The 144179-nt window shown below is 43.7% G+C and overlaps 4 protein-coding genes, 1 long non-coding RNA gene, 1 other non-coding gene and 1 pseudogene across 11 annotated transcripts in view; 3 read left to right on the top strand and 4 right to left on the bottom strand.

Moving 5' to 3' along the window:
• Window positions 1-19588, bottom strand: part of LRRIQ4 (leucine rich repeats and IQ motif containing 4) — a 19917-nt gene extending 329 nt beyond the window's left edge. Inside the window, exons 1-4 of the mRNA XM_075548901.1 lie at window positions 18569-19588; window positions 10965-11138; window positions 9807-9945; window positions 7532-7728 (exon numbers count right to left, since the gene is read on the bottom strand). Coding sequence (XP_075405016.1) covers window positions 7532-7728; window positions 9807-9945; window positions 10965-11138; window positions 18569-19588 — 1530 coding nt within the window. The remainder of the gene's footprint in view (window positions 1-7531; window positions 7729-9806; window positions 9946-10964; window positions 11139-18568) is intronic.
• A 4292-nt stretch (window positions 19589-23880) lies between these two features.
• LRRC34 (leucine rich repeat containing 34) lies at window positions 23881-46887 on the top strand. Its single transcript, XM_075547878.1, has 12 exons — window positions 23881-24092; window positions 26743-26768; window positions 27231-27351; window positions 28968-29089; window positions 29189-29253; window positions 31109-31192; window positions 35073-35201; window positions 39657-39752; window positions 44091-44245; window positions 44647-44802; window positions 45260-45386; window positions 46684-46887. The coding sequence occupies exons 1-12, from the start codon at window positions 23881-23883 to the stop codon at window positions 46885-46887; spliced, it is 1497 nt and encodes a 498-aa protein (XP_075403993.1).
• Window positions 46888-48894: 2007 nt separating this feature from the next.
• On the bottom strand, window positions 48895-70473 carry MYNN (myoneurin). Of its 3 annotated transcripts, XM_075547006.1 has the most exons (8): window positions 70288-70473; window positions 69215-69511; window positions 62954-63747; window positions 62010-62169; window positions 56608-56786; window positions 55683-55766; window positions 54573-54659; window positions 48896-51645 (listed from the first exon to the last, which is right to left on the bottom strand). In XM_075547006.1, exons 2-8 carry the CDS (start codon window positions 69478-69480, stop codon window positions 51383-51385), a joined length of 1833 nt encoding a protein of 610 aa, XP_075403121.1. In that variant the 5' UTR covers window positions 69481-69511; window positions 70288-70473; the 3' UTR covers window positions 48896-51382. The 3 variants fall into 3 exon arrangements, with proteins under 3 accessions (XP_075403122.1, XP_075403121.1, XP_075403120.1); XM_075547007.1 differs by lacking the exon at window positions 70288-70473 and having other exon boundaries at window positions 48895-51645; window positions 69345-69476; XM_075547005.1 differs by lacking the exon at window positions 55683-55766 and having other exon boundaries at window positions 70288-70405.
• Window positions 70474-72202: 1729 nt separating this feature from the next.
• Window positions 72203-72275, bottom strand: TRNAV-AAC (transfer RNA valine (anticodon AAC)). The gene has a single exon. It is a non-coding gene; the product is annotated as a tRNA-Val (tRNA).
• Window positions 72276-73537: 1262 nt separating this feature from the next.
• On the top strand, window positions 73538-79955 carry ACTRT3 (actin related protein T3). Its single transcript, XM_075548900.1, has 2 exons — window positions 73538-73737; window positions 79019-79955. Exons 1-2 carry the CDS (start codon window positions 73538-73540, stop codon window positions 79935-79937), a joined length of 1119 nt encoding a protein of 372 aa, XP_075405015.1. The 3' UTR covers window positions 79938-79955.
• Window positions 79956-84178: 4223 nt separating this feature from the next.
• Window positions 84179-130489, top strand: LOC142445307 (uncharacterized). Of its 4 annotated transcripts, none has more exons than XR_012784007.1 (7): window positions 84179-84267; window positions 85374-85440; window positions 90278-90386; window positions 94393-94581; window positions 114652-114930; window positions 117280-117401; window positions 129126-130489. It is a non-coding gene; the product is annotated as an uncharacterized LOC142445307 (long non-coding RNA). The 4 variants fall into 4 exon arrangements; XR_012784009.1 differs by having other exon boundaries at window positions 84192-84263; XR_012784006.1 differs by having other exon boundaries at window positions 84192-85440.
• On the bottom strand, window positions 118845-119474 carry LOC142447210 (D-aminoacyl-tRNA deacylase 1 pseudogene; annotated as a pseudogene).
• Window positions 130490-144179: the final 13690 nt, after the last annotated feature.

The raw sequence follows: 144179 nt of genomic DNA, 5'->3' as shown, positions 1-144179 counted from the left end.
AAGCATCTGCATGCTTACGGGGCAGGTACGTACCTCTGTAGACCTTTGGGAAATGGCAGTAAAAAAACTAATTTGCTGCCTTTTTATGGAGCTTGCATTTCAGTGGGGGATGAGAGAGTAAGTAATAAACACATGAATATAGAACCTGTCTGATGTGAGAAATGCTATGGGGAATGAGAATGGAGTAAGATTGAGTGTCTATACATCGCCTGCCCGCTTGGGACAGGCCTGTGCTCCTCTCGGCTCTCACTCACTCTGTAACATGACTCCCACAATATCTTCCACCCGCTGCCATCATCCCCCACAGCCCCCTCTGCTGGCTCACTCTCAATTCATAGAAACATGCCATTATTTCCCCAGTCTTAGACACACACACACACACACACACACACACACACACACACACACACACACAGTCCCTGACCTATTTTTCCCTTAAAGCAAAGTCTCTCAAGGCATTTTCCACACTTGCAGTCTCCAGTTCTCCCCTAATTGTCTCTTGAAGTCATTGAGTATTACAAACTGTGAGTTGTTTGATTGCTAACTAAAAGAGATGCCTCAGATGAAACACCCGGCAATCCATTTCCATAAAGGTTGCCTACTGTCATCAAGTTAATGTTGACTCAGAGTGACCCTAAGGGGTTTCCTGGACTGTAGATCATTACAGAAGTAGGCAGCCTCGTTTTCTCCTAAGGAGGAGCTAGTTGGTTTGAACGGCTGACCTCAGAATTAGCAGCTCAATGCTTACTTCACAGCACCACCAGGGAAAAAACTCCATGGAACAGTTCTACTTTGAATGAGTTGGAATCCATTCAGTAGTGCTGGTACGGCTTTAAGAGTTGTCCATTAATTGTGATAAGAGTTGTATGAGTCCCTAATAAAATGTTGTTTTTGTTAAAAAGTTGTGCATTAAATCCTGCACTACTCTAACAAAAACTTTTCATCCAAAGTCCCTAATGTCTCCATGTTGCTAAGATCCACTGGCCAGTTCCTCAGGCCTCACAAAATCCACTTGTTTCAAACAGTTGCCCATTCTCTCCTCCTCGAAGCTATTTTCTTGTCTTCCAGGACACCCCAATCTCTTGATATTTCCTCACTTCAATGGCAAGTCTTTCTCAGTGCCCTTTGCTAGTCTCCACGTTTCAATGTTGCCATGCACGGGTACTCTCCTGGCCCCCGGCCCCCACTCTGTATTTACTCCCTTGGTGTTCTTAGTCTTGTGGCTGTGTATCTGTATAGAGAAGACTTGGGTCTCCATTCTTGCTCTCTCTCGCTCCTGACTCTTATCCAGCAACAGGTGAACATGTCCACTTGCGAGATCTAATGCGTAGCTCCAACTTAAGACATTCCTTCTGGTCTCGCCTCCCACTCCCCAATTTCTCCATCTCGGTTTCGGGCAACTGCATTCTTCCAGTTGTTCAGGTAAAATTCCTTGGAGTCAACCTTGATTGCTTGCTTTTGCTAACATCCCCCATCCTATCCTTCAGAAGATGCATCGGCTTTACTTAAAAGATATACCCAGAATTAGATCACCCCCACCCAATGTAATTATTTTTTTATTGTGGCAAAAATATACACAAGAAAACATTCTCCAATTCAACAACTTCTACATGTATAATTCAATGCTACTGATTATCCACTTAATATTGTGCAAGCATTATTGATATCCTTTTCCAAATTATTCCACCACCATTAACATAAACTCAATCTCCCCTAAGCAAAATTTTGTTCTCTCTCAACCCATGGTAAACACTGGTGAAGTTTGATCTTTTTAAAATATTAGTTAAGTAGTTTTCTTGATTTAATATTCACATATCATATACTTAGATAGTTAAATCATTTTTAAAAGAGTTGCATATGTCATCACAATCAATTCTAATGCTCTTTCCCCCCTCCTGCTTTTTCCCCAAATCTCCCCCCATCCCTGAAAAATCCTGGAATCAGTTATTATTTCTATGCATCAACTCCTCCTGTGCTTCACAACATGGAAAACCCCACAGAAACAATAAAGATCAAAAACAAAATGAAAAAGAAGAAAATCACCATCATCGTATAAAGATAAAAATAAAAATAAGAGAAAAAAGACACCAGCAACATTTTAAAAGCCAGAGAAGAAATTTCTGTCATGGAACAAACGAGAAAAAATATTTGAACCTATAGCAAGTCCAGTTTGGGTCAAGAGGGAGAGAGGTCAACTGACCAAGTATCATATTCTACCACAGTTTGATCCACTGTCTGATAGGAAAGCTTTGCCTGTGGTTCACGGGAACCTGCCAGAGGCTTCATCTGACCTCCAGATGGGTTTGGGGCTCCCACTGTCTTCCAGCGCCTTCTACAAATTGTATTTTCACAATTTAAGCTCTGAAACTTTTCCCTTCATCGTATTTGGAATTTGTTATTGTCAACTTTGAATCACATAGGTTATTATGCCTCTTCGATGTTGACACCTCACTTAGATGGTTGCTTGTTTGAGCACAAGCCCTTAAGACCCAGACACTATTCCAGTTGCTAGCCGGGCACCATCTGCTTTCTTCACCCATTGCTGTAGCACCCTTATGTTCAGTGATCTTTCATGAAACCGAGTGTCGAGCAGGGCCATGTTATAAGAACTAATTGGGGCTAGCATTACGTGGGAGCCCAGATTCCATCTGTCAATAAGATCACTTCTTAAAACTGTCCCTGCTAGAAGTATTCCAAACATCATCTTTGTCTTCTCTTATAATTGCTTTACTTGTTTGCCACACTGCACGATCGCCTGAATAACCTTTTAGAAACCTATAGCACAGGCCGGAAGAACCAGATGGTGCTTTGCTCTCACTACTAACTACTGGGAAGAAAATCACATTGAAAGATCCTACAGAGTGGAAAAAGTGTGTAACAAAACTCAGAAGCCTTGGACAAGACCAGGCCTACTGGTCAGATAGAGACAGATCGGACCCTCAAGGTTACAACCCGTAGTCACTCCTCAGGTCTGGAACGGAACTCACCCCAGATCAGAATAAGCAGCCATTCAAGATCAATAGGATGACATTGACCCAAGGGCAGAGTGTTAAGAGAGGAGGAGGGATGGAAACAGAAAATACAGGGAGAAAGCAGGATAATTGAGAGTACAATGAGGGGATTTAAATGAATCCAGTTGAAATATAATATGGATAAATTGTTGAATGTAAAATGGGTGATCTGCTCAGTCACTTTCGCCTAAATCACAATAAAGTTATTTAAAATATAAATACATGAAAATACATACTAGTGTTTTTCTTATAATGGTTCCCCAATTCTTTCAGAATAAAAGCAAAAATCCTTATAATGACTTACAGAGCCACCCCCCCACCCCCCACCTCTGCTCCATTTCCTAAGGGCTCTCAGGCTCTCACCACATACCAGCCATAATCCCAGCTCAGGAGCCTCCTTCTCTCAAGATCTGCATGACCCATTTCCTGCCTCCCTCGCTGGGTTGGTTTTCCTCAGTATTCATCTGCTCAGCAGAGGTCAAGCTGAGCATCTATTGAAAGTGAAAATCCCCACCACTGCTTCTGGAAAGCTCAGCTCCTCTTGGTTTGAGGTTTACCCGTGACACTTAATCACTTTCTAATCCGTCATACATTCCTGCGTTCCATAGTTCACAATGTTTATCCACCTTCCGCTAGGATCTTAGGCAATGTGAGGGCAGAAAGGTGTCTGCTTTGATCCTGGATCCACCTCCAGTACCTAGCACAGTGCCTGGTGCATAGAAGCAGCTCAACAAATATTTGTTGAATAACTGACTGAGTGAAGTGGGATGGGTCAATGAAGGAATCGCTGGTGAGAAGACAGATCAAAGACGACAAAAATATTTACATAAGTTAAATCTTAAAATAAAAAAATACAACATTAAGATAAACTCAGGATAAATATATAAGTAGAATGTAAGTACGTAAGCGGTATGTAAATATATATTCAAGAAGAAAAGGATTGGGATAAAATTTCAGCCTGTATAGAACTTATTTTAAAGATTAATCTGAACTCATGTATATCAAATCGTAATGTATTTAGATTCTCTGGGATACATTCAAAACATTCACCTATCAGGTCTATTTAAAATTTTCAGTCTTTAAAACCCACTGGGATTTATATATCCTTCCTTCACAGTGAGTCACACTCATCAAATCAAAAAACCAAGCCGACTGCCTTTAAGGGGACTCAGGTGATTTCGATTCACAGTGAACCGAAAGTGTTTCTGAGACTGGAGCTCAGTGGGGCAGATTGCCTCATTTTGATCTCATGGAACGGCCTAAATGAAATACCCACTTAACAACGTGCAAGGAAGAACATAATACTTTTAGGAAGAACATAATTAAAAGTGTAGTTTTCACTTTTCCAGATTATTCTTGACTACATGAGGTGGTACACTATCCCCCCGCCCCCCCAACAAAAAAATCAGGAATTTTTTCAGAGCTGTGTATTTAAATTTTTGTTCAAAACAACCTTATCACCTTCAAAGTACTCTCCATTACACTTAATACATTTGTCAAATCTGCGATTCCATTCTTGGAAACATTTTTCAAACTCATCTGTTTGGATGGCTGACAGCACCTCCCTCATTTTTTTCTTCACTTATACATTGTCAAATCGCTGTCCTTTCATGTCCCTCTTCATTCACAGAAACAAAAAGAAGTCACGAGGAGAGAGGTCAGGTGAGTCAGGTGCATGGAGCAAGAGAGGCATCCTGGGTTCTGGCCAGAACTGTTGCACTGAGATGGCTGCGTGAGCAGGTGCATTGTGTGTGGCGAAACCAGTCCCCTGTCTGCCACAGATCAGACCTTTTTCGGTCACACACTGTTATGAAATCTGTTCAGAACTTTTAAATAGAAAGCTCAATTAACAGTCTGACCTGGCAGAACGAACTCCAAATGCACCCTCCCCCTCACATTAATATATATATATCATCATCATCTTGTTCTTTGATTTCACTTGACAAGCTTTGGGGGGAGCGAGGTGACAATGACATCTTCCACTGACTTGATTGATGTCTGCTTGCAGGGTCATAAGATTAGCACCATGTCTCGTCATCAGTAATGACCTTGGGAAAAAGTCTGTGTCGCTTCACAGAGTTCTTCTTTCAAAACACACCATGTTCCCACTCAAAGCTCTTTTTCCTGCTCAGTCAGAACCCGAGGCACACATTTGCAGCGACCCTTCTCATTCCAAAATCTTCATTTAATTCACTGAACTGAGCTCCAAGATAGTCCAGATAACTTCCCCAGCTCTTCAATGGTCCATCATCAGTCTTCGAGCACAAGTACACAAATTTGGTGGACATTTCCATCCTTTGGGGAAGTTGACGGATGTCCAGAACAAGATTTGTTGTCAATCAATATTTCACCTTTTTAGAAATGAGAAAACCACTCATACACTTGAGTTTCTCCCACCGTGCTGTGTATGATGTGTCTAACATCACAATAGTTTCTGTGGCATTTTTCCAGAGCAGGAAACAAAATTTCATAGCCACAAGCTGTTCCCTTAAATCAGCCATCACAAAAAATGAGTTTGGAGTGGAACTTCTTTTACAAAAAATTTCACTGTGACCAGAGACCCCCTTCCTAGGCGACACTACTGGGTGCACTAACTCATACCGAGTTGCTAGATACTCACCTAGCGGGAAAAATGTGTACTATGAAAGCTCCAATTTGGGGGAGAGGTACTTCCTTATATACATAGTTAAGTGAATATTATAACATTAATTACTCTCTTTTATTCCTTATGTAAGTTGCGTTGTTTTGATTTCTCCAAAGTATGTGCTGTGGTCAGTTACGAATAAGTGGGTTTCATTTCAGAGAGTGAGGAAGTGTAAAATACTATTTTAAAGGGATAGCAGGAAAGCCCATTGGTCGGGCCTTATATAGAACAAACTTTGTCTTTTGTTCCAGGGGAAAGGATGAATGTTAGATTTCAGCAGAAGAGTGGCAGGATCAGACTTATGTTTCCAGAGCCTCAGCCTGAGTGCAGACTGGAAGGTAGATTGTGGGGGAACATGGTGGAAGTGGGGGAGTGATTTAGGAGACCAATGTCATTATCTGAATGAGAGGTGATAGGACCTGTCCCAGTTGAAGAATAAAGAAGATTGACTAAGTCGGGTCGATGACTGACCTGTCTGGGCTAGCCTTTTGTCTCCCTGGACATTGCCAATGAGGCAAGGGGAGTCCATCCTCTATCATCAAGGAAACCTTGCCACAAGGCTCTGAACCCTTGGATCCTCGACTCTGGTCCCTAGATCTTATCCCAGTAGGCGAGTGAGACTTGACTTGATGTCAGCGGTCAATGAGTTTCTCTTATTGTGAATGTGTATCTTTTTCATTCCAATAAATAGTCCAAGAATTTCAGATTGTTTTGGGATTTGAGTTATGCTTTCTCTTGCCTGTTTTGTTGGCTTCTGACCTAACAAAGAGGTAAGGGACATACAAGAGAAAAACAGGGGGGCTAATGCGTGCACGACTCACATGTAACCCTAGGAATATAAAGGTAAATAAGAGTCTTTGCTCTCAAGAGGAGTACCTGGCAGGTGTAAACAGTTACTACCATCTACTGCTAACTGAAAGATTGGAAATTCGCGTCCATCCTGAGGCGCCTTGAGGGAAAGGTCTGGCAGCACACGTCTACAAAGATCAGCCATGGAAAACCGCATGGGGCAAAGGTTTACTCTGACACACCTGGGCTTGTCATGAGGCAGGATCAACTCCATGGCAACTAGTTTGACTTTTCAGTCTCTTCTTATCTCTATGTGGTTTGTTCTTTATTTCTTTTATTATTATTATTGGGAGATGCTACATATATCATATCATACCACAGTTCAATCACATCAAACAGTATTGTGCCAATGCGACCACAGTCAGTTTCCAAACATCCTTTTCCTTCCTGGACTCCTTGACATTGGCTCCCTTTTATACCACTACACACACACCAGAAACCCTTATTCTTCTTGCTGTCCCTATAGGTTCATCAATCGTGGATTTCATATACCAAAAGTCAGAAAGACATATAATACCAATTCAAGAGTGTGACCCCCACCCAATGACAGAACACATCTAAGATACACCCCAATATGAACAAACAAACAAAAACAACAGAACGTCTTGAAAACCACATCAGCTCCAACATTCATCAGAGGGGGAACCCGCTGACAAGGTTGTAACCACTCAAGTCAGGTTTATCCCTTTGATCTACTATAGGCATCTTTCCAGTGCACGCTGATTTAGTCCTATAATGCCTGAATTTTTTATTTCAGGGAAAAATTTTTGTTGTTTTTATTCTTTACTTTCATAGTTATCTATATATATTAATATATACATATATCATCTATATATTAATATATACATAAATTATCTGTATATATTAATATATTTAATGAAATGCTATGAAAACCTTGTGCTTGGTGTTATAGGGTTACAAAGGGCACTAGATGTGTAAAGGGAAGCTTCACTGGATAAGCCACGATTTGAAAACTAATCCCCTTCCAAACCAAGTGCGAATGTGTTCAGATTTCTGCTGATTTTACCTTTGTCGCCATTAATTTCCTATTTCGGTTTTCCTTAAGGTATTTCCATATGGCCTCAATGCCTTCAGAGCACACATCTATGGGCGGCTCTTCCATAGGGTTTTCCATCAGAGTCAGCACCTTGACGTTCACCAGATTATCCAAATTCTCCGGAAGATGGGTGAGCAAGTTGTCCTTCAGTAGCAATTCTGTCAAAGCTGAAAAGAAAAAATATATTTTTCAAATGGTGCATTTACCTTAAGGATGGTATGTCAGTCTGGGTACTTTAGAGAAACAAATCCACAGAAACTCATGTATAAGAGAGAGTTTTATATAAAGGGTAAGTGCACATCAAGAAAACATCCCAACCCAGTGCTGCCCAAGCCCACAAGTCCAACATTAACCCATATGTCCGACACCAATCCACAAAGTCCTCCTCCATCTCACAAAACACACACTATGACACTGACTGCAGGAGGAAAGCCTAGTCAGTGAATGTGTAAGCATGTCAGCACTGGCAGGGGTGCCCACATGGCTGCTCCAGCACCAAAGGCTGCATCAGGATTGGTCCATGTGGCTTCTCCTCAGGGATGTCTTGCATAAAGTGAGCCTAGCAGCCAGCTGAAGCAGGGAACTGGTTAAGGCAGCTGCACCCTGGTCCGACCATCAGAAAGCAAGAGAGTCATTTATCCCTCCACTCTTCAATTAACCCCACATGTGTTTATTGGCCAGGTTGGCACAATAAACTAATTCAGAGGGGGAAATAAATAGATAGATAGATACATAAATAGATAAATAAATAGGCATTCTTTAGTCCAGTCCTTTTGGAATGTGTGTTTGCTGCTGTGCCATGGAACGGGCTATACATAAGATTCAATTATCAGATCAGGTATCATCTTTACAACCTAGATGAGTTAAACTCATTCCTGAAGCCAATGTCAGTAAAGATTAGAGAGAGAGAAATAGTGAACACTGAAACCTTTCGAAGGAATTCAGTTCATCCAGGGACAAAGGTCGGGAAAGCAATGTGCGGTCAGGAGCATCACCCCTGAGCCATGGTTTTGAATATCTGTGGTTAGGCAGCAGCCTCTATCTTCTTTATTAAATCTTCTCATTGGAGGTTCATACAGCTCTTATCACCATCCATCCATCCATCCATCCATTCATCCATTGCGTCAAGCACATTTGTATACAGGTTGCCATCATCATTCTCAAAGCATTTGCTTTCTACTTGAGCCCTTGATATCAGCTCCTCATTTTTTCACTCCCTCCTTCACCCTCCCTCATGAACCCTTAATAAATTATAAATTATTATTTTCATATCTTACATCTTCCGCTGTCTCCCTTCACCCACTTTTCAGGTGTATTCCCTCATCCTTCTGGCCATAGTGTAAGAACTTACCTACCAACAGTGGGGCTTTAGAGCATGATGGCAAAACCAGCATACTCCCCATGCCCCATCCCCAGCAGGTGTTCAGCAAAAGCTTGCTAAGTGGATGGAAGGCTTGATGGATGGAGAAAGGAACAATGGTTTAGCCTAGTGGAAAATACTTGGGTTTTTAAGTGTAAATCCTATGATCTCACAGATCCATCCTGTAGTTCCCAAATTCCTCCTTGCTGGTTTTCACCACGGAGGGTGAAAACCAGCATTTTTATTCAGATGCCCTAAGGGGTCAAGAGGGAGAACGATGAGGCTTTCTACTCTCGTGAAGAATTAAGTACAAATCCCTGAAACCCACACGGGTAGTTCTACCCTGTCCTAGAGGGTCACCATGAGTCAGAGCCAATACAATGGTGCGCAAGTGATCAACATGCCAATTTACTGCAGACTCCAATTTCAAACGCGACACAGTAGATGCTCCATAAACGACAGTTGTTGCTGCAATGAATGAGGCGATAGAGGTTCCTTTTCTTAGCCGTAGCCACCTGTTGTTTTAAATTCCCTGTACAATCTGGGGGCCTCTGTGAGGCCCTTCGCTGTACTAACCATGTGGCTGGTGAGCAACTGCCGGGAAGTAATGAGTGAGGGGTTCAGTCCTCCATACAGAGAAAGATCTTCAACGAAGCAAGGAAGCAATTAACCACCGGAAGCACTGGTGGCTCACTGGCTAAGCATTCAGCTGCTAACCCATCCATCCAGTGGCTCTGCGGAAGAAAGACCTGGGGTATCTGCTGCACTAGATTTACGGGCAGTTCAACTCTGTCACACGGGATCACTGCGGGTTGGAAATGACGGATGGCACCCAACAAAAACATTACATTCTTAATAGGCCGTGGCTCTATGAACATTCCTTACCTTGTAATTGGCAAATGGCATCTGGAAGTCGCCGAAGCAAATTATGGCGGCAATCAAGAATTTGCAGGTTAGACAGTGACCCCAAAGATTCGGGCAGGTGCTGCAGGTGATTGTGTTCTATGTGCAGTTCTTTAAGATGCTGGAGTAACAGAGAGCAGAGTATGACTTGCTAAGACAATTTTATTAACTTGCAAAGAGGATCGTATGAACCAGTGTTCCCGTGTCCCGTAAGTGGGGCAGGGGGAGATTAATACAATGATATGAAGGAAAACACATATTTAAAGGGCCATCTTTAAGAAATAAAATTAATTTTCAGAAGCGCCGTTGGGCGTATTTTCCATTTAAGCAGGGAAATGAGATCTGGAGAGCCAGTGCTTGCTTCACTATGACTCAGGGATCATTTACATCTATCATTTTCTCCCTTTCAAAGGGTAATGTTTGCAGTAGTTGCTATATAACTGCCTCAAATGTCACAATTGCTGCTTCCACTTGGATGGGTTCCGATATATTGAGTTATACTACCGGGAATCCACTAGGCAAATATTTAGGGTTTGTGTTTTGCCTTGAATTCTGGAGAGTGTGGTATAGCATGTACAGGGAGCAGGAGATGACAAAAGGTGTTCTATGAACACACGGAAAAGAGATGGAGAACCAGGAACGGGAGCCCTTTGCTAGGAGCCTCTCGTGCACTGAAGCCAGTACAGCTCAGAGACTGTGCAGGGACCCACGCCGAACGCATTATCACTGGGAGTGCAGTAACAGGACCATGGAAAAATAAGCGTTCTTTTAGGATGTATGCATAAAGAAACGCTGGGATGACGACTGGGAATGAAGTATCTCTTTGCTAGAATTTGGCACAGTTTTGGGGATTTCACTTTTCCCATGGCTCCATTTCTGTAAATGATGGGCAGGGTGGCACGGCATACCCAATGGCCTCACAAGAAAATGTTCTTTGGCTATTCATCCGTGGACTGTTCAACTAGACCGTGGACTGTCCACGTGTGGGAAGTCTGCTCATCTGGAGTCTGCTAAGAACTGGAGCATCCATGAGTCCACGCCCAGCCCTAAGGAACACCTGTGCCCAGCTCCTCTCCAGCCGGTCCACTTTCAAGAGTCAGTGGGTTCTGCTTCTCTGCCTGCTTGTGTGGGGAGGCTTACCTGCAGATTGCTAATGCCTTCTGGCAAATTGGTAAACTTGACTCCCTGGTCTTGCCCCAAGTACAGTTTTTCCAATGTCGTCAGTGTAAAGACCTCTTCAGGAAAGGCCAAGAACTGGTTTCCTGTTAGTCCAAGAATCTTCAGTTTGGAAAGTGAGACAATATCTGGAGGTAGCTAGAAATATTCCAAAGAGATAAGTTTCAGGTCAAGAGTGTTTTCAGCAGTCAGCAGATAGGTGGGCTTTGGGGTTGAGGCAGACAGGGAACTCACGAGGAGAGCCGCTGGGCATGCCGTCCTGGTGAACCCTTTGCCCGTGGGGTTGCCTACAGAGGGTTCATGTGTGTGGATCTGAAACCCAGAGTTTCACTTCTTCTCTGAGGCTACCTGCGTTTCATTTTTATGCACTGTCTTAACTGGAGAAATCCCCGCCCAAGCAACTTTATTATTTTTTTAAAATAGAAAGCATTTTACTGGAGGCTCTTACAACTCTTATAACAATCCATATATCAATTGCATCAAGCAAATTTGTACATAGATTGCTATCATCATTTTCAATACATTTTCTACTTGAGGCCTTGGTACCAGCTCCTCTTTTTTGCCTCCCACCCTTGTGACCCCTTGATAAACTATAAATTATTATTATTTTCATATTTTACACTGTCTTCTGTCTCCCTTCACCCACATTTCTGTTGTTTGTCCCCCTGGGGTTGGGAGTAATACATCAATCATTGCCGTTGGTTCCCCTTTTGTCCCCCTTCTTTCCCCTTACCCTAATGTTAACACTGTTCCTATTATTGTTCCTGAGGGATTTATCTGTCATGGATTCTGTGTGTCAGGAGCTCTTATCTGTACCAGTGTACGTGCTCTGGTCTAGCCGGGTTTGTAAGGTAGAACTGGGGTCATGATAGTTGGGGAGTGGGGGACATTAAAGAACTAAAACATTGATTCTTAACCTTCCTAATGCCTCGACACTTTAATACAGTTCCTCTTGTTGTAGTGACCCCCAACCATAATATTTTTGTTGCTACTTCATAACTGTAATTTTGCTACTGTTATGAATTATAATGTAAATATATGATATGCAGGATGTATTTTCATTGTTAAAAATTGATCATAATTAAAGTATAGTGATGAATCACAAAAACAACATGCAATTATATATTGTGAAACATTTATTTCTAATTACAAATAAATGAAATTTTGTCTTGAAGCATGGTATAACATGGGTAACAGTCTACACATGTGGGCAGGCCCACCTGGAGATGGATAAAGCAGTGGTGTCTCAGTTCCTAAAACCATTAAAAATATGTTGTCCCCCTGTGAAAGAGTCACTTGGCCCCCCCAAAGGGGTCGCGGCCCACAGGTTGAGAACCCCTGAAATAGAGGAACGTTGTGTGTTTCATCGCTGCTATGGTCCACCCTGGCTGGCTCTTCCCTTCCTTACCTTTTTGTGAGGGGATGTTCAATTGTCTACAAATGTGCTTTGGGTCTCTACCCTAACCCCCCTCATTCCAAACTGGAGCAACTTTTAACCTATGTATCTGCACATATATGAACAGCAAGGTGGCAACTCTTGACACCACTGTAAAAGGAATTACTGGGGTGGGGGGGAGTGCGGAGCGGAGACCCAAAGCCCATTTGTCAGCCACTGGACATCCCCTTACAGAAGGGTCTTGGGGAGGAGATGAGCCAGTCAGGGGCAATGTAGCAATGATGAAACACAACTTTTCCTCTAGTTCCTAAATGCTTCCTCCCCTTCCACTATCATGATCCCAATTCTACCTTACAAATCTGGCTAGACCAGAAGCTATACACTGGTACAGATAGAAACTGGAAACACAGGGAATCCAGGGCCAATGATCCCTTCAGGATCAGTGCTGTGAGTGGTGATCTTGGGAGGGTGGGGTGGAAAGGGGGAACCGATTACAAGGATCTACGTATAACCTCTCCCTGGGGGACGGACAACAGAAAAGTGGGTGAAGGGAGACGTCGGACAGGGCAAGATATGACAAAATAATAATTTGTAAATTATCAAGGGTACATGGGGAAAGGGGGAGCGAGGAGGGAGGGAAAAATGAGGAGCTGATGCCAGGGGCTTGGGTGGAGAGCGGATGTTTTGAGAATGATAAGGGCAATGAATGTACAAATGTGATTTACACAATTGATGTATGCATGGATTGTGATAAGAGTTGTATGGTCCCCTAATAAAATGATTTAAAAAATTATAGCCAAAAAAAAACCAAAAAAGAAAGAAAAAGGAAGTACTTGGGTGATTTAATATGATAACCACCACACTCACCATACATCTCATTCGTCTAAGTTGGTGCATTTAGTGACATGGGCATTCATGCTAAATGGCTGTGTAGTGCAGCAATTTGGAAATGTAAATCTCATTGGGAAGTAATCATATGTTCATACTATTTCTAATCAGTGTTTCCTTTATAGTGTGATTACAGCTTGTCACAGTCTGCCTTCTGGTGGACGCTTCGTGCAGGTAATGGATAGACATTTTATGGACTCCCAGACTTTGAGGGTTAAACAGTGCCTATTCCAGCCCTCTAAAGGGTGATTCCATAGTTAATCATCAAACTCTTTTTATTTTCTTAAGCCAAAATCTTTGGGACAGTCACATCCACCAATTTTTCTGACCTTCTGGACAAATCAGATTCCTCCTTTCATATGTGGTGACACAGAGATGCACCATTTTCTTGCAGACAGAAAAGGCCCAACTATGTGTCTCAGTGGCTTCTTGATTCACATTGAGCTACACGAACTTTATCTGACTTCATTCATACCTAGAAGTACCCTTCAAAGCTCACTGGTTAGCCTGTGGGCTTTCTTCCCACCCACTCTCTACCTTACCATCCTGCTTTCCTAGAAAGGAGAGAGCCCAGCATCCCCACATCCAACCCCAAACCCACTGCTTCTGAGTTGATAGGGCTCAGGGAGACCCTCCAGGAGAGAGTAGAACTCCCATAGGGTTTCCATGGCTGGAATCTTCTTTCTCCCACCGAGCAGCTGGTGGTTCCAAACTGCTTTCAGTTAGTAACAGAGAGTACACTTGCGGCACCACCAGAGCTCCGAAACCTCTCCAGGAAGGGTAGGACAGACAGACCATGGGTGAACAGCCCCTCACAGCTGAACACCTCCATTCTTCTCTTGATCGTGTAGGATGAGGACTCAGGTTCCCAGAAATACGAGGTTTCTGATTAAGTCTGATGCTTAAACTTTGCCCATCAACTTTTTAAAATTCCATATCAGGCACTTGGATCTCTTTAATGCAAGTGTCTACACTCCGTACCATCTAAAACAATGGGAAAGTAACCACCATAACCTAGTGACTTCTGTCTTACTGTTGCCTACTTAGTTCATCAGTTTAACTTTGATTTTTCTTTTATTTAAACAAAATTTTTTATCTTATTTTTCAAAGTGCGTTACATGTTTCCCCCACCCCCTGCCCTCACACCCCAGATATTCTAGCACCAAGAGTCCCACTATAGTCATATTAAAGCATCATGGAAATCATTCTGGATGCACAGAAGAAAAATATTTCAGAGCTTCAAATGTGGGTGAGTATCAATGACACTGTAATTGAACTACAGCCATCTTAAAGTTGGATATTTTGTCAGGATTTTCTAAAATAAAAGAAATATAACCACGTAGTTGCCATTACGAAGTCACAGCAGCCCCATGCGTGTCAGAATGGACCTGTGCTCCATAGAGTTTACAGGAGCTGATTGTTCCGAGGTAGACAGCCAGGTTCTTTGGCGGTACAGCTAAGTGTCCTTAAGCCTCCAACCCTTTAGTTGACAGCTATGAGGCTTTACCACCCAGGGACACTGAAGGAGATGCTCCTGGCGATAAAATCCTCTAGGCACACACGGAAAAACCAGCTTTTGTTTTATTTTTTAACATTCACAAGGCAAGGAAAAGCTACAGAAATGCTATTTAAAAGTCTATAACAGGTGAAACTAGCCAGGTGTCAAGAACCAGAAAACCATCACTTTAATTTGGGGAGAGAGGCAAATAGGCACTTGGTTTAAAGGTCATGGGTCATTGGGGCAGGGTGTGGTGGTGCACTGGGAATTGGGAATGGAAGACCAAAAAATATGGTCAGAATGCTATAAAATAAAAGGGAACAATACATGAAATCTTCTATGTTCAATATAAACCAACCAAGCTCACTGCCCTCAAATTGATTCTGACACATAGTGACCCTACAGCACAGGGAGTAACTGCCCCTGTGGATTTCCAAGACCTTACATCTTTTTTTGGGGGGGGGGTTAGAACTGCTCTTTCTCCTGAAGGGCAGTTGGTGGCTTCGAATTGCTGGCCTTGAGGTGCCGCCTGACGCATAACCCACTATGCCAGCAGGGCGGCGATGTTCAAGAGAGTAATGTTAAAACCTCCCCATTTCAGCACAATGACTGGCAAGACTTGGTATTGGATGAGGACTCTCTTTGTGAACACACAACCTGTGAGCACCATTCAAGAATAATTGATGTGCTGTCATTCCAAAGAACATGTTCTAAAGCCCCCAACTGGGGAGTGTCAAATGCCGTCTGCTTTGAAAAAATAAAACCCAAATGGGTACATCAGTGGTAGAATACTGGGGGGATGGCCTTTCCTGGAAACGCCACAACCCTACAAGGTAGGTTGCTCCCTAAATAGAGCTTAAAGCCCCAGATTGTCTTCCTAACTATTAAAGTTCACATCAAAACATTTACTGTCTGAGAGGCTCTTTAAAGACGCTGTAGGGACCAGAATAAGTAAAAGCAAACCAAATATACACACAAACTTCTAGAACTTGAAAATTCAGTAAGATGCCTTTAAGGCCCAGGATTTTTACACTATAGAGCGAGTAACTGAGAGAGGTATCCAGTTAGGAAAAGCAGGTCTAGTCTTGGTTTGCAGTGGTTGATTTCTAAGTTTGCTTTGCTCCCTCCACAGCTGAGTTTGATCTTGACAACAACTCTACACTTTTTCATTTTCAAGTAACAAAAGGAACCACACATGCACGCACATCACCCATGTCTATTCCTAAATGAGGTGAAATATTAGCATTCAAGTTCAGGTCCTTGAGTAGCGATACCAGAAAGGTAAGGGGAAGGTGGGAGGGGGGTGGAGAAAGGGGAAACTGATCACAAGGATCTACATATAATCCCCTCCCTGGGGGATGGACAACAAAAAAGTGAGTGGAGGGAGATATTGGTCAGTGTAAGACATGAAAAAATAATAATTTCTGAATTATCAAGTGTTCATAAGGAAGGGAGGGAGGGTGGGGGAGGGAGGAAGGGGAAAATATGAGGAGCTGATACCAGGGGCTCAAGTAGAAAATATGTTTTGAAAATGATGATGGTTGGGGGAAGGGAGACTCCGGATAGGGCAAGATATGACAAAATAACGATGTATAAATTACCAAGGGCACATGAGGGAGGGGGGAAAGGGGAGGGAGGGAAAAAAAAAAGAGGACCTGATGCAAGGCGCTTAAGTGGAGAGCAAATGCCTTGAGAATGATTGGGGCAGGGAATGTATGGATGTGCTTTATACAATTGATGTATGTATATGTATGGATGGTGATAAGAGTTGTATGAGTCCCTAATAAAATGTAAAAAAAGAAAAGAGGAGAAAAAATGATTAGGGCAAAGACTGTACAGATGTGCTTTATACAATTGATGTATGTATTTGTATGAACTGTGATAAGAATTGTATGAGCCCCAATAAATTGTTAAAAAAAGAAAATGATGATGGCAACCTATGTACAAATGTGCTGACACAATGGATGGATGGATGGATGGATTGTGAGAAGAGCTGAACAAGCCCCCAATAACATGATTTAAAAATAAAAGTGTTCAGGTCCTTCTGATAGCTTTTCATTTTCTAGACTTCCTCCTTCCCTGTTCACAGAGCCCGCCACCACCAGGAATTGAGTGAGTTTCTTTCCACTTCGTAATTGTACACTTTTATTAGATACATAAAAATATTTATAAAATGTGTATTGCGTGTATGTCATTGTGTGTGGTTTAAACATTCATAAGTGATATCAGAATGTTCAATGATTTGGTGTTACTAAATAAGAACTTGGTATTTTTGAGATGTACTCATATTGATGATGTTTATAGACAAAATATATGCATAAATATGTCGTTGAACTTATCATGAGGTACTCTGTTTTATTAAGATGCTGCCACTTGCTACTGACTGACATGTAGTTTATCCCCGTGTCTCATTACTGGAAGCCACACTATAGTGGACATTTTTTAACATGCCCTCTGTATACATGTAGGAGACTTGCTCTGGGACAAATCTGTTTGCAGCTTCCCATGAGTGTGACTCTAAGGTAGCATGTATCAGAAAAGCCTGAGCTTTCAAGACCAGTGGTGTGAGGGGCGATACTGGGAGGGTGGAGGGAGGGTGGGCTAGAAAGGGGGAACCGATTACAAGGATCTACATGTGACCTCCTCCCTGGGGGACGGACAAAAGAAAAGTGGGTGAAGGGAGACGTCGGACAGGGAAAGATATGACAAAATAATAATTTATAAATTATCAAGGGTTCATGAGGGAGGGGGGAGCGGGAAGGGGATAATTGAGGATCTGATGCCAAGGGATTAGGTGGAGGACAAATGTTTCGAGAATGATGAGGGCAATGAATGTACAAATGTGCTTTACACAATTGATGTATGTATGGATTGTGATAAGAGTTGTATGAGCCCCCAGTAAAAAGATTTTTAAAAAGAAAGAAAGAAAAGAAAAGCCTGAGGTTTAAGGAGACCCCAAAAAGGGGACCTTTGTTAAAAAAAATACAGGCTCTAGAGCCCAGTAACCCTGGGTGGAGTCCTGGCGCTATTGCTTGCAGATTGTGTGGCCTTGCACAAGGGAGCCAAGCGCCCTTTGTCTCATTTTCCTCACGTGCCATTAAGGATAACAATACTATCAACGTCAAATGTGAGAGTTGCCCATATACCCGAGTACAAGCTGAGCTTTTTCAGCACATTTTTTATGTTGAAAAAGCTGCCCAGTTTTTTTGTAGTAAAATTTGGTGCCTTGGCTTATACTCGAGTATGTAAGTAGGTGAGATAATCCATGTAAAAGCACTTAGCCCAGTGAATGTCACATGTGAGTATATTCTAAACATATATTAACAGTCATTTTCACTGTTTTATTTTAATATAGATCTTGTTCAAAATTATATTCTGTATATATACATTCTATACAGTGATGTGTAGGATAGCTAAATCCTCTCTGTAGGACTCATCCTACATGTACAGAATATAGATCCTACATATAGGATATATAGATAGAATATATATCACTTGTTATTCTTTAGGATATGTATATATATGACATTTAGGGTGTATACGACATTTCAGGTGTATATACAGGACATATGTGATTATATGTATGTGTGTAAGTAGACTCGTCTATATTGCCTCAGGTACAGCAGTACATAACAGAGACATGTGGCTACCTTGCTGGGTACATGTTGTAACCCTAGGTGGCCCACCCAAGGTGGTGACGGCGCTGTTGTTCAGACACAGCGTCAGGCCGCCCTGGGGTGGAACAAGAAGGGGTCCCATAGGAGCATGGATACAGACTAGCAGTACCTGCTGAATTTTGTTGTCGTCCAGCGCCAGGATTTCCAAGTCCTTCAGCGCGCAAAGCTGCAAGGGAAACCGTTCCAGCTGGTTCTGGCTGAGATCCAGGTAGCACAAGGTGACCAGGCGCCGGAAGGAGCCCCGCAGACTCCGCAGTCCTGTGTTGCTCAGGTAGAGCAGGTGCAGCGACGGCCATCTACAGAGGAGGCGGGGCACCTTCCCCAGGTTGTTCCCACTCAGCCCGATTTCCGTGATCTCTGTGAGTTCAGAGAAGGATTGCGGGAGGGTCTGGATGGAGTTGTGGGAAAAATCCAGGACCGTTAACTTGCTGCAGTGGCTCAGTGACTCCGGAATGACGGACACGTGGTTACGAGCCACGTAGAACTTCAGCAGCATGGACAGATCCCCAATCTCTTGTGGGATGGACGATACCTTGTTCCCATCCAGGTCAATGATCTCCAGCCTGGAGAGCGCGCACAGCTCCGGGGGGAAAGTTTCAAACCTGTTTTGGTTCAGGTAGATCTCCCTCAGTTTGGTCTGGTTCACCATTTCTTTGGGCAAAGATTTCAAGAGGTTTCCGGACAATCCGAGCAGCTCGAGGTGGTGAAGGGACTTACAGACGGCGATGGGGAACTCCTTCAGGGCCACCCTGTAGAGGCGGAGCTCACGCAGGGCGTGCAGGTGGCTGATGATGGGGATGGAGGGGAAGTCCACCGGGTTGTCGCTCAGGTCCAGGCCCTCCAGGCTGCTCAGCTTCCCCAGCTCCGGGCACAGCTTCTTCAGTTTGTTCTTGTTCAAGTAGAGGATCCTGACATTGCTTAAATGCTGAATACCCTGCGGAATCGCTTCAATTCTGTTATTTTCTAAATGGAGTTCTTCCAAATCTTTCAATCTTAAAATCTCCACGGGGATGGTCGTCAGTCTCTGGTTAGAAGCATCCATGAAAAAGGTTCTATCGGTTATCTGTTGTGGATTATCTTGCCGGACCGCAGAGGCATGTTCTCCTAGTTTTACAATGTGTGTTGACATTTTGGAGGACGTTCAAACATTCAAAGCCTGAAATACTGTGAAAAGAGGCAGGAGAGGGGAGAGAGAGAGAGAGAGAGAGAGAGAGAGAGAGAGAGAGAGAGAGAGAGAGAGAGAGAAGATGCAGAGTTTATGTGTCAGGAAACTTAGTATCCTTAAAAAGATAAAATTTAAACTTCATTCAATTTAGTACTTAAGTTTTTAATGGAATTAAAAATTTAGGTAATTTAGATTTTTGTGTTTCTTGTTGGGAAAATAATTGAAGTAGTCGCTCCTTTCTCTTCTATCAAGTTTACACATGCATTTAAAAATAAAAAGGCCCAATTTCAGTCTACCTTGATTCCATTTTTATTCATTTATTTTGTATTCTGTTTTTGAACAAGGATGAAATGTTTGGGAAAGATCATTCCTCCTACATAACAATGAGAAAACACAGAAGGAAAAAAATCAGAAATATTGAAAAAAAAACAACCAGTACAAGAGTCAAGTAAACACTAAATTCATTAAAAGACAATTGAAAAATACTTGTCCTTGACCCAACTCTTCCCTGGCTCAGTGATAATTCAAAAGACAATAGCTTACATCTCTAGAGTAAACCTAGGTTTTAAACAACTGTGTTTGTTTTGATTTGGCTGGAAGCTACCCAAAGGACACCTTGATTTTTGTTTTGCCTAAATAAGACTTCATCAAGTTGGAAACATGACAGTAATTACTTAAAATCATTGAAAGGTGATTTTTAAAAAGCCCATAGACGCCTGTAGCAGGAGATTATGGTGAAGATGTTCAATAGACTAAAGTTAGAGAGGAAACTGCAAGCAGGGAAAGTAGAGGATTCCAAAGTGCTCATATCTACTGCAACATTTATAAACACACTTGAATCCCCAGGATGGGATGTTTGCTCAGAACATAAAATAACAAAGCATACAAAACATGATGGCCCATACAAAGGTACAGAAACTATTGAGTTTGCTAGGCAGACTTTAAGTGAACTGTACTAAATATGCTCAAAGAGCTCAAGAAAACCATAGACAGAAGTAAAGGCAATTGGGGAAATGATGTATGAACAATAAAAAGAAACCAATTATAAATAGAAATTATAGTGGTAAAATTATCACGGTAAGATAAAAAAAATACTAGAAGTGTTCAATAACAATTTGAGCATCCAGAAGAGAGACTTACAAAACCTGATGCTCAGAACATTGAAATTATCCTATCTGAAGAACAAATAGAAAAACAAAGAATAAAGAAAAATGAACAGAGCCTGCATACCATCAAGTAGACCAAAATATGCATTGTGGGACTCTCAAAGGTGCAGAGAGAGAAAGAAAGAGGCTGCGAAAATATTTCAAAGAATATTTGCCCAAAACTACTTAAATGTAGTGGGAATCACAGGAGAACCTAAAAACCATGAATCTCAAGCATGATAATAAATTCAAAGGGTGTGAACACCACAGCCAAATTGGTGAAAAACTCAAGGAAGAGGTCGACTTTTGGAAGTATCAAAAACTCCAAGCTAAGCTCACTGCCAGAGTCAATGCCAACGGACAGCAACCTTATAGGACGGGGTAGACCTGCCCTTGTCAGTTTCTGAGTCTGTCACTCTTTACAAGAGTAGAAAGCCCATCATTCTCCCGAACAGAAGCCGGTGGTTTCGAACTACTTACCTTGCAGTTTGCAGCCCGACAAATAACCATTACATCACCAGCGCTCCATTGACAGTATCAAAGAGAGGTTCAAAAGAGCCTCAGAATGAACAGCTGGAGTTTTATCAGAAACGACTGGGACCAAAGGTAGCCACTCACTGTCACTTAGTTGATTCCAACTCATAGTGACCCTTTAGGACAGGGTAGAACTGCCTCTTGGAGTTTCCGAGACTATTTATGAAAAGTAGAAAGCCTCATCTGTTTCCCACAGTGCGGCTGGTGTTTTCAAACTGCTGACCTGGGGTCAGCAACCCCAGGCTACAAGGGTTCTACTTACCCTTATGCAATCTCTTCTGCTTTGACTCTAGAAAACTCATTAAAATGGAACCCCACTTTGAGTTCTTGGCATAAAAGCACTCAGTGAACCCACTCTAGTTCCTTGAGCTGACTGAGCCATACATCTGCCCCATCAGTGAGACTTAACTGTATCCTTCCGTCACTTAGAAATCAGAGTAACGAGATAGCACGTAAGTATTGGTAATGTGTGGTTCGCGTGATCAGAGTTTTTATTACTATCTCAGTTTGTGCTGATATTGTAGGGCATGGAGAACAGTGTTATTGGGTGCTGGCTGTCTGGTGAAAGCAGCTTTTTTTCTGTTGATGTTGTTCTTACCTTGGTTATTAGTCACTCTCTAAAACAAAAATTCTGTTTCTGCACTTACCATACTGTTTCCTTGAAAGAATATTCCCCTCTTCTTTGGGGCAGCAACTTGTTAATCTTAATAACTGACCCACATAATCAGAAGCCTTGGGACCTTGATAACAGAAGCTAAGACCTGAGTCTCTCTCCTAGTTTCTTCTTTTTCCTATCAGGGAGGCTCCGTCCCGGTTGTAGGCTAAATGAGAACTGCTTAAGCTTCCATGTTATTCAGCACTTGGACAAGGTCATTCACTCATATATGCTTGGGGGACAGCAACCCAAGAAGTGTGTACACAGACCACCAATCCCTGAGTTCACTGTGGGGAATAACCCACTGGCCAATCGTGGACTTCTCTCTTCTCAACTCAGTGAAGTGTTGTTCTATCCCATACCTGCCTGTGGTTTGTGATTTTGCTGATGACCCTGAATCCTGACCTGACACTCAACTTCTCTTTCCTTTCCCTCTATCTTCTTAATTAAAAATATTTTAAGGGACAGGGGAAAGGCGGGTGCTGAATTCACACTGTAACACTCCAGGGAGCAGACAGATGAGTGAATGAATATATACATTATGTTTTCTGTCATTATCATGTGTAACCTTAGGAAGTGACATTTCAAGTGATACTTAAAGTCTATAGCTACACACAAGTGTCCAGGGTCCCTGGTCTTGCCCAGCAGACATTTCCATAGCAGTGGAGCACTCGCTTGGAATGGTCTAGTGAGATAAGAAAGACTGGGATGCGCTGTTTTTCGCCTCTTAACTGTGTTCACGAGCAGCCTGGTTTAGCCTGGATGCACTTGGGGGTCTTCCTCTGCCTTCACCAAGACTACTTCCTGGCAGGCTCCGGAGCGGATGCAGCCTCAACCACCCCCAGGAGCCCTGGTAGTGTGGCGTGGTGGGTTATGCCTTTGGTCAGCGTTTCGAAAGCCCCTGTCTCGACAAGACGAGGCTTTCTACTCTGATTCTGTAGAGTTACCCTCTCGGAAACTCACAGGAGCAGTTCTACTCTGCTCTAGAGGGTCACTATAAGTCAAAATCGATCGGATGACACCGAGTTGGGTTTTTTATACAATCCCCAGACAGAAGATGTATTGTTCTCTCCTTCTCCCTCCCCATCCAAATACCAAATCCTGGCTTAGCTACTAGGTACAGTACTCCCTCTATCATCTCCTCCTTGCTCCTTCCCCCGCCCCCTCCATTTCTCTAACCCTGTCTTAGCTGAAGACACCATGTAATGGTTCCGTGTTAGGCTGGGATCAGCATGGCCAGCGGTTCGAAAGCTTGGGTTCTCTACTCCCATCACGAGTTGCAAGCTTCGTAACCCTCAAGGGTCCGGTCAGCACTAACTGATAGCACTGGTTTGGTTGGTTGGGCTCCCTGCCAGATCTGGCACCTTCCACCCTCCATCCGGCCCTCTAGATCTGAGGCTCTCAGCGGCCTGCCCAAAAGCAGCCTTGATCCAAAAAGGATGCATCCAGACATGCAGCCTCCCTGCTTTCTGCACTGCCCTGCGCACCGAGTACCTGCAGGTCTCCAGCACGCGCCTCCGGGCAGGCTCACTCAGACCAGCCTGGGGGTCATCCTCTCCGGGAGGCACTCCCGGGGGTCCTGCCCCTCCCCCACCAGACTGGTCTACGCCTCCCATTATGCCCCGACAGGTTCACGTTCTCCACACCTGGTGGCGCGACGATCCCTGCGCGTGGGACTCGCAGGCCCGTGCGCCCTTGAGAGGGGGCCCTGTGTCACAGTCGGCGTTGCAGCCCCGCCCCTTAGCGCACACAGCGTCCCAAACCTCAGGGAGACCTCCCTTTGAAACGAGCGCCCGGGACGCGGGCGGAGGGACCCGGCCCCGCGGGCTCGCGCGCCGCAGGTGCGCAGAGCTCAGTGCGCGGCGCTCGGGGCTCGCGGTCGCCATGACGACGGCAACGCTGCCGCCGCCCGGTGGAGCGCCATGAGGAGCAGCAGCGGAGCCGGGCGGGGAAAGACCCGCGACTCGGCGGCCGGCCGCTTCTCCGGCGGGACCTCGGGCCGCAAGGGTAGGGAGCGGGAGCCGGGGGCGCCGGGATCGCGCGGAGGGTTGGCGCCGGCGGCTGGGCGGGCCGGGGACCCGGCCGTGCGCCCCCGAGCTTCGGCTACCCCAGGGGTGATCCCGGGGCGCCCCAGGTGACGAGACTTTTGGGAAAGTCCGACCTGCGCTCGCGTCCGTTTTCCCGGAGTCTCTGAGCGCTTGGGTGCGAATTACACCGGGAGCCTCTAGCCATCCCTGCGCTCCTGCCATGGCCTTGTTTTACTTACGCCCCTTTTAGTAAGCCCCCAGAATAGAAGGAACTTGCTCAAAGTCCGAGAGCAAATGTTAATTAAACACCCAAATCTGACTCCTCTTGACCTTTGAATCGCCAAGTACCTGCTGCACCTCCCCTGGCAGTCCCTTTGTTTTTAACGCGACGAAGGCGGTGGGCAGCAGAAGTAAAGAAGCTTGTTATTGTTCGATGCCATCAGCTCGGTTCTGACTCATATCGACAACAGAAGGGAACACTGCCCAGGCCTCAGCATTGTTCCCATGCTTGTGCCAATCCATCTCCCTGAGGGCCTTCCACTTTTATGCGGCCACCCCTACTTTGCCAACCGTGATGGCCTCTCCAGGAACTAGTCTCTCCTGGTAAGAAGTTCCAAGTATGTCAGGCAAGTCTTGCCATCCTTGCCCTTAGGAAGCACTCTGGCTGACGAGTTGATCCTCTCAGCATTCCGTGCTACTTTCAGTCCTCTTGCCCAGCACCACAATTCACATGCATCCATTCTTCGGGCTTCCTTGGCCCATGTTCAACTTTCACATGCATATGAAGCAACTGAAAATATCATGGCTTGGGTCTGGCACACCTTAGTCCTCAAAGTAACATCCTTGCTCTTTAATAATCGAAAGGGGTCTTGTGCAAAAGATTTACCTAATACAACTTGGCTTTTGATCTCTTGACTACTGCTTCCATGAGCATTATGGATCCAAGTAGGAAAAAAAACCTTGACAACCTCAGTCTTTCTCCATTTATCATGTTACCTATTGGTCCAGTTGTGAGGATTTTGGTCTTCTTTACATTGAGTTGTAATCCATAATGAAGGCTGCAATCCTGTATCTTCCTCAGCAAATGCTTCAATTCCTCCTCACTTGCAGCAAGTAAGTTTGTGCCATCTGCATTTCTTTGCTTAATTTCTTTCCTCTAATCATCTTGCCACATTCTTCTTCATAGAAGCCAGCTTCTCTGTTGATTTTCTCAGCATACAGATTGAATAAGTATTAGAAAATACAGCTGTGGTGCACATCTTTCCTGATTTTAAGCCATGCAGTAATTCCTTGTTCTATTTGCCTCACTGCCTCCTGATCCATGTACAAGTCCCACATGAGCATAATCAAGCGTTTGGAATTCCCGTTCTTCTCAAAGTTATCCACAGTTTTCTGTGGTCCACACAGTCGAATGCCTTGGCATAGTCAATAAAACTCAAGCAAACATCTTTGTGTTACTCTCTGTTTTCAGCCAAGATCCATCTGACATCAGCAATGATATCCCTTGTCTGTATCCCCTTCTGAATCTGGTCTGAACCTCGGGCAGCTCTCTATCAGTGTACGACTGCAATCATTTTTGGATGACCTATAATTTGAGCATTCTATTGGGTCACAGTTCTTTGGAATGGGTCCAAATATGATGTCTTCCAGTCAGTTGGTCAGATTTCCTGGCATAGAGCAGGGAGTGCTCCCAGTGCGTCATCCACTTGTTCAAACATTTCCATGGGTATCCCATCAATTCCTGGAGCCTTGTTTTTGCTTAATGCTTTCAAATCAGTTCTTGAGAGATTTCTGAAATTCAGATGGGATGGACTCAAGGTTGTATGTTGGCTCTTGTAGACGAGTTTCAATTGTCTTCAACCTGAACTAACTTATGAGCAATTGATGGTCTGTTCTACAGTTGGCCCCTGGCCTGGATTTAGCTGCTGACACTGAGCTTCTCCAGTGTCTCTTCCCACAGATGTAGGCAATTTGATTTTTCTGTCTTTCATCTGGAGAAGTCCTCATGTATAGCCTCTTGTGTTGTGTTGAACAAAGGTATTTTCAATGAAATCGTTGGCGCTATGCCATCTCCAGCTTGGTCTATCACCCACACCATATTTTCCTTCCTCTGTTTCCATTGTTTGCATTCCAATCTCCAACAATTATCAATGCATCTTGACTGAATGTTTGATAAATTTCAGTCTGAAAACGTCGATAGTATTCTTCAACTTCTGCATCACTAGCTCTGGTGTTGGTGCTTAATTTTGAATCATAGTTGTATTAATTTGATCTCCATGTGGACAGATCGCTATTATCCTATCACAGACAGTGTCGGACTTCAAGGTCGCTCTTGAAATGTCCTTTTCGAGGCTGACTACGTCATTCCTCTTGGACTGTCATTCCCAGCACAGTAAACCAGACGGCTTTCTGACTCCAAATGGCTGACACTAGTCCATTTCAGCTCACTACTGCCAAGAATACCGATCTCTGTGTTCCATTTCATTTTTGACAACTTCCAATTTTCCTAGATTCATACTTCGTACATTCCAACTTCTGATTATGAAGTGATGTTTCCAGTTCTCGTGTTGTCTCTTGAGCCATGCCTCAACAGCAAATGAAAATCATCAGGCTTTACTCCTACCCCGTCCTCATGGCGGCCTCTGCTTTGAGGCGGCCGCTCTTCCTTGGCCATAGTTTGAGTGCCTTCTGGCTTCAGGGGTTCATCGTCTGGCCCGATTTCTGACAGTATTCTGTTTGTTTTCATGAACTTTTCAGGATCCGACAGCATTTTGATGCTACCTGTAAGGTTTTCAATGGCCAATTGCTCAGAGTGAACAGTCTGGTCCTTCTCTGTAGTCTGTTCTTAGTCTGGAAGCTCTGCCCAAACCTGTCCACTTTGGGTGACTCTGCTGGCATTTGAAATACCGGTGACAGAGCTTCCAGCCACACAGCAACATATAAGCTGCCACAGAATGACAACCCGACAGACAAGCGGTGGGTCATAAAGATTTATTACTCTCTTGGAAACCCACAGGGGCAGTTCTACCCTGCTCTGTAGGATCGCTATGGGTCAGAATCAACTTGATGGCAGTGAGTTTGTTTTGTGTTTGTTTATCCTGATGACCTCTCCTAACTCCACCTGCGCTCTAGATAGCTACCCACAGGCTTCCATATTTGACTGAAAGACTATGACCATGGGGGGAATCAAACTTGTAGAATGACGACTTTGTAATAAAGAGTGTTGTCTTTCTCTTTTTTCAAAGCTTCAACATCTGCTCTCAGCCTCCGGAAACAGTACTATAATCTGTGTAAGGAAAAGACTCAGAAAATTAACCCCTTTGTGTTGCATATACTGAGGGAAGTGGATGGACAAATTAAGAAGGGGTAAGGAAGGCAAACGCTCCATGATGCGGGCAGCTTGGCCTGCACGGGTGTTCTGAAGCCAGAGGGATGACAGAAGCTTTCAAAAATGCTTGGCAAAATGGGCAGATTCTGTGATTCAGAAGAATCTTCTAGCTGCCCCAGACTCTCTTGGGTCTCAGTGGCAGTATACAACAGGGAAGAATTTGACATCAGTAGTCCGTAGGCCTGGACTCCAGATTTGTCTTTCTGCCCCCTCAATGGAGGCAAATAAATCATTGAAGACTTCAGTACATATCTCGAAATCAGGGTAACTTAGTATTTTCTTTGAGAAGAATTCAATGACATAGTATATAATAAAGTACAAAGTCTATAGATTTCTCAGTAATGTTTTAAGTCATCCAATGTAAGTCTACAATGTTGTGATGCATAAAAATTGAGCCCAGTAAATCTGTCCTATACTCAGGCAAATAGCCAAATGTGTTGTCACCATAGGTCCAGGACATACATGCACAGGCTGGTTCCAAACATGTTGAAACATGTCTCTGTGATCAGAAGATGCCCATTTGTCCAGTTCTCTCAGTAATATACTTGTCTTAGTCTGGTGCTTTGAGGGGATCTGCTGGGCCAGTTCAAGGCAGAGAGGTCAGTTGAGAAAATTATGGCGACTGTTTTTTGGAATCCCAAAGAGGTAATCGTGATAGACTGTCTAGAGCAGTGATTGTCAACCTTCCTAATGCCACGACCCTTTCATACAGTTCCCCATGTTGTGGTGACCCCCCAATCATAAAATCATTTTCATTGCTACTTCATAACTGTAATTTTGAATCGGGTGACCCCTGTGAAAGGGTCGTTTGACCCCCAAAAGGGTCACAACCCACAGGTTGAGATCCACTGGTCTAGAAGGGGACAGGACAATCACAAGGGCTTATTCGAAAGAAGTTCAAAGACCTCTGCTACCTGCACAGAGGAGAAAATGTCCAGGAGAGATGTGCCAAAGAAGTTTTTGTTTTGCGCTTCCCCTCTACCCACCCATTACAAAAAAGCACCCACTTATTCTTCGAAGAATTCTGTACAAAAATTTCATAGGGAAACCTTATCCTAGCTTATCCTCGTCTTGCCCCAACAGACTTCTTTTTTGTTCCCCAAATGCAAAGAACATTAAAAGAAACAGGATTTGTGTCCCTTGAGGATGTGGTGTAAGTGGGAGAGAAACAAATGAAATCCCTGGGTCCAGGTGAGAGGGAAATGCCACCTAGAGACGTATTCGGGGGAGGTTGGGGGAAATGGGGAGAAGGAAGAACATGTTTCTAAAATGGACAGTGATGACTGAATAATGCTTCCTCATATGGTTGCACTACTGAATTGTATGATTTATGAATTACATTTGTGAAAAGATGCCAATAAAACTTTTTTTTAAGATTTACTCTCAGAAACCTAAAAAAAAGAAAAGTAGTATATAGATAGGGAGGCTATGTTGAAAAAATAATAGCATCACATTTTGATATATTTACTTAATAAAACCGTCTCTATGATTTTTATAATGAAACTTTTCATCTACCCTAGTATACACATAAAGAGGGAAAAAATTCCTTCCCCTTACTGGGTTCTTTGCACTTCAAAATCTTTTTATTTAACAGGTTGGAAAATGGAATCACATTAAACATTGCTGGTAACAACCGCTTAGTACCTGTAGAAAAAGTAACAGGGGAAGATTTTTGGATACTTTACAGAATTTTAAAGAAGAATTCATATTTTATTGGTCTGTCTCTTGAAGAATCAATACCTCCTGCTTTTCACTGACCTGGTTTGTAAGAGTTCATGGTAAGGTAGACCTGCCTCTCTTCACTTGTGTCTCCAGGTTTGGATCTCAGATACAACACCTTAAAAGATGTTGGTGCATACTACGCTGCAAAGCTGCTTCAGGTACTGTTTTTCTATAAGATGCATAGAGGGAGGCTACTTAGACTAATGTCACACCCATGAAGCACTAATTATGCGAAAGATCAAGGGTCTTGCCTATGTTGTAACACTTGAAATGCCCTGCACATGCACCTGTACTAATTATGTAGAGCCGACTGTCCCCAGAGCTCCTGGGTTATCCTGTGACGCCTGCTGTAGACCAGAAGCATGCAGATTCATGATCATCTCCATGCTTTGAATCATCAGACACATATACCATCTGATCTTTTGTTTCATATAGAATGCGATTATATGGATGTTTAAATGAGAATGGTGAGTCCCCTCACCGCCACCAATGACAATTGCTTATTCAGAAAGTCTTCACTGGCTAATGTTTTTAGAAATTAGAAGTCAATTTCTAGGTCCGTCTTCCTAGTCTGTCGCAGTCTAAATGCTCTCTGAAACCTGCGACTGTGAAATATGAGTGGCGTAGTTTCACACAACTCAGCAGCACGCAAGCCACCAGTCAGATCCACTAACAGATGGAGACAGTGGGTGGTTTAAAATCCGCAATGGTGTGTGTCAGGTGGTCTCCTTTCGCCAGGCTCATTCAGCCTGTACACCCAGCAAATACTCTGAGGTGCTGGACTACATGGAGAGAAACCCAGCAACGGGCTTGAGAAAGGCTTACTAATAACTTCACTATGCAGACGACACAACCCTGCGTGCTGAAAGCCAAGAGAACTCGAAGCACTTGCTGATCGCACCACGAGATGAAGCAAAGGAAGATCCTCCCAGGCGGACCGAGAAGCAATGAGATAGATGCTCAACCCCATTGCCATCGAGTGGGTTCTGACGGTGAGCAGCCGCCTGGACAGACAGAGAACTCCACCACAGGGTTTCACAGCTGCGTCTTTCTGGAACGAGACTGCCACCTTGTGCTTCCATGGTGTGGTTGTGGGTTCAAACTGCCCACCTTTCGGGTAACAGTCAATTGCTTAACCAGGACTCTGTGAGGGATCGTGAGCATGCTGTTGACTGGAGAAAGTACTGAAGTTGTCGAGAATTTTATTTCACTTAGACCCACTGGGAGAAGCAGTGAAGACATCGGAGAACATAGTGCATTGGGCAACATGTCGCAAGAGACCTCTTGAACACTTAAACAAGCAGGGATTACAACCAGTCATATGAAACAAAAGCTGTATGAATAGCTGATGGGAAAACGGATATGCTCTGTAAACCCTCACTCAATTCACAATAGTTAAAAAAAAACCCTTAAAAAGCAAAGATAGTACTTTAATGACTCAAGTACACGCGACCCAAGCCAAGGTATGTATGTTCATTCACTTTATATGCACGTGAAAGCTGGGTATTTCATAGGCCGGGAAAGCTGAAGACGAACTGCTGTGCTAATGAAGAATATTGAGCGTGTCATAGGCTGCCGGGCGATGAACAGATCTCATCTGTTTTAGAAGACACACAGCCAAGAATGATCCCTGGAAACAAGGAGGGCAGCACTTTGTCTCCTGTACTTTGGAAATGCGAGAAGGAGATCCTGGAGCAGGGCATCCGCTTGGTAGAGGATCGGCTGAACACAGGGAAGACGCTCAAGGAAGTGGGTCAACACGGCGACTGCAATAACGATGGGCCCAGATCTAGGGAAGACTGTGAGGACGGCACCCGGCTGCTCGGTGCTTTGTCCTGGTGAGCTTCAGGTCGGAACCCGTTCAATGGCACCCAACAACAATCGTAGTTTTTGTTACACTTTTACGGGTTTTCTGTGTTTTTTGGAAATTTTTCTTCATGTAAAACTTTTACTTAAAGTACTCTGAAATACATATTTTTGATCACTTTCCAATAACTTCTCTTTTTATTCTAGAAACAAGTTAATATCACTTACTTAAACCTCATGTTTAATGATATTGGGCCTGATGGTGGAGAATTGATTGCTAAATCACTACATGTAAGCATTTTAGATACCTCAAACTAATATTTTATTTGGGTATTTTAACTTCTGATAGTGTGGATTCAAAAGAATCAAATGTTAATGTGAACTTCAGTTCACATGATGAACTTATGTTTTAATATTGTGAGGATGTATTATTTTTAAATTGTAGTACCAACAAAATTTTGCCTATTTCAAAACATTTCTGTATACAATTCAGTGACATTAATTGCATTCAGCATGTGATTCCAACCATCAGCACGCTTCATTTAAAATGTTTTCTATCACCTTTGAACAAAAGCTCAGTGCGCTTTTCCCCTCCTCTTGCTCCTGAAACAAAACAAACTCAACTGTCACTGAGTTGATTCCACCTCATGGCGACCCGGTAGGACAGGGTAGAATTGCCCCTCTGGGTTTCCAAGACTGTAACTCCTAACGGAGTAGAAAACCCCATCACCTTTCTCCCTTGGAAAGGAGAGTAGCTGATGGTTTTGAACTGGTGACCTGGTGATTATCAGCCCAATGCATAACTACTACCCCACCAGGGTTCCTCCTCTTGCCCCTGGTAACCATGAGTGTGCACTTTGGTCTCTCTGCATTTGAGTATTCTAGACATTTCATATAAGTGGTATATTACATTGTTTGTCCTTTGCAATGGACTTATTTTATTCAGCATCATGTTTTCAAGACTTATGTTATAGCATAGATCAGAACTTGGCTTCTTTTCATGAGCGACAGTTCATTGTGTGTATGTGGCACACTTTGTTTATCCATTCATCTCTTGATGGACATTTGTGATGTTTCTGCTGTCTGATGATTAGGGGTAGTGCTGGGGGAATGTTGGAACATGATTACCCTATTTGTTTGAGCTCCGTTCAGTTCTTTAGAATATACACTGAGGACTGGCATAGCAGGGTCAAATGCTTATACTGTGTTTATTAGTTCTGATAGTTGTGTTTTGTTTTTATGGCATACTTGGCCTTTCTACATTCAAGATCATATCATATGCAAATAATTGTCTGCTTTTTTGTATGGCCCTAAATTGTCCTTTTCTTGGCTAATTTCTTTTATTAGCACCTGTAGTGCAATGTTGACTAGAAGTGTTGAGTGCAGACTGCTCATCTTGTTCAATTCAAATTAATTTTAAATATATGTACTCCTATATGTTCTAACACTTATCCACCAACGCTATGAACCATATGTATTTTTATGAGCAAGATTCATCCAGAGAATAGAATAAAAGATGAAATTACAGGAACCCAAGTGGAAGGCAAATTTTGAGAATGACGAGGGCAATGAGTGTATAGGGGTGTTTTGCTCAATTGATGTGTGTATGGATTGTGATGAGTTGTATGAGCCCCAATAAAAAGATTTATTAAATTAAAAAAAGATGAAATTAAAATTTGCAAGTGTCTGAGGAAATACACCAGTTTAGAAATGATACACGAAATTAGTCTGCAGAAATCATAGTCTATCAGTGTTTCCCAAACTGGGGGGGGCTTGAATGATTGGGGTGGGTGTGGGGGGGCTAAAAAAGCAGATATCTATACTTTATCCTTTATAAGCTAGTACAGGTTTTCATTGCCAGGGAATTGCTGAGTTGTTGTTTTTTGAAAAAGCGGCGGTAGGCCAAATTTTGAGAACCTATGGTCTACATGCACCCTGCCTCATCTACCTCTCACCACCTGAGACCAGATGGTACCCAGCCATCACTAAAGACAGCAGGTGAATCTCAACAGAAAGGGATAACCTGGAACAGACCTCAAATTTAAGAAAAGGTCAGACAAATTGGACCGGCAGGAACTAAAGGACTCCCCATGACTATCCTCCTGATGTAGTCTGTAAGCTTTGAACTGAAGGTACCCAAGGGTACTTTTAAACCAAAAAACAGATTGGCTCATACAATAAAGCATAGTATCAGTGCGTACTGTGCATCTAGAAGCTCTGGTGTAGGGGGGTTTTCATTGGTCTGTATGATAGGTAGGTTTATTGTGTCAACCTGGCCAATAGGAACATGTGGGGTTAATCAGGTCGCAGTTTGATTGGAGGGCAAAGAGATAAATGAGTCATCAAGACCCGCCCCTCCCTCTTTCATGATCGGACCAGCGTGTGGCTGCTTTAGCTAGTTTGCTGCCTCAACTTGTGAGCTACACTACCTGTGGGACACCCAACTCGTGGAACTAGAGCTTGAGGTTCCTTTGAGACCTGATTCACCATGCTGCTGGTGTGTATATTGCTTGAGCTTGAGGCTAGTGGATCCTGTCACCTTGCATTGCTTGAGTTCAATATACCATCTGGACCTGCTTTGCTAAGCTCCTGAGCTGCTGACTGTTGGTGACCCTCCCTGTTGTCTGCTGCCTGTGAGTGGACTCTGCCTGCATTGCCCAAGGGAAGACTCAGTTATCTGTTTCCTTGACCTGGGACCCAGCAGCCCTCATGATTTGAAGGACTTCCAGTATATTAACTGTTCCATGGAAGTACTGCTGTGTGGACTAATTAGTTGTTATAGTCCTCTTGATATATATATATACACACTCTAGAGAACCCTGCCTAACACAAGCTGCTAACCAAAAGGCTAACAGTTCAAAACCCCCACTCACTCCTCAAGAGAAAAATGAGGCTTTCTACTAAGATTTAGTCTTAGAAACCTACAAGGAGAGTTGTACTCTGCCCTATGGGATTGCTACGAGAATCGACTTGGCGGCAGTGAGAATGCAAACTCTAGTCACAGGCCAAGTTTGTGACTGTTTCACACTGTGTATCTTTTTAAAAAAATCCTCTGTATGAAACCAAGTGGCCAACAATTCCTCCAAAGGAAAGAGAAGAGGGTATGGAGGGGGCAGGGAAATCAGACTACTGGAAACTAAACATCCAGAGGGATGTAACAAGAATACCAGCATGTGAAAAATGTAGCCAATGTCTCTGAACGATTGTGCACCGGTTGTTAAATGTAACCTAATTTGTGGTGTAAACTTGCACCCAAAACACAGTAAAGTATGATTTAAAAGAAAAAAAATGACACCAGACTAGAGAGAGACTGCTGAATGGATACAAGATTTCCTGTGGGGGTGATGACAGTGTTTGGGAACGGACAGAGGTGATGGGCACAATACTGGGACGGTATTAAATGATACTGCCGTGCACACAACAACATGGGTCATTCATGTTATGCCAATATTACTACCATAAGAGAGTTTCTGAAATCCATGTCTTATACTTAGTTTGAGTTTTGAGATTGGCCCTGCTAAATTGTTTAACAACTCAATCTTGCAGTTTAAAGAAATCGAAGACACTCATTTTGAATACATAATAGAAAGATCTACCCCGATGACCTAATCTTAGGTTTCCTTCATAATTTACTTTGGAATTGAACTCATTATCCTAAAAGTATTCTTGGGGGACCTTTTTACCTTTATTTGGGGGAGGCTCAGAGGTCACTGAGAGTCTCTAAAGGACAGTTTCTTGATGAAGAACTCCAGTAGGGCCAAAATCTAGGAGCTGTCGGGAAGAAAGCAAAGGGCTTTTTTTTTTTTTTTTTACCACATTTTCTTTTGGGTTACTTCAAAAACTTTAAAAATATTGTATTTTTCCTGTAGTGTCTTGGTAGAAAGGAAATATCAAAAAATGAAACAAGCATTATTTTTTAAGTTATCATTTTCTTAAAAGATAAATGTTCCCCCCCCCCAGGGGAAAGTTTATTCAAAGTTGTTTTATTTACTGGTCATGGTTTGAATATCAGTTTTCTGAATATTCTTGCTATTAAATGAGATTTTTATCTATTAGGAGAAACTGACCATTACTTTAAAGGAACATAGTAAAACAGTCTAACTCAGATGAATGAAAGAGGATCTTGTGGATTCAAAGCTTCAATATCTGTCTTCATACTTTTCCTTTGCAGAAGAACACAACTCTGAAATACCTAAGGATGACTGGAAACAAGATTGAAAATAAAGGTGGAATGTTTTTTGCTTCAATGCTGCAAATTAATTCAACTTTAGAGAAATTAGACCTGGGAGACTGTGATCTGGTGAGTAAATCAGTTATGAGTAAATCACCCCGATGTGGAAGGCCGTTGTCCCAGTAAACCAGCCATAGAGCAGGATTGTTTAAGAGACCCTCAGCCCACTGAGAGATTTTGTCTTGCCCCTGTCTAACATCAGACATGTATCTTCCTCGACATAACTGTTCATCATCAGATTGTAGTAAATAACATCCTAGGAAAATACCCAGTATAACAAAAAAGATTCCTCACTTTCCATCCAGTCCAACGTAACCCGTATTATAAGAAACCAATCTTGTTCATTTGAACCACACAAGCAAGTTTGCTGTGTAAACTTGCACCTGAAATACAAGTACGATTTTTTAATTGACACCAGATGAGAGAGTCATTAGTTTATATTTTCCACCTTTGAAGAAATGTGTAGGGAGTAGCTATTATGCTGTCCTGAAACGGTGTAGTTTTCAGGAAACGGCTGTGAGCCTTCGCGTGGCCCGATGCTGAGAAATGTGTGCTCCCTGCGCGTCTTCGGACTGCAGGCTTTGCTCTTTCCACACGCTTCCAGACCTTGCACCCATTCGACAGACGGAGGCTCAGTGCAGCCACTGGGCACACAGCACGGCGAGATGGGCCAGGGGGCTATTTGGAGGGACAGGTTCTGGAAGACTACCTTTAAGAAGAGGTAGGGACAGAACGAGTATGGGACAGCACTGGGTCTTCAGCCTTTAAGATCTGCACATGCCAGGCACTGTGCTAGTGACAACAGGACCCAATGGGGTCTCTACCCTGAAGAAGCAAACCAAACTCACTGCTGAGTCTGTTTAGACTCAGAGCGACCCTACAGGATGGGGCCGAGTTTCTGAGACTAACGCTGTGGGAGTGGAAGGCCTCATCCTGCCCCCGAGGAGCAGCTGGTGGCTTCAGTAGCAGCCCGACCCTTAACCCACTCTTGCCACCAGGGCTCCCCTTCTGCCGTCATGGAGCTTACTATTTTAGTTGGGAGAATAGCAGTAAACAAACAGAGGAACGTGCTATGGAGAGAACAAACAGGCTGCTTCGATAACAGAGTGCTCCCAAGATAGGATGGTGGAATACCTCTCTCCAAACCAACCGGACCCGCTGCCTCCATGTCACGACAGAGGGCAAGTGCTCATAAGCTCACGTCCGTCATGGCAGTCCTGACTCCAAGCGACCCTAGAGGACAGAGAACTCCCGTGTGGATTTCTGAGACTAAACTCTTTACAGGAGCAGAAAGCCGACTCTTTCTCCTCAGGAGCAGCTCACGATTTCAAACTGCTGACCTTGTGGTTAGCGGCCCAACTGGTAAAGCCCCTCCTGTACCACCAAGGCTCCTTGGCACTATAATCCCCCCAATGTATTTTTTGCCTAATCAGTTTTTGGGAGCCCTTAAAGCTATTAGAACAGCCCTTAGATCAAGCCTAATTGTAGGCTTGCACATCTTTCTCCCTCAAAGCAGCTGGTGGGTTTGAACCATCAAACGTTAGGTTAGCAGCTGAATGCCTTAGCCACTGTGCAACCGGAGCTCAATGAAGAGTTCTGTAAGAGATTCATAGTTAGGAGCCATGATGAAAAGAAACTGCTGTGGCAAATGGTCCATGGCAACGCTCCAGGCAAGGAGTGTAGCAACCCTCAGCTAGTGCTTCTAAGTACGTTAGGAGACGTCTTCTTGGTCGAGAGGGAGGTAATTTTAATACTGGGATTTTTATAAGTGAACTGATTTGGATGGTTTCTAGTTTTCCATTTATAGTAATGATGTAAGCTTTTATTTTCCAATAAATAATAGTAATACTGTGAGCTGATGTAACATAAAGGTGTTCATAGTGGAAGGGATATTCTGATGTGACAGAAACCACGAAGGAGTACATGAGTAATGAAGCTGTTTCGAAGCCAGGCAGAGCCCGGGGGCTGGCGAGAAGGCACTGAAGGGCCCGTGGCTGGGCATCAGGGAGTAAGAGCGCTAGAAGAACCCAGAGTAGCAAAGTCAGGTGGGTTGGAGGATAGGACAGAGGACTGTGTTGTAAACAGGATTTTGAGTCTGTTTGAACCAGTTTGGTGATGCCCAATGAAGCGGTTATCAGAAGATAATCTAATTTCTAAAATTTGGGTGAGGCCCCACATGGAGGAAGCACGCCAGCTGTGTGATCACGAAGTGTCAAAGGGATCAGTATCAGGCATCATCAAAACAAAAAGTCTTACCATAGTGAATGAGGGGGGCATTGTGGAGTGGAGACCCAGAGCCCATTTGTAGGCCACTGGAGATCCCCTTGCAGAGAGGTCTCTGGAAGGAGACGAGCCAGTCAGGGTGCAACATAGCAACGATAAAAATACAACTTTCCTCTAGTTCCTAAATGCTTCCTCCCCCCCCCCCACCCACCCTACCCCCCACTGTCATGATCCCAATTCAACCTTGCAAGTCTGGCTAGACCAGAGGATGTACACTGGTACAGATAGGAACTGGAAACACAGGGAGTCCAGGGCAGATGATCCCTTCAGGACCAGTGGTGCGAGTGGTGATACTGGAAATGTAGAGGGAGGGTGGGTTGGAAAGGGGGAACCAATTACAAGGATCTGCATGGGACCTCCTCCCTGGGGGACGGACAACAGAAAAGTGGGTGAAGGGAGACGTCAGACAGGGAAAAATATGACAAAATAATAATTTATAAATTATCAAGGGCTCATGGGGGGGGGAAAGGAGCGGGGAGGGAGGAGGAAAAATGAGGACCTGGTGCCAGGGGCTTAAGTGGAGAGCAAATGCTTTGAAAATGATGAGGCCAATGAATGTCCAGATGTGCTTTACACAATTGATGTATGTATGGATTGTGATAAGAGTTGTATGAGCCCCTAATTACATGGTTAATAAATATATTAGATAGATAGATAGATAGATAGATAGATAGATAGATAGATAGATAGATAGAGCCTCTAGATGCACTGAGGGGGCAAAAAAATTGGGGTGAGGCAGGCAGAAACTGGAGTAGGGAAAATCCTGGGTCAAAGCCCTGGAATGAGAGACCTGAACAGGTATAGTGAACTCTTTCAGGAACATGGTGTCGGACAGCGCTTCTCAACCTGTGGGTCACGACCCCTTTGGAGGTCGCCCGATTCATCACCGTAGCAAAATTACAGTGATGAAGTATCAACGAAAATAATGTTACGATTGGGGTCACGCCATGAGGAACTGCATGAAAGGGCCGTGGAAGGTGGCGCACCGCTGGGGTCGGAGCTAGGATTATTGCCGTGACCGTGGCGAATGATACACATTTAAAACAATGCGGTTGGCGACCATCTTGGAGCAGGAGGCCCTTGTTCCCTGCTCTGCTGATGAAGCGATTGGGTTGCTAGGCAATGCAATGGCACCCTGATTTTCTAAGAGAGCGATGAAGTTTCTAGCAGGGCATCAACCTGTAATTTTCTCCGTTCCAGTTATTGGAACTGGTTCACCCACATTTCACATATTTGAGTCCATTTCAGGTTCACTCCCTCGGCCATGACTCAAGCCTGAACAAGGAAGAATGTGTTCCAAGTTCTGGTTGTAAATACCATGGGAAACCTTGGGAGAAAGGCTTTATTTAATTAGCTGGGGGTATGATCCGATGATCTGATTGATGTTTTCAAAAGATCACTCTGATTTTTCAAAGAGGAAGTAGGTGAGGACGTGGAGCACTTAGGGAGTTACGACCGCATTCTAGGTGAGAGGGGATGAGGACTGGGGTTCAGGTCTTGGCCAGAGAAAGGAGACGAGGTGACTAATTTGAGACATCTTTTGGAGGTGGTGTCAAGAGGTGCTGAGGTCACAGTTGACGCATTAGGCACTCGATAGAGCAGTCTTTACTTCCATGAAACAGAAGCAGAGCAAGTTCCGTTTCAATAGTAGGCACCAATCTCCCATGGCCAAAGATGGTTATGCATGCAACTTTTCTGGCTTAGCGGTAGGGGTGTATGGTGGTGTTCACCACAGAGATAAGGGGGATTGGGGCTTTCCAGTAAGGGGGAGGGGGGAGACTGGTAGGGCTTGTGAAATATGACCAGTAACTCTTCCCCCCTCACCACCACGTACACACTTGAGTGCCACTCTGACATAATCCTTGTACAAAGGGATGTGATATACAAGCCATTTTAACCCATGCTGAGATCCACGTGTACATCTGCTTATCTGAGGTTTGCAAATCCCACGTAGAACTTTGGGGATTTGGGAGCAAACCCAGAAGTAAACACCCTAGGAATAAGGAGTATTGAAGCTTTAAGAGCACCCCCCTCCGCCCCACACTCCTCGACGTCAGGGCAGGGAGAAAAGAACATGGTGATGACTCCTTTCTGAATCTGATCACCCTTCAATTCAAAAAATGTAACAAACTGTCATTTTTATTTATCAAAGGTGACAAACAAAAATGTTTGGTTAGGGAAATTAATGTGTGTGCTCTGTTGGGCTTTGTACAGCTCCTTAACGAATCTGTCTGTTTTTAGGGCATGCAATGTGTGATAGCATTTGCGACAGTGTTAACTGAAAACCAAGCAATTAAGGGAATTAACTTAAACCGCCCCATCCTCTATGGCGAACAGGTATGCTTTCAAAGTGGTTACAACAACATATGAGTGAATACCTTAAAGGTACTGCTGGTTCAAGGTTCGAGAATGTACTTGGTTTTTGTAACTGTACTTCATTGTATCTTATGAATGACAATATTTACTAAGAAAGTTTTATTTATAGGAAATGATTGCATTATATCTTAATAATACTCATAACTATAACGTTAGGTATTGCTCATTTACTTAGCAACCATTCCACCTCTTTTCTTGTGAACAAGTACTGTGAGTAAACTTGTGAGGGCCAAGTCTATGGCTAAGGTTACAATGGCTAGGCTCTAAGAGCCCAGTGTGAGCTGTTTTGTTACATTAACTGTTGTGACTGAACTACTACGTCTTTGAATTGTCTTTGAAATGTGCATGAATAGCAGGTTGGCAAGTCTGGACTTGATCCTATGGTCACTGTTTCCCAAAGTGGACAATAATGCCCGCAGGGGGTGCTGGACTGATCCCAGAGGAGCTGGAAAAGCAGACACCTACACTTTATCCTGGATCGTGGGCTATAGTACAAAACTTTCCCATTGCCCAGTTAGTTGTGGGGAGAACGGTGTGTGCTGTATATATGTATGTATGTATACATATATATATATACACATATATATACATATTTCCCCCTGAAAAGGGGACGGTGGACCAAGTACGCTTGGGAACCGATGCTGTAGGATAAGCTACATGATGCAGATGAAGAAACAGACAGTTTAGACTGAAGGCTTCTTCCTGACAACTTGACATTCCTCTTGGGTGTATTTCTTTTCCCATTAGTTATAGAAAGTCCTGGGCTAAGAATTCACTTTCTGACAAAAGCATAGCACCGCATCTATGTCATTGTTGACTGTAAGTATAATTCAGAATGAACCGTATTTTTAAAGTGATTATTTTTACTTTTCAAAAGTGTTTTTCTTTTCTCCACTTCTTCCTTTGATTTTTCCCTGCACTTTTCTGGATCAAAATGTTTGTATTCTTATGCTAATTACATCAAGACTCTAATCTGTTAAAAAGCACACCCAAAATCCCCAAATACAAGAACCCAAAACATGGAAGCCCTGATGGCACAATGGTTAAGCACTCAGCTCCTCATAGTCAGGGGTTCAAAGCCACCAGCTAGCTGCTCCTCAAGACAAAGATGTGGTCATCTGATCCAGGTTCACCTAGACTCAACAGCACACCAAAGTACTCACGGGATCAGCAAAATGCCTGGCTTACAGTAGCTTGCCAGGGTATTGTCTTGTCATGACTCATTTACTCAGTATTTGAGTGTAACTACACACCAGTGTTCGGGGCTGTAAAGTCAAATGAAGCACAGGGCCCTGGTCCTCATGGACTCCCCAGTGTACATGGAGAGGTGCCAATGTGTGAATTAAGTCTTAAGAGTGATCAGCTTCCAGTGCCATGGGACCATGCAGGGCATCAGATGGAAGCAGCAGGAAGTGGGTGGTGGGGAAATTTGTCAGCTTGAGGACATGACTGAAGATTTGAAGGTCAAAGTACACCCACCCAAGTCTTTATCAATGTATCCTTGGTGCTGGTCACCAGGTAGAGCAATATTGGGACCTCCAAAATGATCCGTTTTGTGTGTGTGTGTGTGTGTGTGTGTGTGTGTGTGTGTGCAAACGCAGGCTAAACAACATCCCTGGGGATGTATCTTTCCAATATCAAAGCAATAATTTCAACAAATCAGATGCACAAGTATAGAATACTGAACAGTAATGAAATTCTTTGCATTTTCTTAAAAGAACAGACTTACTTTGCCCCAAACCCACTGCCACTGAGTCGATCCCCATTTATGGGGACTCTCTACGGGGTTTTGGGACTGTACATCGTTACGGGAACTGCCAGCCTCCTTGCTCTCTAGCTTCTGGCTTTTCATTTCCGACCTTGCAGTCAGCAGCCCGACACTCAACCCACAAGGCCAGCAGCATTTTTTGTTTAATTCTCTGAGGGAAGTATAATTTCACTTGTGTTACAGAACAGGAAAAGGAGAAGGCTTGATTACATAATTGCCATAACTTACCCTAAATTACAAAGCTAGTAAAAGGTCGTGCTGGCGTCTGGATCCTTCCTGTTAGAGCCCCCCTGGTTTCACACGGCCATCTGCTCTTTAAACGTATTTGCACATCAGGCAGGCTGTGACTTTGCCATACACTGAAATCCTTGGTATCCAAATCCTCGCGAAGGTCTGTCGTTGTTGCCTAGTATTGCTGTACTAGGAATGCCACCGTGTGGGTCTTTAAAGATGAGAAAATGATGCTCTCAGTTCTAAAGGCTAAAAGCTTACGTCAGGCACTCGACTGGACTCCCTCAGTGGTTCGCTCTCCTACTTTGGAACTGCCATTAATATATCCATGGCATTCCTCACTTTTTCATAACTCCAAAGGGAGCTAGGTACCATCTCACTGTGGTGTACCTCATTAATGTAGCCGAAGAAAACCTCTGCAGGCTTCTCAACCATTTTATAGAGTTCCTCATGTGGTGACCACCCTACTATAAAATTATTTTTGTTGCTACTTCATAATTGTAATTTTGCTACTGTTATGAATCGGGCGACCCCTGTGAAAGGGTCCTTTGACCACCCCCAAAGGGGGTCGCGACTCACAGGTTGAGAATCATAGGGTCACGTTTACAGGTAGCAACCCCAAACGAGCAGACTTCAGTCCTGGAAATCCTATGGGGGGCTACTCTGCCCTATCAGGTTGCTCAGAGTCAGATGCTAATCATATGTCAGGTCCTTTTTTGAACCCCCTGAAATGAGTGCTGTTTTAAATCAAATAATCTATTTTATATTAATCATTGTCTATTGTTCCCATTCATTGCCTTAAGCATGCCCTTAAGGCACCTTAAGTCTTAAGCCGTCCTCACAATTGTTACATTAGAGCGCATCGTGGCAGCCACTGTGTCCATCCGTTCAGTCATTGTATTGAGAGGCTTCCAAAGGGTCTGGGAAAATTTTGTTACCTTTAATTCCATTTTTCCACAAACTTTTTGAAATCCCCTTATTTTTATAAGTGCCTGCTGCATACAAGTGTGTAAAAGCTATCATTTGCAACAGATTTAAAAAACAAAACACCAGGCTAGACAAATGTAAATTATAATCAAATTGTTGCTGTCTTTGTCCGCTCCCCAGGAAAATAAATCTATGTGCCATAGAACAGAACACTGCCCAGGCCCGTGCCTCCCACACACCCATATTTGATCCCCTTGTTCCAGCTACTCTATCAGCCCATCTCATTGATTCTCTTCCTCTTTTCAATGACCTTCCCACTTCACCAACCATGAGGGACCGGGCTCTCCTGATAACATGGACCAAGCACAGGAGATGAGGTCTTACCATCCTTGCTTCCAAAGACCATTCTGGCTGAACTTCCTCCAACACCGATGAGCTCATGTTTTGACTGTCGATGGCACATTTCAATATCCTTTGCCTACCCATAATTCAAAGATATTAATTTCTTATTTTGAATATTCAATGAATAGCCTTCATGTAAGGCAATTAGAAATCCCATGGCTTGGGCCAAGCACACCTTCATCTTTAGTTCACTTCAGCCTACTGAAAACGACAGCATTCAGAAAATGCTATCATTTCTCAACATCATAGATAGGTCTTGAGCAGATTTGCCCCATGCGACAAGACCATTTGAGTTTTTCATCTGATTTCTTGACTGCTGCTTCTATAGCATTGTGCTTCCAACTCCTGCCTTTCTTCACTTCTCATCTGTCAGTATCTTGTACTGCTGTGACTGGTGCGTTGCTGGCCGTGGTTGTGTTGGACTGCGTCGCACAGGTCGGCAGCAGCCCTGAACCCACCAGCTCCTTGGGAGAAAGGCAGAACTTTCTATTACCGCCAAGAGTGAAGTTTCGGAAACAAACACAGTTTGATCTTGTCCTGTGGGATCACTATGAGCCGGCATAGACTCAATGGCAGTGACTTTGGTGGGTTTTGGTTTTGGTGATGCTGTAAGTTAAGCCAGCAGAAGTCATCCATGGCCAACAGGTTTGAACAGCTTCCTGACTAAGCACAGACTCCGCAAGAAGAAGTGCTGTCCATTTCCGATGGACATTCATTTTCGTGTCTACCACCCTGTGGCTGACTGGCTTATTGCAAGGATGTTTGTGTCTTTTACGGTGAGTCTGAGCCATTTGAAGACAAGGAGTCTTTGAATCCACCAGGAAAACATTTTAACTAGTCTTTTAACATTTGTACTAGTCTTAACCATTAAAACATTTTGTTTTACGCTTTTAGGTAAGGATATTCTATTTGGAATAAATATGTACTGCTTGAACATTATACATTAGAAACAAGATTTTATTGAATTTTAGGAAGAGTCCACAGTCCATATGGGCCACACATTGAAAGAAAATCACTGCCTTCTTGAACTACACATGTGTAAGCATGATATGACGAACAGCGGCTTTAAACAATTGTGCGATGCGTTGTATCTGAACAGTACCCTGCGCTACCTTGATGTCAGCTGGTAAGCGCTAGTTTTCATATTAAGTAATGTGAAAATTAAGTTATACAGTCTTTGTAAATGTTCATATTGAAGGATAGCTTGTAATTCCAATGATCAGGAAATCAGGACATTGTGGTGAACCTTTTTTGGTGGTCAACCTTTTATCTTAATCCTTTTTACTTATTTCATCTATACTGCTATAGCTTCAATGATTTAATAGTTTAAATGAGTAATTTACTTACGTAAACCAGCAGTATTTTATGTTAAAATTTCATTAACTTGTCCTGCCAACTGGGTGATATCTTTACTAAAATAGAGGACTTTCTATTATTACCTAACGGCCTTAAAACATTTTTCATCCCTATGGGTAAAATCCATGCTTCATGTCCACATACATAAATGAAATATTTTTCTTTTCCCAGCAATAGAATAACTCGAGATGGAATGGAGTTTTTGGCCAATGTACTGAAAAGCAACACTACCCTGGAAGTCATAGATCTTTCTTTTAATAGAATAGAAAACCAAGGAGCGGACTACCTCAGTGAAACTCTCGCCTCACACAACAGGACTCTCAGAGCGTGAGTATGGGCCTTATCTTTAAGGCAAATTACAGAAGAGTTTAAGTGTTTAAACACTCAAATGAGAACTCAGTTTCTAAACTGATATATTATTAAGTTATGGTAACAGTCTAGCTTGGTTTTGTTTCTCTCCAAAAACGATCTTTAAAAAACTCATTCAATTCTGTGGCTTTCTAAAAAGTAGTAAGCTTCTCAATGTTTACATCATTTACCCTGGGTTTCAGCAGAAACACTGTAAGTGTTCTTAAATGGTCAAGACTTAGAACTAAGACGAAAAAAAAAATCCTACTTGGAAGACTTTATCCTGAGAGGTATCTGTAATCCACGCACGCATTTACTACATAATGAAACCAGACCACTAGACTATGCCGACCACTCCTAAACAATGTGTGCACCGCGTGTGGCTGCCAGCTCCTTGGTGGCCTGCTGCTGCAATGTGACTGCGCTGTTTCCGCAGGTTGTCAGTAGTCAGCAACAACATAGAGGGAGAAGGACTTGTGGCACTTTCACAGGCAATGAGAACAAATACCTCTCTCGAGAATATCTACATCTGGGGAAACAAATTTGATAAGGCTACGTGTGTGGTAAGTGTGTGTGCGTGCGCGTGTGCTGTTTTTCTGGGATCCCCCGTGTGGCATCAGCTATTATTCCCAGCTCAGAAAGGTGTCTGCCCGCAGTTACAAAGCCAAGAATGAGACACTGTAGTTTTGATTATTTTTAACGCTAAGGCCTAAAAATTAGCTAATGGGAAGTTTTGAATGAAATAGCAAAGCATATCAAGTACCAGATAGAAGGGTAAAGATCATTTAGTCAGTTTTATTTCTTCTGAAGTCAGAAAGGGTAATTGAAATTATTTATTTATTCTAAATTTGATGTGGCAGGTTTTGTTGTTTCTCCCATAGACAATTTGTAGCGATTCATCCAAGTATTTGGTTTCTCTCCTATCTAAATCGAGTGCCCTTGACACTACACTTTTAAAACACAAACTAGAACTCTTCATCTGGAAAGAATGAAGGAAAAGGTGTTCAAATTCTCAATTTCTGCTTAATGACTAACCAAAACTCCACCACGAAAGATGGAAAGGTGCACTACTACCTTAGAAAGGTGTAGTGGTTTATATGTTGGCTGCTAGCCACAGGTCAGCAGCTGGAGTCCACTCCATGGGAGAGAGGAGGCTTTCTGCTCCAAGGAGGCGGTTCTGTGCTACCTTACAGGCTCACTCTGAGCCACATCAACTGGATGGCAAAGGGTTTTGTTGAGAGTATGATCTTTAAAAAAAAACCTTAATTTCTGAAAAACATCTATGCCCTTGAGTTTAGATCTCATGACAAATAAATGACAGGCTGAAGCTAACGCAACTAGATTTTAAGGTCTTTGTCCAGATTACTGCCTCTTTTTCTATAACAAAGTAGTTTAGCCTATTTATGACATCCTTACACAAAGAAAATTCTACATCGAAGAAATAATGGGCTATTTGTGAGTGTTACATACAGTTGTATGCCATAATCTGATTCTGATTACTTCTCAGAGAAATGGGTCCTATTTATCAAATTTTCAAGGGCATATAAAATAGTCCCCGTTTAAGAAACAATGTGGGACTTGAAATTTTTGATTATGCAATGAAATATCCACAAAACTGGCAACAGAAAATAGTTACAAGTTGGGAATCACAAAGGAAACATGGCTAATACACTACTGAGAAGGAAGTTTGGAAATTAAATAAGCAAGCTTACAGTGCCTGGAACATATTAAAATTTGGTTGTGCTACGCATAGTATTTATTGAAACTGTACTTCAACATAGCTATTTTTAGTTTTTAAATGGATTTAAACATCATAAAACAGTTTTCTTAACCGTCTATTTGTGCTTTCTTTCGTCTCAGGCATATGCAGACTTAATTCAAACAGGCCGGTTGAAGCCAGACAACACAGATGTGGAACCCTTCGTGGTGGATGGGTGTGTTGAGCTGGCAGAAGTCTCCAATGGCCTTAAAAAGCATTATTATTGGACACCCAGTTACGGACAAGTTAACGACCACATATCGAATGCAGGTTTTGCACTTGTACCAGTAGGTCAACATCTCTGAAAAACCAGTATTGATGATTTCCACAAAGCTTAATTCTTTATTGCCTAAATGTATTTTCTTTCAGATAGTAGAGCGTGTTACTTTTGTCCAATGCGTAAGAGATTGTAAGGGCACACTAAAAAAAACAAAAAACCCGAGTCTAAGAAATTTGCCAAAATAGAGTAAAAATTTTAACCCTGGAGAACAAGATCAAGAAACCCAATTAAAATTTGTTTCGATTTCTTTACATAATGAAAAGATAACAAAAAAACCCAACAGAATATAAGGTAGGATCACTGCAGTTAAACTAACAGTTGTGCTTTTAAAACAGCTTAGTGAATTCAACAGTTTAGAAAATTGTTCATATACCATATGAAAGCATTACATAAGTGCTAGTAAGTTTCATGAATACAAGGGAAAGTCAAAAAGTATTGCCCACTGGGGATTCTAGTTCATACATGCGTGGGTTTATTCCACACACAGTGTGCTTAAACATTTCTCTTTATCAGTGGATAGCAGCAGTCAAAACCTCTCAGTAATTCATTTCTTTGGTCTTAATCTCATTGGGGTGCCTTCACAATCAAGGTCCAATCGGAACCGTGGCTTCTGAGATCTGCTGGTTCAGTTCCGTTCACGGCGGCTGAGCAGTCGGTGAAGGCGGCAACAGCAACTGTTGTATGCCAGGAGTTCTTCCCAGTAAGAGTGTATCTGCTCATTCTCCTAGGGTAGGCCAGGGCTCTGCTAGGAGAACTTAACTGGGAAACCTTGCCTCATCCACCCTCACACATTCCTGATCTAAGACTTCACACTTCTTGTTCCCCAAACTCAACACTTGAGTGCCTTAAGGATGCCCAAATGGATATGTTGACCTGGTGTGAATCAGAGAGCTCAGAATTCTTTAGGGGAAGGGTCAAAGGGACAGAAACCTTGAGAAACGCAAACTGTGTATCATAGGATCCCAAACTAGATTGGCCTACGTCTCCTTTTCAGGAGGGAGGAAAAAAAAGATTAGTAAGTGCCCTCCTGGGCACTACTGCCCATCATCCAGGATAAAGTACAGGTACCTAGCTGCCTCTGCAGCCCCACCCCTGAATCACTCCAGCATCTCACCACCCCCCTACCCCCTGCCACCCCTGAGCTGGCAATTCCACCTACTTTGGGACTGACTTGGATGTAGTATATATTGTGAAATGAAATCCTGTTGACATTTTGCTATTTGTCTAATACAGGATCTATGATTTTTCAGTGGTATTTCGTGACTTACCCTTGTACATTAAAAATCACCCTGCAGGGCTTCTCCAGCACATACACCTGTTTAGAGACTGTGCGATTCAATAGGTCTACACCAAAACAATGTCATCAATGCCAACGTACAGCAACCCTCCAGGGTGGGGAGAGCTGTCCCTCGGGGCTTCTGAGGCAGTATGTCTTTAAGGGAGCAGACACCCCCATCAGTCTCCCTGGAGAGCGGCTGGTGGGCTCAAGCTGGTGATCTTGCAGTTAGCAACCCAACACCCAAGGTGGTCTGGTGAAACCCAAATAAATAGGGCCACTGCCACCCAGCTGTTCCCAACTCAGTTCCCTTACACAGGGTTTCTTTAACGAAAGCTTTCCGTGACCAGAGGACCTAGTTTTTCTCCCACTGAAAAGCTGGTACGGTCTAAAGATCAGCATTTTCAAAACAACTTCTAATATGGATCCATGTTGAGCTGTTTAGGATATTTTTTTTAAATGAGCCTATGATATTGTCTTTATATTTAAAAATACATTTCATCTGCTCTCACTTGCACAAGTATAGAATTGAAACCCAAAAAGGTATAAATTACAACAGAACTGATAGAACCTTTCTTTGAAAAAATAAAACAATTTTCTAAAATTTGCTGATAAGCCCGTGAAGCATAAAATACTATTTAAAAATGGCAAAACGTCATGTAAATATAATTTTTAAAATCTAAAGCCAGTACAATAAGAACAATCTAATACAAAAACAAATTACAATCACTTAGAAAATTATTTATTTTTCATTAAGATCAACAATAATCCAGAGACGTCAGCTAACTTTCTAATATTTAAAGAATTGACTAGCCTTTTCCCCCAAATACTGCATTGTAATAAATGTATTGCAATGAAAAGTAAACTTAAAATATTAATTATGAGCATTAGGACAATACCACTGTTGTGCTGCTGAGTCAACCGGAAGTCATAGCACACGTGTAGGAGGACAGAGTAGAGCGCCTAGCAGATCACCTGGTCTTTTCTCCCACGGAAATGCTCGCAGATTCACACTGATGGCCTTTCAGTTAGTAGCCAAGCACTAACCACGGTGCGTGCCCCAGGGTTCTGGGGCACCACTAAGTGCTACCAGCACATATGTAAAGAAAAGCACAGGACTATGAAAAGACGGCTAAGATACACTCAGCTTTCAAAATCCCCGAACGTCTCACTTTGGAGTAGCATATGAAGATTCAAGCCAGGCCAGTTTAAAATAAAATTATTCTAATTAAGAAGCAAATCATGTGCTGGAGAAAAGTAGAGTAAACCTACGAGTCACTCCAGTCATATCAAGTAATAATACTGCTAAGTTTGAAGGTTGGCCTACAGCTAGCTACATGACAAAGTTCCAGCAGCCACCAAGTTCGAGCGAATTTGGTGACTATCACCCTCAAACAAGTATGACATCCTGCAGCAGTATCTTGAAAGTCATCTCGTTCACTAGATGTTTTGCTTGACGGCAGTAAGAAGTACACATACCCTCTACTTCGGTACATTTCTTAAAGCCAGTCTTAATTTTCTTTCATTCACATTTTAATGAACTCCAACTGAATTTAAGCCAAAATAGAGAAGTTGATTATAACTTTGCAAATATTATTTAAACCCAGTACTACAGGGTTAACAAACATGTATAATTAGAATTTAACTAAATACTAATTTCTAGGTATGCTCAGTCATTTTTCACTAGTGGCAGTCTTTTGTGAAAATAATGGATTGTAAAATGGTAAAGCTCTCTCCAGTTTACATGAATTAGTGAATTTTATTATATCCTCTAATTTTTCCCAAACAGGAAATGACAATTAAAGAAATTAATACCAATAGAAAATATATTAATCTTATTACAGATGAAATAAACCAGAAAGCAAGGTACAACTAAGGCATGGCAGAAATAGTGTGGTCATGGTATTGGATCGGAAGCATAGGAAGTGCTGGTGTGGAAGGAATAATTACTGCAAAGACCTGGGTAATGAAATAATGCATGGGGAGTAGGATTGGGAGTATGGGTAGGAAATATCTGAGTAAGAAATTTTCTACTTTCGATAGCAACAAGGAAAAGGACTGCTGTGAGACAACAGTTAAATGTAGTTTAGTTTATAAAATCTTACATTCCAAACCTTGTAGAAAACTCAAATATAAAATAAATTGGCCCGTTAGTCCAAAATGTTTACTTTTAATTGAAGCTAGCTTTTTACTCTTATATAATATAATGTATCAAATTCAGAAACCAAGTGATTTACAGTTTGCATTAAGCTTATATTTAGAAACTTTTTTCAGAATTTATATTTATTTTTAAAAGTGCATAATCAGCAGAAGAGACACATCAAGATTTTCCAAAACTCGGTATGTTCTCCTGATCACCAGCAATTTAAAAACCCGTGAAAACATGTGAAAGCCATCTTTGGGCTAGATAAAAACATCAAATGCCTATTTAAAATTCATTTTGAAAACACAGCCTCAGATAATTCAGATCAAAAGTACAATCACTGATTTTCTCCAGAATAATGTGTTTTAAGTGAGTAAAAATTTATATAATTCTCTAGCTTTTAAGAGAGATATTTGCTTCATTAGACTAGTTTCCTCCAAGGAAATATATTAGTATCTAAGTTTTCTTAGGCAGAAATAAGGAATTTTACCTGCTCCCTCCCCCCCTCACTAATTTTTAAACTGGCTTATTGAATTTATAAATAGCAACACCCTTGAGCTGATGACATGGATCTTGAGGGGAGGAAAACTCCACAAATCTCTGTAGGTCAAAACTGAATCGCTCAAGGGGCATTGAGACTTTAAGGATGGTGACGGGTGTAGTGATGACTGGCCAGCGTGAGGGATGTAGTCGGTGCCCCTGAGCTTTGTGTGTCCAAAAGTGTTCACATGGCAAATGTGTTAAGTATGTTTTTACCCAAATTTTTTTAAATCGTATGGACTAATGGATTTTACGTCACCAAAGGAAGGACAATTCTAAAATGCAAAATACAAATAGGATTAAGGCAGCTTTAAAAGGAAATAGAACGTAACCACCTCAAATAGTGCCGGCACAGTAAAATTCACTCCTAAGAAAACTCGTGTATAGACCATAAATCAAACCAGACATTGCACAGTAATGCTGCAGCCTTGGGCACTTTTACTTCAATGATTGGAAAATAATGGTCACAACTCAAATCAAGGGTGATTTTATGTGGATCTTCACCTCACCAGCCATGTCTCTATTTCCGACCAGAGAGGTCAGCATTTCCAGATTCCTCAGTCAGAAGAGCTGCTGTAAAAAAACCAGCTGCGGTTCTGAGTAACCATTCACAGTTGACCTCAACAGCGGATCTGGTGTTGGAGACTGGTGATCTGGGACAGGCAGAAGCATGTGGGGGTCCTCAGTGCTAAGTGGAAGAGCTAGTGGCAAAGTCATATCAGAAGGCTTCACATCCATTGCTTCTGAAAAGGGACTTTTCTGTAGGGCATCTTGTTCACTCAAAGTAGGATGCTCTGTACTGGCCTCCAGAGTCTTGTCTGCGCCTGGAACGGAAAGAAGAGAAGCGGGGTGGAGGTGGTTAGATTACCTTTAAACAGCAGCAACACGACCCTCCCAGCCCAACACTGGACTAATTTATCAGTTCCCAGAATTTGCACTCAACCTCCACTCCTTTGACCCCCGTTTTCCTCCTGCTGGTTTGCCTTTGTCATTTATAGAAATCCAACATGACGCTCAAGAATGGGGTCCATTGCTCCATTACAATGGACCTTTTCATTATCAAAATGGACTTAATCACTCAAAAAGGTGAGCCGATTATAAGTGAGCTTCGAAAAGTTCGTGGAAAATTTTAATTAAAAAATGGATTTTTCCCATGAGCCTTTTGATATAATCCACGCATTGTAATCCAATTCAACAGTTAGTCATATTCAGAGTTGTACACCCACGAATTTTTTGAAGACCCTTCCCAAGTGTTCATTTTTCATATACCTGGGACATTTTTTTAAGCATTTTATTGGGGGCTCATATAACTCTTATCACAATCCATACATACACCGATCAATTGTATAAAGCACATTTGTACATTCGTTACTCCCATCACTCTCAAAAAATTTGCTCTCCACGTAAGCCCCCAACATCAGCTCATTTCCCCCCTCCCAAACCCGGTAGCATATAAATGATTTTGTCGTATCTTACACTGTCTGTTGTCTAGTCCCCAGGGAGGTTAGATGTCGATCCTTATAATCAGTTCCCCCTCTACCCCCACCCTCCTGGTATCACTACTCTCACCACTGGTCCTGAAGGGATCATATGTCCTGGATTCTCTGTTTCCAGTTCCTATCTGTACCGGTGTACATCCTCTGGTCTAGCCAGATTTGTAAAGTAGAATTGGGATCATGATGGTGGGGAGGAAGCATTAAAGAACCAGAGGAAAATAATGTTTCATCGTTGCTACACTGCACCGACTGCCTCGTCTCCTCTCCACGACCCTTCTGTAAGTTGCCTACAGATGGGCTTTGGGTCCCCACTCGCCTCATTCACACCACCTGTGACATCTTTTATCACCGTTCCACATTTTATTGAGGTGTGCCTGGAATCCTCAATCAGATTTAAAATCCCCAGAGGGCAAATGTCAAGTTACACTTCTCCAACTCCTTCCAAATGCCTATACATAACTTTATGGATTCTTTGAAAATATTAAGCAGTTTATACATACCACATATAAGCCGAGATTGCCCCACATTTTTAATGCAGTTTTTGTGGTAAAATTAGGTGCCTCAGCTGACATTCGGGTCACTTATACTCGAGTATGTACAGTATTTCCTGAGTTCAAGTTCAGTGGTATGCTATTTTCCTATATATTCAGAGGAGAGAAATTCTGCTCTACACAATGACAGAAATAAAACATTCTGGTTGGCTTTTTTTTTTTTTGCCTTCAAACTTTCCACTAGCTGAAACAAGCTTCTGTCACTTCCAAGTACTGATGTGGGTTTATGGCTCACTCTCCTACTTAGAAAGGAGCCCCGGTGACACAGTGGTTAAGTGTTCAGCAGACAACCCAAAGTTCTGTCGTCTGAGCCTGCTGCGGTGAGGATCAGTCCTGCAGCCTCTACAGGGCGGCTTGTTCTGTCCTGTGGGGTTGCCTGAGTTGGAATCCGCTCGACAGCACTCAACAACCCAGTTACCCAGATCCGACAGAATTCTGGGTATTCCTGACAAGCTACCCTACCGTTTGACACCCAAGGATATAGACTGTACTTTGTTGCCCCAGCAACTCTCTCCAAAGATTCTACCTGGAATTCCCCTTCCCCCTTCTCCAGCTTTTGAACCACCTTTCAGGATCCCTTTAAATTTTAGCTTTTTTCCAGCATCCAGCTCAGAGGAAAGAAATTGTGGCTCACATGGAACAGAGGGGTTATCCGTTTTAGTTACCATACCTCTGGCTTTAAGGCAGCAGCAGAAAACACACCCGGAGGACCTTGGGAAATAACCCCCTTAATTGTGAGTATTGAGGGTTGAGCGTGGGCTTCGGAAGGAATGATGCAGAGTGACGTGAGAGAAGCAGCTAGCTGGGGTCACAATAGGTAACGAAGAAGGGACTACACCATCAGGCTTGTCTGATCGATCCTACCTCGTGGTAACAGGGAAGTCAGAGGTCAGTTATAGCCAGCCTCCACCCTCATTGATTACAATTATTATTTTTCTTCGTCAGCGCTTTTTATGCTTTATTATACCCTTTTTGTCTCTCTAGTTGTTTCTCTAGTCTCCTACATCACTTGCAAGCTTTTGAAGGGACAGGTCTATGCCCTGTAGCCACATGTACTTTATAGGAATTTAATGTTGAATTAATGATTTTCTGCAGTTTTCAGATTTTTCTAGCTTAGGGCAGTCCTTGACACATTAAAGGAGCCTGTTTTGTTTTGTTTCTAGTTGTAGAAAATAAAACAGTAAGCTCACAAAAAAATGTTTTCAGGGACTAGTAAGCAACAATCTGTTTTCCATTGTATCTATTTCAATAACTTGGGGCGACCTGTTTTCCCATTTCCTCTTCTCCCTTTCAGGGCCTTTCTGGCCTCGGCTCCAGCAGCACGGGGAGCACAGTACAGTGCAGCCTGCTTATTTATTATGTATTCATCTTGAAATGGCCTGTCAGCCACCTGTTGAAGGGGGCACTATCCTAAGTATGGCTTATTAGGAAAACAACTCTAGGGTGAACTTTGCAAATTTTCAACTACTTCATCTATGCTTTCTTACTGCATATACTAGAATATAAGCCGACCCTAGTATCAGTGGAGCCACCTAATTTTACCACAAACACGGCATTAAAATGTGCTGGAAAACTCAGCTTACATTCGAGTATATAAGGTATTTAAAAATAGACATCTGGTTTGAACTTAACACTTGACCTCTCAAGGGTTAAGCACACTCTTTAAATTATGTGTGAGACATAAAAAAAAATGTAAGCATTTACCAGAATGAACTTTTGTTTTGTGCTTCTTTAAATTTTTAATATCTGTGTAGGAATTTCCACATAATTCACAGATAAATGGTCTTTCTCCTGGAAGGGGAAAAAAAAGTTCAAAATCTCAGTATTTTAGAAGCTGCTAGTTAAGACAAAAATACCAATGCTTATGAACACAAAGTAAAAATTAGACTGCTTGTAATACTGGGTTTCAAATGATAAATTTTAATCATTTGGTTCAACAATGAAATGAAAATATGTGTACTCATCAAAGGCACTCTATACAAAGCAGTTTCATGTCAGGGAAAAGTAAGCACCGTCATTAGCAGGAAATTATTTGCAAACTGATAAAGTAATTTAGTCTTTTGTTCCTATCAAACACTTAATGAATGCCAATTATATGCCTGATCCTGGCCAGAGGTGCAACTAAGGAAAAGAAAAAAAGTAAGGCTTCTACTTTCAGATAGCTCACATAGCAGAAGCTTTTAAAAGTACTCTCAGAATAAAATGCTACAAAATTTACTTTTAAAATGAAAATTTATTCCAATGCTTTATACTAGGAGGAACATTAAAATGTAGACATTGTCAGTAAGTTACTTATTTATTTAAACTCTCCTAGGTGCTCAAACTAGTCTACATAAAAATTATGAATACTTTTTTAAAAGAAAAAAATTAAGACATTTTCCAATTTCTTTACTTTCAGTATATTCTACTTACAGACATTGACAAGAAGCATGTCGACCAAAATTTATTCATAAAAGTTGTATACTAAATATTGTTTAGTGAAAATCTGATGTTAAAAAGAAAAAGAAGAAAATCTGATGTTATCTTGAATTTATTTACATCTTCATCTGTGTAACTTAATCCAACTCATTAAAAAATTATTATCTAGCATATTTCTGGAAAATCAGTACAGTTCTGAGTAAGCTTAATTCATACTCCAAACAACTAAACAAATAAATAAGCAAGTTAAAAAGTTATATTTAAACGTTAAAATGTTGCTATCAATAGGCTGACTAGCTACCACAGAGTCAATCAATCATGGTTTAAAAGTAAAAAGTTTACATAAAAAGAAATCAGAGAAAACAACAACAAAATGCATTCTCCCTAAACACAGACCTGTATGGGATCGAAAGTGTTTGTTGAGCTCTCCTGAGGAAATAAAACTTTTCCCACAAATACCACAAATGTATGGTTTTTCACCTAGATGAAAAATAAAAGATAGCGAAGTGGTGTACTAAACCAATACAATAAATAATTACAAATAATTTACGTCAACTGTTCTAAACTAGTAAATGAAAGCCTCTTGATACAGTATTTGAGAGGTATTTTCAGTAATCCAACGTGAATGGTGACTAGGAATTGTTTTATTCTCTTCCCCTATAATGAAATTCCACAAAGGCCCCTTCTAGCAGAGACGGACTAGGCAGAGATGATCTTCAAATCTGTGCATGCATCAGCCCGCATTTAGTTCTGCTGGTGTAGTTTGCTACGAAAATAAAACAAATCATCTAGGAACGCTTCCACTTGGAAAAAAAAGGTATCCTACAAAAAAATGGAAAATACTTGAATAAAGTCTGCTTCACAACTGATAGTTTGTATCTGAAGTATGTGTTAATACAACTTAATGTGCAAATCTCAGATTGTCTGTGTTGGTCCTAAGAGGTAATAAAATCAACATTCTACCCAAACCCACCTTTACCACCCCCCCCCCCAAGGCCTCCGTAAGTTTATTGAGAAGAAAAGAAGCTCTGAGAAACAAAGGAACTGTTCTAGGCCGTAATACACATTTAGTTGGTTTATATGTTGTCAAAATTTTCTCATTCACATTAATGTGTCTAAAGTGACATGATAAAAAAAGACCCCTTGTATTGTTATAGAAAATAAGTCCACTTTTATATCTAATATTTATATGAATATCATAAAGCAAAGAACTTCTGCAGGTACAAATGCAGATACCTAACTACACAATCAACAATTTCCCTTTTTCTTGGTTCTACACCAGCTTTCCTTCCTCGAAGCAGTCTGTGTGTGCAACCCTTACCTGTGTGTTTCCGGGAATGAGTGATAAGAGAACTCGACACGGCAAATGCCTTCCCACAGGTATCACACACATAAGGCTTTTCTCCAGTGTGCCTTCGAACATGATAGGTCAGTGTGCTGGCCTGGGCAAATCTCTGTCCACACCTATCACAGACATATGGCTTCTCTCCACTATGCTTCCTAATGATAAACAAGCAAAGTTACAGGCTGATAAGTTAAGGCAATCTTCTTTATCATTTTGTAAAAATATTTTATTAGGGGCTCATACAACTCTTATCACAATCCATACATATACATACATCAAATGTATAAAGCACATCTGCACATCCCCTGCCCCAATCATTCTCAAAGCATTTTCTCTCCACTTAAGCCCTTTGCATCAGGTCTTTTTTTTTCCCCCTCCCTCCCTGCTCCCGGCTCCCTCATGTGCCCTTGGTAATTTATACATTGTTATTTTGTCATATCTTGCCCTATCCGGAGTCTCCCTTCCCCCCCTTCTCTGCCATCCATCTCCCAGGGAGGAGGTCACTTGTGGATCCTTGTAATCAGTTCCCCCTTTCCAACCCACTCACCCTCCACTCTCCCAGCATCGCCTCTTACACCCCTGGTCCTGAAGGTACCATCCACCCTGGATTCCCAGTGCCTCCAGCTCCCATATGAACAAGTGTACAACCTCTGCCCTATCCAGCCCTGCAAGGTAGAATTCGGATCATGGTAGTTGGGGGGAGGAAGCATCCAGGATCTGGAGGAAAGCTGTGTTCATCGGTACTACCTCGCACCCTGACTGACTCATCTCCTCTCCTAAACCCCTCTATGAGGGGATCTCCAGTGGCCGACACTTGGGCCCTGGGTCTCCACTGTGCACTTCCCCCTTCTTTCAATGTGGTATACACACACACACACACACACACACATATATACATATACATTTCCTTTTTTTTTTGCATGATGCCTTATACCTGGTCCCTTTGGCACCTCGTGATCACACTGGCTGGTGTGCTTCTTCCATGTGGGCTTTGTTGCTTCTGAGCTAGGTGGCCGCTTGTTCACCTCCAAGCCTTTAAGACCCCAGACACTATCTCTTTTGATAGCCGGGCACCATCAGCTTTCTTCACCACATTTGCTTATGCACCCGTTTGTCTTCAGCGATCATATCATGGAGGTGTGTAGTCAATGATATGAATTTTTGTTCTTTGATGCCTGATAACTGATCCCTTCGGGACCACTCGATCACACAGGCTGGTGTATTCTTCCATGTGGGCTTTGTTGCTTCTTAGCTAGATGGCCGCTTGTTTATCTTCAAGCCTTAAAGACCCCAGACACTCTCTCTTTTGATAGCCAGGCACCATCAGCTTTCTTCACATTTACTTGTTCATCCGCTTTGGCTTCAGCAGTTGTGTCGGGAGGGTGAGCATCGTAGAGTGCCAATTTAATAAAAGAACGTATTCATGCACTGAGGAAGTGCTTGAGTAGAGGCCCAAGGTCCTCCCGCCACCTTAATACTAAACCTATAAATATAGGCACATGGATCTATTTCCCCATCCTCATATATATATTTGCATGTACATGTCTTTGTCTAGACCTCCATAAATGCTCCTTGACTCCCAGCTCCTTCCTCCATCTCCCTTGACTTTCCTCCTGCCCTACTACTTTTATACAGTTGATTTCATTTCATCTTAACAGGCTCAAAAATGTAATCTTTAAATTGGCAGCTGTTTTTCATTATAAAACCTGCCAAAAGTACGTAAATGTTCTGATCATTATAAAAGCATTCGTTTTGAGACACACGCACACACACACACGTGTTTCGGAGAATCTGTAACTAACCGTCAGGTAGTTCTCTAATGCTGTCCAGCAACTATTCCCATTAGTTTACCCATTCTCCACTCTATCAAATGTCTTCTCTTACCACCAACATTTACTCAGCTGATTGCCCTGCTTCCTGTATTTCACTGAGAAAAGTTTACAGAAATCAGAAGACGGCCTCCCTAATTATGGACTTCCTGGGATCTGCACCTATAGTTTGCTTTCTCTCACTTACTGAGGGCGGCAGTTCATCTGAAATCAACTACTTCCACTTGTTCACTAGCAATCCCATCCCCTTTTACCTACTCATTGTTACCTTTCTTCCATTTCCTGCCCTGCAATTTCCATTTCCCAACCCAAATAAGATCTCAGCACATAAACATACTATTTTCTCCCACCTTTTAAAACACAACCAAACAAAACCGTAACTCCATTTTTCTGCTCTCTTTTGCCAAACATTCTTGGGGCTCTTACTGTCTCCCCTACTTGCTGTCTTGTTGGTAGTGCTGTGGGGGCAGCTTGGACTCACTGCACCCCTCTGTACAGAACAAAACACTACCCTACTGTCAATCCATTTTGTTGAAGACATTCCTATTTGTTCACTGACCACGATGTCCCTTTTTCAAGGACTGATCTCACACCCAAAGTACCTGAAAGAGGTGTTGCCATCCTCACTGCTAAGGACCTTTCTAGTGGTTATCTTTCAAGACAGACTGATTGTGCTCTGGTCGTTCCATGTTCCATTCAATATCATTTGTCAGTACCACAGTTCAAAGGCATCAGTGCCTCTCCAGTCTAATTTGGTGCCCAGCTTTACATAAACATGAATCACTGAAGGCACCATGACAAGGGTCTGGTGCATTTTAGTCCTCAAATGACATCTTTGCCTGTTTTACACTTTAAATAGGTCTTGTGCAGAAAATCTGTGCGTTGTAACACAACATTTGATTTCTTGCTACTTCCATGAGCTTTGATGGTGGATCCAAGTAAAACGCAATTCTTGATATCTTGTCTTTTCTCAGTTTATGTCTGTCTGTTGGTCCAGCTTAAGGATTTTTATTTCCTTTGAGGTGTAATCCATACTGAATTTGAAGGCTGCAATCCTAGATCTTCATTAATGCTTCAAGTCCTCTCCACTCTGAGAAAGCAAGGTTTTGGCATCTGCATAGCATAGGTGTGAACAAGTCTTCACCCAAACTTTGTGCCACATTCTTCTTCTTATGCTCTATCTTCTCTCATTAGTTGCTCGGCATAAAGACCGATCAAGTCTGGTGAAAGACTATAACCCTGACAAACATCTTTCTTGATTTCAAGCCATGCAGTCCTGCCTCGTTCTGCTCACACAACTGCCACTTCATCTAAGTACAGGTTCTGCAGGAACACAAGGAAGTGGTCCAGAACCTGCATTTCTCTCCAGGCCATCATAGTTTGTTAGGGACCACACAGGTGAACGCCTTTGCACAGTCAAAGAAAAACAAGTAAACGTCTTCCTGGTATTATCTGCTTTCAGCCAAGAAGCCTCTCAGCTCAGAGAGAACAACCCTCATTGCCACATCATCTGCTGAAACTAGCTGGACTATCTGCAGCTCCCTGGATATATGCTGCTGTAATCATTTGTAACTCAGCAAAGTTTCAGTAGCATAAGATATAATGGTATCATTCAATAATTTTGAATTGTTGTCATCCATTTGTTTTTCTTTTGAATGGGCTTGCAGTCATATGGACAGGAAGCCTTCATCCAAATTTCTTGGCATAACCTAGTGAGGCTTTCCTGCACGAATGTCCCAATACCTTTAAACATTTCGATTGTACTTCGTCAATTCCTAGAATGCTGTTTTTCCCAATGCCTTCAATGCGGCTTGGCCTTCTACAGAACTTCAATACCACTGTTCGTACGCTACCTCTTGAAATGGATGAACACGGGAGACCAATTCTTTTTGATACAGTGGCTCTGTATTCCCTCCACCTCTTGATACTTCCTGAATCACTTCCTATTTGGAGCATAGGATGTTTCAATAATGCAATTTGAGGCTTTTACTCCAATTGTTTCAACTTAAGAAATGATGAGCAGTTTCCTCAGTTATTTTTCTAACTCCACTGTTTTGCATTCATAACAAATCTTTAAGTCTTTTTGAGCTGCTTTTTGAAATTTTCTGTTCAGTTCTTTTACGTACATCATTTCTTCCTTTAACTTCTGTGTTCAGGGGCAAATTTCAAGATCTCTTCTGATATTCACTTTGAACCTTCTTTTTTAATTATTTATTGATTTAGAACATTTATTTCTTTACTGTCTTTTTAGAGTTTTTTTCATTTATCATGTTCTTGATATCAACTCTAAACTCATTTTTTCTTAAAATGGTCTTCCCCACGACTCTATACTAATGCTGGATTTGTCAGAAACAGTGCTGACCACTCACTTTGGGAGTTCTCAGTCCTTGTTTCTTTAGCAGCAGAATCGGACATGGGTGATCACTCCCTCTGGAATCATTTCCTTCCCTTGAACTCCTAGATGACCCACTTTCTGATTTTCTTCCTGTCGTGGCTGCCCCTTCCCACAGGCCTCTGATGATTCTCCCCTCTCTCCTAGGATTCCTAACAGTGCCTCAAGATTCAGTGCTATGATATTTTTCTATCTACCTTGACTTTCTCTCGTGTTGTGGCTTTAAGTATCATCTCAACGTGAATGATTTTCAAATTTATACTTTCAGCTCAAGACAGTTCCCTGAACTCCGAAGTTAGATATACAATTATCTAGTGTACCGCTCCATCTGGATGTCTACTGTTGAGCTCCAAGTCAACATGTTCAGAACAGAATTCCCGACCTTCTTGCTAAGCTGCTCTACCTGCAAACCTTCTCCCTATCTGTAACGGCAACTCCATCTCTTCAGATGCTCAAGCCAAAATCTCCAAGTGCTTTTGACGCTTTTTGAAGACCTCACATCTCCTTGATGCACAACTTCTTTTTCTAATCTACCTATAAAATATATTCAGAACCTGACTTATTATTGTCTCTGTTGTTACCACCCAGCTCTGAACCAACTTTTTCCTCAACGTGGGCTCTATCAAGAGCTCCCTAAGTGATCACACCCTATTATGTCTCTCTGGCAATTCTACCATCTCTTCCTCTTAAAATGCAAGTAGGATCATACCACTCATCTCAGTGTCAAGCAAGGGCATTACAGTGAGGGATCTACAAAATCTCGTGCAGCTGGATGCCCTATCAACATTTGGATCTTATTTCCTAGTGAGCCCCCCTTCTCACTACCTTTCTTCTACCCACCAAAATTTCCGGAGTCCCCTACCTGTGCAAAGACTCTATCGTGGAATCACAACCAGAATCCGAGTGTCCTGAATCCAGTAATCTATTCACCAATGAGCCTGACAGCACGGTGGTTAAGCTCTTGGCTGCCAACCAAGACTGCAACAGCCACTTGGCAACCTGCTCCCAGAAAGAGCGACAGCCTCAGAGACTCCATGAGGCACTTCTACTCCATCATACACAGTTGCTATGAGTAGACGACTTGAGACCAATGTCATTTCTCATAAGATTATGGTGAAGGACAGTTAACTAAAAGATCAATTGACTTTTTTTTTTACCTTGCATGAATCTTGAGATTGCTAGAAGTTGCAAATTGTAAATTGCATACATCACATTTATAAGGTTTTTCCTCACCATGATGCATGCGACTATGGAAGACTAGCTGGCATTTCTGAGCAAATCCTTTATCACATAATTCACATTTGTATGGCTTCTCACCTAAAAGAAAAAGTAAATAAAATGTATACCTAGAAGGAAATACTGTTTTCTTTGTTCAAGCCACAAAAGTTTTTCAAAACAATCTTTAAAAAAAACCCTAATCTATTTAGTTCATCAGAAAATGTTTACTGTAGAAGGAAAAGCAAATTAGATCTCTTTTTCCAGATTCACTATTAGAGTTAAGAGATATTAGTGTTTTTCAATGTATATGGTGACCACTGTCAATAAGGACATATATATGTATATATACATACATAGCATCTTAAAGAGTAACCAAGCTAGGGGACTTAATGAGTGTTTACACTTTATCATGAGAAAGATGATCTGTAAAATAAGGATAAACGTAGAAGCTAAGGAAGGAGGACTGTATGTGTGTAATTCTAATAAACAAGTTCAGAAATTGGCCAGGTGATCTTGTGTTGGCAGAATCTCAGAATTGGCCTTTTCTCTTGATCAGTTTTGATATCTTTGTCTCTATTAAACACTCAGCAAACTAGAACCAAGTGTATGGATATTTAAACTGAGAAGGGGAAAGGTAGGAAGAGCTCACGCTGGAACTTCCATCAGTTAGGAATTAAACAGTAAATATCACAAAAGCCGTTAAAGTACTTGGAAAGAACTACACAGAAATTTTCAAGAACCTAACCTATTCAATACTTTAATAAATACAGAAATATACCAAATTTAGAGCACAAGTAGCCAAATTTGCTACAGTGATACACACTAAAAAGTACTTCAGTCACAGAATTATGGACAATTACACACTCCGCCGCTCCAGTCTTACCTGTATGCGTTCTTACATGTGTCTTCAGCTGGTTGCACTGGGTAAATGCCTTTCCGCACAAGTGGCAGACGTACGGTTTGACTCCTTTATGTATCCTCATGTGCCTTCTCAAGCTGCTGGCCTCTGAAAACACTTTCCCACACGTGTTGCACACTGGCTTGGCCTTCGAGTACCTTTGATCCAGCTCTTCCCCGGAGCTCTCCAGCTCGTAAGGATTCTTGACACTGGCTATATTAGACATGGAGTGTTCTTTCAGAGCACAGTTCGGCTGGGACTTTCCACGTTTCCGTTTCACTGTGGCAGTCTGCACAGTATCTTGTGCTGGAAAAGTATTTTCCACAACTGATGTCAACTCAAGTTCTGAATGATCATTTCTTTGTGCAACTTGCTCTATTATGGGTGTGCACAACTTATTTGTGTCTAGGAGTAATTCCACAGGTGAATGCTCTAAACTGTCATTGGGATATTGCACTGTTTTGCTCTGTTCTGTTTTCTGTGAGTTGAAAGCCTTTTTCTTCTTTTTAGTTTGCGATGACTTCCTTTCCAAAGCTCCTTGCTTAGGGTTTGCCTGAATTAAATCTGTAGATCCTTCTGATTTCTCCCGATTGTTATAATCTCGCAGAGTAAGGAGACAAGTCTGTTGATTCAATTCAATGTTTCCAGTAATACTAGATATCTCTGTAGAAGAGGGATTAGCAATAAAAGCAAAATCTTCCATCTTTATCTTACATTTAGTAACCACCTCTTCCACTTTGAGATAGTCAGCAGCCTGATGAATTTCTTTAACATTCCAACTGTAACGAAACAAGGCTAAATGACAATATTCTGATCAAAGAAAAACTACTTCTGAAACACAGCTGCACATATACCTTAATGTCTTTTAAAGACCTACAATGAACCTGAATGCTAAAATGTTGCCTAAGTAAGAGAATGTCCAAAGGTAACTCCTTAAAATTATTTTCTGGCTCTTACATATAATGAAGAGGAAAAGGAAAAGAGATCTTTTTCCTCAAGAACTAAATGGTGCTTGGGAAAGAGGCATAGTCTGGAAGGTTATTTAAAGATATGCCCTCTCAAAGAAGAGTGTGGACCATCAGCCAGCATCAGCAGGGCCATCGGGGCGCCTGTTCGAAATGCATGATCTCAGGCTCCACTGACTCACAGCCAGACTTTTAACAAGATCTCAGGGAAAAGGAGCGGTGGTGATTCACTTGCACAGTGGAATCTGAGTACTGTTCGTATCCCCCATCGGGGAGCAGAGGAAGAAAGGTATTTTTATTAGATGCTTCCTGTTGCCAATCAAGAAAAGGTGGGTATTATGTGAAGATGTCTCAGGGTAAAGGGGAGGGGCTGCAAGTTGTTAAAAGTTGCTTTCCTGTTCTAAACAAGCAGGTTTTAACATTTTATGTTTCTTTAGTGGTCTGTAGGTGACTTTGAGTAGCCATCACTTTGTATCTATTCACCTTCTGTGAAAGTAGAGGTTTTTGTATGAATAGTACAGTGAATCATAGCTGATACATAATACACCTTTACTGTTGAAGCCTGAAATGGGGGGGGGGGGAGATTAAAAGTAAGATACGAGCTGGGCTAATGGTCAGGGCAGCAATTCAAACCCCTCAGGGCCCCAGGAGAAAAGATGAGGATTTTCTCATGTGTAAAGATTGAGTGTCATGACTGCTGATGTTCTCTGAAAACATCCTTCAACACACAGAAATATCTTCCTGGTTTCCTCCTCATTTTCTAAGGAAACCTACTTTTCATCCAGTGTCAACTGTGTTTCCTTTACACAATTTAACATTAAAATCACTTCTTTAAAACCGTCTTTCATTATAAACATAATTTTTCCAGCTGGCTGAAAGTTAAACAGATGCAAAGGCTAGTTTGGAAAACCTAATTTAGAGAACAGTTGATTCTCTATGAAAACCCTTCTCAAGCATTAAACACACTCAAATTACAAATAAACTTTGGCAACACAATCTGTGTGCAAATTGGGCCCTTCCCCATCATTAGGAACATACTATCTAAGATATGTTTTAATGGTCTTGGCTCTATTTTTGGAATACATGACGATTCAAGTTATCTATTTGCAAAGAAATAACAATGACTGAGAAATAGACACAATCTTACTTGCCAATTAGTGTTTTCTGCATGAACTAATATAGCATCAGTCTCCAAAAACACAGCAGTTACTCATTTGCATCGTATTATATAATCCATTGTAAAGCTATGCCTCAAAGATACTACTGGGATGATGTGGAGGAGTGAAATTGGTTAAAATGGCTCTTCTGTAACTGACTAAATGCCTTGGTGGTAGCATGACAGTGTAGGAAAGACTCTAACTCAGGGATTGGTCCATTTTGCCATTCTGCTTCCAGGAAGTAAAGAGTGAGCCACTCAGGCGGAGAGAACGCACACTGTGACTCAAAGAAAGAACAGCCTCCAGCAGAGCCTGTGGGAGCCTCTCGGAAGCGGCAGAGGCCAGAGAAGCCCAGAAGGCAGAGCACTGCGAAGGAGACAGCCGAGGAGTAACACCTAGCTTGGAGGCCAAGCAGAGGCTTCCCCAGCCCAGGGAACAAGGCACAGGCCAAGGGTCTACAGGATTCAGAGGCTAGGGACCAGACAGACATGCTGCCAGACTGCCCAAGAGGGGTTGAGGATAAAAGAACTGCATGCTTACCATTTTGTTACCTGTTCACTTCCTTCATATATCCCTAATTGTGACTACTGTCTGTGAGTTCTTTGTAGTCACTGCAACGGATTCAAACTCCACAGAGAAGTAGAGTACCATGGGCGGATAACTGGCATTAGAACAAGGTAGAGAAGGATGGGGGTAGAGGCAAGTCTAACTTCTGCTTTCTGTCAATTGGGCCTGTACTGGCGTGGAGTTGGATTCTCCTCCCTACTGAAGCTCCAGGAGGTCAACCATGGCCCCATGACATCTGCCTAGATGGAAAAAAAAATGCTGTACCACTTATTAAAACCAATTCATCTTTGGCTCCCAATCTGTAATTGTGTTTGGTGTTCCATAAAGTGAACCACCTAACAGGTAACACAATCAGGTATTCTTTAAGACTAATATCAACTAGCACTAAGTTGCATATAATTGTTTGGTGCTCATAATAATAATTTGCAAGTGTCATTCATTTCTACCTGGAAAAAATGATTCACTGGGCCTAGGGGCTCAGGACTCTAGTCTCAGGGTCACCACGGTCAACTGGCATAACACTGTCAACAAAGACAATGCTCTACCTCCTACTTTGGCAAGTAGCATCTGGGGTCTTACAAGCTCACGCGGGGTGTATCAAAGGTGTAACTAGTGGTTTCTCCCTGTCTGAAGGAAAGAAGTGATGAAAATAGAAGACACGTGGATATTCTGAACTAATGAGCCACATGAGTATCAGTCTCAACCACCTTGAGCACAGAACTCAATGGTGCCTGGCTACCACTACCAACTGCTCTGAAAGGATCTTCTTAGAACCTCTGGAGGGAGGGAGAAAGGGAGAGAGAGGGAGAGAGAGGGAGAGAGAGGGAGAGAGAGGGAGAGAGAGGGAGAGAGAGAGAGAGAGAGAGAGAGAGAGAGAGAGAGAGAGAGAGAGAGAGAGAAATATGTGTAAGAAAACTCAAAATTATGTGAGACCAAGTTAGCTGGCTGGGTAGAGACAGATAGAACCCCTAAACTCTGGCCCTTGGTCACATGAACTTACTTCCGTAGCTCACTTTTTGGCCAAACAATAGACAAGTAAGGGGAACAATCGCACACCTAAGAATACCGGGCCCTTTGGGATCACGGAGGGCAGCCACTGCCCAAGGACAAAGTTCAGAGGGTGCAGAGAGGAATGGAGGCAGAACACGGAGGGGTGGATGGGCAATGTTACACTGAGGGTGTTGCAATGAAGGAGATGACAATATATATGAATGGCTGCATGTCAAACGGATCACCTACTCTGTAAACTTTCACCTAATTCACTACAAAAAGGATCCCTACACCAAAAAATGGCCATTCATGATTATTAGATAGACCAGCCTATAAGCTCAGTCACATTTAAGAGAACCAATTCACATTTAATTACCTCCATAATTGATCTTGTGCTTTGTTTACAAGTATAGCACTTACAAAATCGTTTTAACTTTCTAACAGTCACAATGGTCATGAAATTATACAAGTATATTGTCAAGTATGTGGCTCAATGATTTATGCAATTACCTCAATCCTCAGACCATGCCTAGGAAACCCATGATAAGTCTCAGTTTACATGTAAGTGAAGGGTAAGAGGTTCAAAGAAATGAGGTAACTTGTTCAAGATCACAGTGTGTTAGAATCAAGACTTGACAAGGCTCCTGAGCCCACTTAATTCTCAACTCATCTATCTGTTTCCTTAATCAAGAAGTCATGCGGGCTGTATATTGTTTTTTCTTACAGTTCTAGCTGGGTCAGGAAAAATATGTACCAAGAAAGGATTGAAGAAAGCATACAGCCCTTCTTCACATTGGTTCTCTACATGAGCACAAGGATCAAAGAATGGTGGTCAAGGGTGTGTTCAATGGGGTAAGAGTACAAGCCCCCAATAAAGTGGTATTTTAAAAAGTGTTCAATGCAATTCAACATTATTCATTCTTAAGAGAAAGATTAATTCTGACATACTGTATATATTCGAGTATAAGTTGACCCGAATATCAGCTGAGGCACCGTATTTTACTACAAAAACTGCATTAAAAATGTGCTGAAAACTTGGCTTATACACGAGTATATGTGGTAGTTAATTAAGAAAGGAAAACAACTTAATTTCAGCATGAAAATTCGAGAGTTTTATAATGCGGCTATTAACTCAGAGCGGCCCGGTATGTGCACAAGAGTCCTACAACACGGGGTTTTCTGGCTCTCAATGTTTTCCACCTCTTACCATTTTCCTAACACTCTGCACTAGTGGAAAATATCTGAGTTTTCCTTCCCTGACATGTTTCCCTTACACAAGTTCTAGCCTTCAAAGGCTTTACTGTATAAAGCACTCAGAAAAGTATGAAAGTTCATAAAAAATATTAGTAGTGGTTTTCAGTAGCTGGTGAAGTTTCAGGCATCTCCTTTTTTCAAAATTTTCTCCAAGAAATGTAGGCTTACAGCCAAGGCAAACCCCACGCATCAAAGTAGGACGGACCGGCGCACCTTTATGAATGTATCAGTCCAACTGAGTTGTCCTAACTGAAACTATGCTCCCAAACCTTCAAACCAAGCAAACCAATCCCACGAGATGTTTAGTTATGACTACAAAATGTCTGTAACTTCATGCTCCCTCCAAGTAAATTCTTAATCTCCACACAAACACCAAGGTGGCTGCTACTGATCTCGTTTTGAAAACCCAAGCCACCCAAAAATAAAACCCGACAATGCAGTCCTCCTCTTAATCCAACATGCAGTCGCCATGAGGTGGAAACGACTTGACTGTAATCTTTCTACAGGATGAGATTGCGCAAAATCTACTCAAGTTCACAATCTTCTAAGAGATGGAAAAACACGGGTAATATGAGGGGCCTATCATTTATTTCTTCCATCCCGCTCCCTGCTGTGAAACCAATAAAATTAATCAAATTAAATAGTTCCTAAGTTCATAAATAGTTATGAATGTTCCTTGGAACTTGAGTGCTGGCGCAGTGAAGCATTAAGCACTCGAGCCTCTCCAATCAGATGGAAGCATTTGGACCAGTAGTTTTCCAGAGGTAAGAGAAGTGACTGCCATTTATGCTCCAAAGAAGCTGTTTCCCAGAATCAAGATTGGAAACACTCCATGTCTTGTTATTTATGGCTGGAAACGGGAGGATGATTCTCAAGTAGTGGGTCGTCCTTGCCCACACTCCTACCCATATGCCCCTATCTCAATCACTACAAGAGAGAAGCAACAGACAACAGAAAGGAAGTCTCGAGAGATGGAGACCAAAAAGCAGTGGGAAAACAGGAATGCAGAATTCACTGTTTGATCCCCTAGCACGTTTACATAAATGAATTCATTAACTTCGTTTCAGCAGGTAAACCAAATGAGTCATCAGGAACAAAATTTTAATCTCATCAATATTTGTGTTTTTCATGCTTATGTAACCCTACAGTTTTTGTTCATTCCTAACTTGTAAAAATGACGTCTTCTTTTTAACAGCAAATTCACATCAATATTCAAAGACTTTGAGTTCAGAGGCAGAAGAGAAAACAAACCTACCATAATTCTAAACGTAATCAACTAGCTTTTATAAACAAAAATAAAAGGTATACTTTACCTGTCAAGATTTAAAGTTCCTGTGTATATAAACTCCAATAGTTTCTGAAATCCATCAGCTTTCACCTGACTCTGATCGAGAAAGACATTGTTCTCACAAGTGTTTCTGTAGATTGAACCAAAATACTCACTAAAGGAAGCAAGCACATTCCTATGAGCTTTAAATTGGCACTCCCCAATCACTACAGTGCAGTCGCAAAGAAAGCCTGCTTCTCGTTGTTTGTTCAGTCTCTCTAAAAGGTGCTCACAGTGGTGGGAATACTGCATTTTGTTATCAGAATGGAATTTTACCCTTCTTCTAAAAGACAAAAACAAAACAAAAGTAAATCAGTAACCATAAATTTCCATCAACCGTTTGCCCAAGAACAAAAATAAAGTGCTGTTTTATTCCCCCACATAAGTACATATTACAGAGATACTGTTTTAAAATGCGTGAGATTAGAGAAACTGACTTAAAAAAATAAAGTTTCTTGGACAGCTAACACAATCCATTGGACCCATCAATAAGCACTTCAATGAGCTGAAAAAGCACAGCAAGATTTCACAAGCGCATCCGCACACCCTTCCAGAAGTTGGGTTGGTTTTTTTTATTAAAAAGGACGCGCGGAGGAAAGTAGGGACTAGGCATGGTGTGAGTTCTTTAAAATGGTTGTCATTTTAAATGGTTGTCGCTTCGCTTCGGTGAAGCAACAGTCGAAAAGGCAAGGCGGGTGCCCAGAAAGCCGGCAAGGCGCAGGGCTTGGGGGCTGTCAACGATTCTGTCAGCGGTCCAGAGGGGGCTACTCCTGAACCCCGCACCCTGCTCCCGCTCCGCCACGGGCGGGACTGGCGAGTGACCACCCAAGCCAGTCCCTGTCGGACTTCGGCCGCCCGGGCCGCAGCTTAGTTCCTGCACCCCCAAATGCCCACGTAAGGGCAGGTCGCCGGAGCCACTGTACGGGCTCGGGCCTCTCGCCTTTCCCACGTGAACACCTTCACCTCCGCCTGAGCTCGAGACCCAGGAATCCTTCCCCCCGGGAGCCCGCGGCCAGGGGCGACCGGGGACGGAGAGCGGTAGCCGAAGACCCAACTCACCGACAGCAACCCAAGGGGCGCACAATTTCTTCACTCTCTCTCCGCCATCTTGGGAGGACGTCACGGCCGCACGCCCCGCCTCTCCCTTCCCTCAGCGCGGCGGCGTCACGTCCGGCTCGGGGGGTTGCCGGGCAACGCAGGGTTGCCTGGCAACGCAGGAGGCTCTGGGACCGCCGGGGCCTGACTGCAGCCCGCGCGGGACCGCCGGGCGCGAAGACCCCAGCGTCCAGCAGCCCGGGGCCCCCCCATAACGGGCGACGTGGACGGGAAGCCTAGGAGGTCTTGCACAGGGCCCCACGGTCGTCCTCATTCTGGGCCTTCGAGTCGGCCGGCAGCACCTGGCGCTCGGCCTGGGTTTTAGGCCGACGTCGGGGGCCGACGCACCGCGGGTCGCGGTCCCAGAGTCCAGCTGCGAGCGGCATGCTGGGACTTGTAGTCGCCGGTCCTCTCCCGTCGTCCTCTCCTTCCTCCGACACCCCACCCCCCACCCGCCCCCAGCGAATGGGAACGGCTGCTTTGTGTACTCGCGATCTCCCAGCCAAAGGGAGTTCTCGAACTGCACCTGAGCCTCACTTTGCTGCGTACCTACCCCGGAGCTCTGGGACCCCTCGGTTGTGTCGGCCTCGGCCCGGTGCCAGGACGTCCTTACCTGGAGCGGTTAGGGGACAGAGGGGCTCGAAAGCAGAGCAGGCAGCTGGGCATCCTGGGCATGCGCAACATGAAAGGAAGGTGGGCTTTGTACCGGAAAAGGTTTTCCTACGCCTGGACAAGAAACATTTTAATACAATGTTTAGATCGAATCCGGCCTTTGTAAAGTTAAGGTAAAGGATTTCCCGTACTTGTGTAATATTCCAAAGGAGCAGGAGCTGAGGAAAGTGTTGGAATGTGATAGATTCATCCCCAGGGCCCTTGGACAACGTAATTCACAAAATCAAACCTTCAGCATTGCTTGTTAGGAACTATCAGGATCATAAGCAATTTACCCACTTTTATTCAAGCTTTGGCGTGAACTTGTTATTTTAATAACTAGGATTTCTTCTTCCATAGACCTCTCCTTGCGTTCGTTCTGATGTATTTCTAAGAAACATTTGGGAATAAAACAACCGTTCCTTGAAGCTGGCTGGTTCTTTCTTGATCTCGCCTTCTCTGTGTATACTTTGCTTTCTTGCTGGCACAGGGCGAAACCTTTACTGTGACTTATTTCGAACCTATTATGAGGCTCTACTGGGGAGAAAAGGAGGGCTTTCTACTATAAAGAGCCTCGAACACCCAACAGGAGCAATTCTACCCTGTGCTCGAGATTGGGACTCAGCATTAGGAATTCCTGAGGGGGCAAGCAATAAATGGTGAGTCTCCCAGAAGCGTAATGGGCCCAGACTATCCAGACGTACCTTAGAAATCTAGAATACTTGCAGAAAAGAATAGCCGCGGCTAACTATACAGCAGTTCTGCTATTGATGCCTTCAATCAGAATACACTAGGCGCTATCCTGTTAATGTTCAATCGGACACTACAGTTTTAGAAGATTAAAGCCTGGTTTTGATGGGGAAACTCATGGAAAAGTTGATACAAAGATCAAGAGGTGACAGGACTGACACTTTTTTAAAAAAAATTATGATTTCACCTTCTACACTATACTGTTTTTCCAGTATCAGATTGGGCATCAATTTCTTTTCTTTTTTATCTGAAGGACACTTTGTATAGGCGGCAAGCATTCAATAAAAACACGGTGAACGAGAAAAAAGATACAAAATTAAAGTAAATTAAAATCCCCCAATTTCTCACAAAAGCATAACTTTAAAAAATGACGTCGTAAATCACAATATTCCACGAACCCAAGTGGTGTGGAGTGCGGGAGTAAAACAGTTTTTCACGAATCCAAGTGGTGTTAGGGTAAAAATGGGAAAATCACAGTTGTTTCCGCCCGGTTTCGAACCGGGGACCTTTCGCGTGTTAGGCGAACGTGATAACCACTACACTACGGAAACTTCCCTGAGCCAGTCGTGATCTTGAAGGGCTAATATAGGTGTCGTGACCAACAGGTTCCCAAAGGAAAATCAAAGCTAATGTAATCCCCTCGGTTATTTTGGTTTGTGAGTTCTTTAACGGGTAAAAAAGTGGGAAACTATTTCAGGAATTTTGATTCGCCTGCGACTTCTTTCGAAGCCCTCCGGTAGGCACCGCAGTCGAAAGCCGCTTTCTCCCGGGCAAGGAAGCCACGTCCCTCACCCGCATCCCGCCGCTCCGAGTCCCAAGCGCCGGGCTGGCGGCCGGCGGGGGATGCGGGGCCGCGACCCGAGCCTCGAACCCCTGCTCCGACCGCGACTCGCAGCACCAAGCTGCTATTTTGCTAGAAAACCAACCAAACAAAATAAGTTGGGGGGAGGGGGTGGGGTGAGCGATCCCTTTTCAGCCGCGGGCGGAGGGACGGACGATTTCCTCTGGAATGCGCTCCCTGTGCTTCTGTAGACCCACTCGTGGCTGAGAGTCGTTCTCTACCTACCGGGTGCGCACAACCGATGGCCGTGAGTTTTATAGGGTGTGCAAAACGGAGGGGACGCGCGCGCACGCACTCTGGGGGGCACACGTTGGACCGGAATTTTTCTAAACTCCGAGGAATGTCCCTTGCCCCGCAGACATGGACACGGCCCCGTGCCTCTAAATCACGACTATGGAAGGAGAAGGGTTCCAGATCCCACCAGGCGATCAACACGGCGAGATGGCAAAGAGCATGTCAGAGGGCAGTACACCTCCAGAAACCCCAGGAATGAGACAGGGCGAGACACTGCTCAGTGTCCAGGGGAAACAACGAATAAAAGCTGTTTTTAAAACCCACTTTAAATCCTACCCTCCTCCCGGCCCTCTTGTCTTTTTATGTAAGTTGACGAGTGTGCCAGCTTTCCTCCATCAGGTCTCCCCACGCTTCTCCAGTTCGGGGGTGCGTCCCCCACTTGCACGACCCTTGGTGCTCGGCAGCCAAGATTGGGGAGGAGGGATCAGTGCATCTGCGAAGCCCGTTCCGCTGCTCGGTTTCCAGGCGCGGGCAGCCCCCTCCTCGAAGGAGCACGTCGCAGCCAGACGCGATCGACCAGGGCGGCTGTCGGGGCGCGGACGCGGCCAGCGGGGGGCCGGAGCCGGCCTGGGGGACCCGCACGGCCGAGCCGGGCCTCTGTGACGCGGCGTTCGGGGCGCGCACACCTTCCGCTCTCGCCCAGCGGCCGGCCGGCGCGCGGCGGGGCGGCGGGCAGACATGAGCGCCCGACAGCTGCCGGTGGTGATCGACAACGGCTCCGGAGTGATCCAGACGGGCCTGGCCGGGAGCCGGGAGCCCCAGTTCGTGGTTCCGAACCTTGTAGGCCGCACCAGGGGCCAGGGCAGGGAGGCCCCGGGCGCGGAAGAACTGTTCGTGGGCGACCGGGCGCAAGACGGGCACAGCTCGCTGTCCATCAGGTACAGCGGCCCGACGGCGCGGCCCGGAGGCACGGCTGGTCCCGCCCGGAGCCGGTTCGGGGCGCGCGGGGAGCTGGTGGGGGGGTGGGGAGAGTGGAAGTGGAAGGCAGGTGCCGGGGACAGGGATGACGACGCCAAGCGGCAGGTTCAAGGCCAGTGGGCGTGACTGCAAACGCCTGGACCACCGGTCTGTAAGGGCACTAGCCATTCACACAGTAGACATCCCCGACGCTTCCCTATCTCAACCGTAAAAACAAAAGTGTCATCCGTAAAAGGAACACAGCATGCACGAAGAGGAGCACTAGTGGCGCGGTGGCTAAAGCGCTTGGCCGCCAAGCCAAACATCGGTGCTTCGTAAGGAGGAAGATTTCAGCCTTGGACACCCTAATGAGGCTCCTTCTGCCTGTTCTACAGGGTCCTTACGAGTCGGAATCAAGTGCACGGCAGTGGATTTGGTCCGAGTTCGTTTAAGATTGTTGTTGAATTCATGGTCCTTTGTCATGATGGCTTTGTCCTTCCATTCTCATTCACTGCCATCCAGCGATGCTGATTCGCAGGGACCCTGTAGCACAGGGTACAACGACACCGGCAGTTTCCTAAACTGTTACTTTGTTTTTAAAACAAAAAATAGATGCTTGACTTGAAGGAGAAAACATTTAGGCTTCATTTCTTTGAGAGTAATTTACCCCTACGTAAAGACAGATTGCCCTACATGTAACAGCTACATACAAAAAAAGATTTTAAATTGTCCTTAGTTTTACAATGATAAATGAAAAACATCAAAATTGCCCAATCGAGCAAGATATGCAAGGATTTTTTATGTCTTTTTTGGGGTTTTTAAAAAACATTTTATTAGGGAATCATACAACTCTTATCACAATCCATACATATACATATATCAATTGTATAATTTTCAAAGCATTTGCTCTCCACTTAAGCCCTTGGCTTCAAGTCCTCTTTTTCCCTCTCTCTCCCTGCTCCCCCCTCCCTCATAAGCCCTTGATAATTTATAAATTGTTATTTTGTCATATCTTGCCCTATCCAGCATCTCCCTTCACCCCCTTTTCTGTTGTCCATTCCCTAGGAAGAAGGTCACATGTAGATTCTTGTAATCGGTTCCCCCTTTCCAAACCACTCACACTCTACCCTCCCAGTATCGCCCCTCATACCCCTGGTCCTGAAGGTATCATCCACCCTGGATTCCCTGTGCCTCCAGTTCCTATCTGCATCAGTGTACAACCTCTGCTCTATCCAGACTTTCAAGGTAGAATTCAGATCAGGGTAGTGAGAGGGGAGGAAGCATTTAGGAAGTGGAGGAAAGCTCTGTTCTTCATCGGTGCTACATTGCACCCTGACTGACTCATCTCCTCCTCTAGACCCCTCTGGGAGGGGATCTCCAGTGGCTGACAAATGGGCTTTGGGTCTCCACTCTGCACTTACCCCTTCATTCACTATGGTAAGAATTTTTTTTGATGATGCCTTATACCTGATCCCTTTGACACCTCGTGATCACACAGGCTGGTGTGCTTCTTCCATGTGGGGTTTGTTGCTTCTGAGCTAGATGGCCGCTTGTTTATCTTCAAGCCTTTAAAACCCCAGACGCTATCTCTTTTGATAGCCGGGCACCATCAGCTTTCTTCGCCACATCTGCTTATGCACCCGTTTGTCCTCAGCGATTGTATCATGGAAGTGTGCACCCAATGATATGATTTTTTGTTCTTTGATGCCTGGTAACTGATACCTTTGGAACCACGCGATCACACAGGCTGGTGTGTTCTTCCATGTGGGCTTTGTTGCTTCTGAGCTAGATGGCCGCTTGTTTATCTTCAAGCCTTTAAGACCCCAGATGCTATCTCTTTTGATAGCTGGGCACCATCAGCTTTCTTCACCACATTTACTTGTTCACCCGCTTTGGCTTCAGCAGTTGTGTGGGGAGGGTGAGCATCGTAGAGTGCCAATTTAATAATAGAAAGTATTCATGCATTGAGGGAGTGCTTGAGTAGAGGCCCAAGGTCCTCCCACCACCTTAATACTAAACCTATAAATATAGGCACATAGATCTATTTCCCCATCATCATATATATATTTGCATGTACATGTCTTTGTCTAGACCTCTATAAATGCCCTTTGCCTCCTAGCTCTTTCCTCTATTTCCCTTGACTTTCCTCCTGCCCCACTATCATGCTCCGTCCCCACCTGGGTTACAGCTATACCTCTTTATTACATTACCTTACCCTTGATCATTCCCTGCCAGGCCTGCCACTCCCACCTCACCACCAATTTGGATCCCATGCTGTTCCCTTGTCCCTGGGTTTGTTGATACCACTTCCTTACCTCCCACCTCCCTCTATCCCAAGTCCCCCCGGAACTGTCAGTACCATTGTTTTCTCCTCCAGATAGTTCATCCAGCCTATCTTATTTAGACAGACCTGTGGTGATAATAACATGCACAAAAACAAGACAGAGGAAAACAAAGCAACAGTATACAACAAAACAACAACAAACCACTGACAAAGAACAAAACAAAACACATCAAGAAAGAAAAGCTTGTAGTTGGTTCAAGGTTGGGTTGTTTGTTTTTTTAATGAAGCAGTGAGAGCAAATAATGTACTGGAATACAGAGAAGAGCTAAGTGAGCTTGCCTCTGTGGAAAAGGGGTGTTCACAAAACCAGTCTTTTCTGATTCCATCTCCACTTAATGTGGATCAAAACATACCACTGGTCATTTAGTTTAAATAAATAAACAAAATAAACAATGGGGGAAATGCAGTATGCTTGTGCACATGTACCGGTGACTTGATGTACAATGATGCAATGGGGAAGGGGAATTGATTGAATAGAGAAAACCGCACAGTAGTAGTTAGGATGTGGTGGGAACAAATTGTGGCTTTCTAAAAGAGAATATGCTCTTGGTCAGTAGGAAAACAGAGTTCTGGAGGAAAAGAGCAGGTCCCCTTTTAGAAGATGTGTCCTGTCTGCTGCCGGAACACAAGAAATTGTACCTTTATCCTCCATTTCCAACTGGGCAGGTCTATCTGTTTCATTGATTAGCTGTCCATCAAATCAGAATCTGATCTGCCTCAATGACAAAACCTGTCAATCACAATAGGCTTTCATTAGTTTGCTAAGTGCTCTATGCCTCGTGCTCTTAAACTGCAACACAGACCGCCCTGCCCCACCACCTTCAAATGAAGACGATCATTGTTCTCAGTCTTGACTCCTTCCTTGGGTTGCTCGTTGGCCATGGAGAGCACCAGTCTCCTCAGCTACCCTTCACAAAAGAGGTACCAGGTCTGCACCAAACAAGTAAACACAAACTGTTACTCTTTAGGGGACGTACAAAGTCCCGTCTTCCTCCAGTGGGGCAGCTGTTGCTTTCGAACTGCCGAGTTTCCGGATCAGTGACCAACTGGTAACCACCACGCCACCATATTAAAAGTATGTCTGCATTAACAATTAAGCATAGAATTATATACTTGATCCAGCAATTCCAGTTCTAGGTGGAACGCAAAAGACTTGCAAGCAGGGATCCCCATTGCATCATTGTATATCAAGTCCCTGGTACATGTGCACAAGCATACTGCATGTGTATGCTTGCAAAACATGTGTACACCAATGTTCATTGCAGCATTGTTCACAAAAGCCAAAAGGTTAAAATCCAAGTGCCCATCAACTGAAGAATAAACAAAATGTGGCACATACATACAATGGAATATTTTCTTAGACCCTTTTAAAGAAAAGTTGAAGGTTTACAGAACAAAGCAGTTTTCTGTTCAGCAAGTCATTCAACAATTTTGTTTCTGTTCATTTATTGGAATTCCCCTTAGTGCAACATTGCTTATCTGTATTTCCTCTGTATTTCCCTTTTTCAGATCTCCTTTCCTAACTTTTCTACACTTTATCCTTAGTAAAGGCTACCTTTTTGACCTCAAATGGTTGAGTCTTCAAAGGCATGCCCTACCTCCTTAGTGCTACTGTTTCCTCTATAAACCTGTTGACTGAAAAACGAGGCAATGAGAGTGAGTTCATTTCCAGACCCTCGGGGTGACTGAAGGGCCATCGCCTCTGAGGTGTCACCAGTCTGTCTGACTAGTATGCCTGGTCTTCCATTTGACTGGTGAGTTTTGATGCCCGTATTTCTCACCCTCTGTTCAGGAGCTTCGGGTGTGACTCCTCTCAGAGCGGTGGGTAGTGGTGGCCAGGCACCACCTAGCTCTGGCCTCAGAATCATTAAGGCTAACTTTCACATTGGCCTCTTTAGTCTGTTGCACTAAAGTCTTTCAAGAGCCTTAGATTATCTTCATTATTCCTTCCTCCAAATAAGGAGAGACCTGTAGCTATAGCTTACCACTCACAAAGACGCTAGCCGATACTCAGATGCCAAACTAAGATGCAGAATATGGTCTCTGTGGACTGTTAGGTTACCCTGAGAGTCCATGGTCCTCAGCCCCTAGACACAATGGAGTCGTTTTCAGCCATAAAGCGAAATGAGGCGTTGATACATGGTACAGCCATGGGTGAGCTCTGAAACATTGCTAAATAAAAACAGACACTAAAGGACAGACGTTGCATGATCCTACTTGGAGGAGACATCTAGAACAGGAAAATTACGTCTGGGGACAAACGTGTTTGTAGGGGTGTGTTCGACAGGGTTCTCTGCGCTTACCAGGGAATACAAGCGGAGGAAAATGCCGTGATTGCTTCAAGAGGCCCGGAGTGTCTGTCTGAGGTCGTGAAAACTTTCGCAGATGGACAGTGGTGATGGTTGCACATGTGCATGTAATTCGTGGCCCTGAATGCTATACTTACCATAGTTAGGGTGGTCATTTTCTGCTACTTTTATTATTACGATAGAATCTTTGAGACATTATTAATGTTGATATGTGATAGAGTGATGTTTTGAAATATGTGGTAAATACTTTGAGCTTTCTCAGTCGAGGATGCAAAATAAACTATTTAGAAGTGACCCTCCTGACATGGGGTCTAGGGTTTGCTTTAAAATACTTCAAGAAAAAAAACGGAGTGAAATTGAACAAAAGGGGTACATTGTTGCTAGGTACAGACGCTGAGTGGTAGTTGCCTGAAAGCATGGAAAGCAATAAAAATTGCAGAGGACAGTGTGATTCTCCTTTTGGCTAACAGCGGTCCTCCCTCAGAGGCTATAGCAATCGCTGCCCAGATAAGGATCTTGGTCATCCGTAGAGGCCCAAACCCTAATTTGAAAAGAGTTGAAACTGGGAGCATAAATAACTGCTGTTTATTTTATTGTTTCCTCCTACAGCTATCCTGTGGAACGTGGTCTCATCACTTCCTGGGGAGACATGGAGACCGTGTGGAAGCATGTCTATGACCATAACCTGAAGCTGAAGCCCTCTGATGGCCCGGTCTTGATTACAGAGCCAGCACTGAACCCCCTGGTCAACAGGCAAAAGACCAGCGAAGTGTTTTTTGAGCATCTGGGCGTCCCCGCCTTCTTTATGTCCGTCCAAGGTGTCCTGGCACTGTTCGCTTCCGGCTTCACAACTGGCTTTGTGCTGGATTCGGGCGCCGGGGTGACCCAGTCTATACCCATCTTTGATGGTTACTGTCTGCCTCATGGTGTCCAGCAGCTAAACCTGGCAGGTCTTGACCTCACCAAATACCTCATGACATTGTTGAAGAACCGTGGTATCACGCTGCTCGGTGCTGCCGACAAAAAGATTGCTGAGGACATCAAGGAAACCTGTTGTTATGTGGCAACAAACTACGAAGAGGAAATGGCCCGGAAACCCGAGTGTCTGGAGAAAGCTTACCAGCTGCCTGACGGCAAGAGCATCAAGCTCTGCAGGGAGCTCTTTGTTTGTCCAGAAGCCCTCTTCACTCCGTGTCTCCTGAACCTCGCTGCCCCTGGCATTGATCAGATGTGCTTCAACAGCATCATGAAGTGTGATACCGATCTCAGGAATTCCTTCTTCTCCAACATTGTTCTCGCAGGGGGATCAACTTCTTTCCTGGGCTTAGAGAAGCGGCTAGTCCAGGAGATAGCCAAGTTGGCACCTGCCAATACCCCTGTGCAGGTTACAGCTCCCCCCGAAAGGCAGAGTTCTGTGTGGATGGGGGGTTCCATTCTCGCATCCCTGTCTGCCTTCCAAGACATGTGGGTCACTGCTGCAGAGTATAAGGAGGTCGGACCCAACATAGTGCACCAGAGATGCTTCTGAAACACAGTCAAATGGTGAAAAAGCACAAACATTTGGGGTATATGGGACAGAGAAGACTTTGGATATTACATGTTTCTGGAATAACAAACTATTTTGATCACTGGAATGCCCATGTCTCTGATGCCTTTTTATCATGGGGGAAATGATTTTTTAAAGAGGGGCATGGGTGAGTAGGCTATCCAGGCAAGCATCAATGGAATAAGTAAGGCAGTCCAGATGAGAATGAACAAAGTCTAGTAAGGCATGTTAAAGGGACTGGTTTTGTGAAAATTGCAAACATAGTCCCCAGTAAGAGCTATGACTGGGCAGGGAGAATAAGGCCAAGGAATGGAAAACTTTAGGGGCTACATTTTTTTTAAAAAATCACTTTATTGGGGGCTCGTACAACTCTTATCACAATCCAAACATACAGCCATTGTGTCAAGCACATTTGTTGCCATCATCATTCTTAAAACATTTGCTTTCTGCTTGAGCTCTTGGTATCAGTTTCTCATTTTTCCCCTCCCTCTCTGCTCCCCCCTCTCTCGAACCACTGATAATTTATAAATTATTATTATTATTTTGCCATATCTTACACTGCCCGACATCTCCCTTCACCCATTTTTTCTGTTGTCCATGCCCCAGGGAGGAGGCTATATGCAGATCCTTGTAATTGGTTCCCCCTTTACACCCCACACTCCCTCCACCCTCCCGGCATCACCACTCTCAGCACTGGTCCCGAAGGGATCATCTGTCCTGGATTTCCTGTGTTTCCAGTTCCTATCTGTACCAGTGTATATCCTCTGGGCTAGCCATATTCGTAGGGTAGAACTGGGATCATGATAGTGGGGGTGAGGGTAGGAGTGGGAGGAAGCATTTAGGAACTAGAGGGAATGTTTCATTGTTGCTACCCTGCACTCTGACTGGCTCCTCTCCTTCCTGCGACCCTTCTGTAAGGGGATATCCAGTTGTCCACAGTAGGCTTTGGGTCCCCAATCTGCACTCCCTCTCAGTCACAATGATTTGATATTTTGTTCTTTGATGCCTGATACCTGATTTCTTCCACACCTCGTGATCTCACAGGCTGATGTACTTCTTCCATGTGGGCTTTGTTGCTTCTAAGCTAGATGGCCGCTTATTTACCTTTAAGCCTTTAAGACTCCAGATACTGTATCTTTTGATAGCCAGGCACCACATTTGCTTATGCACCTATTTGTTTTCAGCGATTTTATATGGGAGATCGCATATGTGAGGTGATAGGATTTTTTTGTTCTTTGATGCCTGATAACTGATCCCTTTGACACCTCACGATCACACAGGCTGGTGTGCTTCTTTCATGTGGGCTTTGTTGCTTCTAAGCTAGATGGCTGCTTGTTTACCTACACGCCTTTAAGACCTTAGACGCTATATCTTTTGATAACTGGGTTCCATCAGCTTTCTTCACCACTTTGCTTATACACCCACTTTGTCTTCAGCGATTGTGTCGGGAAGGTGAGCATCATGGAATGCCAATTTCATAGAACAAAGTGTTCTTGCATTGAGGGAGTCCTTGAGTGGAGGCCCAATGTCCATCTGCTACCTTAATACTAAATCTATACATATATGCACATAGATCTATTTCCACATCCTCATATATAAATATATTTACATATGTACATGCCTTTATTTAGAACTCTATAAATGCCCTTTGCCTCCTAGTTCTTTTGTCTATTTCCTTTTACTTTCCTCTTGTCCCACTAACATGCTCAGCCTTCATTTAGGTTTCAATAATTCCTCTCGGTTACATTACCCTTGATCATGCTCTACCAGGCCTTCTACACCCTCATCACCACCGATTTGGATCACTTGTTGTTCCCTTATCCCTAGGTTTGTTAACAGCACTTCCTTTCCCCCCACCTGCTCCTCTTCCATATCCCCCAGGCACCATCAGTCCCGTGTTGTTTTCTCCTCCAGATTGTTCATCCAGCCTATCTTATTTAGACAGACCTGCAGAGATAATAACATGCACAAAAACAAGAAAGAGCAAAACAAAGCAACAAAAGAAAACAATAAAAAGTCAATGACAAAACAACAAGAAAGAAAAGCCTGTAGTTAGTTCAAGGACTGTTTATTAGCCTTTAGGGGTGTTTTCTGGTCAAGTCTGATTGGGTGCCAACCCTGGCCCCAAAGTCTAGTTTTGGTATTCCCTGGGGACTTCCTTGCTCTGTTCCCCTTCTGTTGTATGCCCTTAGTGTTTTGCCTTGGTGTGTTGGGATCAGATCAGGCACAATTCCCTCACTGTGTCTCCAGCATTGTCTCCTGTAGGGCTATGGGTCAGTGAGGGATGTCGTGTCTCATAGTGGGAAGCCACCTTTTCTAGTGTAAGTGTTTAGTATTTACTCTGCAAGGCACTGTGCTCGGGGCAATAAGTGCCATAGCAGGAGTCAGGTCCTGCTCTTAAGAAGAATCTGGCAGTCCAGTAGAAGTGGAATTCATGCCTAAATTAAAACAATACAAGGCAGAACGTGAGCTAGTGTCCTAAGAGAAGAATAAAAGGCTCTAGGAATTTCTAGAAAGGAAAATACCAGCTGAGGGTCTCAAAGAAGACTTATTGGTAGATTTGGCTAAGTGGTTGGGCCTTAAATCTACCATAATACCCTTCCCTCTGAATTTAGGGGCAGCGTGCATCTTTGATCCAGATCTTGTCACTTACCAGCTGTGTCATGTAAGCCAGTGGCTTAAATAATCTGAAGACCATTTTCCTCACCTGTAAAATGGAGATGCTAATCTTTGCCTTACCCTATAGTTTTGAAGTTCAAATGAGATAATGCACATAAAGACAGGTTTTTTAATGTCATTTTTTGGTTAACAGAATTATAGAATGTATAAGCCCAGCTCGGATGCCATTTTTTTCTATAGAGTGCACATTGGTTATTCCTGTGTCTGCCAGCACATTTCATAGCTTCTGTTGGTCACAGAAACTCGTGTTTTCCTTTGCTCATCTTTCCCCCTCAGCATATGAAAGATCTTAGCACCCATGGGTTGTGACCGTTTCCTTTTCATCTCTGACCCCTTCCCCGATGTAATTAGGTGCCATCACGTCACTTCCAGCTCATAGAGACCCAATGCACCACAAAACGAAATTCTCTTAAGTCCTGCGCCTTCCTCACAATTGTTAAGTTTGAGCCCATGATGGCAACCACGTGTCAGCCAGTCTCCTCCAGGGTCTTCCTATTTTTCACTGCTTTTCTTTTTCACCAAGCATGATATCCTTCTCCAGGAACTGGTCTCTCCAAAGTATATCGTTGTCAGTCGGTATATACACGTCAAACTCACAGCATTGAGTATTTCAAATCATAGCGACCCTCTATAGGCATACAGAATCAACTAGAGGCATAGAGAATTCGCCATAAGCACACTAATAGAAACAACAGGGCAAAGTCCCAAAGATGCATACAGAATGAGCAGGAAGTAACTTGGGCTTCCCTGGCACTTTTGTCTTCCATTTTAAGGTTTATAAGCCAGACTAGTCTGGATAAGGTGTAGAAAAATTCTTCTCCAAAGGCATTCTGAGCAGGCACTTTTGGTTAAGACCAGCAGTTCGAAACCACCAGCGGCTCCGAGGGAAAAATGAAAACTCACTGCCGTGGGGCCAATGCATACTCAAAGTGACCCTATAGGACAGAATCTGTGAGTTCCCGAGGCTGTGACCATATATGGGAGTGGAAAGGCCCGTCTTTCTCCTGAGCAGCAGCTGGTGGTTTCGAACCACTGACCTTGTGGATCCCAGCCAACACGTAACCACTAGGGCTTCTTTCCTCCAGAGAAAAAATGGGGCTTTCTACTCCCCTAAAGTCTCAGATAGGGTAGTTCTCCATCCTATATGAGTCCTTCGAATCGGTGACAGTGGATTTGGAGTTTGGATGGGTGCTGCCTGGGAGCCTGGTATTCTACAATTTTCCAGAAATAGGACGACCAAGCAAACTTGGAAATCATACACATTCTCTGTTTCTCTCTCCTAAGGTCCTAATTGTTTACGAACTTATTTTTAAAAAGAAAGCGACTCCAGGTAAACCTCATAACGCTTCCTTGGATGGCCCATGGTAGAAGCGGAGGGCTAGGGGACCTTAAACCCCACGCTGGCGCCTTGGAAGAACTTGGTGATGGGCTGGGGGCGGGGAAGAGGGAATGGGGGCGTGGCAGAGAAGCTCTCGCGACACCTGAGCGCGCGAGGATCCTGGCCAATCAGCGCGGGCGGCGGCCATGCCCTTATAAGGACGGGGCGGCTCGCACCCCGGCCGGGCGGGCAGTGGAGGAGGCCCCGGTCGGACGGCGGCCGTCCGTGAGCTAACCCTAACTGAGAAGGGCGTAGGTGCTGTGCTTTTGTCCCCCGCGCGTTGTTTTTCTCGCTGACTTTCAGCGGGCGGGAAAAGCCTCGGCCTACCGCCGTCTACTGGACAATGAACTGCCAACCAAAAAATGTCAGCCGCAGGCCGCTCTCCGCCCGGGGACCTGCCGTGGCCCGCCCGCCTTGCCCCGCGCCCCGCCTGGAGGCCGCGGTCGGCCCGGGACTCCCTCCGGAGGCTCCCAATGCCGCCGCGAAGAGTTGGGCTCTGTCAGCCGCGGGTGCCGCGGGAACCTAGGGCGCGGCCCGGGCCACCTGGACGCAGGCAGAGAAACGGAGCGGTCCCGCACGTGCGTGCTTTCCTGAATTGTGGGATGCGCGCCGAGGCCGGCTCCGACAAGCACAGCCCGCAGCGGGCCGGTGGGGGTGAGGGTGGAACGATGGCCACGCTTTCCCACGGGGGAGCGGGGTGGGGGCCGGATCCGGGAGCGTGCAATGTGGCGGGAGGAGACCGGCATTTACAAGGTGACCCCGCCCCCCTGCCTAAGGCCCACCTCCCTCCCCCTCAAGGAGCTGGGTAGGGAGGCACCGACTGGGCTGCTGTTAGGCCAGCCATCCGAACTTAGCAGCCAGTGGGGAGAACTCGCGGCAGTCAGATGGACAGCCCAGCAAACGATGGAGCAGTTCCTTACCACACACTGCATGGGAATTGGCGTGGACTTAACGTCAGTCGGTTTGGCTTGGGTTTGCATTTCATTGCCGGGAGCCCTGGTGTGGTACAATGGTAAGGCATGTGGCCACAAACTAACATGGAGGCGTGAGCCCATCCGGAGCTCTGAGAGAGACTGGTAACCTGCTCCCCAAAAGATGACCCTTGTAGGCCCTAGATGACAGTTCTGCCCTGCTGAGTCAAATTTGGCTGGCTGGTCCAGGTGCAGGTTTTATGGAGCCTGGCACTGGTTTAGTTACATCACAAGGTAGTTCGCCCGCACATTTTGGATGGCGCTTGCCTCAAAGCATAAAATCAGTGGAGAGTATTCATAGACTTGATGTCCTCTACACAGGTTGGTTTGTGTTTATAATAACAGCTTTTCACCTGATTTGCCTCTCCTCATGGTTTCTGTTTTAACCAGTTCCACAAGGTTAGCAGTTCCAATCAGCCACCTGCACCTGTGGATAAAGAAGAGGTTTTCTGTTCAGGTAAAGATTTAGAGTCTCTGACACCCAAAAGCACCATTCTCGTTCATCCCATAGGGTCACCGTGAGTCAGAATTGACTTACTGGCACTGGGTTTAAGATGAGTTTAAGAAGTGTTAAGCAATGGAAGACTTAATGGTGAGACTTTATAGAGTAATGTGTGCACTTTCCTCACTAGCATTTGGATCCAATACCTTTCCTGTAAAGAAGTTATGCTGATGGAAAACTAGTTTAAATAAAGCAATGAGTAGGTCGTTTTTGTCCCCAAAGTTTTAACTCAAGGATTCAAGGCCAGTTGCTGGAAGGAGCTTACTTGGGTATAAAGAGAAGCCATGACATTGATTAGAGAACCAGAATCCTGATAATTCAAAGGGCCAGACTGGAGGACTCTGAACTGAAAAACATGCACTGCTGTAGCACCTGAACCTGTTACTTAAAGTTCAGGCCTTGTTCCAATTAAGGAATGTGAAAATCTGTTGTTAATCCTGGTTGCTAGTTCATGTTTCTTTAGGAAAAGCAAACAAACAAACATGATGTGTGGGAAGAAGACAGGATGAGTTAAGAATGGAGTCCTGGTTCTGAGTTTCCCAGACTTTTGTCTAGACTTGTAGAAAGCAGCCCAGCTCCACTAACCCGCACTTACTCTGCTAGCCTGTTTCAGATCCCCCTTGAAGAAGACTGGGCTCTTAGAACTACAGAGAGAGCCTTTGTTCCTGCTACTCCATCTAGTGGTGTGTTTGCTGCTTCACATTCGCAAAACTTGGGGTGTGAGTGGTCAGAGGCAAGGATGGCCAATGACTGGGACTGCTTTTGTTATATTTTCAAATAATATACTGATTTAACAAGTACAACTTAGAAATAAGTTCCCAAATAACATATTTGAAGCCCACCCTCGAACGAATGTCCATTTAAACGATCTGGTATGTTTTTTCTTTTGCAAAATTCATCCTGATTTCTATAATTGTACAGAATGAAGGAGCCTGAGATAATGAGAAAATTTTTTTTTAAATAAATCATTTTATTGGGGCTCATACAACTCATCACAATCGAGAAAATCTTTTTAAAATAATAGATGTGACCAAAAAAAACATTGGCCGACTGAGATGTAATCTGTTACTTAATCTGGCTGTAATCCATTTTGTGGTGTATTGTCTCTGTACTTGTGAGGATCCTGTTTGGGAGGGTGTTCTCATTCCAGATGGAAAGTATCTTAGACTCTGCTGTGCTGGAGGGTGTGACTAAAGCCACCATCCTTGGTTTTCCTAGATCTTGTGACCTCTGTTGTCTGACCCTTTGGTAGCCCAAAAAGGCTTTCAGACATTGTTGCCTTCTGGCTCAGGACCCTGTCTTTGGCTTGCCCCCACCTGACCTTCGGATTTTGGATGGAACAGTATGTGTTTGCATAGGATGTTGCAGGAATAGCAGAACTCAAGGACAAGAGGGAATGTATCCAAGGAAGGAGGGGGGTGGGGGACTGAGGTGAGTAACACCTTAGAAGAGTTCGACATTTGGGACATCTTCAATATCCAACTCCTTGGGATTAAGAAAAACAAACTCCAAACTCAACTGCCATCAAGTTGACTAAGGTGTAGTGACCCTCTAGGATAGGGCAGTAGAAAGCCTCATATTCCTTCCTGTCCTTGGGGCTAGTCTAATTATTTCTTCTAAAAGAACTTGTTACTACATAGACTCTGAAAATCTGAAATTTACTATGAGGTTTTACCTGATGTCTGGATAGCCAGAAGGCTACTTAAAAAAAGAAGCACTAGTAACTAATCTTGAGTTGTTTTTTTTTAAGTGGCTTCATTTCTATCCCTTATGAGTCTGCTGAGCATACAAGGACAAAGTAGCTTTTCTTTCTGGGAATCTGAAGTGCACAGTAAGACAGCAGTGCACAACAGGCTGCCTGCACAGAGATGACAAGGTCCACGCACACCCCATTTTATATCATGTGTGGGAGACTTAAGTGGGGCGTTACATGCCATGACCACTATCACCCCTTCTGAAAACTGCTCCAGTAGACTCTTGTAAGCTTGCTCTTCCCCTTGGAGTGTTCCTGCTGCCCATCCTCCCCCTCCCCTGGGAGATCCACTTTAGGTGGACTGTAAACTTAATGTTGGGAATGCCCTCTGCACTGCTGAGAGGGATAGCTTCCTCTCCCAGTGATTTTATGCACCCTTCCATCCCCACCTGCCCTCTAAGTGTAATTGTATCTTTTTCTCCTGGGTAACCAACATCCGCCCTTTACATCCATCCCCCCCTCCCCCGCCACAGGTGTCCTCCTGCCTTCCTGGAAGGGAGTGGGTTAGCACGAAGTATCTTTCTAATGCAGCTCAGAAACAACAGAGGGTGTTTGTTCTGAGGCCTCAATATGTCAGAGGGAGAACACCATAGCCACCTGTTTGCCCAGAGGACTGCTTCCACAGCTATTGCCACAAGATTTCCGTCAGCCCCTCTGAATCCACTGGATGGTAGTGAGGGAGGGAGTCAATGAAGGAGTCGTGGTGCAGTGGTTAAGTGCTGGTTTTGTGTGTGTGTGTGTGTGTGTGTGTGTGTGTGTTTGTGTAACGGGCCTTCACGAGCAACCGTGATTGTGGAAAATATAAAGACAGCACCAGGCATGGGCAGGACTCAGAGAATGTATTTTCCAATGGGTCTATATAATGGGACTTACTGATCTTTCGTAAGGCATGCACGCTATAAACAGCGAACTTTACATAGTCAAAAGGTCAGCAGTTCAAACCCACCAGCTGCGCCCTGGAAGAAAGGTCTGGACATAGGAACAATGTTGAGGATGGCACAGGACGGAGCGGTGGTTGTGTTCTGTTGTGCATAGGATCCCTTGTGCGTCAGAACTGACTTGATGGCACCTAGCCACAACAGAAACAGTTGTTAAAAAGTCCCCAGGTCAGTGACCTCCATCAAGGACACACGCAGGCAAACCCCTAAAAGAGACCTCTCTTCCTTCGGGTGGGTGGAAGTTCTTGACTCTACTTTCCAGTGCACTCTGCCTAAGGGCAAGAGGCTCTACCAGCGTTGGTTAAAGATAAGAATTCATTGGAGGCTGAAATCTGTGGGGACTCTGGGCTGCCATCCATCGCTGTGGGAAACATTTCTCCCAAGTTCTCTCCCTCAAATATATGCCAAACAGCTGCTTGCTATACCTGGCAGATGACTATACGCTTGGAGGTCAACAGAAGTAGGTCAGGGGTTATTCTCCCTAAGGGTTATCAGCCATCTAGAGCAATCAGACTGTATAGTCCCACCTTAAGTAGGGCCTACTCCCTTCTGATAAGGATAGTAGTAGGTTGTTTCCCTGAAGGAGAATCCAGGGAGGTCAAGTGCACTCAAGGATGACCAAGGTTAGGCCAACATCATGAATCTAGGGTCCATCTTGTCACGTAAACCCTTAGTCCCTCCCCTTCCTACTGCGTGCACACCCCTAGCTCATCCCCTTCCTGTTCTGCTTATGCCCATGGTCTATGCCCCTCCTATAGCTTGTATTGCTTATTGTACAGCACCTTCCTGTGATGTATGGTTACCTGTAATCATGCCCCCTAAAGAGATAGAAGCCTTGGTTCGCAATAAACCTCTCTCTGGCTCTCTCCACGTGGACCACCAAGTGAGGCGAGGTGAGCATGCTACCATGGAATGTGTCTGACTCCATTATTTCAATACCTCTCTCTCATTTTCTATGACTTTATTATAATCTTTACTTATTATGGTTATACAATTGCGACTACCGGACCTGTGATGATTTGTTAGGGGTCTGTACCCCGACAGCCCTTTGCAAACCGGGGTGCGGGTAATTTAATACAAGAGTCAATTGAACACAGGTAAACACCTTTCTGTTTGCAGCCAAACTCTTATCTGACAGCATATTCCACATTCTTTTAAATCTGCCATGAATTTCTAACAGTTGCCTGCCAACATATAACTGCACCTATTTTTGAGTGTTCTTCAGAAAAAATGTACATTGATGTGACAATGTTTGATAATTTCCACATTATTTTGTATTGCCGTTCCTATGAATGGGCACACATATCGATGTCTTCTAGCCAATGAGCCAGGTAGCTGTCTTCCAAATTTCTTGAAATATCTTCCAAACTCCCTAAACTAGTGAGCGTCTCCAGAGCGGCATTGGTTTGCTGAAAGTCATCCATTGGTATTCTGCCGATTCCTGGAACCTTGTTCTTCACCAGTGCCGATGGCCTGAGTGCAGCTAGGCCTTCGCCCTTCAATATTGTCAGCTCTTGATTGCATGCGACTTTCTGGACTGGCCAAATGTTGACCAGTTCTTTGTGGTACAGCGACACTGTATTCCCGCCATCTTGTGATGCTTCCTGCACCAGTGATTAGTGTTCAGTACATCCAGTCTTGTTTAGATGGTCTCCAAATTCAGGTGGGATGTACTCTATATTTCAGCACTTGTTAAGCTAGTCAGAAAATGGCAAGGTTAGAAGAGGTATTAAGTGGAGAGAAATTGGTGAAGTGCAGGAAGGACACATTTTCCTATCAATAGAAGAGACGGAGAGCTTGAAGGGTGGGTGGAGAAAGAGGTATTCAAACTACCCCACAATGACTGAATAGACATGGACACAGCCTGAAGTCTGGAGTTCTGGGATACGTGTCCCTGAAAGGAGAAAGGGCACTACAGACACCAGCCAAGAGCAGAAGACCCACCAGGAAGCCAGCCTTTGCTGGGAAGTCCACCATTAGCCTATGCAAGGTCTAGCATTATGTTTTTCTCAGTCTTTCAGACAAGCTAAGGGACCTTTGAACTTCTTTTCTAAAGTATCCCCTACAATAAACTCTGTTCAAACCTTTTCTCTGACTCTAGTCTGAATTTTGTCCCTTGCCTGAAAACTTTCTTGCAAGAGAGGAATGAAGCGGCTCCTCCCAGAACTGTGAAGAAATGACACCCGATGCCACCTATCAATGGACCCACAGTGAGTGACTGCTCCCTTGGGAACAAAATTCCTCTCCAATTTCTCTTCCCTGTTCTCTTGTTCTTGTTTTCCTTTCAAACCGTTAGGGATCCACCAGGGAGAACCCAGAAACATGAGCATGTTTGGAGATAGAATATCTGCATGAGCGTCCAGGCTTGTTGGAGTCCGGAGAACAGAGCGGCGTTTCCTCCGCTTTGTCAGATACCTGGATGTTCATTGGGGATGAACCCCATGATGTCAAGGTGGCCCATAGGGAACCCCATAAGACACTATAACAAAGCCAATAGATTCCTCCGGAGGTGCCAGATAGGTGTGTTGTGTCAAGCGCTCCTGACTTGTCCTGAGTCGATTAGCTGCCCAGGATGTTCGCAGACACCCAAGAGAGGGTAAATGACGGCCAGAGAAGAGGCATTTTCTGGCCGTCTTTCCCAAAAACAGCACATGGAGCTCACTCAAGGTCACTAGCTTTGTTCTCTAAAACATGCTGGGGAAAAAGGGAACAAAGTATAAGCCACGAAGCTAGCCACTCCCAGGGCACCTCTATTTCTCCTGGTCTTTACCACGTTATAGCTGCAATGTTACACTCCCTGTAGGATGCATGTAAAACGTGTTTTGTGAGGCAGTAGGGAAGAGCCACCTGGGCTTGTCATTCATCTAAGATGTCACACTTGCCTATCTATTGGGATGCCTGCCTGTTTAACTTCGGTAAGAAGCCCTGGTGGATTAGTGAGCTAAGCTTTGGGCTGTGAACTCAGGTCAGCATTTTGAGACCAGCAGCCGCTCTAAGGTAGTAGGATGAGGCTTTCCTGGCCCCGTGAGCATTTGTAGATCTGTCGTGCCTTGTAGTGTGGTTGCTAGTCACAGTTGACTTCGTGGCAGCAGCCAGATCCCGTTTTTAAAGAGCTGCAGGATTATATCTCAGGCTACTGTCTCCCACAAGTTTGAAACAGAGCCATGAGCCAAGAAGCCTAGATGGTTCTTCTGAGAATTTTCCAACCCTCAAATGATCGTCTTTACTGAGTTGGCACTCTGTAACATTAACCCCAGAAGTTAGGCAAGAGGTCTTTAGACCTGCCATTTCTCTTTGCTGATTCCCATGCCTCCAGGGATTTTTTTAGCAGCAGGTCCAGGGGTAAAAGGTGTTTTAGCTCCTGTGAGGAAGTATTGTAATTGTTGCCCAGGAACTAAAGACATGAAGTCCTCGCCTGGTAGGAGTGAGGTGGGAAGGGGGTTACCCAGTAAGCACTGGCTAACCCTGGAAGCCCAGTGTGGAGAGCAGAGCTCGTTCCCAAACAGGGCACCTTTACCACAATAGAGAAGTAGAGAATGCTTGAGGTCTCTACCTTCTCCTGTACTCTTTTTTAGATGGGAAACCGAGACGTGGTACCTTTAGATCGATCCCTGGGATGCATTCTTAAACCTGGGACGTGTTTGATCCTCACACCCTGAAGAGAAAAAACAGACTCTTGCAACCCAGCTTGACCTCAGCATAAATTAGACAAAGGGGAAATATGGCCTGAAAATGGTAGTCTAAGTCATGATACAATCTTACAGCTCGGCTTGTTTTGCAGAAGACAAGGAAAGTGGACAGAGGTCTCTTATATGCAGGCTTTCATGGCTGTGTGGAAATGCTCCCCAACTGTGTCAGAATTGCAAAATTGACCCTGCCTTCTTGCAGACTTTGGGGAAAAAATAACTCAGAACCTGAGTGCAAAAGCCTGTTCCCGATTCCCCGCTGTGGGACCCCAGAAACCTACGATTCCTTTAGCCCCGTGTTGACAGTGTCTCCCCCTGAACCTTTTAAGGCAGCGAGGCAGGTACAGTCCAAACCACGGCTCTAGGCCAGGTACCCTCAGCCTTTTCCTTGATGAGAAACCCCAGGGCCAGGTGGCTTGGTTCTTGTGCATGCAGGACTTAATATGTATTAAAGATAAACTAGGGGGTTTTGCAGTTGACCCCAGCAAGTTCCTTCAGGAATGGAGAAAGATAACTCATGTCTGACTTGCCTTGGAAGGATATTAACCTAAACTTTCAAAAAGTTTGGTACCCACCTCTGAGAGTGTGTTAGTGGAGAGGCCTTGGCATATTCCAATGATGTGTATATTCAAAATGGTAATGATCCACCAAGAACAGAAGCAACACCCAATACTGCTCCCCACAGGGAGGAAGATTCAATAGAAGGGAAGTGGTCACCAGCCCGCGTGCTCTTTCAGCTTTCACAAGGAAGGAAGGAATCTCAGGAGAAGCAGATGATCTATAACAAACTAGCAATCATTGACCAAGGGCTTCATGAGAATCCAACTAGATAGATGCCTGGGTGAGGTGCTAATAAAGCTAATAAAGACCCCGAGAATCTCACAGGGACAGTGTTAAAAAAAGGTAAGTTTATAACTTAGTATGCCCTAGACATCAGGAAGAAATTATGAAAGTTAGGACTGGGTCCTTGACCCCCATGGAAGATTTATTAAAAGCAGCGTTCTCAGTGTTCCATACTCGAGGCATAGAGGAGGAGGAGAGGGCCCTGGAAAAGGAGAAATGAGAAAAGACAGGCTCAGTTACACACTGCGCTACAGACAGGTTCCAAAGTTTACTGAAGGCAACACCCAGAGGCACTTCCAATGGGGGAAGCCAGAGACCAGCTCTGGTCAGCTGATAAGATCCGCATCAATGGGACAGAGCCTGCGGCAACCCTTGAAGTAGCTGGAAAGCCTGTTAATTTCCTGTAAGAAGCGGGAGCTACGTTTTCAGTACTGACCTCCTACAGGGGGCCTGTCTTTTAAAATACCACCACTCTAGGGGTGGATGCCACATCTCAGCAAGATCATTTATGCCTTCGCTTAGTTGGCCATGGGGAGCCGCCGCACCCATTTTTACTTAGGTCAGAAGGCTCTTTGCCATTATTGGAGAGAGGCATTCTAAGCAGTTAGTATATGAGCGATTTTCTCAGTGAACACTGAGAAACCTATTCCTATTATAGGATTCTTTGTCCAAAGAGAATTGTGTTAGTTTGGGTAGACTAGAGAAACAAATTCATAAACACGCATATGAATATAAGAAAGCAGTTTATATACAAGAACAATTGAATATTGAGAAAACATCCCAGCCCAGTCCAGATCAAGTCCATAAGTTCAATTTTAGCTCATATGTCCAATACCAATCTATAAAGTTTTCTTCAGACTCACGAGGCACATGCAATGATGCTGAATGCAGGATGATCACAGGCCAGTGGGTGTAAAGTCCTGTATCCAGTGGCGGTAGAAGCATCTCAGTGCTGGCAGGGGTCTCCACGTGGCTCCAGTTCCCAGGGTTCTGGCTACATCAGGGTAGGTCCATGTGGCTTCTCAGAGCTATCTATCTCTTGGGAAGTCAGCCTTGTCAGTAAAGAGTCTACAAAGGAAGTGAGCCAAGAGAGAGGAGTCTCCTGCCTCCAAGGAGGAAATGCAGAAGTTCCCAGAATTCTCAGGAGAAGGCCATGCCCACACAGAGGCCTCATTGGTTATAACTTTATTGACAGGCTAGACTCCATCCCTTCACTCTTACTCCTCAAATTGGCAATTATATAACAACTACCACAAGAATCAAGTGAAATTAACATAAGTAAAAAGGCCCAGTTTAATACTCAAGTATGGCCAACTGGAAATCCAGGAGGGAAAGCACCGTGTGCCAACCGGTTATGATTATTCTCCGAGATCCTACCTGATTCCCTCACAGGAAACAATATCCCATCTGCCCGGAAGTCAGAGGAGGGCAAAAGGGAATTGTCAGCACATTCCTGCTGCATAAACTGCTAGTGAGCTGTGCCTCTCCTTGTGTTACTCTTATCCTGCCAGTTTGGAAAGAGGGCGGGACCTACCAGTGGGCTGAAGACTGAAGAGCAGGGAATAAGGCGTCCTTCCTACACACTCCGTGGTGCCAAACCCTTACACAGCTGTGCGTCACTTTCCCTCCCAGACTCAATAGTTTTCTGTCCTGGACTTAAAAGATGCCTTTCTCTGTATTCCATTAGCTTCAGCATCCCAACTCTTTCCACGATGGGCAAGTTCTCTGCAATCAGCTCTCCACTCCCACTGTCCTTAAGGTCCCCGGAATAGCCAGCTGGATACACCGTTCCAGAGGAAAACCCTCAGCACCCTGCGCAACCTGAAGCTAACAAGATAATGGACAATAACTGGACCTGTGAGCCACTGGAAGACCTGTGAGTCCTTTTGTAAAAGGCCAGATGAGTATGACCTACACTGATTATTTTCTCATTGCTTTCCATTGCGCCTACAGCAACGCCATCTTCTTTTACTGCCCACTACAATCAACAGTTAATCTGAACATAGTTGCCAGTCCCCAGGGTGTGCAGGAGGACTGCAGGCGCAAGGTGCACGCGGATGGAGCGCGTGGTCAGACGCTTGGTTATGTGGTTCCTGGGCACCTTGACCTCTATTATTCTCCTACATCTTTGTGTTTTTATTATTTATATCTCTTGTGATTTAATGCATGTAACATATCATTCCATATTTCAATTCCGTCAAACAGAATCGTACAATTGTTACCACAATCAGTTTCCAACCATTATTGTACTACATGGGCTCCTTGACACCGCTCCCTCTTATCCTCCCACCTCTGTACCCCCTTTCCCCCCAGATCCCCACTTTACTTGCTGTCCGTAAGGTTCGTCAATCCTGGGTTTCTTATACTGAAAAATGGACAGCTTCAAGAGGGTGACCTCCGTGGACATAGCACCCCTGAGACACACTCTTCTATGAATGAGCAAAAACCAAGCAAAACATTACAAACCAAAAATGCAGCAACTTTTGGAAACCAGATCAGGTCCAGCCCGAATCATAGGGGAGGGGATTTACTGACAAGGGTCTAACTGTACAGGTCAGATTCATGCCTTAGGTCTCCTAGACTCCTCTCTCCCAAGCACTCTGTTTAGTGACTGCTTTCCTCTCATCTCTCAATTTTAGAGTTCTCCGGAGGCTTATTTCCTATGTCATTCAACAAACTAATCTTGGCTCCCACTGACATCCATCGCCTCTACACACAGGATTCTCAGAATTTAACCTCTGATACTGATCCCTCCTTTGACTTCGGATTATATGGCTTCCAATCCTTTGATGACAGATGAGGGAATGCTTCTTCCATGTGGACTTCGTTGACATCTCACTTAGATGACTGCTTGTTTGGAGACAAGCCTTTAAGACCCCAAAGGCTATTTTATCCGATAGCCCGGGAACCTTCTAATCAATTCGCCACATTTTGCTATAGCGCCTGTCTCTTCCCTGTTCCCTTCCCAAGGGCGAGCATTGAGCAGAGCCATGCTGAAAGAAGCAGTTTTCCTAAAGTTGGAGCTAGTATTTAGTGCAAGCCCAAAACCCATTCCTGGATCACATTTGTGTTTTTATGCCCTTGTTGATATGGTCTCTTCCAGACTAGAATCTGTCAGGCTACAGATGATCATGCTGTTAGGTAGCTAGATCCAGGACGGGGGATTGTCCCTGCCATGCCTGCAGAGGAGGCATGGGAAGGAAGCTACAGGAGCTTGGGAAGGAAATCAGTGAGCATTAAGCACTTATGAGGATACCCTAACTGAGCAGGCTCCAACCCATGCCCCCAACCAGGAGGGAGATACACCTGCGTGGTCCAAACTAGGCCCAGGCTCATGGCATCACCCAGGTGGGCTCAACACAGCCAATGGGGTCAACAATACCATCAACCATGCCTCCCTAGCCAGCGGTTTGAAATACCCTGGTGGTGGGAAGGCCGATCTCTTTTCACCCTGCTCCTGGTCAGAGGCAGTTTGGACAGGGAGGTCTCCCTCCCCCGGGACCTACTCAGGGCCACAGTCTCTTTTCTCTTACACTCTTCCCCCAGCGTTTTCTCTGGCCTCAGTTCCACACGTGTGGGTGCGCTGTTCCACGAGGCTGCTCGTGACCAGTTGTGAGCTCCAGCACGGCTTCCTCGTGGCTTGGCACGCTTCCCAGAAATAGCATGTACCCTTTTGAGACTGTAAAACCTGAAACTTTCCCCATCTTTCATAAAAACTCACTTGGATGACAAATGGGCTTCCGTGTGAATTTCTTTCTCATGCGAACCCAAGAATTGAGTTGAGAATTACCCACTTGAGAACCCTTACAATGCGACCAACATACTCCAGCCTGCAGCCCAGCTCCCTAGGTCAAGCTGCTACCAGATTCCATGCAGGTGCTTTCCCTCACCCCCACCCAGACTGGGAATCGAACCGGTGCCATCCAAATCAGTTCAGCTTACATCCAGTTCGGCGGGATGTAGTTAAGAGAAGGATGCTCTTCACCGCTCAACTGCCAAAATAATTTCGATAGTTTCACTTAGGAGGCAGGGATGTTAGCTAGTCAGAAAATGGGCAGGGTAGAAGGGATGATAAGTGAAGAGAAGCTGGCAGGAATCTAAAATACAAGCAGTGGAGACCGGCTTCCTCAAACCCTTCTCCAGCACAGAGGAAGGTAAAGGACAGAAAGGACACACTTCCCTATCAATAGGGAGACCACAGGTCATGAAAAGGTTGGATGGAGAGACAATATATTCAAATTACCCCACAATAGCTGGACAGACATGGACACAGCCTGAAGTCTGGAGTGCTGGGATGCGTGTTCCTGAAAGGAGAAGGGACACCAGCCAAGAGCAGAAGACCCACCAGAAAGAAAGCCAGCCTTTGGTGGGAAGTCCACCATTAGCCTATGCAAGGTCTAGCATGATGTTTTCGTGGGCATTTAGACATGCTATGGGCCCTTTGGACCTCTTTCCCAAAGTATCTCCCTTCAGTAAACTCACTCTGGCTACTTAAACTTTTTCTCTGACTCATGTCTGAATGTTGTCCCTTGCCTGAAATCTTTCTTGTAAGTGGGACAAGAACTGAGGAGTGGAGGGGCTTGAACGTCCATCGCAGTAACAGCTCTTGTGGATTTGTTTTATTTTCTACAGTTTCAACTAGAATTTCCCCATGACCAGAACTTTCCCTGGCCTGGTTGATTACAAAGTTTATGACCAATGTTAACTTGTTGTTAGTTGACTGAGGTTGGTCCCATGCATAGCTGAACAACAGAAGACTCCACTGAACTTACTGTAATGAAGTGAAACTGCTTAGACAGGACTACTCTGTCCATGTCTTTGCAACTCCCAGTGAATGATTGGGTGAGCCTGTGCAGATAGAGCATGGGAAATACTCAGAGGGGATCAGCCTGCTGCCGTGCTTCTGGGCAAGAGAGAGCTGTCTCAGAAGCAGGAGAGCGATTCCCATGACCATTATGAAACAAGGACCACCCATGGAGCATGTGCAAAATACCTTCCTGTCTGAAATAGTGGAGGCAGCAGAGGCACCGGAGGCCACGGCACTGAGACCATGAGACAGAGCAGAGGAACAGCACTGGAGCTGTAAGGCAGAGTGGCAAACTGGCTTCTTGGTTCACAAAAGCAGAGGCCGAGGGACAACACACACGTGAGAGGCTGAGAATCAGAGATGTGACCGCCGGCATAGCTGTGAAGAGGTGCTGCGACAGAAGACCACTATCCTTACTGATCTGTGACTCGATAGCTTCTCTAACAGACCTGCATACAGTATTTGAGGGTCTGTGAGTTTTTTGTGGCCATTTCAAAGGTAGCAAATGCAACAGAGGAGTAGAGTGCTATGGGAGGAATGGGTGGTGGTAGAATAAAGAAGGGAGGCGGGTAGAAGGCATTCTGTGTTAATCTGGGTAGGCTAGAGAAACAAATTCATAAACACGCATATGAATATAAGAAAGAGGTTGATATGCAAGAGCAATTGAATATTGAGAAAATGGCCCAGTCCAGCCCAGATCAAATCCATAAGTCCAACATTAGCCCATATGTCTGATACCAAACTATATAGTCCTCTTTAGACTCACCAAATACATGCAATGATGCTGAATGCAGTGGGTGGGAAGTCTTGTGGATCCAGTGGCAGTGTAAGCATCTCAGCGCTGGCAGGGGTCTCTATGTGGTCTCGCCAGCTTCAGAGGTCTGGTTGCATCAGGGTAGGTCCATGTGGCTTCTCCAGCTCCAGGCCATAGTGACATGGGTCTTATTGGTAGAGCTTCTCTCGGAGTGAGCAGAGAAAGTCTCCAAGGGTGTGAGTGTTGTCACTAAGAGAGAAGTGTCTCCCGCCTCCAAGGAGGAAATACAGGAGTTCCCAGCGTTCTCAGGAGAAGACCATGCCCACACAGAGGCCTCGTTGGTTATATCTTGATTGACAGGCTAGACTCCACCCCTTCCCTCCTAATCTTCTCAAGTTGCCACCAGAATACACCTTCTGTCAACTGGCTTTGGGCTGATGTGGAGTTGAATTCTCCTTCCTACAAAAGCTGGAGGAGGTCAGTGGGGGCTCCCTGGCCATCCCCCCCCCCACCTGTTTATCATTGTAGCAACATGCAAGCTTCCACTAACAGACTAACATAGCTCCACATGAAGTACATGGACTGGGAATTAAACCCAGGCTTCCTGCATGGGAAGAAGAGACTTCTTTTGTTAAACTACCATTGCACCCTAATGTTGAATTCCAAAACCAGACTCAGTGCCCTTGGGTGGGTTTCGATTCATAGCAGAACTCCATAGACCTTCCAAGACTGTGATCTTTACAGACACAATGTCAACTGTCTTCTGCAGAGCAACTGGTGCATGTGAACTGCATTAGCCGTCTGACACCTCACGCAGAGCATCAGAAGATCTTCCTGAGAATAAATTCTTTTCACTGTTGAACCTATGCTGGATTTTGGAGGCTGTTGTGGTACTCCTGTCTCATGGGTAGGACACAGGGCATCAATCCCAGTGGTTCACACTGAGGGATGGGCCTATCCAGTGTCCATTCTGGTCTAGGAGGAGAACAGAACTTTCATTCCTTCTGGTGTGGTCAAGGTTGACTTCCTCAGGCTTGCCTTCTCTCGGCTTTAGATCTTTCCTCTAATGAGGTTGCTTAAATTTGTAGCATCTTCCTTTGTGTTGCCTCAAATTCTCATTTCTGCCTTGTGAGGAGAAGAAAACAGATGGGTTCAGGTGTTAACTTGCATTAGTCTGGTGCTGTTGTCAGATTGATCCTGACTCTGTAGGGCTTAGGAGCCCTGGTGGTTTAGTGGTTACGAGTTGGACTGCAATCGGCATAGTCGGCAGTTTGAAACCACCAGCTGCTCCGGGGAAGAGAGACTGGGTTTTCTACTTCCCTGAACAGCTAAGGGCTCAGAAACCCACAGAGGTTCCTATGAGTTAGCAATGAGTCAATGGAAGTGAGTTTTGTTGTGTTGTATTGTTTGTTTTTTTTTGGCGGGGGCTGGGGGAGTTGACTATAAGACTGTATGGACTGTGGTGCCTGGGTGAGACTTCTTTAGAGTAAGGGGTTACCTCCTCCCTCCTTGGGTTTTGTAAATAAAATTTTGGGAAACACACACATACACACACTGTGCAGAACTGTCTCATAGGGTTTCTTAAGACTGCAATCCTTATGGAAACAAACTGCCCCATCTTTCTCCCTCAGATCAGTTTTGAACTGCTGACCTTTGAGTTAGCAGCCAAACTTTTAACCTACTGTGTCACCAGAGCACTTTTCCCCTGACTAAACTCGGCCCAGAACTGCACCACACATCAGTGAACCTATGCTGAAGTTTCTATGTCTTGAAAAGACCTCATCTTACCAGAAGCCAAAATCCACATCAGTGACTCCCCATGAACGGAAACCAAACCTAATCCACAAGGACTTGCAAGCTCATTTTAACCTATTTCCAAATGTCCCTGGAATCCCAAATAAGGAAAGGAAATGTGGCTGGCCACTCTGAAATCTGATGTGTGTGTGTGTGTGTGTTTAGAAAAGCCCTTCTCAAAGGACGACATTGACTCTGCAGCTCTGGGAGATGGACATATTTGATCAGAGCACACGGGAGCAGAGGAAGGGGCAGGAGGAGAGAGTGGAGCACAGCCTGGCCCACCAGGCCGTGATGATGATGTTCCTGAGTAGAGCAGCCAGTCCACAGAGAGAACAACATGGCTGGCCCCACTATGAGACATGATGCCCCTCAGTGACTAAGGGCGATACAGGGGACAGCACCGGAAACACAGTGTGGGAATTGCACCTGACCTGATCCCACCACACCGAGGCAAATCACTGGGGGAGTGCAGCGGAACAGCAAGGGAATGGAGTGGCAAGGTCCCCAGGGAATGCTGAAAGTGGACTTCGGGGCCAGGGCGTGGTGCCCCAACAGACTGGACTGGAAAACGCTCCTAAGGGCCAGCAAACGATCCCTGAACTAACTACAAGCTTTTCTCTTGTGAACTGTTTTATTCTGTTCTTTGTCAGTGGTTTGTTTTTGTTGTTTTGTTGTCTGGTTGTATACTGTTGCTTTGTTTTCCTCTGTCTAGTTTTCGTGCATGTTAGTGACTCCACAGGTCTGTCTGAATAGGACAGGCTGGATGAACTATCTGGAGGAAAAACAACGGGACCGACAGTTTTGGGGGGACTTGGGGTGGGGGGGTAGGGGGGGTAAGGAAGTGGTGTTAACAAACCCAGGGACAAGGGAAAATCATGGGACCCCAAATGGTAGAGAAGTGGGAGTGGCAGGCCTGGTGGGAAATGATCAAGGGTAAGGTTGCTTAGAGAAGAGGTATACTCTAGCCCAGGTGGCGATGAAGCATGGTAGTAGGGCAGGAGGAAAGTCAAGGGAGATGGAGGAAAGAGCTAGGAGTCAAAGGGCATTCATGGAGGTCTAGACAAAGACATGTACATGCAAATATATATAGGAGGATGGGGAAATAGATCTATGTGTCTATATTTATAGGTCAAGTATTAAGGTGGCGGAAGGACTTTGGGCCTCTACTCAAACACTCCCTCAATGCATGAATACCTTCTTTTATTAAATTGGAACTCTATGATGCTCACTCTCCCAACACAATGGCTGGAGCCAAAGTGTGTGAACAAGTAAATGTGGTGAAGAAAGCTGATGGTGCCCGGCTATCAAAAGAGATAGTGACTGGGGTCTTAAAGGCTTGAAGATAAACAAGCGGCCATCTAGCTCAGAAGCAACAAAGTCCACATGGAAGAACACACCAGCCTGAGTGAGCGAGTGGTCCCAAAGGGATCAGTTACCAGGCATCAAAGAACAAAAAATCATATCATTGACTGCACACCTCCATGATAGGATCGCTGAAGACAAATGGGTGCATAAGCAAATGTGGTGAAGAAAGCTGATGGTGCCCGGCTATCAAAAGAGATAGTGTCTGGGGTCTTAAAGGCTTGAAGGTGAACAAGCGGCCATCTAGCTCAGAAGCAAATAAGCCCACATGGAAGAAGCACACCGGCCAGTGTGATCACGAGGTGCCCAAGGGACCAGGTATAAGGCATCATGCAAAAAAAAAAAAGATATAAGTGTGTATATGTATGTGTATATATGTGTATATGTATATATGTATGTATATATATGTATATATATATATCATATTAAATGAAGGGGGAAGTGCAGAGTGGAGACCCAAGGCCCAAGTGTCGACCAATGGAGATCCCCTCATAGAGGGGTTTAGGAGAGGAGATGGGTTAATTAGGGTGTGAGGTAGTATCGATGAAGAACACAGCTTTCCCCCAGATCCTGGATGCTTCCTCCCCCCAACTACCATGATCCGAATTCTACCTTGCAGGGCTGGATAGGACAGAGGCTGTACACTGGTGCATATGAGGGTTGGAGGTACAGGGAATCCAGGGTGGATGATACCTTCAGGACCAAGGGTGTGAGGGACGATGCTGGGAGAGTGGAGGGTGAATGGGTTGGAAAGGGGGAACTGATTACAAGGATCCACATGTGACCTCTTCCCTGGGAGAGGGACAGCAGAGAAGGGGGGAAGGGAGACTCCGGATAGGGCAAGATATGACAAAACAACGATGTATAAATTACCAAGGGCATATGAGGGAGGGGGGAAGGGGGAGGGAGGAGGGGGAAAAAAAGAGGACCTGATGCAAGGGGCTTAAGTGGAGAGCAAATGCCTTGAGAATGATTGGGGCAGGGAATGTATGGATGTGCTTTATACAATTGATGTATTTATATGCATGGATTGTGGTAAGAGTTGTATGAGTCCCTAATAAAATGTAAAAGAAGAAAAGAGAAAAAAATGATTAGGGCAAAGACTGTACAGATGTGCTTTATACAATTGATGTATGTATATATATGAACTGTGAAAAGAATTGTATGAGCCCCAATAAATTGTTAAAATTTAAAAAAAAAAAAAAAAGAAAAGCCCTTCTCCTTGTACCTTGCTCCAGAGCTTTTACCTGACTTCCAGACTAGATGTTCCCCGAACTTTAATTTTCAACTGAGGAATAAAGCTTATAGGTTCGTACGAATTTTTTTAAATACTTTGATTGGGGACTCTTACATCTCTTATCACAGTCCGTATGTTCCTCCAATGTGTCAAGTACATTTAAGCATATGCTGCCATCATCATTTTCAAAGCATTCTCTTCCCCACCTGAGCCTCTGATATCAGCTCCCCATTTCCCCACCTCCCACCTCTGCCAGCCCTCCATCACGAACACTTGATAAGTTATAGATTATTTTTTCCTTATCTTACATCATCTTCCATCGCCCCTCACCCACTTTTCTATTATTCGTCCCCCTGAGAGGGAGTGCTAGGTTGATCCTTGAGATCGATTCCCACTTTCTCCCCCATACAAAATTATTATATTGCAAAACTTCTATTTTTAACAAGGGTATTGTCAAGCACATGGGTGTTTGAGTCAAACTAGCTTGTGCTCTAACCTAGCCAAGGAATTGAGTGTAATGTCACTCAATTTTGGGTTCCACATACTGATCTCCTGAGACTTACCTTCAAGGGTGGTTGTGGGTGAACAAACCCAAACCCAAACCCAAACTCCCTGCCATCACGTCGATTCTGACTCACCCAGCCTATAAGTCAGGATAGGATTGTCTCAGTGGGTTTCTGAGACTGTAAATCTTGGCGGGAGTAGAAAGCCTCATCTTTCTCCTTTGTGGGTCAATATGCGAACTACATTTGTATCGTAAAAGAGGGAAAACCCAAGCCAAATTCAAAGCCATCGATGCTTTCTCATAGCGACCCTGTAGGACAGGGTAGAACTGCCCCTGTGACTTTCTGAGACTGTGACTAACTCTACAGGAGTAGAGTGCCCTGTCTTTGTTCCACTGTCTATCTTAGGGAAGTGAAAATATTTAAGTATAGCTATTAAAAGTACTTTAAGGAAGATTTAGCAGACAAAGAATACAACAATGAAGAACAAACATACTGATTTTTCCTATGATCAAGTTTTAAATGAGGATAAATATTTACATATGTCATCTGCAGAAAACAGGTGGATTTATCTGACAATCACTTTTTTTTTTAATGCAAGGAGCTCGCTAAAATGAGCAAGTGATTTATTTTTAGCCTTGGAAGAAAGACTCCATTAAAGCTTCAATTGAACTGTAATGGCACCAAGAAGTTCAACTTGACCTCATATGCCGGATGATAATCATCTCTCAAGTATACAAACAAGGAAGCCTGGTTATCAAAGGATGAGAAATGCATTTGTTCAAAGGCCATTCATTCCCTGCTTTAACTGGAGAGGGACGCTTGCCAGAAGAGTATAAACACCTAGCCCAGAGCTATTCATAGCCTCACATGTTCAAAGATTTGGGGGACACTTTTTAAAGACCTTTCAAGTGTGAGTATTCATCATCGTATCTAATAATGTCCCTGCATTCTAAAGTCCCTCTCCAAAGGAGGCAGGTGATTTATCTGACTTCTCGTGACATCCTTGAGAGATTAGGCAAGTACCATTATCTCCCTTTGGCAAACGGAGAAGCTAAAACCCTGGGAGGTAAAACCACTCAAGGAAGGTCAGTGGCCGGCCCAAGAATTTAAATACGCTAAAGCTTTGAACTCATATTTTAGGTCAAGCACAGAAAACAAAACAAGAATTAGGAAACCAGAACCTCAGACCTTTTTCTTTTCTTTTTAAAGAGTAATTAATAGTCAATCCGTCTTCCCTTGTCCTCCTCGGTAAAGAAAACTTTGGAATCAGGCTTTTCACAACAACTAGGATCTGAATATACTACCAGGAATGAAATAGCTGCAAAGCTTTCGTATTTATTTAACAAACACTTAGAAAATGCCACTCCGCAACACGCTGCCTAGTTCAGTGTTGAGACTTCATGGGTGAAAACCATATTTCCCATCCTTAAAGGTCAGCGCTATTCAGAGTTAGTGAAACTCTTCATTGTGTTTAGAAAATGCCACAGCTGTACACTCAACTAGTTAACTGGACATGGTCCCTGAGATCTTAATCGCCCCTCACCCTACTCTGCCCTCTGATCAAGCTATGAAACATACCCTGAAGCCGTCCCTTCCTTTTCATACCCTTTGCACCACCCGACTAGTCTTCCAATTCTGCCTCTGTCCACCCTCAAATCATTCCACATAACTCAGCCAAAGGGATCTTACTGAAATGCAAACTGAACAATGTTGAGAAATCCTTCAATGGCTTCACAGTATACCTGGAAGAAAATCCAAAATGTCTTATCTAAGCTTTGTATAATTTGGTCCTTGCTTGTCTTTCTAGTTCCATTTTAACCCCTCTATTCCTTTGGATCTCTGGTGACATACTGAGTTGAGCATGCTGCCAACCCATGAAAAGTCGACAGTTCAAACCCACTAGCTGCTTGTCAGGAGAAAGATGAAGCCTTCTCTTCCCATAAAGATTTACAGTCTGAGAAACCCTGAGTGGTTTTACTCTGTCGTACAGGGGTGCTGTGCATTGGATTGACCTGAGGGCAGTGAGATTCTATTGGAGCCCTGAGGTACTAAAACAGTGGGTGAGCTTGGCTGCCAACCCAAAGGTTGGAGGTTCAGGCCCATCTACAGGCACCTTGGCAGAAGAAAACGAGCCACTGAAAGCCCTATAGAGCACAGTTTCTACTCTTACCTACATGGGTTGCCTTTGGACTCAGCTACCAGCCACTGGACTCTTCTTTAGTTGCCCTTCAGTTCTTGCCAAGTTCTCTTCCACCGTAGGTCCTCTTACCATTCTCTGCCTTAGTGGTGTGCACAGTCAAGTCTCAACTCAGGTACTTACTCCTCAGAGGCTCTCCGACCCCCCTTTCAAGCAGAGTCTTCTCCTCTGATGGCATTCTGTTGATTGTCTTAGCAGTGGCTTTACTCATTTGTAGATAGATAGATAGATAGATAGATAGATAGATAGATAGATAGATAGATAGAGTACCTTTTTCATTGGGCTGTAAACCTTAGGGTAGGGACAAAGTTATTGAACCCAATGATCTATCTCTGGTGCCCAATACATATTACTTACTGCCATCAAGATTCTGAGGCTGTAAATCTTTCCAGGAGCAGGGAGCAGACAGCCTCATCTTTCTCCCTCGGACTGGCTTGATTTCAAACTCCCTCAGTGAGTTTGAGTTCATCTCTGATCTGAGCCAATACCCTCTCCTTTTGAAAGAGAGTTGTTCATCCTTCAATTGTTTGCCCTTGGCTAGTGAGTTTGTACTGCCAACATTTTGGTAAGTCCAGTGCTAACCCACCCGCATCACTGGGGTTTCTTACTACATAATAGGAATTCAGTAATTATTTGTGGAATGAATAAATGCTGTTCAGGTGGAGGACGGGCCACCGCATTGTAATTGCTGTCTTATCAACACAGGGACAAGCGGCTACCTATTTATCTACCAAGTAATAAGACTAATGTTTTTTGTTAAAAAACTAATGTCACAGTATCACTAAAAAGGTAAAGAAATAGAAGAGCAACCACACCAGTAAAACTTGCTATCATTTGGTATATTTCTAGTTTTTTTGCATGCATATTTTTCATAATCATATTCTATGTACTATGTATATTTACATGGTTATACTTTAAATTCTCCTTTTTTCACTCAAGAGTAAGCCATAAGTATTATTCTATGCTAAGATAGAGCCTTCAGAACCATTATTTTATTGATGGCTATCCATTGCCAACATAATGCTTCCCTTACTGATGGAAAGTTAAATAGCCTGTCTCCCTTTTCTTTTTTGCTACTGTGAATAGTTATGCACCGTGTTTTCTACTTTTGTTTTTGGTGTTGTCTTTACTACTTTGCCAAGAGTAAATGACTAATACAAAGGGTAGTGTTTGATTTGAAGGACAACTGCCCATACTTGCACCTGTCATACTGCTTGGCAAGCTACCTATTTGCCTTTCTATTCTAGGAATTCCCCCAATAGGATTTTTCTTGCTCCTCACATGCATCTGCTTGTCCAGAGCACCAGATCTGATGAGTGCGGTAGACCTGGAATCGCAAACTAAGTCATTGAATCTTCTCCAGAGTCTTTCGACTTTAACGAAGGACACGTGGCACATTGTGTGCATTGTACATTTTCTCTGACTTATCTTTGCTTGTCTTTTTTCCTGCTTTACTTTCTGAGCTGCTGCCCATCAGTTTGGACAAAGCAGGAGATAAAGACGTCTGAACGGAAAAAGAGACAATACAGAAGACGAATCAGAACATTGGATCTCTTTCTCGGTTGTTTTGTTTGTGAAGTGTAGGCATAGCCTGACTGGCCCTGAGAAGAAGGCACGGCCCTGGTCAGGGAGTCAAAGAGTTCAAAATCACTGGGGTCAAAGAAATCTATGCAGAGGCTGGATGTGGACCTGTCGTGTCTCCTCCACCACGCTCTTCTGAACTTGTGGGATTGGTTGATCCTTGCTTATATCTAGAAGTAGTTGTAATCCCTCCTCCTTCTTTATAGTGATCCTTCGGGGAGGATCTCTTTGGAAGGAATTGTATCACTTTGGCTTAATCCTTAAGTGAAGTGTTCCTATTACAACTAAACAACTACTGTTGGTTGCAGCGAAGATGGAAGCCAGTCTAACACCAGAATCAACACACAAAGGAAGTAAGGTAAAACCCTGAGCAAGTCATACTTAAAGCTTGCCCTATCTCTAGACTTTTTAATATGCGGGCTGATAAATCACCATATTAAGTCCATTGGAGTTGGGTGTTCTTGATTCCTCTCAGAAGCACCTTAGGAGATATTGGAGGGTGGCATAATGGCAATATGATTGCTATAAGTTATCACAGAATGGTGCTGCCTTAATGAGAGTCCTGGCTGCCTCACAGGATATGCTTTGGGCTGCTGACTGTGAGGCCTGCATTGGGAAGCCCCCAGCTGCTCCAGAACATTGTCAGGTACAGCGAGGGAAGACGAGCCCGTCAGGTTAGAAGGCACTCAAAATATGCATGAAGAAGAGCCGACTGCTCAAAGCAGGGTCACCTTAATAATAGCGTAGATGCAGCAAAGCCTTCAGGACCTTCATTTGCTGCTGGGGTATGACTCAGATGAGAAGAAAACACGGCAAACTTCTATTAATAATTGGAATTTGGAATCTACAAAGTATGACTCCAGAAAATTGAAAGTTGTCAAAAATGAAATGGCGCACCTAAAGTTTGCTATCGTAGGTGTTAGTTAGCCAGAATGGACTAATGGGTTACTGCCATATGGTTTATATGATAGATTCAGGAACGGTGTTGCATTGATCATCACAAAGATGATCTTGAAGCAAAATGCTGTCCGTGAAAGGAGAACCCCTCTCCTTTCTACATACAAGGAAAGCTAGTCCATGTGATTATTATTCAAATTTATGCACCAACCACTAAAGCCAGTGATGCAGAAATTAAAGACTTACCAACGTCTTCAGTCTGAAATGGATCAAACTTGCAATCAAGATGTATTGATAATTATTGGCAGTTAGAATGCAAAAGTTGGAGACAAAGTTGGAAACAGCAGTTGGAAAAATCAGCCTTGGTGATAGAAATAAAGCTGGCTACCACATCATAGAATTTTGAAAGACCAATGATGCCTTCATGCCAAATACCTTTTTTCAACAACACAAGCAGCAACTACACACACGATCTTCTCCAGATGGTATGAACAGAAATCAAATTGACCACATCTGTGAGAAGAGGCAACAGAGAAGCTCAATATCAGCAACTATGAGGAAGCCAAGGGCCAACTGTGGGACAGACCATCAATTTTTTTTCAGACCATCAATTTTTAATATGTACGTTTAAGCTGAAGGTGAAGAAAATTTAAACAAGTTCACAAGAGCCAAAATATGACCTTGAATATAGTCTACCTGAATTTTGAGAACGTCTCAAGAAGAGATTTTTTTAATTAAAAAGCATTTTATTGGGAGCTCTTAACAGCTCTTATAACAATCCCTACATCAATTGTATCAATCACATAAAAATAGATTTAATTCATTGGACACGAATGACAGAAGACCTGATGAGCTGTGGGATGACATCAAGAACATCATCTGTGAAGAAAGTAAATAGTTTACCAAAAAGAGAGGAAAGAAATAACAAAGTACATATTATATTAGAAGAGACTCTGAAAATTGCTCTTAATCATAGAGTAGCTTAAAGCAAATGGAAAAAGTGAAGTCAGAGCTGAACAGAAAATTTCTAAGGGTACTTCGTTAAGGCAAAGTCAAATATTTTCATGAAATGTGCAAAGACCTAGTTACAAAACCAAAAAAAGGAAGACCATCCCCACATATCTTAACCTGAAGGAATTGAAGACAAATTTAAATCTTGAGGTGCAATATTGAAAGAATCTATGGCCAACATATTATACTATGCATGAAGCATCAAAACAAAAGATGGAAAGAATACACGGAGCCTCTCTATCAAAAACACCAGCATTCGATCATTTCAAGAGGTAGCCTATGCTCAAGAACCAATGGGACTAACGTTCAAGCTTCACTGAAGGCATCACCAAAAATAAGACTCCAGGAATTGTGGAATACCAGCTGAAATGTTTCAACAAGCTGATAAAGCACCGGAAGCACTCACTGGTCTAGGTCAATAAATTTGGAAGATGGCTACTTGGTCAACTGACTGGAGGAGATCTATCTTTGTACCTATGCCAAAGAAAGGCGAACCCGTTGTATAATAATAACAATAGTATCATAAATATCACATGCAAGTAAACCTTTGCTGAAGATCAACTAACAACAGTTACATTGTCATGGGGTATATTGTCAGGGAGCTGCCAGAAATTCAGGCCAGATTCAGAAGAGGACACGAAATAAAGGGATATCATTGCTGATTTCAGATGAATCTTGGCTTAAAGCAGAGAATACCAGAAAGGTGTTTACTTGTGTTTCATTGACTATACAATGATATTCGACTGTGTGAACCACAACGAACTATGGATTGTCTTGCGAGGAATGGGAATTCCAGAACACTTCATTGTACTCATGAGGAACTCGTCAATGGAACAAGAGGCAGTTGTGCAAACAGAAAAAGGAAATGCTGAAGGGTTTACAATCAGGAAAGGTGTGTGTCAAGGTGGCATCCTCTCACTATACTGATTCAAACTGTATCTTGAGCCAATAGAGAAGCTGGATTATATGAAGAAGAATGTGGCATCAGGATTGAAAGAAAGAAGGTTTATTAGCAACTAATTTACAGATGACGCGACTTTGCTGAAAGCGAAGAAGACGTGAAGCACTTGATGATGAAGATTAAGGGTTGCAGCCTTCAATACAGATTACAACTCGTAATCTCACAACTGAACCAATATCATGATCAACATCATGTACTCATTTTAAAGAAAGGCGACTCAACAGAATGCTCCAAATATAGAGCAATATCGTTGATAGCACATGCAAGTACAATTGTGCTGAAGATCACCCAACAATCCTTACAGCAGGACACTGAAAGGGAACTGACAGGTTCAGCCCAGGTTCAGAAGATGACGTGAAACAAGGAATATCATTGTCGATATCAGATGGCTCTTGGTGGAAAACAGAGAAAGATGTTTACATATTTTTGCTAATTATGCCAAAGTATTTGCCTAGTTATAATCCTAGGTCTTCACCCTACTCTCCCACTGCATTCTCCCTGTACATCTTACCATGTTAGCCTGCATACCAACCACCCCCATCGCCTCTCCCTGTACATCTTACCATGTTAGCCTGCATACCAACCACCCCCATCGCCTCTCCCTGTACATCTTACCATGTTAGCCTGCATACCAACCACCCCCATCGCCTCTCCCTGTACATCTTACCATGTTAGCCTGCATACCAACCACCCCCATCGCCTCTCCCTGTACATCTTACCATGTTAGCCTGCATACCAACCAGCCCCATCGCCTCTCCCTGTACATCTTACCATGTTAGCCTGCATACCAACCACCCCCATCGCCTACAGTCTCAGTTGTATTCACTCCAGCTTCTCTTCCTCGCTTGGCATCTGGTGTAACTTCATTTTCACTTAGGATTCCTAGGGGCTTCATGTACGAGTGATCAGGAAATTATTATTCTGGTGCTATGGGAAGTCACTGACAGGCTACACAAACTTACACCTGAAAAAATTACAGAGAATGATAAAAATAAAAAACCGAGCTCACTGCTGTCAAGGCAATTCCGACTCATAGTGATCCTAGAAGGCAGGGTAGAACTGATCCCTTGGGTTTCCAAGACTGTAAATCATGACAGGAGCAGACAGCCTGGCCTTTCTTCCTCACAATGGCTGGTGGGTTCAAACTGCTCGTCTATGGTTAGCAGCCCAATGAGCAATCCATTACACCACCCTGGCTCGTACTCATTGCCACTGCGATGGTGCTGACTCATAGGACCCTCTACCAGGCAGACTAGAATGACTCAAGGTCCCGAGACTGTGATGCTTAGGAATAGAAAGCCCTGTCTTTCTCCCATGGAGTGGCTGGTGGTTTCGAACTGTTGACCTTGTAGTTAGCAGCACAATGTGTAACCACTATGCCACCAGGGCTCTTCCCCAAGGGCTCAAAGAGTGAATCATAGAGTGCCACGCCCCACAGTTTCTGATGGTGGTGCTAGGTTCAATGCCAAGTTTGTTGGCATCCAAAGCCAGCTCTGCTCATCACCACGTGTTTCTTTTCTCACTTTCAAAATGGGTGTGAAAGAATACTTAACTTTAAAGATAGTCTTTGTCAGTTTCTCAAACAACGAAACCCACGTTGACCGGGTGAAGAATACTGAATGTGTCATGGGCTTCCAGAGCAAACAACTCTGTATTAGGAGGAAAGTCAGACTCTTTGGTAGAAGTGTGACTAGAGAGATTTTCATGCGCTCTTCGTTTTTCGTTTTTCAGGACAGGTCCAGCAGGCATCATTCTGCCTTTGCGAATGAGCGTTATTGAAAGTTTTGCCCTATGACCAACCCTCATTTTCCCTGTAAATACTGTCCAGTCACTTAGGTATTTAATGTGTCCGAGGCAACAGCCCATGTATTGCTTCTAAAATACTGTCCTATTCATGTACACTTTACTTTTCTCAACAGTGTTTTAATTTAACCATTGGCTAAATTAATGATCATATTAATAAAACTACAGTGTGCCTCTTGGAAATCATCTATAATGTTATTCAATAAAATAATATAGATGTCTCTAAAGTGAACCAGGAATATCTATAAGCCACAGACACAGGAATGGATTTTGAGCTCGCATCTAATCATAGAACAATTAGTTATGATGTCATGGTCCCACTCAATACTTGTCCCCATGAAGAGCTCTCTGAAGATATGAGTACTATAGCAAAGTGTGGTGAAGCATTCAGATGATGCCTGTCTCTCAGAAAGAACAGCATCTATGGTCTGAAAGGCTTTCCTTGAAACAAGCAGCCATCTAAGTGATGCGTCAGTTAAGTCCATGTGGAAGAAGCACATCAGTCTTTGTAATCCAAAGATTATAAATAATAAAATCCAAACCTAGCAAAGAGAATGGGCAGTATTAGTGTTTAAATTCTGGAGAATTTAAGCTTAATTTTCTTAGAAAAAAATTTTATTAATCATTTGATTGGGGGCTTACAAATCTTATGGCAATTCATTATTCAATTGAATTAAGCACTCATGTACATATTTGCCATCCACATTTCCAAAACATTTTCTTTCTACTTGAACCCTTGGTATCAGCTGCTTCTTTCCCCTTCTCCCTTCCCCACCCTTGTGAATCCGTGATCCATGAGGTACGATTGTTGTTATTTAAACTTAATTTCAACTGGAGAGAATTTAAATTTAAGTCTTGCAGAAGACTGAATGACAGTGAAAGCCCAAAATTCATTCGCAGAATCCCCACGTCGATTATGTCTCTAGTGAATCCCCGTCTGACTAATGGGCCCAGGATGTGGATGGCCTTGGTATCAGACAGAGTGCATTGTAGGGTGGATTACTGCATATCTAATTAGGTTAATATATGATACCTTATCATTTGATATCCCTTTTGATCCCTTGCATATTCCAGTTTTAAATATTGTCTGCTTTCTTTTTGATTGAGGTTTTTCTGCTTCATTTGGTTACTTTTTTCCCTTTCAGTTTTACGTATTTCCTGCCTATCAGGTCCAGAAGAGGTAAATCTAGAGACAGTATCTGTATTGATAGTTTCCTCGGGATGGGGTGGGGGAGGCTGGGGGGAAGTGGGGAGCTGACAGCAAGTACAAGAAAGAAGAGAATGTCCTAAAACTGACTGTGATGATTGTACAACTCTTAAATATCACTGCACTATCGAATTGCATGATATGTGGATTATGTCATTAAAACTTTCAAAAGTGCATACTATGATTCCATTTGTATAACATGACAAAATGTCAGACAGGCAAACAGATTAAGTGGTGAGAGATGGCTGGGGCCTAGGAATGGAGGGGCAGGGTTAGGTATGACTATAAAAAGATAGCATGTGGAAGATGGTTGTAGGGAGGAAATAGTTTTGTTTCCTGATGGTGGTGGAGGTTACACATATCCATACATGTGATAAAATTACAAAGAATCACAGTGCCAGTTTTCTGGTCTGGATGTTGTACAAATAGTAATGTAAGATCCATTAAGGAAAACTGGGTAACGGGCACATGAGTGTTTTCTATAATATCTTTGCAACTTCCTATGATTCTCTCATTATTTCAAAGTAAAACATTTTTTAAATTAGTCTTACTATCCTTCATTTCCCTTTCCATCTTCCCTATCCACCTGGTAACCCAGGCCTGAGACCAATGAACATTGTGATGATGTTAAAATGCTAGGTGTTATCTCTGCTCTTTCCTTGTCCCCCATGTCTGACCAGTCTCAAAGCCTGTCTGCTCCACCTCTGTCTGTAGACCTCTCTGTTCTGACTGAGGCACTATCCATGTGCATCAGTAAGATCCTGTGCCCAGGTCCTTGGTGGCTTCCTGACACCCACTCTTTCAAGTCAGGCCCACAAGAGCCTTCTGTTCCTGTTCTGTGCTCTTCTAGAAGACTGGGGCTCCTTTCTCCATTGGTAGTACATTACCAGCAGAGAACTGCTTAGCAAGAGTGAGTTAGCTCACAAGAAGAGCAGACTCTGGAGCCTCTCCATCTCTACGCGAGTCATTTCTCTGACCAGCGAACTTCGAAGTTGTCTTGATGCATGCCCTTGTATGTATGTAGGGGACTATAGAGCAGGCCCGTTCTCTTGGAAGGCTAGCCATGAAGCACCTGCACCTGGGTTTGGAGGATTGTGGGTGCTCCTCCATTCCTCTATAAGCTTTCCTTCTGTAAACCTTATTGGACATCTCCCGGAACTAGACCAGGAGTCGATGGCAGGCTCCCCCTGCCCGACACCTTTCCCACCAGACTCTTGCTGCTGTTCGAAGGGTGGTTTTTTGTCACACGTCTCCTTTTCTGAGTCCCCTCTCTTCTGCCCTGGTCAGTTTGGTTGTGATTTGTTTTTGTCGACACTTTCATTAACTACGGCCTGTCCCCACCAGCGGAAACAGATCTGCTGTGTTTCAGGGTTCACAGCCCCCCCTTTCTGCTTCGTTCATGGAGCTTCTAACGTTGCTTCCTAAGCCTGGCTGTGACTTTGACTTCTCTCTCTCCCGACTTAGACTGTGAAGCTCTTTGACGGACGGCCTGGTTTCTTCTTTAGCCTTGAAACCTAGTGGTTGTGACGACCTGGCAGGTAGTTGGTAGTCCATACATCTTTGTAAAGTGAACAACCTGTGAGGTATATGTGAGGGCATGTTAAAAAGACTTCCTTGTTACACTAATGTACGTTCTGACCAAGAGTCCTTAATGAAGTCGGGCAAATTAGTCATGATGGTTGAAACCAACGTCTTGATATAAGAAAATGTCACTAAAATTTAAAGAACCTTAACCCCCTTTGCTTGTACACAGTGCATGCTGGGTAATCAACTTTCATGCGTGGAGTAGTGTGTCGCAAAGGTTAAAGGTCCTTTTCTTTCCACAGGCATTCCTGATGGGGCTTGATCTGGCTATCCACACACCACGCTCCACGTCCACACTCTCAACTGTGAGACGGCTGACACAGGGCCTGGCATGGCGCTTGGCGGTTGACAGAGTTAAATAAATATTCTTTAAAGAGGAAAATGCTTTTTTATGTGGAAAAGAAACTGAATTTCGGCCACCAAATCATTTCCTCCGGCTCAACGGCAGCCACCAGAATAAGACAGGTCATTCTTCACATTGATGGATCTGGAGACATGAAACTCTCTACCCCCCTTTATTGGTAAGAGAGTTTAAACGTGGCTGGGCTCAGATTCATTGCTTTTGTGGTAGCTTTTTGTCCTAAAGGGATTGTCTCTAACTTTGAGCTTAAGTCTGTACTATGAGAGGCTTAGAGAAGGCTAAGTGTTAACTACCTTCTTTTTGTAAAAGAAAATTTATGGTTAAATCGAAAGCTAAAAACACACTTCGCCTGCTTATGCTCCTGGTAGTTTTATGGGAAAACAAAGAAGCAAATGAATTGCTATTTTCAATTAAACTTGGAAATGAAGCTAAGATAATGAAACAGGAAAAATTTACTTATGTTCTTTTACTTCTACTAGTTGGAGTTAGCTATTAGTGTAGGCTCAAAGGGAAACCAATCAAACGTGATTTTCTTTCCACTTTTAATCAAAAGCAAGAATGATTCCACATAGCCATTTGTCTGCCTGATTTTCAGGAACAAAGAATTCTGGTTTGTTATATATTTTTAAAATTGTCCTTAGTTCTCAAATGACTCTCTGACTCCCCAACAGCTGTATAAGCTAGGGGTGGGGGTGGGGGTGTGTGGAGAAGCGATTCTCCCGACTGACCACTTTTATAAAATCATTTTTCTCTCATTCTAAATTTATGATCTGCCAGAACTACAAGCCTGAAAACTTGGGCTCCACCATTTTATTTTTTCTCAACAGTAGATGGCAATATCTGTTCACCTGTAGCAAAAGCTCTGCTCACAGGGATGCTGGGGCTCTCACTCGGGGGTTTTTTTTTCCCTCCCCTCCCCCGCCCCCTCCCATCCTGGGGAGTGAAAGAGTCTTTAGTTAAAATGGTCAATTGAAGACAGAAACAGTTTGCAGTGTCAGCACGATTTTACTCTGCAAGTTTGGGTGAGAGGATGCAGAGGTTTACGAGTTGATGAAAAGTAGGCCGCCGGTCGGTCGCTCCAGGGTGGACAGACCGCAGCTCTGGGCCAGGCTGCTGGGTGTGGGGGAACAAAGCGAACCCAGGGGCCCACAGAGGGAGGCAGGAGCCCGAGAGGTTAAGCTAACAATATTTTGCTAGTTCTGTGAAAATTTATACTCAGATCTTGTTACACACCTATAGAGCGTCCTTTCTTTAATTCCAAAGTGTGCTTTTGCTTAGAATAGGGAAATATATATATATATATATATATATATATATATATATATATATATATATATATATATATATATATATATATATATATGCCTATCTTATTTTAGAGAGACAAAATAAGAAATAAAGAGATCCAACCCTGTCCGTTTCACACTGATGGCCCGTGTTTCTTCATTCTTTCCCAAAGAATGAAGGGGGTTCAGACGAGGATTTGGGAGAGGATTCTTTTAGAATTGACTCATCCGTTGATGCCCCCAACCAGAGAAGTCACCGCTTGTTATAAGTGGGCTTCTAATCTTGCTCTGATGACATGGATCCACGGCTTCAAAAAGTTTAAAGACCGCAGCTCTTGATGGCCTCCAGTTTGCATGGTTTCACTACTGCCACACAACAATAAATAAACCTTGTCTATTCCAAGGCGTAGCATGCGACTTACTCCCCTGGCCGTCTAACGTATATGCCTTTGAAAGCCCTCATGTCTGGTGTACTCCATGCTGACTGAGGGAGGGTGAGGGAGGGAGAAAAATGAGCTCATACCAAGGGCTCAAGTAGAAAGAAAATGTTTTGAAATTAATGATGGCGACAAATGCACACATGAGCTGGACCCAATGGGAGGGTGTATGGATTGTGATAAGAGTTGTACGAGTCCACAGTGAAATGATTTTTTTTAAATTAAGAAAATGACACATCTTGGCATGCCAGCTTTTACTTTGGGAGCTCCCATGATGGGTGGGATCCTTCAGGGACGTCTAGCTCTAATATCTAGCACTTGGCGGGAGGTGGCCTGCTTATCAACTATTGATTTCTATGTTTCATTTTGTATGTAAAACAAGTCTTCCTCTCGTGAGAGTAGTTCTATTGCTAATTTGGTCTTGGCTAGGCAGGAGGTGGGAAAAATACTCTGGGAAGGAAGGCCCCAGTGCTGGGTTACCAGCCTTACACCGAATTCAAAGTGGGGGGGAGGAGGGTCCTTGCCCATGGTACCCAATAGATCTGTCTTCTATGACATCATATATATATATATATATGATGTTGACTTCACCTGTTCTCTGGTCCACATCAATGCTGGACCAGATTTTATTTCTAAGGTACATGGTCCCTTGTTCCCATAGGCAATCATCAGCCTCTCAGAATTCATGTCTGGGTTTTTGTTAAGGATAAAGTAATTCGCATGAAGCAACTAGATGTTAAAAATAAATGTCTTGAGCCAAGGAAGAATAAGGTTTCATCTTTTCAGGTCAGCTTGTGCGAGCCACCGTTGGCTTCAGTAGAAAATTCCTCAGCAGCCGGAGATTTACATACTTGCGCTCCTATCAGAAAAGACATCTGTCTCCCTCAACATGTAAGCAGGCATGCGTGGTAAGTATGGTTTTCCAACTCCAAGAATGTAATCAGTGCCACGCAATGGCACATGTGCTACATGTATATATGGCTGTGTGCATTGTCAATAACCACAGCCAATTTTCTTTAAAGAACGCAGGTATGGCTAGCTGGACACAGGTACGACTTCAAGTTACCGCATTCCGTGCAGTTTGGATAAGCTTATGGTCAAATAAGTGTGTTCTTTGGCAATTATTTTAAGTAAACAGTTTTATTGGGACATATTCCATATATCATACAAATCAATAGTTCAATCACATCAAGGAGAGTTGTACAATCATCACCACAATCAAGTTTTAGAACATTTTATTCTTTCTATTTGGTTATATCTTGGTGGAATTATCCATAGAGTATAACCATACTTCTCTCATTGCCTGAGAATTGATGGATTTCATAGCGTCAGCCAAACTCACTGCCGTTAAGGTGATGCTGACCCCGTGGGAAAGGGTAGGACCGCCCTGTGAGTCCCAAGACCGTCACTCTTTATGGGAGTAGCACCACTGTGCCTCCAGGGTTCTGGACAGCTAGTTCTAACATCTTCTTTCAGACATGAAAAGTATGTTCATCATTTCTTTCACATTATGTAATATGCCTGCAAACTAACACGTTGTGGGATCAGCTGAGCTGAGCTGAGTGTCTTCCAGCTCAGGAAGCAGCCTGACTTGCCTTTTAATACAGAGAACTCTCATTTATCTTCTTCACAAGAGCTTTGTGCTGTTCTCCTGGTTTTATGGCCCCTACCATGTATGAAGATAAGCGTGAACCTCAGGACAACATCCGAACACATGAAAGGTGTAATTTAATTTTATGCATCTGTAGGCAGCTTTGAGCAAACAGAGCATGATGGCTATGAATGTGAACTGGAAATGCCTGCTAATTTTGCTTCCTTTCTGTCATTCATTTTTTTGAGATTTTAATGTTTCTTTATTTTAAAAAAAGCAAATATACAAGATAGAGAGGCGTCATATAATATATTGTCATTGACAAGTGTTCCCCTTTACTACCTTCACGTTGGACTAGACGAGTATGGGCGATTCATCAGACATGTGGAAACATAGCACAGTGTGAACGGAGGCCTTGGTGACAGCTGATGTTGGAGGAGTCAATTCCTAAAACAAGCTGAGATGTTGGAGGAGCCAGCACTGCCTGGCTACGATGTGCTTTCTGAGGATGGGAGACAGTGGGTGCGCTCCTCCGACCAACAGCACCTCCGCCTCCCAGGACCAGGCAGTAACAGAAAATGGCAGCGTTCCATTTGGGTTGCTGGTTTTTGCAAGGCCACTCAAGTTTCCAATAGCTTGTTTCTATCTTCTTCCTCGAGTTTCAGTTCCAAATTCATCAAGCAGTGTAGGTGATGCATGTGTTTCAAGGATTTTTCAGGATCCATTTTTCCAAATGGTAGCGTACCGATTCCCGTGTCGTCTATGGCTCTCGCTCTGAGGACACGTCCCCCTCCGCTCCACTGCGGGCACCGCAGTCTTCTTTCCGAGGAGTAGGTCTCTCTTTGCTGGGCTCAGAAGGCCCCTTGGTTCTGGTCTTTTCTTTCCACTGCTGTTGCTTTTCAAGCTTTGACAGCTGCTTTGGATCGGAGGCGGTGGCACTGGCAGCTGGGGCGTCCAGTTCTGTGGTCACAGGCCCATCGTTCTGAATGTGAACTTGCATGGAAGCACCAAACTTTCCATCTTTTATGAGCTCTGGTCTGTCTACCTTCCGCAGCTGCTCCCGGAAGCTGTTCTAAAACCCCTCGGCCTGTCCAGGAGACATAGCCAGGTGGAAGTCTGGCTTGTTCCCCTTGAGGATGCGCTGGAGGGTGAACTGGCTGACACAAAGCATCTTGTACTACTTGTCCATCACACTCTTCGACCACTGCTTTCCGCTCTCATCTTCAGACACACGTAGGTTTAAAATCTTTCGGGCCATGTGCTCCAATTCTTTCTGCGTGTCTTCCAGAGAAATGCCCAGCAGCACACAGAGGCCTTGCCCAATGGCACTGACCTGCTGTCCCCCAACTGTGACGCTGGCCTGCGTGACGCGCTGCACTAGGGACCTCATACTGGCGGCGGCGGCGGCGGGGCGCCTTTCCGTGCATTCTGATCTCAAATGATCCAACGTGGGACTTTTATCTGCATGCTCCCAAGAAGGTGCTCAATAAACAGCTGGGAAGAATGAAAACCGACCTGATCGATTCAGGTTTTGATTTAACTCTTAAACAGACTGCCAGTGGGAGGGAGTAGCATTTTCATGCTTTATTATTCTTGTCTTTTAATTTCAGGCTTTATCCCATTGTATTTGTTATGATACAGATTTAATATTTTCCTCTCAGCAATGTATCCCAGGTAATGTGTTATTTGATCCCTTACCCACCTAGCATATGCTCGAATTAAATTTAGGTGACTGCTATTTAAACTGTTAACCTGTAATCTGCACAGGGGGGCTCACCTGCTCAAACTTTAGGGGCTCTTCTCTGCTCAGAGCAACTGTCTTTTCCTAAACTCAAGTCCATGGCTATCAACTCAATCCCAACTCACAGCCATCTTTTTTTGCTTTCTTTCTTTTTTTATTAAATATTTTTATGGGGGACTCTTACATCTCTTATCACATTCCATACATTCATCCATTGTGTGAAGCACATTTATACATATGCTGCCATCATCATTTTCAAAGCATTTTCTTTCAACTTGAGCCCTTGTTATCATCTGTTTTTCCTCTCCTTCCCCTGCCTGCCCTCATGAGCCCTTGATAAGTTATAGATTATTATTTTCATACCTTACATTGTCCTCTATCACCCTTCACCCACTTTTTGGTAGTTTGTCCCCCTGGGAGTGGGTTATATGTTGATCCCTGTGAACGTTTTCCCCTTTCTCGCCCCACCTTCCCCTTATCCTCCTGGTATCTCTACTCTCATTGTTGGACCTGAGGGGTTTATCTATCCTGGATTCTCTGTGTTAGGGCTCTTATCTGTAGCAGTGTGCATGTTCTGTTCTAATCTGATTTGTAAGGTAGAATTGAGGTCATGACAGTAGGGGGAAGGAAGCACCAAAGAACTAGAGGAAAGTTGTGTGTTTCTTCTGTGCTACACTGCACCCTGACTGACTCATCTCTTCCTGGTGACCCTTCTGTGAAGGGGTGGCCAAATGTCTATAGATGGGCTTTGAGTCTCCACTACATGTCTCCCCTCCCCACATTCACATTGGATATGATTTTGTTCTGGGTCTTAGATTCCTGATACCTGATCCCATCGACACCTCATGATCATACAGGCTTGTGTACTTCTTTCATGTGGGCTTTGTTCCTTCTCAGCTAGATGGCCGCTTATTTATCTTCAAGGCTTTAAGACTGCAGAAGTTATATCTTTTGATAGCCGGGCACCATCAGCTTTCTTCACCACATTTGCTTATGTACCCGTTTTGTCTTCAGTGATCGTGTCAAGAAGGTGAGCATCACAGAATGCTGAATTATTAGAACAAAATTGAGGGAGTACTTGAGTTGAGGCCCAAGTCCATGTGCAACCTTAATTCTTAAAATATAGATATACTTCCTTTATTGCTTTGTTTGTTTTTTGCGCCTATTAATGTCTCTGCATGTCTATCTAGATAAGATAGGCGGGATAAACAATTTGGAGACAAAAAGATCAGGACTAATGGTTCTGGGGGAATACGATAGAAGGGGAGGTGGGAGAAAGGAAAGGGCGGGGAAACCAACTCAGGGACAAGGGAACAACAAGTGAACTAAAATCAATGGAGAGAAGGGCGTAGGATCCCTAGTGGGGCTTAATCAAGGGTAATGTAGCAGTGAGGAATTACTAAACCTGAATTAAGGCCAAACATGATGGTGGGACAAGAGGGGAGTGGAAGGAAATAGAGGAAAGAATCAGGAGACAAAGGACATTTATAGAGGTCTAAATACAGGCATGTACATATGTAAGTATATTTATTTATAACGAGAGGGGAGTACACCTTTGCCATCTTACAGGACAGAGTAGAACTGCTCTTCCAGGTTTCTGAGAATGTAAGAAAATCTCATCTTTCTTCAGCCAGGGGCAGCTAGATTGGAACCACAATGTTTGGGGAGCAGCCCAGCACTTCCCTCATGATATCATCAGGATTCCTTATCTTAAGGGGCCCTAAATGGAGGCTTCTTATATACCAGTGGTTATCAACCTTCCTAATGTCGTGACCCTTTAAGACAGTTCCTCATGCTGTGGTGACCCACCCCCAACCATAAAATTATTTTGTCGCTACTTCATCACTGTAATTTTGACATGTTATAAAAGGGTCATTCGACCCCCAAAGGGCCTGTGACCCACAGGTTGAGAACTGCTGCTACGTACTATCCTTTCCAGGCCTTCTCCTCAGGTGTATCATGTTTCCACTCTCAGTCCTGGGATCTGGGGCCAGTAGGTCCTGTTCTTGTTTTTTGGTGGCCACCGTTGGGAAGATGGGATGACAGAGAGCTAGTGCAGGCAGCGTTCATGTGGGTCCCACCATCTTTCATGCCTCCTTCCAGGACTCCACCCCACGGCCCACGATTCCCCCAGGCGGAGACGTGATGCCAGCCAAGCCTTCCACTGGCTCCTGAAATAAAATCTGTTTGATGCGCTCTGGTAAACACTGGTGCTTAATGGATTTCTCTCTTTCTGGAGATAGTGCCTTATAACACAAACTTAATTGGGGGAGCCTTTTTTAGTCCTCACAACGTGTCACAGAAGCCATCGATCTCTCCATTTCTTCTCCCGTGTCCTTTTCCTTGCTCTACAAACATGCATATCTACACACATGTGGAGAAAGACATCTTAAAGAGTGGAGGGTGCCTAATGGTAACTGCCATCTTTTCTGGAGCTTACAGTATCGGTGCTAAGCTATTTAAATGCACCACTCCATTTCATTCTTAAAGCAACCCTCTAAGGAATCAACCGTGGAGTCACTCACTGCAAGCCACCCGGGTGTGCTCTTCACCAAGAGGCTAAAGCAGCAGACACCCTGTAGTGTCTCTCCACAGACAAGTTGATTACATTTCTTCAAGAATGGACATCTATCAACTTCAATAATTAAAAAAAAAATTTAAGTCGGTAAATTCAGCTTTGTTTAAATACACAGTTTCTCTTTGTGTGAACAAGAATCAATTCGTTGTGGGCTATGTTGGTTGTGTGGGAAGTTTAAACCAATGATAAGGCATTAGCGTAGTATCATCTAAAAGTTAACCTCAGTTCCTTTATAAATATGTGTATGTGTACAATATCAGCTAAAATCCATTCCCCCCTTTATCTTTCTACACCTTCCACATTGTCAAGAAAGACAGGTAGTGTCAAGATATTGGGACATACTTATTTGTTAAACTATAATCCTGTGATAAGCTATATGTTAAATATGAGACACCTTTTAGTATTGCTAATTGAGATATGACTGGCTCTGTGTTAGTCTGGGTAGACCAGAGAAACAAATCCATAGACATTCATATGCGTATAAGAAAGAGCTTTATATACAAGAGCAAATGAACATTAAGAAAACATCTCAGCCCAGTCCGGATCAAGTCCATAAGTCCGATATCAGCCTTTATGTCTAATACCAAGCTATACAATCTTCTTCAGACTCACAAACACATGCAATGGCACTGAATGTAGGAAGATCACAGGCCAGTGGATGGGAAATCTTGTAGATCCAGTCGTGGTGTAAGCATCTCAGTGCTGGCAGGGGTGCCCATGTGGCTTCTCTGGCTCCAGAAGTCTGGCTCCATAAGCCTCTCTCCAGGTGTCTTCTCCACAGGGATGCCTCACAGGGAGAGAACCGAGAGAGAGTGTATCTCCAGCCTCCAAGAAGGAATACCGGAGTTCCTATACTCTTCAGGAGAAGGCCATGCCCACATAGAGGCTGCCTTGGCTACCACCTGATTGACAAGCTACGCTCCACCCCTTCACACTTAATCCTCTCAAATTGACAAACAATTGATTATATAACTACCACAGGCTCTATGGCAAATGCACCAACAAATTGGGATTGACACAATACATTTGTAAAGTCATTTCATGGTATACAATGTCCAATTTTTCATAGAGACGTAGAAGAAAGATCATTTATACAGGAAAAAAACCAGCTAAAATTTAGTTTAATTTTTTTCAACAGGCAGTGCATTCACATTGCTCAAAGATTCAGAGTTTCAAAGCGGCATATCGTGAAACTTCTCCATTGTTGTGGTCCCCTTTCCCAAGTAGCCATTGTTGTCAACATGCGATGCATTAGGCTATGTACTCTTATCTTCCACCTTTTATACACAAATGTTGGCATGCTTAAATTCTTGTATCTACCTCGCTTTCTAACTTCTCACTTAAGTACACAAAAGCTTTTTCCTTTTCAGAGGAAATATATATATATTTCCCCCCCCCCAGAGGAATAATATTTAGTTGTATGGATGGCCCAAAAGTTAATTGAATCAATCCCTAGCTAAAGAATGTTTGATGAATTTTTAAATCTCTTCCTATTTTAAACAATGCTTCAGTGCCTACTCTCGTTTTCTTTTGCACACATATAAATATGTCTGTAAGAAGTAGAATGCCGGATCAAAGTCTACATGCATTCGTAACTTAAAAAATTATGTATTGGTTTTTGCATTAGTAATTTTGATCGCTATTGTGCAGTTGTCCTTTGTAAGACTACTACTAGTAGCCTATAATGCACATGCAGTCTGATACTGCTTGAGAAATGTACAAGGGTTCCTGTTTCTCTGCAGCCATCCCGATAGAGTGCCATCAAGATGATTTTTGCCAAACTGCTAAATTATAAATGGTATCTCAGGTGTGCATTATTTAGTATTCTTCCTATTATGAATGAAGCTAGGTTCTTTTCATATATTTAAGACCAATTTTTATTTCCGCCTCTGTGAGCTGTCTGGTCATACCTTTTGTCCATTTTTCCCTCCTAACTTTGCCCGTATCAGTTGATCTTCAGGGGACTTTGTCATATGTATCGCAAATGTGTTCCGCAGCCTCACCCCTCCGAGTAACCCCTGTGACATATTGCTGATGGGTCACGAGTGGACTCCTGTTTTCATGTCTGCACGTTGCTGACCAGCCAGGGGTTAACTCACATTTTCATTTGCATTCCTTTATGCCATTTGTAAGCCAACAAGCAATATAGGTGCCTTTTAAAAATCTTTCCTAAATAGGTTTTTATTGTGGTCAAAATATACATATAGCCAAACAATTGCTATTCAGTAAATATATTTGTGTTCAGTTCGGTGACAGGGACTGTCATCACTGGCCTTTCCCAAATGGACCCACCACCATCCACAGCAAGCCCGTGTCTCCCCGTGGCCGGCGCCACGAAAGTGGCATCTCCATGCATTTGCTCACCTAAGTGGAGGCATATTACATTTGTCCTTTGGGGACAGACTGACTGCACTTAGCACGAGGTTTCTCAGGTTCTTCTGTCTGTTAGTACGTCTCAAGGCTGCAGTCCTCGCTCTCTTATTTCGGAGGCGCGGGGAGGACTTCATTTCTCTCTATGGCGGAGGACTATGGCACGGGGGTGTCTGTTTCCACATTTTCATCGGCATATAGTTCGCATATCATACAACTCAAGAGTTCAGCCCCATCGAGAAGAGTCCGTTTCAGAACGTTTCCTTCGTTCTTGCTGCTTCTCGTTTCCTCCCACCCTCCCCCGCAAGGAACTGCTCCTTCTGTGACCATCTCTCGATTTACCTCTCCTGGGCCTCAGAGAGAAAACATTCAACGAAACCCCCAACTAACAACAATCACAAAGTAAACCAGATAAAAACCTCAGCTGAAAGGAAAGCAGAAAACATTCAAAACAGAACAAACTTAATGGATCATGTAGGTGTTTATAGAAGCTGGCCGCATGAAATCGTTTTGGTTTGAAAGAGCCAGTCAGCAATGTGTTAACAGTTTGAGATTAGAGTGCATTTTTAGAGGTTAGTTTGACTTCATTTAACAACGTCTTGGGGTCTTTTTTCTTACCCAGGAATAAAACCTGTCTCAATTATTTCAAATCTCATTTGTTATTTTGGTTTGATTGTTGTGTTTACTGAGACCATTTTTTGTTCCGTTGTACTCTAGACCCTTCATATATATTTTTGTTGGGGCTATTTTTCTTTTCAATCAAGAGATACCTAAGACCTTTCATAGGCTATGAAATGTTCTAGTGTCCTGGCGTGAGTCCAGTGCTCGGTCACTGTCTGAGCTTGCTTGTGGGAGGGCTCTTAGGTTTCACCTGGTCATTGGTGGTTGAAGAGAGCAATTGATTATTTATTACTGTCCAATTCAACCTCACTCCATTGAAACACTGGGATGACGAAGGAGAGGTTCCAGTTCTTAAAGTATCATTGCTGACTGGGAAAGGAATTGCCAGTGTCTCAAATGAGAATGGAGATCCAAACCAAACCAGCTCACTGCCGTTGACTCGATGCCACCTCGTAACGAGCTATGGGACAGGATAGAATTGTTGCTGTGAGTTTCAGAGATGGCTAACTCTTTTCAGGAGTAGAAAGCTGAATCTTTCCTGCAGAATGCTGGTGGTTCAGAACTGCTGACCTTGCAGTTAGCCCAACGTGGAAGCACGATGCCAGCAGGGCTCCTCAAATGTAGGTAGTGGTCTTGAAACTATTCCTTGATTAACATAGACTGTAAGAGGATTTTTTTTAATGCAATCCAAGATTCTCTCCATGATCACATTCCTAAAATGTCTTTCCTTATTTGCTGAGGCACAAGCCTTACTTGTCCTCTACATATTTGGGGCAGCAAAAAACCAGACTAAGTCAGGTCTATGTCAGGACATTCTCTATTTTTTCCCCAATTATTTTACTGGGGGCTCATACAGCTCTTATCACAGTCCATACACACATCCATTGTCTCAAGCACATTTGTACATTTGTTGCCATCATTGTTTTCAAAGCATTTCCCTTCTACTTGAGCCCTTGGTATCAGCTCCTCATTTTGCCCCTCCCTCCTCCTGCCTCCCTCCCTCCCTCGTGAACCCTTGATAATTTACAAATTATTATTATTTTTTTGTGTTTTGCACTGTCCAATCTCTCCCCCCACCTTCCCCTTCCCCTTCTGGTATGGCCACCCTCAATATTGGTCCCAAGGAATTTATCTGTCCTACATTCCCCATGTTTCCAGCTCCTATCTGTACCCATGTACATGCTCTGGTACAGCCAGATTTGTAAGGTAGAGTTAGGGTCATGATAATGGGGTGGGAGGAAGCATCAAAGAACTAGAGGAAAGCAGTATGTTTCATCAGTGCTATACTGCACCTTGACTGACCCATCTTCTCCCTATGACCCTTTTGTAAGGGGATGTCCAACTGCCCACAGATTGACTTTGGACCTCCACTCCTCCTCATTCACATTATGATTTTTTGCTCTGGGTCTTTGGTGCCTGATACCGGATCCCATCGACACCTCATGATCACATGGAGTGCTTCTTTCATGTGGCTTTGTTGTTTCTCAGATAGATGGCTGCTTGTTTATCTTCAAGCCTTTAAAACCTCAGATGCTATATCTTTTGATAGCTGGGCACTATCAGCTTTCTTCACCACATTTGCTTATGCACCTGTTTTTTCTTCAGCGATTGTGTCTGGAAGGTGAGCATCTCAGAGTGCCAGATCATTAGAACAAATTGTTCTTGTGTTGAGGGGGTACTTGAGTAGAGGCCCAAGGGACATTCTCTATTCTTGAAACTAATAAAACACATATGACATTAAGTTTTTTTTAATTGGTCAGATGGCCATGGGAATGGCAATGCTTTATTCCTTAGAATGACCATGCATTAAAAACAAATAAACAAGGACAATACCACATCAGGGGATTACTTTCAAACATATTTGCATATGGTAATTACTTCTGTTTTCTCCATACCTAATTACCTAGACTTTATCAATTCCTAATAACCTTGTATAAAACAATATGGACTTAAACAAAATAAACCATACCTTTTAAAACCTAGGCCCACTGCAAGCAAGTTGATTCCAACCCTCTATGGGGTCCCCAAGGCTGTAAATCTTTATGGAGTAACCAGTCTCCTCCTTCTGCAGACGGGCTCGTGGGCTTGTGTGCCAACCTGGCAGTGGCAGCTCACTCCTAGTCCAAAGCACCCCCAGGCTTCCTTCATTCATGCTTTTTAGTTTGTATTAATATTAGTCTCCAAAAGCTTGTTTTAAAGAAATCACCCTTGGCAGTGTGAATCCTGAGTCCATTGGTATTTTATGAAGATTCTCACAAGGTCTGTGGGATGTTCGCCTTTGCTTAGCTGTTCAAATCATGTTTTCCTGCAAACGGATGAGCAGGCTTCTCGGCATGAGAACATGGCAGCTGGGTTAGTGATTTCTCTGATGGGAAGTTTCCTCTGGGGGTGCAGTGTTGATGATGGCCCTCTCACTCCGCCACCTCTGGGTCATTGAACACAGCTAAACCAGATTCGCCGGCAAATGGAAGACAGTTTGGTGAGTCACAGGCTGAAAGGCAGAGCTCCGGAGTATTCCCAACCAAATAAAAGGCCTGACAAGGAAGAATATGTGTTGACAGCGTTTCCTAGGACATGCTTCGAAGACCACATGAAAACATTTCCACAGAGTACAGGCTTCAATCAGCAGAAGATGTTCTTGGATCCCGAGCACCACGGGGTCACGTTTTCCCGTGACCGCAGTACAGCTGGCGTAATTAAGCAGATTTCATTAAATGTCACCAGAAGCTCGTGGCCGGCGATTAGACCAACTTTTATGTATTGTTCCAGTCAGATCCTTCCCCGCAAAATCATTCGGGCTAATCTAATTTCATTGGCTTTTAAAGTAAGGAAACAGTTATTGAATGGGAAGAGGTGTGCTTCTGCCTCAGGTGACAACGTGGCAGGAAATCCATTTGCTGTGTTCAGTCTAGAAAACAAGTACGTTTGGGAGAAACGCTCTCCAAGGACATTTTTAAGACGCACGCGTTTACTGTCTTTTAGAAGTTGTTCTTAATTTTTATTCCTATTCACGTAGCATTAATGGATTAGCGACCGGGTGAGGCACTAAATCCCAACACTTAAACATAACTCATAGTCTCCCACTGGAATAGCTGAGGAAAGTGGAAGGAAGCTGAGAGGTCAACTAACTTGTATAAAATCACAGAACTGGCAGGTAGTCCTGCAGGCTCGGGCTATTTCCTCCTGGAATCAAAGCTCGATTCTAGGTTTCCTTAAGACCAGTTGACATTGGACCAGATTTGTAGTCCACCCACCCCGTTCCAACTGCCACGGAGTCAATTCTGTCACAGTGACCCTTTAAGACAGCAAAACTGCCCCTTAGGGATTCAGTACATCTTTATGGGAAGAGACGCCTCGTCTTTCTTGCTTGGGTGGTTGGGGCGTTGAGTTGTTTACCGTGTGGTAGCAGCGTAATGCGTAGCCTGCGATGACTTCACTCATGCCACCAGTGAAGTCTTAATCTAATCTTGTATGAAAAATGCTCCTGTCAATCACCCTTCCTCGGTACTTTTATGTATGTGCGTATGTAATTTGTTAATGGAACAATAAAGTTCTTTTTCTTCCAAGTCAGTTCACAATGCATTGTACCACCCCCACCCACTGCCCTCAAGGGGTACAAATGGGAACAGTCTGAATATGAACTACGGCCCTAAAGTCATCAGATGCGATCTCTGGACTATTGCTGTTAGTTTATGTTCCTCTAGAACATCATGGCTTTTGTTCTTTGAAAGCTCCAGGCACCTGCGTGATGATAACGGAATGAAAGAACTGACACTGGCGCAGCAGCACTGCACAGCATTCCGGGTTTCCGCACAGATGCGAGGGCTTTATTTGATGGCATCGCCTGGAAAGTTCCCTGGAGCACAGACAGCGGGCACTCGGTCCATTTCTCACCTCAAGCCTTCCTCCTGTGAGTGATCTGGAAGAATCAAAAGTTACCTTAAAAACTCCAGAGAAATACACTTCTCATTCTGGACAATTTTCTCAAACATAGTTACATAACGAACAGTAGTCTTGGGGTATAATGTCTTCTTCCAGAGCAAAAGGCAGGCATGCGTACTGCTCAACATGAAAGATTCTGGTGCCCTGAGCTTCGTGTAGGGACCCAGGTGGTAGAGTGCAGGAAGCGTTGGACTGCTACCTGGAAGGTCAGCAGTTCAAATTCACCCCCCAGTCACAGTCCTCGCTCCAAGGGAGAAAAATGAGACAAGCTACTTTCATAAAGACCAACCTCGGGAACTCCACCAGTAGTTGACTCCGTCCTCAGGGTCACGGGGCTGGAACCTGCTCGATGGCAGTGGGTCTGGGTTTGCAAGTCCAGTGCTCCTCTCATGGACTGCAACCCACGGCGTCCTCAGGTGTCATCTACTCCGGCTGCATCAGTCCTCCTCGTGTTGTCCTGTGGGAACTTGTGCCCAGAGAACAGGAGCAAATGCTGTCACTGCTGGGTGTAATCAACTGAACTTCATCTTGTGTCTTCCACCAGCCTCCCCAGAATGGTGGCAGGCTAGCTCCTTAGCTTGCAGTTAAGGTCAAATTGCAAATCTTTCACAGTTCTTGACACTGTGATCAAGCCATTTTTAAAAAGGCACAAGTTATCAACTTCAACTAGTTGGGATGAAAGAGGACATGTCATCTATGTATAGTACTGATTTAAAAAGAATAGTAAGCGAGTATTATGAATAAGTAAGCCCAGAAATTCAACCGCTTAGATAAAATAGAAAGTCTTGGAAGATACAAATTACCAAAACCCACTCTAGAAGAAGAAAATAGCACGAAGAGTCTTAGGTTATTTTAAACAAATTGCATTTGTAGTTAGGAACTGTGGTAGTTAGATGATTTTGTCAACTGGACATTCCTGGCTGGGGGTGGAGTCAGGCCTGTCAATCAGGTCACAACCTGATGCTGTCTCCTTGTGAGTGTGGCATGCCTCCCCTCTCTAGCTTCCACTTCATCTTCCTGCTTGCTGGCCACCTGGAGATCTGCTGGGACCTGACCATGTTTTCACCGACCTCGGATCCACAAGACCCTGCATGCACTGTGATCATCTACATTCTGCATCATTGCATGGAGCTGCATCGAGTCTGAGGAGGGACTTATGGACTAGTATTGGACTTATGAACTTGAGTTGGAAGGGGCTGGGGTGCTCTCTTGATGTATAATTACTTCTTGATATAAAGCCCTTTCTTATACATATATGAGTGTCAGTGGATTTGTTTCTAAGTCAACTCTGCCTACCATGGAAACCTTCCAATGATTAAAAAGTGCATTGCTAAATTAGTTCACTAGCGAACACTAAAAATTTTTAAAGGAAAAAATAATAGAATTTTTTTCCTGTATAAATTTTTTAAGACATCATTTTATTGAGAGCTCTTAAAATGTTTATTACAATCCATACATTAATTGTATCAGACATATTTGTATATATGTTGCCATCATTCTTTTCTAGACAGTCTGTTAAGCCCTTGGTGTCAGCTGCTCGTCTTCCCTTACCCCCCTCAACCTCGTGACCCCTTGATAGGTTATAAATTATTATTTTCATGTCTCACACCATCCACTGTCTCCCTTTCCCCATGGTTTCTGTTGTGCTTTTCCCTGGAGGGGTGTGTGTAGTTGTGTGTTGATCATTGTCATTGTTTCCCCCTTCTTCCCTTCCTCCACCCCATCACTCTTCCCATCTTGTATCTCTCTTCCCATTCCTGCTCCTGCTCGTGTGTCGTGAGCTCTTATCTCTTATCTAAGGCTCTGTACGTGCTCCAGTCTAGTCCGAAGTGAGAGGCAGCACCGGGGTCATGGTGGTGGGGGGTGAGGAAGCCTCAAGGAACCAGAGGATTATTGTGTGTTTCATCGGTGCTTCACTGAACACTGGTTGACTCATCCCTTCCCTGTGACCCCTCAGTGGGGGATTTTCCATTGTCTACAGATGGACTTTGGGTCTCTGCTCTGATTTCCCTCATTCTTAACCATACGGTTTTGTTTGTTGGATTGTGAAGGGTCTTCTGATGCCTGTCACCTGGTCCCGATGACACCTCATGCTCTTGCAGGTTGTTGTGCTTCTTCCACATGGGCTTGTTGTTTCTCTGCTGGATGGTCATTTGTTTTACTTCAAGCTTTTAAGACTCCAGATGCTATATCTTTTAGTAGCCGGACACCAGCTGCCTTCTTCACCACATTTGCTTATACACCAATTTTGTCTTCAGAAGTTGTGTCGGGAAGGTGAGCCACTGAGATTGCCAATTTGTTAGAACAACATGTTCTTGTATTGAGGGAGGGTGTAAGCAGAGGCCCAAAGTCTGTCCACCACCTCAGTGTATTGCCAAATAAATATATGTACATAGGCCAGTACATCTATTTTTATGGATTAATATAATTACATATGGCTACCCCCATGCTTATACCTCTGTCCATAGCTTTGATCCCTAGATCAATCCTCTGTGTCCCCTTAACCTCCTCTGGCCCACCACCATGCTCGCTCTACTTCTGCCTCATTGTGCTTCCTCTCAGCTAGATTGCTGCTGCGTCCGCGCTCCTAGATCCACCTCGTTATTGTTTTTTATTCCCTAGTTGTTCTCCAGTCTATGGCGCTGTTTCCCCACAGCGCCTATTCCCCAAGAATTCTATAAATATCTTTGAGAAAATGGAAGAGCATAACACACTTCAAAACTTGTTTTATGAGACCGATCTTACCCTGAGAACAAAGTCAGACAACGGTATTATAAAAAAAGAAAAATACAGACCAATTTTTTTACCATGAAGAAAACAAAATCCTCAATAAGATATAAACAAATTTAATCCAGCAATATATAAAAGACTAGTATATCATAATCAAGTGAAATTCCACGAAAGCAAGGAGGATCCAACATTCAAAAATAAATCCCTGAAATTCATCCTACTAACAGAATAAAGGGGAAAATACAATCAAATTAATAGATGACAAAGTAGCATTTGACAACATTCAACATCTTTTCAGGATAATACTCTTAGCAACCAAGAAATAGAAGGTAATGTCTTAACTTTATAAAGAACATCTACAAACACAAGAATAAAAAGAACAAAAACTACTGTTAGCATTGAGTCTCATGGCCAACATGCGCTCTGTTAAGATTGAGAACAAAGATCTCTGTGATCACCCTCCCACTCCCCACCAGTCAGTACAATAAGGCAAGTGAAAGAAATGACGGCCATATTGATAGGTGGGAGGGGCTGTCTACATTGACAGATAATACGATGGGCTACACAGAAAACCCAAAGACACGTACAAGTGGTGTCACTAAGATTAGTGTCACCAGTGCAGTAATTTACGACATCAAACCACCCACTAACTTCACCTTATAGACCTCCTCCAGTATCAGGTCACACAGAATCCTTCGTAATGTCTACGATCAGTGTTAGACACAGAATGTGTGTTACATATGCTTGTAAATAGCATACCATAAACACAGTATCTCTTAGGGTATGTGAAGATGAACAATAGAATTACTTGGTAAAACCTTTCTACAAGGAATTACATGATCGGTTGCAACATTATTAGTAACAGAATGGAAGACAGCTTTTGGTTTTCCCTTTCTTTTCCACTAATTACGACTTCATTCTCAAGAGTTATTTATATAGCTTCACAAACACTACTTACCACAGCAGCATTTAGGGAAGACTAAAGTGTGTGCTTATAGCACATGCAAATGAAACCATGGGATTCAAAATGCCCTTCTAATTAGCTAATAATGACAGCCCAGACTAGAGCACATTAACCCTGCCCCTCCTGAAAAAGAACCCAGAACTGAAACACTGCCAGGGAGGGGATTCTAACTCACAGGGACCCTATAGCATGGAGTACAATGCCGCTTTGAGTTTCCAGGATGGTAAATCTTCATGAGAGCAGGCAGCTTCATGTCTTCTCCCACAGAGGGCTCCAACCACAGACATTGCAATTAACAGCCCCATGTTAGCTCTCATCCCCACTCGGGCTCCTTCGTAGACCATTGTTGCAGCTATCAGGTGCAGTGCCTTTGAGTTGGTTTCCACTCACATACAACAGAATGAAACACTGGCTCTGCTCACAATTGTGGTGCTTGAGCCCATTGCTGTTGCCCCGTGTCAGCTCGGTGTCAATCCACCTCTTTGAGGGCCTTCCTCTCTTTTTCACCATCTTTTTCACTGGTGCCTCCCGATAACATGTCCATAGTATGTGCGGTAAAGGCCTCCGATCCGTTCTTCTAAAGAGCGTTCCGGCTGTACTGCCAAGACAGGTTTATTTGTTCTTTTGATAATCCATGGTACTCTCAATATTCCTCATCAGCACCCAATTCACATCCATCCATCTTTCTAGTCTTCCTTATTCAGTGTCTAACTTATGTGTCTAACTTTTACAGGCATATAAGGAAATTGAAAATACCATGGTTGTTGGACACTCCCTTACAGAAGAGTCACAAGGAAGAGACGAGCCAGTCAGGGTGCAGTATAGCACCAACGAAACATACAACTTTCCTCTAGTTCTTTAATGCTCTCCCCACCCCCACCCCACTAGCATGACCCCTGTTCTACCTTACAAATCTGGCTCAACCAGAGGATGTACAATGGTACAGATCAGAGCTGGAAACACAGGGAATCCAGGACAGATAAACCCCTCAGGACCAATAATGAGAGTAGCCATACCAGGAGGGCAAGGGGAAGGTGGGGGGTGAAAGGGGGAACCAATCACAATGATGTACATATAACCCCTGCCACGGGGACGGACAACAGAAAAGCAGGTGAAGGGAGAATTGGTCAGTGTAAGACATGAAAAAATAATAATAATTTACAAATTATCAAGGATTCATGAGGGAGGGAGGGAAGAAACAAAGAGCTAATTCCAAGGGCTCAAGTAGAAAGAAAATGATGACACAACAGATGCATGTATAGATTGTGATAAGAGCTGTATGAGCCCCTGATAAAATGATTAAAAAAGAAAAAGAAAATACCATGGTTGATATTTTAGGTACAGTACCAAGCAAGATGACAACTTCAGTCTTTTCTCATTTATCATGATGTTGCCAATTGGTCTAGTGGTGAGGATTTTCGTTCTATTGAGTTGCAATCTTTATTGAAGGCTGCAGTCCTTGATCTTCATCAGTACGTGCTTCAAGTCCTCCTCATTTTCATCCAGTATGTTGCACACCACAGGTTATACATAAGTCTTCCTCCAATCTGATGCCGCATGCTTTTCCATATAGCCCAACTTCGGATTATTGACTTAGAATACAGACTGGGTATAGACGTTTATGCACACATTCCTAATGTTAAACAATGCTGCATTCCCTTATTCTGTTTGAACAATCGCCTCTTGGTCTAGCTGCACGTTGTATATCCCAGAACAATGATGTTCTGGAATTCCCATTCTTCTCCATGTCATCTAAACTTTGTTATGATTCACACAGTTGAATGATTTTGCATAGCCAATAATATACAAGTAAAGATCTTTCTGGTGCTCTCTGCTTTCCGCCAAGGTGCAACTGCCATTAGTAATGATTTACCTGTGCCGTGTCCTCTTCTAAAACTGGCTTGAGTTTCTATCAATGTACTACTGCAACCATTGTTGAATGATCTTGAACAACATTTTATTTGCATATGCTACTAATCTAATTTGAGAATTTCTGCAGGTGTTGGGTAACCTTTCTTTGAAATGAGCACAACTAGGGAACTCGTCTGGTCAGTTGGCCAGGTAGCTATTCCCCAAATTTCTTGGCGGAGGTAAGTGAATGCTGCCAATGCTTCATTGGTTTGTTAAAGCGTTATAATCAGTGTTCTTTCAATTCCTGGAGCCTTCTTTTGGGCTAATGCTTTCAGGGAAGCTTGGACTTCTTCCTCCAGCACCTTGGTTCTTGCTCCATATGCTACCTCTTGAAATGGTTGAATGCCTGTCAGTTCTTTTTGGTGCAGTCATTCTGTGTATCTTTGTATCATTCAATATTTGGCTTATAAAATCTTTCAATGTTGCACCTGGAGGCTTAAATTTTTCCTCAGTTCTTTTAAGATTTGCTGAGCATACTCTTCCTTTTTGGTTTTATAACTCTAGATCTTTGCACATTACATAATAATATTTTACTTTGTCTTCTTGAGCTGTCTTTTGAAATTTTCTGTTCAACTCTTGACTTCATTATTTCTTCCATTTGCTTCAGCTACTCTATAATTATGAGCGAGTTTCACACTCTCTTCTGCCACTGATTTTGATCTTTTCTTTCTTTCTTGTCTTTTTTATCATTTTATTAGGGGCTCATACAACTCTTATCACAATCCATACATACATCAATCGTGTCAGCACATTTGTACATATGTTGCCATCATTATTCTCAAAACACCTGCTTTCTACTTGAGCCCTTGGTATCAGCTCCTCACTTTTCCCCCTCCCTCCCCGCTCCCCCTCCCCCCGGCCCTTGATAATTTATAAATTATTATTTTGTCGTATCTTACATCATCCAATGTCTCCCTCACCCACTTCTCCACTGTCCATCCCCCATGGAGGAGGTTATATGTAGACCTTGAAATCTGTTCCCCCTTTCTCCCTCACCTTCCCTCCACCCTCCTGATAGATATTGCCCCGCTCACCATTGGTCCTGAAGATATCATCTGTTTTGGATTTCCTGTATTTCCAGTTTCTATCTGTGCCAGTACATCCTCCGGTCCAGCCGGATATGTAAGGTAGACAGACTTGGGATCATGATAGTGAGGGGGAGGGGGAGTAAGCATTCAAGAACTAGAGGAAAGTTGTATATTTCATCATTGCTACATTGCACCCTCTGGCTCATCTCCTCCCCACAGCCCTTCTGCAAGGGGTTGTCCAGTTTCCCACAGGTGGGCCCTGGTCCCCACTCCGCACTCCCCCTCATTCACAATGCTATGATTTTTTTAATGCCTGATACATGATATAGCACCTGGGATCTTAAAGGCTTAAAGATAAACAGGCAGCCATCTAGCTAAGAAACAACAAAGCCCACATGGAAGAAACACACCAGCCTACCCTGACATGAACGCTGAAGACAAAGCGGGTGAAGAAAGCTGATGGTGCCTGGCTGTCAAAATATATAGAATCTGGGGTCCTATAGGCTGGAAGATAGACAAGGGGCCATTTAACCGAGAAACAACAAAGCCCACATGGAAGAAGCACACCAGCCTGTGAGATCGTTCTAGTCTTTTTAGTGACCCTTTGCTTTTCCCTTGTATGATGTTTTTGCTGTCATCCCACCCCTCACCTGGTCTTCTTTCATCAGTGTTCAATGAGTCAAATCTATTCTTGAGGTGCTATCAAAGTTCAAGTGGGTATATTCAAAGTCATATTTTGACTCTCATGGACGTGTTTTAAATTTTCTTAACTTCAACTTGAATTTACATTTGAGCAAGTGAAAATCAGTTCAACAGTCAACCCTGGGTTCATTTGGCTGCCGATACTGAGCTTCTTCATTGTCTCTTTTCACAGTCAATTTGATTTCTGTGTATTCCATCGGGAGAAGTCCACATGTATAGTCACTGTGCATGTTGTTGAAAAATGGTATTTGTGATAAAGACAGCATTGGGCTTGCAAAATTCTATCATGGGATCTCCAGCATAGCTTCTATCACCAAGTCGATATTTCCAAATACTGCCCTTTCCTATTTGTTTCTAACTCTTGCATTCCAACCACCAGTCATTAGCAAGGCATCTTGATCACATGTTTGATCAATTTCTTAGTGGAATTCTTTTTTTTAATCACTCACTTTTGGAGTTGTTTCATAGGTTTGAATAATACTTTCATTGGCTGAATTTCTTTGTGTGTAAATAGATATTATCCTAACACAGACAGCATTATACCTCAACATAAATTCTGAAGTGTTCTTGATGATAAAAGTGATGTCATTCCTCTAGAACTTGTCATTTCTGGCATAATAAACCATGTGATTGTCTGTTTCATAATGATCAATACCAGTCCATTTCAGCTCACTAATTCCTAAGATATTTATCTTTATGCATGTCATTTCCATTTTGATGACTTCCATTTTTTTAACTCTTACATGATACATTCAAATTCCAATTATTAGTAGATGTTTGCAGCTGGTTTTTTTTTTTTTCATTTGAGTCCTGGCCCCTCAGCAAATGAAGGTCCTGAAGGCTTATTTCATTCACATCATTAATAAGATTCACTCTGCTTTGAGAAGCATGCCTTCTATATCGAGGGACTCATCTTCCTTCCCTGTATTGGACAAGGTTCTGCTATTCATGACATTTTCAGTAGCTGACAATGTTCCACTGCTATCGATAAGGTTTTCAGTGGCCAGTTCCTCCAAAGGAGAGTGCCTCTTTCTTCTTCATAGTTTGTTCTTAGTCTGGAATCTCTGCTGAAACCCATTCACTTTGGGTGACCCTGCTGGCATTTGAAGTACTGGTCATTTGTTCCAGTATGAGAATACCACTCAAGCCCAAACAGTCTGACAAACGGACAGATCAAGTGGTGGTAGAGCACATTACCACACCTCAACACACTGCCATTGAGGCGATGCCGACTCACAGAGGCCCTGCAGCACATGACAGAACCATTCCTGTGAGTCTCTGTGACTGTGACTCTTTATGGGAGTAGTAAGCCCATCTTTCACCCACAGGTGGTTTTGAACTAACAACCTTTCAGTTAACAGCCCTGTTCGTCACCACTAGAGCACATTAGGAGGGTCAAAATAGAAATTTGCATAGAGTTTTAACTTTGTAGCTGGGCTTATGAAAAATGTTCATAACTACAGAGATATTTTAATTAAAAACAATAAATTTCTTCTAAAACACTGCACAAAATTTTATAGAAACTTTCTCTGACAGTGCCACTCAGTGTGACCCCAACATCCTGCACCTCCCTATGACCTTGGCAGTTACAAAAATTTCCTAGGGTAATAAAAATGAGCTTAGCAAATTCTCAGGAAGCAAAATTAATGTAAAAAGTCTATTGCTACCTGGTTGATTTTGACTCATATAGGATTTTTGAAGCAGTACAACTTTAAAAAAATAATTTTATTGGGGCCTCTTACAGTTCTTACAACAATCCATACATCCATTGTGTCAAGCACATTTATACATATGTTGCCATCATCCCTTTCAAAACATTTTTTTCTACTTGAGCCCTTGGTATCAGTTCCTCTTTTTGCCCCTTCCCTCACAAATCCTTGATAATTCATAAATTATTATTATTTTAAAAATCATTTTAGTAGGGGCTCATACAACTCTTATCACAATCCATACATATTCATACATCAATTGTATAAAGCACATCAGTACATTCTTTGCCCTAATCATTTTCAAAGCAGTTGCTCTCCACTTAAGCCCTTTGCATCAGGTCCTCTTTCCCCCTCCCTCCCCGCTCCCCCCTCCCTCATGAGCCCTTGATAATTTATAGATTATTATTTTGTTATATCTTGCCCTATCCAGCGTCTCCCTTCACCCCCTTCTCTGTTGTCCATCCCCCAGTGAGGAGGTCACATGCAGATCCTTGTAATCAGTTCTCCCTTTCCAAACCACTCACCCTCTACTCTCCCAGTATTGCCCCTCACCCCCTGGTTCTGAAGGTATCATCCACCCTGGATTCCCATGCCTCCAGCTCCTATATGCAGCAGTGTACAACTTCTGCTCTATCCAGACTTGCAAGGTAGAATTCATATCATGGTAGTTGTGGGGGAGGAAGCATCCAGGATCTGGGGGAAAGCTGTATTCTTCATTGGTGCTACATCACACCCTGACTAACTCATCTCCTCCCCTAGACCCTTCTGTGAGGGGGTCTCCAGTTGCCGACAAATGGGCTTTGGGTCTCCACTCTGCACTTCCCCCTTCATTCACTATGGTAAGATGTTTTTTTTTTTTTGATGATACCTTATCCCTGATCCCTTTGGCACCTCAAGATCGCACAGGCTGGTGTGCTTCTTCCATGTGGACTTTGTTGCTTCTGAGCAAGATGGCCGCTTGTTCACCTTCAAGCCTTTAAGACCCCAGACACTATCTCTTTTGATAGCCGGGCACCATCAGCTTTCTTCGCCACATTTGCTTATGCAACTGTTTGTCCTCGGCGATCGTATCATGGAGGTGTGCAGCCAATGATATGATTTTTTGTTCTTTGATGCCTGATAACTGATCCCTTCGGGACCACTCGATCACACAGGTGTTCTTCCATGTGGGCTTTGTTGCTTCTGAGCTAGATGGCCGCCTGTTTATCTTCAAGCCTTTAAGACCCCAGACATTATCTCTTTCTTTTTTTTTTGACACTATCCCTTTTGATAGCCGGGTACCATCAGCTTTCTTCACCACATTTACTTGTTTACCCATTTTGGCTTCAGCAGTTGTGTCAGGAGGGTGAGCATCATAGAATGCAAATTTAATAGAAGAAAGTATTTTCATGCATTGAGGGAGTGCTTGAGTAGAGGCCCAAGGTCCTTCCGCCACCTTAATACTAAACCTATAACTATAGACACATAGATCTATTTCCCCACCCTCATATATATATATATATTTGCATGTACGTCTTTGTCTAGACCTCTATAAATGCCCTTTGTCTCATAGCTCTTTTCTTTATTTCCCTTGACTTTCCTCCTGCCCCACTATCATGCTCTGTCCCCACCTGGGTTACAGCTATACCTCTTCTTTATGTAACCTTACCCTTGATCATTCCCTACCAATCCTGCCACTCCCCCCTCGCCACCAATTTGGATCCCATGTTGTTCCCTTGTCCCTGGGTTTGTTAACACCACTTCCTTACCCCCCCCCCCCATCCCAAGTTCCCCCGGAACTGTCAGTCCCATTGTTTTTCCACCAGATAGTTCATCCAGACTGTCTTATTTAGACAGACCTGTGGAGATAATAACATACACAAAAACAAGACAGAGGAAAACAAAGCAACAGTATACAACCAGACAACAAAACAGCAACAACAAACCACTGACAAAGAACCAAACAAAACACATCAAGAAAGAAAAGCTTGTAGTTAGTTCAAGGATCGTTTGTTGGCCTTTAGGAGTGCTTTCCAGTCCAGTCTGTTGGGGCACCACGCCCTGACCCCAAAGTCCACTTTCAGCATTCCCTGGGGACCTTGCGGCTCCATTCTCTTGCTGTTCCGCTGCACTCCCCCAGTGCTTTGCTTCGGTGTGGTGGGATCAGGTCAGATGCAATTCCCACACTGTGTCTCCGGTGCTGTCCCCTGTAGCGCCATTGGTCACTAAGGGGCATTATGTCTCATAGTGGGGCCAGCCATATTGTCCTCTCTGTGGACTGGCTCTCACGGCCTGGTGGGCCAGGCTGTGCTCCACTGTCTCCTCCTCCCCCTTCATCTGCTCCCGTGTGCTCTGACCAGATATGTCCCTCTCCTGGAGCTGCAGAATCAATGTCGTCCTTTGAAACAAATTCTTCTCGGGGGAGGGGCAGGAATCCCTTAATTTTTGGTGCTGGGGCCAGCCTCCCAGACCTCTCCACTGGTTCCCTCCTCCACGCCGGAATGTTGCATTTACACTTTGTGGCACTGGGTTGAAGTCTGGTCCTTCTTTCCCTGTGAGATATAAACAATACCCTCCCCTTGGGTGGGTTAGTACCCCATCCCCCTAAATTATTATTTTCATATCTTAAAGTGACCGCTGTCTCCCTTCACCCACGTTTCTGTTGTTTGTTCCTCTGGGGGTGCGGGGCAGTTATACATTGATCATTGTGATCAGTTTGCCCCTTTCCCCCACCTTTCCCGTACCCTCATGATATTGCTACTACTATTACTGTTTATCTGTCCTGGATTCTGTGTGTCAAGAGCTCATATAGAACTGGGGTAATGATAGTGGGGGGGGGGGGGAGCGAGCACTAAAGACCCAGAGGAATGTTGCTTCATTGGTGCTATACTGCACCCAGGCTGGCTTGTCCCTTCCTTAGTGACCCTACTGTGAGGAGATGTCTAATTGTTTACAGATGGGCTTTGGGTCTTCATGCCACTCCCCCACCGTCGTTCTCATCGACATGATTATTTGTTTCAGGGTCTTCTGATGCCTGATCCCATTGACACCTCGTGATCACACAGGCTGGTGTGCTTCTTCCATGTGGGCTTTGTTGCTTCTTAGCTAGGTGGCCGCTTGTTTATCTTCAAGCCTTTAAGACCCGAGATGCTATATCATTGGAGTTGTAAATCTTTATGGGAGTAGATAGCATCATCTTTATTCTGTAGAGTGGCTGGTAACTTGGGTCATGGACCTTGTGGTTAGCAGTCCAGTAGTGACCCAACATCGTCACCAGAGTACCATGACCGGAATACCAGGGGTTTTTTTTGGTAAATAGTCCAACCAAATAGATGTAGGATCTGTGTTCTGAAAACCTGCATGTGAATGATTATAGACACTTTACTCATAATCACTGACAATTGGAAGCATACCAAATATCCTTTAGCTGGTACAAACTATAGTACGTCCATTTAATAAACAGAGCCATAAGAAGAGTGAAGTGTTACTGCATTCACCAACACGCATGAATCTCAAATGCATTATGCTGAGCGAAAGAAGGCATTTCTAGGGCTCCATTTATGTGATCCTCTGGGGAAGGTAAAACTATAGCGCTGGAGGCTAGTTCGGTGATTGCCATGCCTTATGTGTGGGGCGGAGTAGCCTGAGGGAAATTCTGGAGCTGATGGAACTCTTCCGTGTGGTGAGCTTACTGATGGTCATACAATTATGCTCATTTTCCAAAGGTATGGAACTGTACACCAGAAAAAGTAAAAGTTAATGTATACATTTCAAAAGCCGGAGTGTATTAAGGTCATTAATAAGTGTGCGAACTCCAAAAGAAACATAAGAGTAGAGGAAGCTTCTGAAGCTCTCTAGCAGTACCTATGGGCAAAGGGCTGCTTCGTCAACTCCCTCAAAAGAAGCCCACCTTTCTTACTCTGAAATCAGTGAAGCCTTCTCAGGTTCTTCCGAGAAGCCACATGGTGTCAGCGCTCTTCAGGCTTCAGCTTCATAAACGTGTCCTTCGCATTGCAAAGCAGAAGAGAGAGCAACCACAGCCTCGAGGAGACTGGCAGGACGTTTTTAGAAGTGCCTTTTCTTTTGGGCCAGGTTGCTGGTGACTTCTATTTCCCAGGGTTTGTTGTTGTTGTTGTTGTTGTTTTGTTTTGAGGATTGAAAAATTACTGACTGGGGAGACATTTGATTGGCTTAATACCTTCAACTATAAAATAAGATAAACTCTATGTGGACCAATGTGAAAAATGTGTATTGTGAAAAATGAACTCTGAGCATGGAAAGCCTTTCTCTTGCACTCAAAATCCAGAAGTCATTAAAAAAAAGGACAAATTCAATTATATAAATATGAAAAATTTCTCAGTGGCCAAAACAATATAAGAAAAGTCAAAAGACAATGACAAATTGGGGAAAATCTTTGACGCTCATCTCACAGAACAGATTGAGCTCCCTGAAACATAGCTAGAAGCTGAGAAAAAAGCCAGCGTCCCAACAGAAAAATACGCAAAGTGCATGAACAGACAGTTCACAGAAATGAAGTAGGAACTTTTCTTTAACTTTTGTGAACTTGCTTAACCACATTCACAAAAAAGAAGACCACAACCTAAACTTTCCTGACATACCTTTACAGCAGGGGAGCCAAATAATACCATGTCCATATAGGAATAGAGGAATTCGACAGTACCTATGAAAGCCAAAAGAGACTATGCAAAGTTATTCATTGCAGAACTTGCAGCAAAAGAAAGGCTGAGAACAACTCAAATGGCCATTATTTGATATCCTCACTCTCATGAAGATACGAATCATCGAGATACGAATGCTATAGCAAAATGTGCTGAAGAAATCAGATGGTGCCCGGCTTTCAGAAGGAATAACATCCGGGGTTTTATTCCAACAAACAGCCATCTAAGTGAGACAGCAACTAAGTCCACATGGAATGGGCACCCCAGCCTGTGTGATGCAAGGATTGTAGATACTAAAATCCAAATCAGAAGGAGGAAATGTTATCGGAGCTTAAATGGTGCACACCTGGTTTGCAGAAGGCAGTGGATGACAGTGGATGCCCACAATCCTTTGCAGTGTCCCCACGTGAGTGAGCCTCCTGTGAATCCCCTCTGGCCAAACTCCCAGGAAGAGGCTAGCCTGACTGTTCAGACGAGGACATTGAAAAGTCAACGATGGCAGATGCAGGGAGGTTCAAATGCAATACCTTATCATTTGATCTCTCTTTTCATCCATTTTTAAAGTTGTTGCTGTTTCTAATATTTTCTTTCTGACTGTGGTTTTTTTGCTTTCTTTTGGCATTGCTGTTTTTGTTAATTTGGAGTTGTTGTTAGTTTCCTAGTTGTGTTTTGTATCTACAGAGATAGAAACTGAACTGATAATCGCCTAGAGGCCTGGCAGGGAGGGTGTGGAAGTGGGAAGCTAACGACAAAGGGTACAAGAAGAAATTGTTCTGAAATTGATTGTGGTAACGATTCAACAACCTTTTTTTTAGTATGAGTGAACAATTAAATTGTGTGATATGTAAATTATATGCCAATAAAACTGTTAAAATACAGTATATCCACATCATGAAGTGTACTATGCCGCTATAAAAAGAATGCAAAGCTACAGTGACAAATTCACTTATGTGCCCGAAATTTCCACTTCCTCACTCAGAGAAGGCCGGAATGGGCTGAGATTCGGTCTGAAGTTGCCAACCTCAAACCCTAGCTAAGATGAACTTTTGCTGAGTTCCAGTGGTGGTTAAGCTTTCTTCCCAAGTCCTGTAATTAAAAGATCTATAAATGCCTGATGTATATAGAGAGCTCTTTTTACTGC

The sequence above is a fragment of the Tenrec ecaudatus genome, chromosome 4 (assembly GCF_050624435.1).
Source record: "Tenrec ecaudatus isolate mTenEca1 chromosome 4, mTenEca1.hap1, whole genome shotgun sequence".
Classification (NCBI taxonomy): domain Eukaryota; kingdom Metazoa; phylum Chordata; class Mammalia; order Afrosoricida; family Tenrecidae; genus Tenrec; species Tenrec ecaudatus.
Note: the sequence above shows the minus strand (reverse complement) of the source record. Positions and strands in the feature narration are given on the sequence as shown.

Bases quoted from the DNA above. Each gene is read 5' to 3' on its own strand.
- LRRC34 (XM_075547878.1), top strand. From the start codon at position 23,881: ATGAGGAGCAGCAGCGGAGCCGGGCGGGGAAAGACCCGCGACTCGGCG. The intron at 27,352-28,967 runs GTAAGGAAGGCA...TTTATTTAACAG, and splicing joins GATGGACAAATTAAGAAGGG to GTTGGAAAATGGAATCACAT. The intron at 39,753-44,090 runs GTATGCTTTCAA...ATTGAATTTTAG, and splicing joins CCATCCTCTATGGCGAACAG to GAAGAGTCCACAGTCCATAT.
- MYNN (XM_075547006.1), bottom strand. From the start codon at position 69,480: ATGCAGTATTCCCACCACTGTGAGCACCTTTTAGAGAGACTGAACAAA. The intron at 55,767-56,607 runs GTAAGGGTTGCA...TTTTTCATCTAG, and splicing joins TCATTCCCGGAAACACACAG to GTGAAAAACCATACATTTGT. The intron at 54,660-55,682 runs GTCTGTGTTTAG...TTCCCCTTCCAG, and splicing joins ACACTTTCGATCCCATACAG to GAGAAAGACCATTTATCTGT.
- ACTRT3 (XM_075548900.1), top strand. From the start codon at position 73,538: ATGAGCGCCCGACAGCTGCCGGTGGTGATCGACAACGGCTCCGGAGTG. The intron at 73,738-79,018 runs GTACAGCGGCCC...TTCCTCCTACAG, and splicing joins CACAGCTCGCTGTCCATCAG to CTATCCTGTGGAACGTGGTC.